General features: G+C 34.9%; 1 long non-coding RNA gene across 2 annotated transcripts; it reads right to left on the bottom strand.

The window, feature by feature from the left end:
- Positions 1 to 17,567: 17,567 nt before the first annotated feature.
- LOC139363629 (uncharacterized) lies at positions 17,568 to 84,675 on the bottom strand. Of its 2 annotated transcripts, none has more exons than XR_011624347.1 (3): positions 84,147 to 84,675; positions 80,676 to 80,773; positions 17,568 to 18,033 (listed from the first exon to the last, which is right to left on the bottom strand). It is a non-coding gene; the product is annotated as an uncharacterized lncRNA (long non-coding RNA). The 2 variants fall into 2 exon arrangements; XR_011624346.1 differs by lacking the exon at positions 17,568 to 18,033 and adding an exon at positions 52,378 to 53,478.
- Between the last annotated feature and the right edge of the window lie 59,504 nt (positions 84,676 to 144,179).

Genomic DNA, 144,179 nt, shown 5'->3' on the forward strand with positions numbered 1-144,179 from the left:
GGAGATCTATTGTGCAACATGATGATTATTGTTAATAACAATATATTGTAGAGCTAAAAATTGTCAAAAGAGTAAATTTTAAGTGTTCTTACCATACACACACAAAAAAAAACTATGTGAGGTAACAGATATGTTAATTAGCTTAATTTAGTCATCCCACAACATATATATACATCATAACATCATGTTGTACACCAGAAACATATAAAATTTTTAGTAGTTAATTAAAATAAATAAATAATTTTGATTATGAAAGAGAAAACTCTTTTTCTTTCAACAAATTTTTCTTTTAAATGAAATCCAGACTGGATAAGTTGGCATTGATTTTGACTAAATGAACTTTAAGTGAAACATAAGTAGGTATCAGTAGGAGATCATCAGAGTGGTGAGAGAAACTATAGGGAAAGGAGCAGGCCTTCTGAAAGGCTGGAAGGCTCTGCATAGCTTTGGGCGAGAATAAGCTGAAGGCAGCCGTTCTCTTACCCTGACGCAAAAGGCAAGGAATAGGTACAAGGGAGTGTAGGGGAATTTATCTTAAATAGGTTTGTTTACTTATGTTGTCCAGAAACTGACTTTTGATCATCCACACACATGACTGCTCCCTGTAAGGGGGAACAATAATGTTAATTACCCACAGATTGTGTTGGCTCCAGGCTTTTGACATTATGTCTGTACTGAATAAAAGCAGGCAGCTCCAGTTGTTCGAGACTGCTCACCCTTTGACAACTAGTGCCGGGCAGTCCCCTAGCTGCTCTTTCACAGCATACCTGTGTTTGAGTACTCCTTTCACCCATAGCTCAGCCAGGGTCTTTGGGACAGACCAGATAGCCGGTGCCCCATGTGAGGAATGCTGCAACAGATCATGATGGAACCCTTAAAAACAAAGGGGAAGAGACTGCGGAGTCAGTAAGTAACTGTTGCCCGCTCAGGATTTCCAAGTTTGAGGGAATTTTCAAGCTAGGGTTTCATCATGGACAACAGTTATTAGCTCAACAGCAACAGTATATGAAAGTATTAAAACAGCTGCTTAAAGCTAGTGGATCCTCAGTTTCACAGATTCAATTAAGGCACCTAATGCAAACTGTCATTTCCCATAACCCATGGTTCCTGGAAGAAGGCACACTAGACCTGGAGGTCTGGAAACAAGTGAAGAGAAATTTTAAATGACATCATGCACAAGGGCAATGGGTCCCAGTAACATCATTAGTATTATGGGCCTTAGTCAAGGCTGCTTTGACCTCACTCTACACTGAAGAACCTAAAAAGGGAATGGAGGGAGAACCATCACCTACCTTACCACCTCCTCCTCCTCCCTTAGCTCTGCCATTACAAGGTAAAGATACATAAGAGGAAACAGGTTTTTCTACAGCCCCCTCCCCCAATAAATTGGAAAAAAGACAAGGGATACACTACAGTTATGGAACCCTGTCTTAGGCAAGCGGCATTATAAGGGGGACCTCTTGACCTGCCTGGTGATACAAGATCAACAAGGCAATCAGGTACATGAACCCATTACTTTCACCACTTATAAGGAAATAAGAAAAAGCATTAGAGAAAACAGAGCCACTAGTCCACTTATGAAAGGATTAATTGAGGTCATAGCAGACAACTTCCATATAACCCCATGGGCCTGTGCAGTATTGGCTAAAACAACTTTAAAGGCCAGTCAATACCTCCTCTGGAGGGCAGAATTTCATAAATTGTGTGAACAACAGACCAACCAGAATCAACTGGTCAGGCAAAACGTAATGGCTGCAATGCTCCAGGGGAGGGGTCCCTATGTTAATATACAACCTCTAATCATGCCCATCCCTGTTAATCTTTGGGTAAGGGACCTATTAGCCCAATGGGGGGGCGTCACCCTGCAGACCCCTTTCTAATAATGGCCACTGTTGTGATTCCTCCCCTACCCCTAACATGGCTCTATCAAAATCCTATTTGGGTAGAACAGTGGCCTTTAAGGGGAGAGCAATTACAACGGGCCCATGAATTGGTGGAGGAACAATTAAAAGCTGGCCATATAGAACTATCAAATATCACTTGGAATTCATTGATTTTCGTCATTCCCAAAAGGTCTGGTAAATAAAGACTTTTGCATGACTTAAGTGCTATCAATACTCATTTGCAACCTATGGGGCCCCTTCAATAGGGGTTCCTTTCCTCTGCGGTGATTCCTCAAGATTGGCCTATAGTCACTATTGACTTAAAAGACTGCTTTTATACTATTCCCCTTGCAAAATAGGACAGATAAAAATTTGTGTTTACAATACCGCTATCAATAATAAAAGACCAGCTTGCCAATTTTATTGGAAAGTACTTCCTCAAGGAATGATAAACAGTCCCACCATGTGTCAGTATCATGTAAATCAGGCTTGCTTCCCAGTATAAAAGAATTTCCTAATTGCAAGAGTATCCATTATATGGATGACATCTTACTTGCAGCCCCAATGGAGCCAATACTTTTGAATTTATATGCCTCTGTCAAAAGGAATACACAGTTAAGAGGTTTAATCATAGCTCCTGAAAAAGTACAGATGTCCTCTCCTTGGAAATATCTTGGATACATGTTAACTTCCTCATCAGTAAGACCTCAGAAGGTTAAATTGAATACTAACAACTTACACACCTTAAATGATTATCAAAAATTACTGGGCAATACTACCTGGTTTTGCCCCACCTTGTGCATAATGACTGATAAATTACAGAGCCTGTTTTCTATCCTAAAGGGCAATGCAGCCCAAATTTACCTAAACAATGTTAGTTAACCCAAAGATTAGCCAAACAAATTATCCTGCAATGCCCAAATTGCCAGCTTACAAGCACGTCCCCTCCTTCAACGGGTGTTAACCCTAGAGGACTGAAACCTAATCAGTTACGGCAAACACATGTTATGCACGTCCCTGAATTTGGAAAACTTAGATATGTACATGTATCCATTGATACTAATTCCCACCTAATTAGCTCACATGCTCTTCCTGTAGAGTCCACCCGATATGTCATTAAACATCTTCTCTTAACTTTTACATTTATGGGGCAGCCCTCAAAAACTAAAACTGATAATGGTCCAGCTTATACCAGCTCACAATTTCACCAACTTTGTCACGCATGGAATGTCCAACATTCCACGGGTATCCTGTAAACCCCCAAGGACAGGCCATAGTAGAACATGCCCATTCCACCCTTAAAAATATGCTCAGAAAACAAAAAAGGGGGAATATGAGCAAGGAACCTGCAACACTATTGCCACAAGCCTTATTTACCCTTAATATTTTAAACTTAAGTGATAAATTACATTCAGTCATAGAAAAGCATTTGGCCAAAGCCCCTCAAGACATAAAACCAGCGATGCAGGTTCGTCACAAAACACCAGACCCGGACATTACCTGGGGGATGCTGAAGAAGACAAATCAGGAGGCTGAGTGAATCCTGCTCCAGACACAGACACCATTTACTCCAGATTAATTTGTTCCTTGCTATGCTTTCTGTTGTACATTGCAACTCTCATAGGGTATTAACCTGTTTTGTTTTCTCACTCTGCCTGCAACTTGCACCTGCTACTCTTTGCGGGGCCGTCTTCTGGAACCAACTTTCTTCCGCCCTGTTACCTAGGCAGACACCCTGTTCCTAGCCTCTAATAATGTAACTGCTTGGCTGGAAAGGGTTGACATAACCCCAGTGGGGTTCTTTAGTAACAACACACATTGGACTGAAGTACCAAGTAATACTACATATCATTCCTTGATTGGGAAAGAATAATACTGATTATACTCATGTTTGTCTTATGTTATTTACTAATTGTAGGATGCAAAGCCAGAACATGTTTTGTGGGAGAATAAGCTGAAGGCAGCTGTTCTTTTACCCTGATGCAGAGGGTGAGGAATAGGTACAAGGGGGTGTAGGGGAATTTATCTTAAACAGGATTGTTGTCTGGAACTTACGTTGTCTGGAAACTGACCTTTGATCATCTGCATGCATGACTGCTCCCTGTAAAGGGGAACAATAATGTTAATTACCCACAGATTGTGTTGGCTCCAGACTTTTTGGCATTATGTCTGTACTGAATAAAAGCAAGCAGCTCCAGCTGCTCAAGACTGCTCACTCTTCAGCCACTAGTGCCGGGCAGTCCCCTAGCTGCTCTTACACAGCATACCTGTGTCTGAGTATTCCTTTCATCCGTCGCTCGGCCAGGGTCTATGGGACAGACCTGGCAGGTACCCACTATCATGGAAAACTATACATCATTTTAAGAACAATCCAAGTCCAAATGCAAGGTCTTCACTTTTTTTATTTCTATGGTGGGAAACAAGTGACTCATGGACTTCTGAGGTCAAGCAGTTATTAAGTTAGTAGTTTTTGTTACCTTAGACTCTATAACCTGAAGGATCTCTCCCCTAAATGCTGGCTAGCTGCTACTGTAAACTTGTTTCAAGGTGATGAAAACATTAAACACTGTAAGATCACATGGCTGCGCCTGAGAATTTTACATAACAGAGAGTGACAGAAGGGCACATTAATATCTTTCCATTCTCATCGTAAGCATAGAATAAATCTCAGGGGCACTATCTGAATAGAATTCTACCTCACATTGCTATACTTGACTTCTAAATGTCCACCCAGTTCAGAAGCAATTATACGTATCACTGAATTAAAACACTATTTGAATTAACAATTAATATATAAAATTGTCAAATTTTTGAGGAAGTATGAAACCATGAAAACCGAAATAAAATACTTTAATGGTAACTACAGAACACTGAATAAAAAGCCTGTCTGTTCTATTTCCCACTGAATCTGTCTTTTAAAAAAGAAGCTAGTAATCATCCTCTCTCCCCAAATTGTGAACTCACAAAGCTGAGCATTTAAATTCAATATGGCTCTAAAGATAATATTCAGGATGAGTGTTAGACAAAAAATATAGCCAGTTTGAGAGTTTGTATTGAAAAGGAAAGAAAAAAAAAACTTCATAAGCAAACATTTTTAGAGGGTCTTACTAAAAGTTTTGGCAATTTAGAGACCAAAAGTAAATCAATACAGCAAATAAGAGAGTAAGATTTGATATGAAGTGAAAATCCAAAATTTCTTGAACACTTTACTCATTTGATGAAAAAAATATTTGAAAATGCAACCACATTTAAAAAGCAATATACCAAAAAGAAAAATTATGTATCATTGAAATTTAAAAAAAAGGACCTTAAATTAACTATAAAAAATTTGTATGAAGTACACTGAAAGAGATTTAGAAGACTATTGAAAATGAATCTTAAGACAAAGGAGTAATTATATTGTAACTTTAATTAAAATTTTAAAATATAGTAAGTGTAAATAAAATAATAAAACAAAAAATAATGCATAAAAACATTTGGATTAGAAATTTTAAAACATAATTTATTTGTAGGTTATGTGATTAGATAATTATAAAATACAAAATATTTTAAACACAAAATATTTGAAATAATGAGTTTAGAAAGTTGGCTAAATCTAAAATGATTATAAAAAAGAAGCTACACTTCTAGTATTCAACTCATAATAGTTATCAAATAGAAATGTAATTAAAGAGAAGACAAGAGAATACTTGACCAGACACGGTGTCTCATGCCGGTAATCCCAGCACTTTGGGAGACCGAGGTAGATGGATCAGTTGAAGTCAGGAGTTCAAGAACAGCCTGGCCAACATGATATTGGCCAGGTAGTAGATATGTCTACTAAAAATACAAATATCTACTAAAAATACAAAAATATCTACTAAAAATACAATATCTACTAAAAATACATATCTACTAAAAATACAAAAATTAACCAGTGAGGTGGCGGGTTCCCATAATCCCAGTTACTCAGGAGGCTGCAGCAGGAGAATCATTTGAACCCAGGAGACAGATGTTGCAGTGAGCGGAGATCATGCCACTGCATTGCAGCCTAGGTGACAGAGCAAGACGCCATCTCAAAAAAAAAAAAAAAAAAATAGAATACTAGCAAAAAAAAAAATCAAATACCTAGTAATACATCTAGTAAAGTATATAAAACATTATTATGGGTTAATACTGTACTTTATTAATATAATATACAAAAATAAGACTTAGTTGAGAAATATATCATGATTGTTAAGAGAAGGGCTTAATATAGTATTTAATATAGTAAAGATCTCCTTTCTCCGAACCTGCAATTTATGGCTAGTGTGCCGAACTTAAAGATAACTTTTGTCTTTTCATAACTCTGATTTGTTTTTAAGAAAATCAAAACCATTTAAATTATAAATTTTTAAATAAAAAAGCTTTTATACATTTTTAAATTAAAAGTGTGGGCAGAGTGTTGTAAAAGTTTATAATGACTTAACATTTATTATCTTGTGAAACTGGGGTACCCAATATTAATGACATATACATTTAATCATAGGATTTCCTCTCCTCTAATTATTTCTGTTTTAGCTATATGTAATGTCATTTTCTGATTCAAGTGTACCTGTTCCAGATTCTATACACTGCGTTTTAGCTTTCCATTCCCATTTGGAATTTAACAGATTTCAGTTGAGAAGGTGAATCCCGTATATAAATTGCCATTTTACCATGCCAACTTGACACAAACTAGAAACAGAACAGATCAGAAGGAGAACTGAAAAATTATCTCAAAACAATGAACCATTTTTAAACATTTTAAAAAGCAAAATAAAACCCAAAAAAGAATTTCAGCCATATAATCTATAGGTCTTTATAATTTCATCTCACATCAATGCAATTGTAATAATTAAGATAACTCCATAATATCTTTGGAGATTAGTTTTATGCCTACTTTATTTATATGCATTTCCATATTGTATGTAAGTTGAGATATTAAAGAAAATAATTGTCTATGCCTTTGCTATGGTTTGAGTATGTCCCTCAAAAGTTTGTGCGTTGAAAATTTAATTCCTCAATGTAACAGTGTTGGGAGGTACAAAGTCTCCCCAACACTGGGAGGTGTTTATGTCATGGGGCCTCTGCCCTCATGAAGAGCTTAATGCAGTTCTTGCCAGACTTGGTTACACCTCCAGAGAACGGGTTGTTATAAAATGGGTTGGCCTGCTTTCTTGCCTCACTTTCTTATACTTTCTCTCTCTTGCCATGTGATGTCCTCTGTCATGTTATGACACAGCAAGATTCCATCATTAGCAGTTGAGCAAATACTGAGATGCCAGCACCATGTACTTGGACTTCCCAGCTTCCAGAACCGTAAGAAATAAATTTATTTTCATTACAAATGACCCAGTCTTTGAAATTCTTTGAAAGCAACAGAAAACACACCAAGATAGCTTAGAGTTTATTTGATAGTTGATTATTTCTGTAGCCGGTCTGCACTTCAAAGCTACAGGTGATATTATTTGCTACTTAACCTACAATTTTTTCTTCATGTGTTTCTCTTCGTTTACTTCAATTTGTGTTTATTTTTCCACATTGAAACTTATTTTTCTTACTATGTTATGTGTGTTTTGTAAGCTACCATAAATCTTAAATTTTTATATACTCCAATGTAAAATATAAATTTATTTTATACCACCCCCCCCACACATGGAAAAGTGATTTATTTTATAAATCTATTCAATATTCTAATTTACCTCACAAAAGCTTTTTATCTTATACAACGTGCATCATACAAACATATTTATGACTTTATTTTAGCAAAATTAGCATAAAGTAAATCAATCTTTTTACCTATTTTCCACTTTGCAGTTGCAATCTTAAACAGGGTTAGAAGTATAGAATGGGTACAAATGCAGGCTCCTTTCCTCAATAGAAGATATCTTTGATTGAGATATTTAACCTCTGTGCCTCAAATATCTGATTTTTGAAACAGAAAAATGCTGACACCTATCTAATAAAATATGATAAAATCTATTGAAATAATGGATATAATATTCTCAAACAGTGCATAAAAATTAATTAAGACAACGGACAGAATTCTCCCCTATTGTCTATGCTACACTTCTTAATGATAGAAAGCTACTTGGAATGTCCAAATTTATTCCTAAGTATATCAGGAAATGCAGTCATTGATGAGCTTTTTGCAATTATTTAATATCCAATCTTTTTCAAAGTCCAATAGCTAAGAGAGAATTCTTACTTAAAATAAGAACAATAAATGGCTAAAACAGAATAATTTTTTAAATCCTTGACTTTCTACTAAAATAGACTCCTCAGTCCTCCTGAAGGGGTCATTGTCTTCAACATGTTTGCTCTAAACACTGAATACTGTGAGCTTTACCCTGACACCACCAGTCCTCGGCCACTCCTTTCTCTCCCCATCACCACTGAGTTTAGGCATTCCATTTAATTATAACCCCACCCATCAGGATTACTGTCAGAAAAATAATATTTGGTAGAAAGTTTTTAAAGTTTTCAGACACTTCTATATCAAATCTTCTGTTTCGTTTTGTCTCCTATTTTTTTAGTTGCATATTAATTATTTTAGTTTTAAAATAGATCATTCACTCTTTTAGAAAAAAAGTAGAAATTTTCAAGGAGAAGCAAACAACACTTTTAGACATGATATACTCATTAATTAAAGATGACTTTTTTGGTACACATTTTTCATCTATTTTACAGGTGAAGGCAGAGACAAAAAAAATGGAATAGGAGAAGGGTAAAATGAAAGGCGAAAACAAATGGAGCCTAGAAAGACATAAATCTTTGGAGTTTATTATATAAAATTTAAATGCCAGAGGTCATAGAAAGTGAATTGAGAATCACTAAAAAGATCACTGTTTTACTGAGATATGTAATTGTTAATTCATGTTAAAAGTAATATTCTGATGCCAACTTCAATAATCTTGTTGCCAACCACTGAATTATCAGGTATATTAGTAAAGTGTTATTGCACTTATTTGAAATGCCTTTTGCTAGTGTCACCAAGGACTTTCCATATCCAAAACAATGATCAGTTTAGAATTTTTATTTAAAATATATTTGATATTATGCCTAAATAATTGGCCAACATCTCCATTTTTGTAATAACTTCTGCCTTTACTCCCAGTCTATTACTCTGCTAATCTGCTGAAACCTTTTGTTGACATCATGTTGGTATTTTCTTGACAGGTGACTCGTTTTTAATTAGTATGTAAATTGGGAGTAGTCAGAGGTTCTATTTATCATCTCTTCTCATTGTGTAAAGCCTTTTCTACTCTCGTGGCTTAAGTTATAGGTAATGAGCTTAACAGTAATTTCTGTCACGTAGTTTCATATGCATTCTCCTATTTGTTTCATTTTTTTTTCCATTTGGGAATATTTTAAGTTATTTTAAAGACCTCTAAAATTTATTTTGTGATTCTATGGGCTGTGACCTGGGTAACCTTTTTTTTAAATCATCTCTTATTCTGATTTTGACAAGCATGTTTCTATTGTTAGAATGAGAATGTGACTTCCTTTATGGTAGACAGATTTTCTTCTTTATCATTGTGTATGTAACTAATACAGAGCTGTTTACATCTCCGAGCATTCTAGTTGTACAGAAGCAAAACACTTGCTATTTAATTTTGAGAAACCAAGAACGCTAGCAAGCTATTGACGTCATTTTCAAATATCTCAATGTTTCCAATATAGTCAACTAACTACTTCTGGACTGGGCTGTCTTACAATAACATCAATTCTCATATCAATATCATATTAAGTTCAAAATTTTCTCGAGAGTCTTGCTTAGCTTCTATTTTTGTACCAAATTTTTCTGATTTCCTTAAGTAGATCTCTGTTCCTAATTTTATTATTACCTACCACATTCCCACCTAGGCCTTTAACTCATTGCATGTGGCTACTCAGAAGTGTATTTGAGAAAGGGCCAGGGGAAGTGGCTCCTGCCTGTAATATCAGCACTTTGGGAGGCCAAGGTGGGTGCATTGCTTGAGTCCAGGGGTTCGAAACAAGCCTGGGCAACATTGTGAAATCCTGTCTCCACTAAAAATGCAAAAATTAGCCAGGTGTGGTGGCACATGCCTGTAGACCCAGCTGCTTGGGAAGCTAGGGTGGGAGGAACATCTGAGCCTGGGAAGTCGAGGCTGCAGTTAGCTGTGGTCATGCCACTGCACTTCAGTCTGAGCAACCAGAGTAAGATCTTGTCCAGAAAAAAAGTGTGTTGGAGAAAGGAATATAATCCTTAGCAGAAAGTTTAACAAACTATTAAATTAAAAGAATTTGAAGTAGTTGATATACTATTTATACTTGTATATTTGTAATTACTGAAGATCTCTACCCCTGCCTGTATTAGATACGCTACACTGCATTTTGATAGTCAACTTCTCACACCTCTCATGGCCTCTCACGGCTCTTTCTCAAATACACTTCTGAGTAGCCACATGCAATGGGTTAAAGGCCTAGGTGGGAATGTGGTAGGTAGTAATAAAATTAGGAACAGAGATCTTCTATTTAAGGAAATCAGAAAATTTTGGGACGAAGATGTAAGCTAAGCAAGACTCTCACACCTCTAGCTAAGCCAACTTCTCACACCTTTAGCATTATCTTTGCCATTATATCATTGGATTCTGTAGTGTTGCAGATGTCTACTAGATTGTAAGCAATCAGAACATATATTTTATTCCTCTGAGCTAAAAAAAAAAAATTATAAGGGAAATTTCTGCTAGATAGGGGGAATATTACAAAAACCTGTGGTATAAAAATATTTGGCAATTTAAAGGATAAAATATCTAGTAAAACTAATGCAAATTAAGCAAAGAGATATATTTGCAAAGTTAAAGAAGTCTTTTTAGAGTATTGCTATGATTTGAATCTTTGTGTCCCCTTAAAATTCATGCGTTAAAATTCTAATACCTAAGGTTACGGTATCAGGAGATGGAAATTTTGGAAGATGATTAGGTCATGAGAAGGGAATCCTTACGATTAGTGGGCTTATGAAAGACACCCTACAATAATCCATCACTCCTTTCCCTATGTAAAGACACATAAGAAGGCATTATCTATGCACTAGAAAGTAGGCCCGCACCCGACAGAGAATCTGCTGGTGCCTTAATCTTGGACTTCCCAGTCTCCAAAACTGTGAGAAATGCATTTCTGTTGCTTCCATACCACTCAGTCTATAATGTTTTATCACAGTAACCAAAACAGACTGAAACAGGCATGCTGAGCATAACGGGTTTTATTCAATTTCCAGTGAGATACCATTGGGTAATCAGAAGTGTGTCATTTTAAGTTTTGCATTTTTATTTTATCCTTTAGAGACAGTGTTTTACTTTGTAGCACAGGTTGGAGTGCAGTGGCAAGATCCTATGTCACTGTAGCCTCAAACTCCTGGGTTTAAGTGATCCTCCCTCCTCAGCCTCTCTAATAGATAGGACTACAGGCGTGAGCCACCATACCCAGCTATTTTGTTTTTAATTTTGTAGAGACTGGATCCTGTCCAGTCTTGTATTAATTTCCTGGCCTTAAGCAATGTCCCTGCTTTGGCCTCCCGAGTGTAAGAATTATAGGCGTGAGACAACGCTCATGCCTATAATTTTTAAGAACACATTTTCAGAATTGTATAGAAAATGAAAATGAGTATGTACAAAAATGGAAATTTAACGCCTCTTAGGATGTTGATATAGTCTCTAATGGAAAGATGCTTTTGGCATGAATTAGCATGATGGCAGAATAAACAAACAGAAATGGACAAATTAATGCTAAATTATGTCACAATGGACATAATTAATACATTGAATATAGTTTTAAATAGAAAAGAGAAATCAAGTTAACCGTTGTAATGACTTAAGTATTTAAGCAAATGATAATATTCCTGAAGCAGAGACTAGGAAGGTGCAGGTTTGGAAAATTTTTTTAAAAGTTTATATTTTGTTTAAAATGTAAATTCAAGAAAAAGGAGTGCCATCGGAAGAGGGTCATCTGTTTATTTGGCAGGACTGGAATAAAACCCTTAAGTATATTATATTCAAATGTTTGTTTCTTACATTAATAAAACCAAAGATATGATTATTTTAATTCTCAAGATTGAATAAAGTTAATAATAGTATCTTCTATAAACCCAATTTAAGATAGAACAACTTCTGTGCCAGAAAGTTAATTGGGGGAGCATTGATATTAAATACAACTGCCAACAGCACTAAATAAAGACTTCTTCTGGTCAGGATATTTTCTCCCTAGAGAGAAAACTAAATGAAAAGCCAAATTATAATTCACAGATTTTGTGGCAAACAGGGAATCAAGGGATAATTAAAATGTAATCAAACCAAAATAGGGATATGAGTGCCTCTTGCGCTTGATAGATTTCGTTCTGGAGTAAATCAAAAGAATGAAGATGGGTAAGAAGAAAAACCATAAAGTAAGAATGGCTGTTATTAGATATTTTTAAAATTAAGGCTATTATATATTGTTCTAGTTATTTTGTCCCTGATAAACCAAAAGAAATGTTATGTTTTCTATCAGCCATTCGTCATGTTATGGAACAAAAATTAAAAACAAATTATTACCTATGTCTTTTATTCATTATGGTAAGCATCAGAGCCTGTTTTACATATCCTGCAATCTAGAAGATGTGTGACTTTCTTTCCAGAGTCACCTTACAATTATACTTGATCTGATTGTATGTGAATAATAGAGGTTTCTCTCTTTGAGTAGAAACTGATTAATTTGTTGAAAATACAAGGACAACTCTGAACAGTGTTTTTGAAAACCTAATCATTGCATAAAATTTCTTTTTAGTAATGAAACCTATTTTTTTCTCAGAGAGAATAAAATGTTATATAAACAGAAGTCTAAAAATCCATATGAACATTCAGAACAAGACAGTACAGAGAATAAAAATAGTAATTACTGTCATACTAGTTCTAACAGAAGGGGCTCAGAAACTTAAAAACAAAGTGAAGAAGCTATGATAAGAACTTATTTATGCCAAAAATTATAATAGTTACATATATCTCCTCTCCTTTGGTCATTTGCTGTTTTTCGGTTTTGTTTTTGTTTTTGTTTTTTTGTTTTTCTTCAAAGAGTGTTTATATTATTAGTTTTACAAAAAGTAGTGCTCTTGAATAAAGTTGGTTCCACATTTATCACATGAATTCATACTGCTTTTCATTACTTGCTAATTATCTCATGTGCATTAGTCAGTCTTCTCTAATTAAACAGTAATATTATTGAGAATAGAAAATAAAGCTATCACTTCAGTAGCCAGCATCCTAGAATTTCAGTGCAGAAATCCTAGTAACAACTTGTTAATCTATCAGTCAATGTATATTTATGAATAAATATTCCAAAGATATTACTTAATAGGAATATCTGGTATTCCGGTTTTATGCTCGTTTGACTCTAATCCCTTCTATAAAGTTACTTTTTAAAAAAAAGATTGGTTCATACTTTATTATAAAATATTTCCTAGTTATATTTTAATTTTGGCAATCCTAATTGAAACATAAAGTTTTACTTACCATAATTACCATGTATATGGTAGGTGATATATTTTAAGGGATATAAGATTCTTGTTTTGTCTTTTAAAAACCCAAAATATGTGTATGTCTTTCTATGGCTGTTCTTGTTTATATCTATCTGCATGAATACATAAGATCCACATTAGCAATTTAAAATCTAATTAAGCATAATATTTTAAAATATCAGAAGAAAATAAACAACTCTCCCCATCTCACATTAAGATGATTATCTTGTGTTTCACTCATTATGCATGTCATTTTATGTTTTACCTTATTTAGTTTCAGTGTATGACCAGTGGACTGAATACAAATCTTAACAGTCTATTCTTTAAACAACCAAGGTAGATAAGTAACTTTAATTTGCAAATGAAGACTGAAATTAGTTTAATAATTTTTCAAAGGAAAAACTTGAGTGGGGAGAGGTGCAACATATTAGCTTGGTAAAAGCAAAGAATTTGCTTTTATAGGACGCAGAATATTCGTCTTCAGCCTCATCCAAAAATGACTCACGATTACTACTTCATAAAAGAAAAGGAAATTTGGCTTTACATGCAGCTGCTCCTCCTGCTGCTGAAGGCTTGGACTGCCAGCCCTAGTGAAATCCAGGTATGTATTTTTCACTTTGTCACTTCTCTATACAACTTTCAAAGGCATTACAGCAAGCTTTGTCTCTCCATACCCACTATATTGCTCTTCTATAACTGCTGCAATGAATTTACCACAAATGTAGCAACTTAAAACAACACTTGTTTATTGTCCTACAATTTTGTGTGTCAGAGTTTGGTGTCAGTCATTTGAAGCTCTTATCTGGGGACTCTAGGGAGAATCTACTTCCAGTCTCATTCAGGGGGTTGGCCAAATTCATTTTCATGCAGTTTTAGCACTGGGGTCTATATTTCCTTGCTGACACTGAAGAGGATTATTCTTTTAAAGACTGTTTGTATCCTCTGGGTAGCCCATATTTAAGACTATTGATTACTCCTTAATTCTTTCATATGCTTTTTATATTTCTGGTTGACTCTTCTGTTTTCCTTTTCTGCTTTTACCAGTGTGTGATTTCTTTGAGTTCACCTGAATAAGCCAGCATAGTCTGCCTATTTTAATGTTATCTAATTTTAAATGTTAATTTATCTTTTCATCTTCAGTGTCCCTTTACAGTAGTGTCTAGAGTAGTGTTTCAAAGAATACGCCCTAGTCAAGAATCTTGTGACATCTTTTGAATTAAGCCTACTACATACACACAAAATTGATATTTAAAGCTAAATGTCCTGACACACCTTCTATTATTTCTTTTTTTAAGTATGAGAAATATGCCTTAAAATTTACCTACTTCATACTCTCACCCAATTAATAAATATCTATTTTGAATTAAGTAAAGTACTAACCTATTGGAGAATCAAGTCATACCAGTCCATTGGTGGAAATCAGGAAGACTGAACTTAGGTGCTACAGCCAGCTACTATCAATTGGATTGAACCCACCATGTTCTTTTCTTCTGAACTCTGTGTCCCATGACATCACACCAATAGCTGAAAATCAGCCTTGGTAGAAGTATTTATACCATGTGGATTAGCAAAAACTATTGCAAGTTGCAAAAGATTATGTTGTGATGGAGGTTTGCGAAGGTAAAGGGATAAGCTAACTCAGGTGGGGGAAAAGGTAGAGGCCAGAGAATATTTCTTTGTGAAAGCAACACAAGAGACATGTTGAAGTCTCAAATGTTTTTTAGTACTTTGGAGCATTAAATATTCCCATTTGGTGATTATATCAGACAGACCGGAAATGCATGTTTTAACTTGTACATGATGGCTTCAGTGAGCTTGAGCAATTGAGTTAACTTATTTAGGCTTCAGCGTCCAAAACTGTTGGGTTTGTTTGTTTGTTTATTTAAACATTCAATAAATACATACTAAGCACTCCCATGTATCATGTGATATGCTAGCTCTGAGAATAATGTGGTGATAAATAAATATTTTTATTAAACCAAAATGTGCTTAATATACATTCTACAGATTTGAAACTTAATAAACAAATGTAAGTTGGTGGTAACGATTTTGTGTTTTAGGAACTCTTTAACAATTTAAAGGAGCTTAAGAAAACTTTCTTGAGAACACTTATATGAAGATATGTAACAAATTTTATACAGTTTTAAGAAATTAATCAGGCATTTTATGCCCATTCACTGACTGACTTTGTATCCATGAAACTCTGTTAAAATTTTAGAAATTTAGGAGAAAGTGGAAATATGGTAGCTCTTTATTTTCAAAGACATAGTTAAAAAAATACTAAAGCATATAGTCACAACACAATGTGTTTCGGTGCGACTGAGCAGTAGGCTATAAATATAGAGCAAATACAATATAAACAACAATACGTGAATCAAATTAAGACCATGGATGGCATTGTGTATTTATGTAGAGAATTTAGTGTTTTAAGTTCACTTTTGGGTTTAGATTTTATAAATTGTTTTTTATCTTCTGTGTGGCATTATAAGAGAGATTTGCCTTTCGTTTTGGAGGAAATCTGTTTTAAGAAGGCTTGGGAAATGGTGTAAGAGTCTCTAAGCCTTAGGGAGAAAGGTACCTTTTTTTCCATTACAGCTATTTCCTTTGCACTGATATTTTCCTACTTCTTCCTTCTAAACAACCAATAAGTTCTAAACAGAGCTTCATGTAACATTAGAACTATCTTAACTGAGAGTCTTCAAAACATTTAAGCAAAGCATTTTAACTGGCTTGCAGCTTCCTAACTCTTAAATAACTTTTTCATAAAACAGTCAGAGGTTTCACTGCTTTTAATGAGCATGAGGCAGAAAAACTTAGACTTCATTTTGGAATTGTTTTTGAAACCCTAAAGAGGAATGCAGAATAGATTAACTTTTTTAATAATAAAAGCAAAACCAAGAATTTATCCTTAGGCAAATTAATAGCCAAATAAATGTATTGTTTTCAGTTTCTTTAGGAAAATTATTTTTAAAACCTAATATTGTTCCATTTTGGGCAAAGTTAATATTCTCCATGTGAATCTAATATTGAAAAAAAAGTCCATTTCAAAAGTACATTTTGATTTGCATTTTGATTTTGTTTTAAAATAAAAACCAAAATGACTCTAATATAGTAACATATTTTTCATTCATTTATATGTTTGTTCTCCAAATTTAATTTGATAAATATGCTAGTCTTATGAGCACATAGCTGTTATTTTTTCATTTGTTCATTAGTTTACAGTTTTAATCATTATCTCATGGCAATAAACATTTAAAACAAATTACTATTATGAATGTGAAAATTTAAAATAAATAAACTGAGAAAATCTTAAAATTTGACTTTCTGTGAATAACAATAAACATTGTGAGGCTCTTCATTGTAGTCTCATGGCATATTTAAAAGAAAATGTTTTTAGGGCATTTATTTAAGCTATTTTCATTCTGAATTCCTATTCACATTATTATAAAAATTCCATTTATATATGTGAATGATGTAATAGAGAAGATAAAGCATAATCTTTGTTTAAAAATAATGACTAAAACTTGAGCAAGTATTTGGTATGGTTTAGATATTTAACCCTTCGAAATCTCATGTTGAGTTTTGATCCTCAATGTTGGGATTGGGGCCGAATGGTTGGATCATGGGAGGGGATCCCTTATGAACGCTTGGTGCTGATCTCAAGGTAGTGAGTGAGTTCTTGCTCTATTAGTTCCCATGAGAGCTGATAGTTAAAACGAGCCTGGCGCGTTCTTTCTCCCTGTTTTGCTATCTTCTCCCTTTCTTGCTGTCTTCCTCTCACCATGGGATCTCTGCACACACCTACTCCCCTTCACCTTCTCCCATGAACAGAAGCAGCCTGAGGACCTCACCAGAAGCAGATGCTGATGCCATGCTTTTCATAGAGCCTGCAGAACTGCAAGCCAAATAAATATCTTTTCTTTATAAATTAACCAGTCTCAGGTATTCCTTTATAGCAAAACAAGTGGACCAAGTCAGTATCATATATATGTATGATGTATATATGTATATACACATATATGTGTGTATATATGTATACATATGTATATATGTGTATATATGTATATATGTATACATATATATGTGTATATATACATGGACTAAGTCAGTATCATATATATGTATGATGTACACACACACATATTTTGCTATCGTATATAATATATAATATTTCTATGTTTATATATAATGACAAAAGCATAAAGAATATATCACTTTAAAAATCGAAGTATGATTAACAAGTTCTTTCAATATTCATTTTTCAAATTAGGGGTGGAGAGCCACTATATTATTGACTGCTAAAGAGTTTGGGATAAACAAGCTAAAACCAAGCCATCCCAATGGCCATATAAACTTCACATACCTTTTCGAAGAGTCACAACCTTAGATTCAATATTGTTATGGGAAGTTAAAGTCTAATTTTAAAGTCTAATCCCGTCTATATAATTCAAAGAGACTGAAAAATCCATGCAACTTTGAGATGATGCTGTAATAGGATGGGACTCTTGAATGCCTTGGGAGGTGGGTGTATTTTGTCAATGGGAAAGGCATGAAGCATAGGGCATCAGGCTTCCTGAGGATGCTCTGCTGATATTTCTTGAGCACAGGTCCTTGAGTACATTCTGTCCATCTTTAGATCTGTGAAATTATAAAGTCAAATTTACTGCCCCTATCCTACATACAACCTAGAAGGAAATGCATACCTAACTGTTACAGAAATTTTTGTTCAAAAATGGGGAAATGGAAATGAGAAAGGGGTTACTGGAAATTCTGAAATTTAACTCAGAAAATATTGGGCATTTCTTGATTAAATTTCATCCCGGGAATGTCTTTTCTTCCTTGCAGTTTCCCAAATGGACCTGAAGACTTAGTGCAATTCTAGTCATAATCTCAGCAAACTGTTTCTTCCATGAATTGACAAGTTGATTCTACAATGTATTAAATATATAGAAATAGACTCATAATTACAAAATGATCTTTTAAAAGTAGTACAAATATGAAGGGCTTACAATATATGTTTTAAGACATTATAAAAACAGAGTTAAATTTGAGTAAGGATAGATAGATTAGTGGAACAAAGCAGAGAATCCTAGAATAGAACTATAATTACATGGTTAAGTGATTCTCTCTCTCTTTCTCTCTCTCTCTCACACACACACCCCAAAGAAGAGTCCTTCTTTGTTGAAGATGCACCTTCAACAAAGCTCTTGAATCAACTAGAATTCCAATGGATAGCTTTAGACTGACAGACCTAAAAAATTATTATTGTATGTACCCCGATTAACTTACTGCGAAAACATATCTCAGCAAAATAGGGGAATAAGCGCAAGACAAAACATAGGATTTCCTAAGTATGAATCCAATGGAAGAGAGGCAATGGAGAATCCAGGAGTACCAAATGTACCAAAAGTTGCTGAAAATAGAGTCCTGATTCAATTAAGGAAAGGTAAGGCTCCCTGAAAGCTGCCTCATGAAAAAAGATAAAAATTATATTTAGCCATTTAGAATACAAGATTAATTGGAGATGTACAAATGTACCGGAGGGGCAGAAAGATTATCTATAGGTCTGAATACACCAAAGAAGATAAAAATATGAGACAAATATCAACTCTAAAGAAATGGAAATAATTATTTAAAGGAAATATAATTATATCACTTAACTCAAAAAATAATTGCTATTATATGTTTATGCTGATTAAAATGTAGTTTTTTCAGATATGTATTATCATAAAATATCAAACTTGTATCAGAAAATAAGCTCTGAGTTCTAGATACCTATCATGCTGGGGAAAAAACTCATCTGTGTCATTAAATCCATAACTTTCTATATTCTTTATGTTGTTTTAGTTCCTTCATTGTGTCTCTGACTCTATGGCATCATTTTATCTATTACATTTGCTTGCAATGATTGATGACACTCTCAAACAGATCTACAAAACTATCAGCAATACCACAGAGTGTCTTTGACCTCCCCTTTCCCACTGCCTGCAAAATCATACTAATTTTTCTGTATTTTCCTCAAATACTATCAGAATTCCTCTTTTCACCACCATCATCAAACACATACTCACTCTCAACAGGTATTTTAGAGAAAGCCAGTAATTTAATATTTTAATGGTTTCACATTCAAAATACTAAATTTAAAACCAACGGATTTTGAAAACTATCCTCACTTTTGTTATTACAAAGCACCTGTTTCTCATGTACCTTAAGAAGTTCACTTTTCGTACATACTGATATACTTAAACTTTCTTCAGGTACCACCATATTTAACTAAAAACTCTTTTAAAATATACGCTTCTTCAGAGGAAACTTCCTGGAATCTGGCAACATGATAGCCCTGTTATAAATTCTTTCAGCACTGTATCTAGCTCTCAGTACAAGTACAATTCAAAATTGGGAAAATTCTAGGTTGATGGCAGCCTTCCACGTGAAACTCTATGCTGCTTATATCTACATTTGCTCATCACTGTATCATCACTGTATATGCCACACCAAAATAGCTGCCCGACACACAGTGTAATATGAATATATGACTAAAGAAAACTACAGTAGCTATGTAATTTAAAAATTCAATAAACAAACCAACAGATTTGTCAACCTATAACCCCCATTTTTTCCATGTTGATTTTGACCTGGTAATTGTGCTGAAGTGACACTTTATGAAAATCATGATTTCTAAGAGTGTTACATGTATACAACCATTCATAACTTTACCGGGGCTCTCAACAGCCTTTAACATGAGAAGTCATACTTCCTTTTGTAAACTATCTCTTTCCTTGAATTCTGTGATTTACAGATAATTATTTTGGAAGAGTAGATGAAATATAAATTTGAGGCTATCAATTTATTAAGTGGATTTTGAGGAGAGTCACTATATTCTCAAGAAAATTCTATTAATTTTGCAAATACTTTGAGGGGTATAAAAAGTAGATATATAATAAATCATACACTAAACACAATAAATGATGATTAAATACTTTATTACTGATGCTACATATTTGCCAAATCCAGTAGAATGTAATCAATTTTTTAACAGAATTTCAGTCTTTCTATTAAGTCTTTCAGATCAAAATTAAAGAAAATTATATTGTATACTTGTTGATGTGCTTTATAGAGTCTTCCTACTCAGACATAGGCTCAATTTCATGTGTCTAATAAGAATTATAAATAATAGGACAAAGTTATTTCAGTTAATATATTCTGTTAATCTATTTCAGTTCAGAAAAAAATACACTAACCTATTTCGTTTTTAGGATCTAATATGTGTGAACAAACTTGGGAGAATTTCTTTAACAATCTATATGCATTCTTTGTTTTACATTTTTTCAAGCAAACCTATGACCTGGATAAATATGTGCAAACACAAAATCACTGCAGTATGTTAGAGCAGAAATGCAATGGCAGGCATTATTTTTCAGTAAGTTATTGTGTAAAATATTTGAGTCATGCTGAGTATAAAATCTTTTGTTAAGGCTGATTGGGTTGCAGATTATAAAATGCCCTAATAGTACCAATAAATTAGACTCACCTTTCTCAAAAGAAAGTGACTAATAATATTTTGTTGCTGAGTTAAACAAAATAAATGTCTAAAAACTTAGCCAAGAGGCTGAGATTTTAATTAGTTATTAAGGTGTTCAGGTTAATGTAAATCAGATTTGCCTTTCTAGCTAAAGAATCCAGATTGACAGTGGCATTAACATTGTCATTAAATCTTGAATAAACACTAATTTCCCAGTGCTTGCAAGAATCTGACTTGGACAAAGATGAAAAAAGAAATACTATAGAGTATTTTGTTAATTATCAAGCTTTTTCTTTGTGTTATGTTTATCAGATATACAACCTTTCAAATTGAAGCTGATAATCAAATAAAATATTTTCTAAAAACTGCTTGTTGGAGTTAAATGATTACTCTTGGCTTTTCTTTCTTTCTTTTTTTCCATTTCCATTTTTAATAGCCAAAAAAACTTTCTTGTCACTGTTTCTAAGTAACACCATGACCTCCTGCTCACAAATAAAAATACATTGCAATTCTCTAAATAACAACAATTTACCCTTTCTAAAATCTCAAATCAAAGGTGCTTAATTTTTAGCATGCCCACTTACCCTGCCTGTATAAATTAAATTTAAGAAACATCTTATGTTTAGCAGGCTTGAAAATGAGACTATTTTTTCCTCTCAATTTTTGTCCTTAAAACTTATTAATTCTCTTTTACATTCTACATCTATAAATACTAAAATATTCTATGTATTAACTACTCAAATCTTCATGTAATAGTGTAAGTTCTACCCATGTGACAGATGAGGGAACCAAGGAGCACAGTTATTTACTACTTGCCCAATGCAAGTTTCAAAATTATCTTTGAAAATGATAGCTTTTAAGTTTTAGTCTATAGTGGTTTAAGATGACAGGTTACAGAATTAGAACAACTGGGTCTAATTACTAGTTCTAATAATTCTTGTGGGGATTCACTGAGATTTTATACACACACGTGTATATGTTTGTGTGTATAAGCATACATGTAACAATGCCTTCCACATACGTATTAACTATTTAATAAGTGTGAACTATTATAGTCATTACTTGGCATTAATGTTTAGGTTGTTTCAATTATACTCTCAAAATGTAATGACTTTTTGAGAGCTTATATCAAATTATTGGAAATATACATGTATTTTAAAAGGGATTAGAGATTCTTAGTATTTGAATACGAATTGTGAAGATTAGTATTGAAAAAAACACTTGGTAACTTAGCAGGAGTAGCTGCAAACGTGGTCCTTCTTTTCCTAAATGAATTATAAAGTATAAGAGCATTAAAGTCTATCGGATTTTTATTGTTAAAGTTAAATATATATGTATATATATGAAAATGTAGAATTTGAAGCTTTGGTTCATCTAACTACGACTCCTCTATTAGAATCATTCCTGAGGAAATCTTTTGTTGTTGTTGTTGGTAGAGAGACTGAAAAGACTAGGTACACAGTGACCGGCTGAAGGAAGAATGAGGGAGTTGCAATACTGTGAGAATGGGATTCTAGGTGGATTTCCTGAAAATGGTAAGATTCATCAGACGTCTTTCCTTATTTCAGAATATTATTTATTATAATATTTAGTTTGTTTCTTATTATGCTGAAAAGTCTCTAGTAATCTGTGGTTTGTAGTAACCAGAAATAGGTATTTGAAGGAAATACATACAAAATGAAATACAAACCTTTACTTTTAAAGATTGTGCTATTTGGTGCACAAAGGATAGTATATGTGTTTTCTGAGTGAGATGAGAAACCAGAGAGCAAAAGAGTCATACATTCTCACTTCCTTTTAGGATAGAGGCTCTTTGCAAATAATTTTATATGTTTGTTTTTATAAAATATGGAACCCTTGAATAAAAGCAAATCTGAAGGGGGTGACCGAACTATGAAAAGGTTAGATTGAGCTCAGATTGGAGCATATTAATTTGAGATTGTCTACCGTACTATATGTTCAAGGAAAAATGTTGAATTGTTAATTAAACATGACTCTGGATTTTAAAATAGCGGCCATGACTGGAGATGCATTTTTTTTTTTTTTAGTTATCAGTACATATATGATATTTAAAGCCATGAGACAGGATTTAGGAACCAGGAGAGTGAATCTTAACAATAAACAAAGAGACCTCAAACTAAAATGCGGAGCATTTCAAAGTTTTGTGGTTGGAGACTGCGTGACTAGTTTCCGAATAAAGTAAGAAGGACCTGCAAGTGAAACAGGAGAGAGAAGAGAAAGTATGTTGTCCCTGAAATAAAGGAACCGTTTCTAGGTAAATGGTAGTAGGAAGATTCAGTGCTATAGGAAGATCAGGCAGAAAGTAAATTAAAATTTTACATTAGATTTTCAAAGGGGATTTTATTTGTAACACTGGCAATAATATAATAGTTTTTTTTTTTTTTTTTTTTGAAGTGTTGGAATGGAATTGGCTCAAGTGAGAATGGAAGGTAATTAATCAGAGCCTGATGTCCTCTTCTGTAAAACTGAACAATACTAATAACTATTTCAAAGGGTTGTAATAATTAAGTTAGATAATTTCCATAAATTATAAGGCACAGTACCAGGTACATAATAAATACTTTAAAATTGTGTTTTAATGTTTATTACAATTAACTTTTTTAATGACTTTTACTGAAAAAACAATTTTGAAAGAACAGTAAAAAAGGATGGCTATACTATAACATCTGAGTTTTTTAAAAGTCTAGAAACGTTTTATTATTGAAATTGACAAATAATTCGATAGCTTATTGGAATGTTAAATGGTGTGCTTAAATAATGTAGAGAAAAGAACAGATATTGAAATTAATTCATTGCCTTTCTCATAATTTCACATACTTTCAGGTTAGGTATATTAGATATAGAAAGGAGACTTTAGATAGATGTACTTTTACATTTAGAGTGAGACAGAATTGGAAGCATTTTGTAATATAGGTGTAGTCGGTGTAAGCTTGCTTAGTTGAATCAGAGTTGTCTCTGAGAGTTGTCAGAGTCACAGGATTGGGAGAGGCTGTATGGCAAATGGGTATTTTATTTGTATTTATATCAATCATGTATTAGTCTGTTTACACACTGCTATAAAGAACTGCCAGAGAATGGGAAATTTATAATGAAAAGAGGTTTAATTGACTCACAGTTCCTTGAGCATAGATGGGGAGGCCTCAGGACACTTACAATCATGGTGGAAGGGAATCAGGTATATCTTAATGGCAGCAGGCAAGAGAGCAAGAATGAGAGACAGAAAGAGAGAGAGAGCATAGGAGGAACTGTGAAACACTTATAAAACCATCAGATCTAGTGAGAACTCACTCACTATCATGAGTGAGCGTGGGGAAAACTGTCTCCATGATCCAGTCACCTCGCACCAGGTACTGTCCTCAACAGATGGTGATTATGGAGATTACGATTCAAGATGAGATTTGGGTGGGGACACAGAGTCAAACCATATCAAATCCCCAAAACTAAAGCTATGTGTGAGGGTGATGTGCTCTCTTTGACTTAAGCACTATGTTAATGTTTTCCTACATATCTGAGTCTTCTTCCTAAATCTCTGATGAAAGTTATTCTTTACCTCTTTTCTAACTTTCATCTCAACAAGTCCATGAATGTAATAAAAAATAAGAAAAACACTTGAATTAATGTTTTGTCCCTCTCAGCATCTTGGAAAATGAAAACAGTTCTTGATATAAAGAACTTTAATTGTCAGAAATGGCTGCACCTTGGCAATGATAAGACTTTTTGTATCCACGAGAGAAACATGTTTCTCAATTTGAATTCCATCATGAAATATATGTAATTATAAAGTAATTAAAAATACATAGCTTCAAGGCCTCCTGTTGTTGGATAATAGATATCAGATAAGCATTTTGGACTAGACCCTTTATAATTTCTATGACACTAATAGAAAAGTAAGAATTATTCTGAAGCAAAAAATGTAGATAAGCTGGAAGAGTCACAGTCATAATTTTCAATATGATTTCTTCTAATTTCCATCATCCATTCATTTGCATTTTTATGAAGTAGATCTCATATCAATGCATTTGTTCAACAAATTATTGTTGTCATTCACTCTGTAAAATGATAAAGTCATACTGATGAAAAAAGTCATGGCCTCTTTCTGGAATAACCTCACAAGCATCATGAAAGAGATGTTTATATCAAACTTTACAATGAAATAATGAAATATACATAGTACATAGTAAATTCATAAATTAACAGTCTCAGTAAAACAAGGAGGAGTCTTTACATCTATTAATAGTAATAAAAAGTATCCAATACCTGCACGTGTGCACACATACACACATGCATACACACACACACACACACACACACAATGGACATTTTTATAATCAGTATTTAACTACTGGCTGATTACTCATGGTGAACCAAATAGAAAAGTTTGTACCAACTCCTACTATTCTAAATTGGACACCTTACGGCTCTAACAGAATACGCAAGAATACAGTTGACACTTGAAGAACTCTAGAGTTAAGAGCACCATCCCAGGGGCAGTTGAAAATCCCCATAAAGCTTTCGATTCCCCGAAAATTTAACTTCTAATAGCCTTCTGTTGACCAGAAGTCTTAACAATGACATATGCAGTCAATTAGCACATATTTTATATGATATATATATAACTGTGTTTTTAATAGTAAAGTAAGTTAAAGAAAAGAAAATGTTAAAATCATAAGAAAGAGAAAATATATATGTGTTTTTCATAAAGTAGGAATGGATTATCATAAAAGTCTCAATCCACATTGTCTTCACACTGAGTAGGCTGAGGAAGGAGAATAGTTGGCCTTGCTGTCTTAGGGATGACAGAGGATGAGGAAAATCTCATATCAGTGGAATGGTGTAGTTGAACCCCATGTTATTTAAAGATCAACTGTAATTCAACTGTAATGTATTCAGATGAATAGCTACTTATTTCTCTTCCCCCTCTAACTTTAAGTATTAATTAGATGACTTTACAGGTAAAACTTGAAGTGATGGAGTTTAAGCAGCACATCGTTAAGTGTACTTTATTAGACTAAGATTTTTTTTTTAAAGATACTGCTTTTTAAATTATTTCCATCTTTGGTCCAAACAAAACATTAGAGTACAGTGGAATATTATAGGCATTTACTTTGTCTCTTAATAAGTAGATAATATTTAAGTTATAATATTTTTGTTCAAAATATTTTTAATCCTGCTCGTTGGAATAAGTTGCCCTTAATATAACGTTATTTACTTTTTGAGTAGTTAAACCATTAAACACAACCTAAATATATATGGTTATTCGGTGAAAATCATCCTTAGTCCACTCAGTACAACTATTACTCAAAATATAATCATGTTATTGGGAAGCAAATGTTTTTACAAATATTTTGCTTATGTTACCAAACTAATATTATACTATATATACTCAACACCATTCTTTATTCACATTAAATGTCTATTGATGCTTCTATAGAAAGGACTTGCTCATTTTTCTGCTAAATATATCCCATTGTACAGGTGTGCTCTAATTTATTTGGACAATCCTGAACTGACAGTTAAGTTTATACAACACTTCACTATGAACAGCTCTGTGCCAATGCATAATAACTTTAATATACAGTTGGCCCTTGAACAACACAAGTTGGAACTGAACAGGCCCACTTAAATGTGAATTTTTAAAATTAAAGTTACAAGTGTGACTGCCTTCCCTGCCTTCCCTTCCACTTCCTCTACCTCTTCCACCTCTGCCACTCTTGAGACAGCAAGATCAACCCCTCCTCTTACTCCTCCTCAGACCTACTCAGCATGAAGACGAGGAAGATGAAGATCATTATCATGACCCACATCCACCTGATGAGTAGTAAATATATTTTCTCTTCCTTACGATTTTCTTATTAACATTATTTTCTTTAACTTATTTTTTTGTTAAGAATAGAGTGTATAATACAAATAACATACAACATGTATTTTAATCCACTGTTTATGTTGTTGGTAAGGTTTCTGGTCCGTAGTAGGCTATTAGTGATTAAGTCTTTGGGAAGTCAAAAATTACACTCAAATTTTCAAGTGCACCAGGTTAGTGCCCCAACCATCTCAATGTTCAAGGGTCAACTGTACTTCAAATTTTCACATATGCCTGAATTTCTAGAAATTAAATTATTAGACCTCAGAATTTTTACATTGTAATGTTGTTTGCTGATATCAAAATGTTCTTTATAAAGTGTGTAAAACTTTACATTTATTTTAGTAGGTGTTCCCGAGTCCTCAAGAAACCATGTTATAAAAGTCCTGCATCATAGTCAATCTATAGGTAAAACATTTTACTCTTCAGTTGATATCTACATTGCTTTCATTCTGAAGGAGGCTAAGCATCTTTCATATGTTTAAATGCTATTAGTATTTCCCTTTCTGGGAAATGTCTACTTAAATATCTACCATTTCATGTTCATTTAAGTCATTTTTGTATGGATTTTTATGAGCATTTTATAAAATGGAGATATTAGCCCACTTACTGTGCTGTGATATGCAAATAGTTTCCCAGTTGGTAGTTTATTGATTTCTGATTGACAGTTTATTATTTTTGTTTGTTTTGCTTTTGGTTTTTAGTAATACTTTCATGTCTCTAAATCCTTCTATTATGGTATCTGGATTTTGTAATATAGTTACACATCCCTAATTTACGTTGCATTTATAAAATTAAAAATATACATGTTTTGAAGTATTTTTATAATGTTGTTTTAACAGTGTTTAACCCATTTAAAATTTATACCTGTGTAAACTGGAGTCAACTCTCCCCCATAACTTCAGTCATTTCAATGCCATTTATTGAGTAGTTCAACTGTTTCTTTCATTCAAAATACTACTAGGTTATATAATTTCCTATATGCATTTATATATGTCTATTTCTGAACTTGATCTATCACAACTTACATTTTCTCTAGTTGATTTAATTGTAATGATTAATTAGGTCACCAGTTTACATAACACCGAACCATTTTCTATTGCTAAAATAAAAGTCACTGGATTATAGGAATTATTCTGCATAATACACAATATAGATTTATTCAATAATACAGTATTGGGTTTTGTTTATTAATACTTTATATAGACCACTTTTGTTAGTATTATAGCTATGATTCCTTTTATATTCAGTCCTATTTGGATTGTTATATCATCAATATTGGGCTTATTTCATAAATTAAAATGTTGAAATTTTTCTTCTTTTCCATCCAAGTTATTTAAATATTGTGTTTTTAACTTGGTAGAAATTCCATGAAATCTTCTGCTAGATACTTAAAATTATATATTTCTTTAGAAATCGATCTGGGTGTATATGTGTGTGTGTTTATATGTGTGTGTACATATATATTTGTATAAGTATTTAAAAGTATATGTATGTATGTGTATGTATACACATAAGTGTATAAATGTGTATGTGCTTATAATACATATACATATATACATACACTTTTATATACATATGTACACTTTTACAGACACATACACTTCTTATAATTATACAGCATGTAGAAACTTCTTATAGGTATATAAGTATATGTACATACATATAAAAGATTTTTTTCCTTTTATCTTTGTTGTATCTTACATCTATGGTGGATCTTCAGTGTTGGAATTTGTCTTCTGGTAGGTTTTCTTCAAAATATATTTTTAATGCTCTTTTCACTCAGCTTTCAGTTTTTCTCTCTCTTCTCTATAGAAGGCTATGTTTTCTTCTATAGATATCCATTTTTCCTAATCCAATAAAGATGGTGTTTTAATTTATGAAAAATATTTTTTTTGTGTGTTTCCTTGATATTTGGCTTTAATTTTTCAATTGTTTTCTTGAAGTATTCTTTTATAGGTGCTACAAATGTCCTCTTTCCATCATTCACTGTTGATAGAAATTTGACTTGCTGTGACACGGCCATGTGCAACATGTTCCCTTTTGGTAGCAGCAGGGGAGAAAGTTGCTCTCCTGACCAGCTTGCTGTCATGATACAAAAAATCCTCTTTTTCTCCATTGCCCTAATAGCATATTGATCCCCCCTCATATTTCATGTTTGTTGAAATATTCATTTATTCTCACTTTCTTTAAATTTCTCACCCAAGAGGAGAACTTCCACTGCTGGCCCAGGGCCTATGTCAGGGAATGCCTTCTAGAAGTTTTTTGTTAGGTTTGTCTCCTTGGTTTTTTTTTTTGTTGTCGTTGTTTGTTTGTTTGTCTGCAACAAATTCTACAGACTTTCTGTAGATTAATCTGTTCCCTGTTCTTTCTAATTCCTTCCCGTGGCTTCTATGCAAGCTTTGCTGCTGCTTTTCAGAGCATTTACATGTGCTTTGAAGTCTAAAGATATGAGCTCCCTGGTATTATTTTTAAAATAAACTTTCTGTATTTAGTTTCTATCCAAAAATTCCTTCTGTAAGACTGAAAATACGTAACTGGGAAAATTCTGAACTTTTCTTCAATGTCACACCAGAAGCCTTAACAATATATTTTAAAGAAACTAATTTGAGGATACTGTAATTTTATATATATTTGGAGGAGGAGGAAGTTTTGCACTCTGTTTAGTTTGGAGTTCAATGGAAGCAATATTTTCCACTGGCAATTTGCAAATGTGCAAGGACAAATTAGATGGAAAGATTACATGTTATATATAGTGCTGAGATCAGTAAGATCATTTTGCAGATTAAGCAAATGTTTCCATTTCTATTAAAAATGTGCCCATGAATTAAGTGTCTTAGCAGAGTTTCTTATAATAAAACTACTTAGATATTCTAGTGGATAGACTATTCGATTCAAAAGTATTGTATTTTCCTAATAACTATCATTATATACAGAGATAAATGATCTTGAAATTATGACAAAGACTTTACAATTTTTTTGTAATTATGACAAAGACTTTGTTTGATGATGATCATTGGAAGACAAATGTGTACATTCTTCCTTTGTTTTTTTATTAATTAACCAAAATAAAATATTAAAAGACTATATGGGATAAATCCTGATTTAGATATAGGCATAAAACTTATGTATGGACATTTAGCACATACATTTGACACCATGAACCTGTTTGACATTTTTTGTTACACTGAAGCCTTATTCTAATGCATCATTTTTTTTTAATGATGATATCAACTCTAAGAAAATAAGAGTTACCTACATTACATGTATTATTGCTTAAGATATTAATTGATCAAATTTAAACATAACAATTTATTTGATAATGATACAGAGAGGATACAAGGAAACACCAGGTAGAAGAGGGCAGCTCCCAGCAAAGGCCCCACCCTCAAGCCTGAAAACCCGAGGTTTTAAACGGGAACAGGTATTCCTGTTTTCATACCCTAAAGTTGCCTTTTGGCCTGCCACGCCTCCCTGTCTTGTACCCATATAAACCCCAGACTCCAGGCTTCAGAAGCAGAGGAGTAGATGAACAGAAGAGCAGAAGAATGGCAGAATGGCGTGGCAGAGAGAAGGAATGTCTGAACATTGAGAGGAATTTGGCTGGGGATAGTCAGAGTGGAGATCAGCTGCTACATGGCCAAACTCCAGGGTAAAATGATCTTCTCCTCCATCCCACTGCCAGCTCCCCATCCATTCTGCTGAGAGTCACCTCCACCAGTGAATAAAACTCCCACATTCATCCTTCAAGTCCATGTGTGACCTGACTTTTCCTGGATGCCAGACAAGAGCTCCAGATACAGAAAGCTGTTGCACTGGCCCTTTGCCCTTGTGAAAAGGTAGAGGGTCCACTGAACTGTCTAACACTTAAGCCGCCTGTGGATGGCAAGGCTAAAAGAGTACACTGTAACACGTGCCCACTTGCACTTTGGAAGTCTCAGACACCACCCTGGACGCTGCTGTGCGGCCAGAGCCCAGGGGCCCTTGCCCTAGCTCCTGCACCTGCCCATCTGTGGGCTCCCCATCCCATGAGGCATTTGAGCGTGTCCGGTGGCTGAACAAGATGAACCACACCCTGCCGCATGTCCTGCAAGTGGGGCCAGGGAACTCTCACACTTCAGTAATACTTGAAATGCATTTACAAAGTAAGACAATTTATATGCGTATTAATATCTGCATAATAAAGATCTCAAAATTAACAGATTTATGTGTCTTGGATAGGTAACTAATAGTAAGATTTTGATAAATAAAGCACGAAGCAGTGGAGCAGTGATTCAAGGCCTTGTGCTTCAATGTTTCATTTGAGTTTGAACCCCAGTTTTACTTAGCATAATTAATAAGCTTTTTATAAAGAAATGTTCTCATTAAAGGTATTTATCAATGTTTTCAAATAAGCACATATAATGCTATCTTTTGAGTTTAGCTTTTTAATCTCATGTGCCAAGTGTTTTTAGGAACTGCTTTGGCATCTATTGTGCCCATGCTACATGCTAATGATTTACCTGGAGATGTTCTTTAAGCAAGACAATGGTGAATACTCCTTAGTGATTATCTCATCATCTTCAAGGCTCTTTGAAGTTAGGCTTTCTCTATATTACAAACCTCTGCTCATCTATGAGAACTAAGCCTTGTAAGGGTTTCTCTCTCTTTGACATGACCTAAATGCCTGCCTTCCTATTATCTCTTACTAAGCTACAGGTAGAAACTCTTTCAACTCTTGTTCTGAGTGTGTTCTTTTTGTTGTTGTTTCTCCTTGTGCCCATGACCGGTTCATGGATCTAATATGACCCATTGATCTCGTCTAAAGAGGCTTTGGAAATCTGGTCCTTTACCGTGATATACCTCATTTCCCAAGATTTGAAGTCCCCAATATGCACAACAGATCCCTGTAAACCTAAGCATGATCAGTCATTGTTATTAGCAAAGCAGTTGTGGACCATAAATCATTTCATATTTCGGGTAATTTATCTTGTAATTTAGCTCCAAACATACTGTTACTTAAATCTTAAAAATATGCTTATTTCTATAGCTCTGTGCCTTTATAGTGTGTAGGTTCTCTTCCTCCTACCTAGAATGCCCACCTTATTTTTTGTGTGCTTAACAAAAACTAGTTATTTCTCAGGTTCCACCAAAGGTATATAAGACATCTAACCTAACTTTTTCAGAAATGAATTCCTCAATCTGCTTTATTTTACTTTTGTTTGCATTGCTCTTATCCTGAGAAGTATTTTAGTTCCCTGAAAGTGAGTGTCAAATCTTATCTTATTTCTTTTTCTTTTTGCTTTTTCTTCATTTTCCAAAGGCATATGGTAGTTAATAAAAAATTCAAAGTAATGAAAATGATAGAATGATTAAATATATACTTTAAATTATAAAAGATCAGAATTGCCAGCATGACTATTTGAAGACTTCAAATTAGATGTTTCAAAAAAAAGCATGATATTTTCAATTTCCATACGTGCTTTTGTATAGAGTTGCATTCCAATAATAATGGAAACTGCGACTTGGTAAATATGTAAATATGTAAACTGATTTACATATTTACTGCTAAGTATTGGCAGTAGTTTTTAGTTAACTTTCTTTGCTGTGAACTTGCTGATCTTGCTGATTATATGTGGTGCTTATCTGTTCAGAGAAGGTAGACATAAAATGTTGAGAACAGAAAGCATTCTCAGGATGGCTTTTACTTTACGTAACAGGGAATCTAGGCATGAGTCTCAGATACAGGGTCACAATGCATCTTACTTTTCCCTTGCTAACACAATTGAGAGAGAGCTGAAAGCCTTTAATGGCCTTTAGAAGAGCAGAGATGCTTCATTTATACAGCATTGAAGGTAAAATGTTTAAGGATACACAGTTTCTCAACTGTCATATCCAAATACTTTTCTTTGTTCATCAGAAAAGCAGATTCAAGTTGCCAAGTTGACATTAGGGAAAGGTGTTTCTCTGGGGATGCCATGATTTCGTATTTCCTGGGTTACATATTAGGAGATAGAAATGTTTTCTTTTTGAAATGTCTTTGTGGTTTAAACTCAAGTGACATCAACTGCAAATAGCCTGAAGCAAAGTTAGCTTTGATTGTTCCTTTGCTTTGAATCATCTAGTCACTTTAGAAAAGATAAATCACATCAAGGGGAAAATGCTTACAAATGAAATATGGAAGGAAAGTATTTTTAAAAACACAAGATTTATTTGCTGAAATAATGATGAACCTATCAACTTTCCTGAAACAGACATTTCACTTTGACTTCCAAATTATTATTATGTTTAAACACATTATTACTAGTATTATATTATTATTATTAACTCTAACATTGCAGAATATACACTCATCTTGTTTTGTCTCTTCATTTCTGAAGGGTCTGGGCCATCTGTATTCCTGCCTGGATTAGGCTGTTGTGGTTTCCCATTGACCTTAATCACAGGGCATGGTACTACTAAGAGACACCCTAATCAATCTCCTGTATTCCATGCAGACTCTTTTTTATCTCCGTTGTGGAGTAGTGGACTGATTTCATCTTGATAGTCTGGGTCAATCACCCCAGCTAACACTGTAACTCCCTTCTTAGCCTGTTGACTAAAAGGTAAGAGAAGCCCAAAGTGTCCAGGTGGCAATCTTAACTTCCAGTTTCATGGAATTGTTGTTGTCTCTCCTGCTGGCCACATTCCTCCCTGTGGAACTAAGATGTCTAGGCAAGCAAAACATAATGTCGCGAAAACAGGAAGCAAAAATTTGGCTAGTGGATCACTAGGGGTGACGATGAGTGGTTCCTCTTCCAATTCTACCCCTTGATTCCTGGACCCATGAATCCTGGCTATGAGAGAAATAGTACCATATATTGGACACTAATTCAGAGCATACGCAGCCTTCTGGAGAACTTTGCCCCAGCCCTGCAAAGTATGGTCACTTAGTTGGCATTGTAATTGTGACTTCAAAAGGTCATTCCATTGTTTTATCAATCCAGCTGCTTCAGGATGATGGGGAACATGATAAAACTAGTGAATTTCATGAGCATGAGCCCACTGCCACTCTTCTTTAGCCATGAAGTGAGTCCCTGGGTCGGAGGCAATGCTATGTGGAATACCATCATGGTGGATAAAGCATTCTGTAAATCCATGGATGGTAGTCTTGGCAGAAGCATTGTGTGCAGGATAGGAAAACCCACACCCAGAGAGAGTGTCTATTCCAGTAAAGACAAACCTCTGCTCTTTTCATGATGGAGGAAGTCCAATGACGTCAACCTGTCACCAGGTAGCTGGTTGATCACCACGAGGAATGCTGCCACATCGAGGGATCGGTGTTGGTCTCTGCTGCTGGCAAATTGGACATTCAGCAGTGGCCATAACCAGGACAGCCTTGGTGAGTGGAAGTCCATGTTGCTGAGCCTATGTGTAACCTCCATTCCTGCCGCCATAGCCACTTTGGTCATGGGCCCGTCAGGCAATGACAGTGTGGCTGGGGAAAGAGGCTGAGTGGTATCCACAGAACAGGTCATCCTATTAACTTGAATATTAAAATCCTCCTCTGATGAGGTCACCCATTGGTGAACACTCTCATGGAATACAAGTATCTTCAGTTTTTAACCCCTCAGAGGGGTACATCTACATGTACATCCCCAAATTTCTTTGTCACCAATTTTCCAATAATGCTTCTTCCAAGTCCCTGACCATCCATCCAAACCATTGGCTATAGCCAATGAATTTGTATATAATCACACATCTGGCCATTTCTCCTTCCATGCAAAGTGCACAACTAGGTGCACTGATCAAAGTTCTGCCCACTGGGAAGATTTCCCTTCACTGCATCCTTCAGGGATGCCCTAGAAAGGGGCTGTAGTGCTGCAGCTGTCCACTTTTGGGTGGTGCCTGCATATCGTGCAGAACCATCTGTGAACCAGGCCCTAGTCTTCTCTTCCTCTGTCAACTGATCAAAGAGAACTCCCTGTGAGCCATTGGTGCAGGATGGGGGAGAGAAGGCAGGGCAGCAGGAGTGGAGACCATGAGCATTTGAGTCACTTCCTCAAGTCACTGATTTGTGCCTTCAGAACCAGCTTGAGTCCATTCATGCATATACCCCTTCCATTTGATGATGGAATGATGCTGTGCATGACCCACTTTATGGCTGGATAGGTCAGAAAACACCCAGTTCAGGTTGCATGGTGACTTGATGACTCTAGTCAAATGTTCAGTTTCTACCAAAGCCCAGTAACAGACCAAGAGTTGTCTCTCAAAAGGAGAACTGCAGAAGATGACAGGGCTTTGCTCAAAATTCCCAGAGGTCTCCGCTGTAATTCATCTATGAGTGCCAGCTGAAGGCTCCAAATAGCATCCCTATCTGCTACTGACACCTCAAGCACCATTAAATTTACTATGTCATATGGCCCAAGTGGGAGAACAGCTTGCACAGCAGCCTGGACCTATTGCAGAGACCTGTTCTGGACCCTACTCAAAACTGGCAACCTTTCAGGTCACTTGATAATGGGCCAGAATAACACACACAAATTAGGAATGTGTTGCCTCCAACATCCAAGTAGGCCCACGAGGCATTGTGCTTCTTTCTTGGCTATAGTATGGGCCGAATGCAGCAACTTATCCTTCACCTTAGAAGGAATATCAGGCCCCACACCCTAGAGATTTTACTGAGGTAGAAGGTGCCTGAATTTTAGTCAGATTTATTTCCCATCCTCTGGCATGCGAATGTCTCACCACTAAGTCCAGTGTGTTTGCTACTTGTTGCTCACTGGATCCAATCAGCATAATGTCATCAATGTAATGGACAAGTGTGATATCTTGTGGGAGCAAAAAGTGATCAAGCTGTCTCCGAATAAGATTATGACACAAAGCTGGAAAGTTGATATATCCCTGAGGTAGGACAATAAAGGTATATTGCTGGCCTTGCCAGTTGAAGACAAATTGCTTCTGGTGGGCCTTATGGATAGGAATGGAAAATAAGGCATTTGCCAAGTCAGTGGCTGCATACCAGATACCAGGAGATGTGTTTATTTGCTCAAGCAATGAAACCACATCTACAGCAACTGCAATTGGAGTCACCACTTGGTTAAGCTTACGATAATCCACTGCCATTTTCCACGATCCATCTGTCTTCTGCACAGGCCAAATGAGAGAGTTGGATGGCGATGTGGTGGGAATTACCACTCCTGCATCTTTCAAGTTCTTGTGGTGGCACTAACCTCCACAGTCCCTCCAGGGATGTAACATTGTTTTTGATTTACTATTTCGCTAGATAGAGGCAGCCCTAATGGCTTCTATTTGGACTTTTCCACCATAATAGCCCTCATCCTTCCAGTCAGGGAGCCAGTGTTGGTTTTCTGCCAGCTGCCAAGTGTGTCTATGCCAATTATGCATTCTGGCACTGGAGAAATGACCACGGGATGAATCTGGGGACCCACTGGACCCACTGTAAGTTGGATCTGAGCTAAAACGCCATTAATTACCTGACTCTTATAAATCTCTGCTTTAACTGGAGGACCACAACGACGTTTTGGGTTCCCTGGAAACAACTTCAGCTCAGAGCCAGTGTCCAGTAGTCCTCAAATGTCTAATCATTTCCCTTTCCCTAATCCACAGCTACCCTGGTAAAAGGCCAGAAGTCTCCTTGGAGAAGGATGAGAAAAGGACTAAAAACATAAATTGTTGGTAGTGTAGTGGGATCCTTCCTCAAGGGGACCTGGCCTCCCCTTCATTCAAGAAGTTCTGGGTTTATAAACTGGCTCAAGTCTGGAAATTGATTGAGGGGTTGTGATTCTCTGTTTTATAGTTCAAATTACTCTTTTGTCCATTTGACCTAGAAGTTTTCTGCTTACATAAATTAAGTAGGAATGCAGTAGGCTTTCTATCATTTTCAGTTCTAGGAACATTTTAATTAATTAGCCAATGCCAAAGTTCTACATGAGTCAGACTATTCTGATAGCTGCTTTACCTCTGCTGTCTATTGTGATAGCTACACCCACCTGGCCTTTGATGGTTAAGTGCTGCCATTTGGCCCCTGCCACCTTGGGATCCAATTATTCCCGCTGTATTTAAGTTTTGTAGTTGAGTGACTGCAGTTCCCACTGTTAGATCTGACATACAGAGAAGAGCAATTACAGAGCTCTTCAAAGATGCAAGTGATGCCCTCACAAATAATCACTAGTCAAGGGTATATCTTTTGGACCCTGCCAGCTGGGATGAGTAAGTCTAAAATGACTAATCCAGTCCACCATCCCAATCTCTCTAAGCCATTAGAACCCTTCCTCTACATTAAACCAAGGGAGATCAGGCATTTCCAGCTTGCTCACAGCAGGCCATCTGTTAATTCATATTTCAGCTAATCAAGCAAATAAACTACTAGAACCTTTGTTTAACTCCCCAAGCTTCAACATTAAATGCAGAGTCCCTACTTAGTGGGCCCAAATCAATCAATTCAGCCTGATCCAATTCTGTTCCTTCCACCATTATCCTGCACCCTTAATATTCATTCCCATGCCTGTTCTCCAGATTTATGTTTACCGAAATTAGAAAACTCAAGCAGTTCTTTTTGACTATAGTGCACCTCCTCATCGGTCACACTCAACCTCACCTCCAGGGGCCCATCAGGACTTTAGTCTAATTATAGGTCTAGAAGCAAACAGTGGTGTGGGGATGCCTCCTGAGGAGAATCAACATTATCTTGCCTGGCAACTGCCTCAGGGGAGGCTGTCACTGTGGCCTCAGGCAGCACAGGGTCTATCTCCTGAGACAAAGGTGGAAAGGCTGATGGCAGAATGGGTTTGCGAGGGAATGTTGACACTACGGGGGATGGAGAAGCTGTTTCTTCTGGCAAAAAAAAAAAAAAAAAAAAAAAAAAAAAAAAAAAAAAAAAGGCTCAACAGAGTTTACAAGCACAGTGTCCCCAGTTTCATCAGGGTCCTCTCACATGTCCTCATTCCAAGTTGCAGGGTCCCATTCTTTTCCAATTAATGCCCTCACTTTAACAGTAACCACCTGTCGAGGCTGTGCATGTACCTCTTGTTGCAGGTCAGCCACTCACATGATAGAAGCTTGTGTCTGCTTTTACACAATTTCAGCTTTTTCTCTACAGGATATGAGACTCTCACTCAGGGCTATCATAGCAGATTTCAGGCTCAGTATCTGCTTCTGAAGCCGGGAGTTGGAATTTCTGAGTTCATCATTTTCTTTCATTACTTTGTCTGGCAAACTGAGGAGCAACCAACCAACTTCATTATGTTCCTTAATTCTCCTCATATAGTAAAAGGTATTATGTATAGTCATTAAACTCCTTGCCTCTTATGAGCAGTGAATCAGGAGTGCCAAATGCATTTATTTTGCATAATTCTCTAAACAGTTCATGCCAAGTACTATCAGTATTCTCCACACTATTAGAAGTAGAGTCCTTAGCATTTTGGGGTCTAATTATATTAAGCAGCCAACTCCAGAAACCCCAAAACCAATGAAAGAACACCATTCTTAATATTAGGCTCCTCTAGAACCACTTCTGGTACCAAAATTTCTATTAGTCAGGGTTCCCTAGAGAGACGGAACTACTAGTGTGGGACTAAGTGGATAAGTTGGCTGGACTTCCTGGATCAATAGGGACTTCCCTAAGGGGACTTTCCCCTAAGCCAAAATGAGTCACAGCTGCAAGCTAAGGGATTGAAACTTCAACCAATCATATACGGAGTTTAAGCTCTAGCTGCAGTCTGATGTTTTTAACCAATCAGGCTCATCAACCCACAAGTTGATAGAAAATAAGCTAATTCTATAGGACAGAAAAAGGAAAAGGGGAGGGGTCATAAGGGGATATAAGATACCCAAACTAGAAAGGGCAACCCTTCTGGGTCCCCTTCCACTGGGTGGAAGTTTTACTTCCGCTTTCACTTTACTTTGGCTTTTGCTTTGTTTTTGCTCTCACTTTAATAAATCTTGCCACTGCACACTCTTTGGGTCCATGCATTTCTCTACTCGAGCTGTAACACTCGCTGCTGTGGTCCACGGCTCCGTTCCTTGAAGCCTGTGAGACCTCGAACCCTTCGATCAAGAAAAAACCTTCGATCAAGAGAAGACTTCTTATCTCATTTCTGGGGGCCCATCTGGGATTTCTCCAAAGCTGTGAGTAACATTGGACCCCTTTCACTTGCTATTCTGTTCTATCTTCTCACTAGAAGTTGGAGGAAAATACCAGGCACCTGTCAGGCGTTTAAAAGTGGCAAGCGTGGCCACGGACTTAAGACACGGGTGTGAGGCTTCCTGGGAAGGGGCTCTCTAACAACCCCCAACCCTCTGGGCTAAGAGTGTTGGTTTGCCTGGAGCCAGTTCCAACTGTTTCTACCTTTCCTGGGAAAAACCAAGGGCTGGTAACAGGTGGAAAACTGTCTTCCCGAAATCTCGGCACTGACCCAGTGGAGATCATGGCACAGTGAGAAGCCTGTACTCTGCAGCCACCCATGTATGTGTTCCTTGCCTTTTCTGACCCATGCCTCCTGGGTCCTAACATCCTCAGAGAAGGCTTTCTTAAGGCCCTATCTTCTAGGATCTTTCCTACTCCTGAATCTAAGAATCTTTTGGCTAAGAGCTAAGTTGAGTGGGGAGGCGATCCAAAGACCCTTGCCCATGGTGCCCCCAGGCTTATTCTTATGCAAATCGGTATCAATATACTTATACAGGACATGTCCCTCATAACCTGTACCCTGGGCACTATCTGGGACATCAAAAGGCATGTCAAAGGCTGATAGAAGGCATAGGATATTTTTCCTTTTTTTGCTCTAAACTTATTCCAGATTGTAGAGGCTACTTTACCACCTTTCCTGTCTGGGATCAGTGATTAGAACTGTAGGAGGAGCAGGCTGAAGGAGGCAGATGAGACAAGAAAAAGGCGGCTGTGTTAGTCATGGCCCTCAGGCAGATGAACATCGGTGGCTTAGAAAGAAAGAAGGGCTAGGCAGGAAACCCGCCTAACAGGGCTTGTTATCAGTGCAACTTACAGGGGCCCTTCAAAAAGGACTGTCCCAAAAAAGTAAGCTGCCCCCTCGTCCATGTCCCTTGTGCCAGGAGGATCACTGGAAGGCATACTCTCCCCGAGGGTGAAAGTCTTCTGGGCCAGAGGCCACTAACCAGATGATCCAACCACAGGACTGAGGGTGCCCCCGGTAGGCACCAGCCCATGCCATCACCCTTACAGAGCCCCAGTAAGTGTCACCATTGAGGGCCAGGAAACTAACTTCCTCCTGGACACTGCTGCAGCCTTCTCAGTTTTACTCTTCTGTCCCCGACAAATATCCTCCAGGTCTGTCACCATAAAAGGGGTCCTAGGATAGCCAGTCACTAGGTATTTCTCCCACCCCCTAAGTTGTGACTGGGGAACCTTATTTTTCTCACATGCTTTTCTTATTATGCCTGAGAGCCATACTTCTTTACTAGGGAGGGACATATTAGCTAAAGCAGGGGTCATTCAAATCCCTAGCACACCCAGTCCCTACAAATGATTAGCACTCTCAAGACCACATAAAACTCTTCACACTCACTGCCACTTGCTAAATTTATTTAATGTCATGCTTACCAAAATTCACAAGGCCTTCAGCCCAAATCCAACTGACTGCTGAGTGTGCCTCCCCTTACGCTTTAAACCGTATGTCCCATTTCCTGTTCCCAAGCATTGGAACACCACTGAACTGACAAGAAACACCACAGGCTTGGTGGGCCATTTAGTCTCAAATCTAGAAATAACACATACATCAAATCTCACCTGTGTAAAGTTTAGCACAACCATTGATGCAGCCACCTTCCAGTGCAAAACATAGATTACCCTACCTCCACTACTCTCTTGCTTACCATTAGGAGTCTTTTTTGTTTGTGGTTCCTCAGCTTATTGCTGCTTAAATGGTTCCTCCAAAAGTCTATCCTTTTTCTCCTTTTTGGTGCCCTGCATAACTATCTATACTGATCAGGAGTTATAGGATTTTCTTCTACCCAAACCCCATTACAAACGGGCACTAGTCCTGCCATTCATTATCGGGGCTGGGATACTAGAAGGACTAGGAACTGGCATTGGAGGCTTTACCACCTCCACCCAGTTCTATTACAAATTATCACAAGAGTTAAATGATGACATTGAATGAGTCACTGACTCACCCAGAGCAATTTTCAATCTGGCAAACTCCATTCTTGGTAAGTGCCCTATACAGGTGTATCATTTTTTATCTTTTAAATATGTACCTTATCTATGTTTAGATATATTTTGATATACAAATATTTACCATCGTGTTACAGTTGCATTTGGTATTTAGCACAGTAACGTGCTGTACAGATTTGTAGCTCAGGAGCTGTAGGCTATACCATATAGCCTAAGTGTGTAGTACGTTATACCATCTAGGTTTGTGTAAGTACACTTTATGACATTTGCACAACAGCAAAATCACCTAAGGAGACACTTCTCAGAACATATACCAAACGTTAAGCAACACATGGCTGTATAATCAAAATCACAGGTTATTGTCTCTGTTAATTTAAAATTATAATACTTAACTTTGTCCTTGACTGTATAAATGTCTCAACTCTTTAGTTCCTTTGGAGTTTGCATTTACTGAGAGTAGGCAAAAGAAATATATTCAAGTATAACAAATTTGGACTCTTTTGTGATAGAAATCTTTATATAGAGCTTAATCCATCAAAATAAAATCTTTAAAACATGAGCCTTCATATATGAAGTGGACAGTTTCAACTGTGACAACCTATATGCTACTGAGGAATGTGTTTCTACTGTATTCTTTAAGGAAACATATGAAGTACAGGAGTCCTATGTGCCAGCATCGCTTAATGATAGTTTTTTGGAGATTGTCTGCATTACCAGAGCAGACTCGGCAACCTGAAGTTTATGACAATTTCAGAGCTTTGGCCTGAGTTGAAACAATTCTGACCTGGGAATAGGGAGCTGGATCTTATTGCTTACCAAGAAATATACCACAGTTAGTGTTCCTTTGCCAATTCAGAGTTGGGCAGCCTAAGATCCAGGTATCATTTTTAGGTATATCTTATATTGAGCTCTATTATACCCAAATTAAGCAAGTGTAAAGATTTTCAAAGATTTTCCCCTAAATCACATGGCTCCTATAACCCTTTTGTAGAAGAAATGAGACATCTGAGGGCATCAAGTTTAGACCCATTGAGAGGAAGCCCAGGATGATTGCCCTGGAGTCTTTGTGAAGGGAATCTGGATGACAGCAGAGTTCTAGTCTAAGAAAACCATTCTCATAATGCGCGTCTGAGACAGCTGCGTGGCTTCTGTTGACTTTCTGATGGCTTTTATTTGTCTGCTCAAAACAAAATTTTGCTGCAGTAAAAATGAATCCATTAAAGGTTCCCATTTTTGACATTTTAAGGTCAGGTGTTCCAACAATAATCCAAGAATCACCACATCAGGTAAACCAAACTTGTTTCTTCAAGCCTCAGTAAAACACATACCAGTTATCTACAGGTATTCTGATAGAATGGTAGGACTTGAAATCCCTGAATTTAGTAGGCTACTCTCTGCTTTGGAAAAATCTTTCCATTATCAAGTTGATAATTTTTTCAGCTCCTCCAAAGTGTCCTCTAAATTCACCATTTACTCAAGGCCTACCTGATCATCATTTTAAATTGGAAACTTCCTCACTCTTTCAAAATTCTTGATTCTCATTACCCTGCTTTAGTTTTTCCATTGTTCCTTATCATCTACCATAAGCATAATATCCTAATTTAACATGTTCGCTGTCTGTCTCTACAATGAAACTGAAAATGCTAAGGGATATTAGTCAGCATTTTTGTTTCTGTGTTTGACTTTTATACTGAAAACTTAGAATAGCATTTGCCACATAATAAACAGTACATAAATTTTTGTTAAATAAATTAATGATAATACTCTTCTAATAAATTGAATTGCAAAAAGAAATGCTTATTGAAATTACAAATGTTGAAATAAGAAATTTACATACAATTATTCTAGATATTTCCTTCATCTGCATTTTTTATATATATATATATATATATATTTTTTTTTTTTTTTTTTTTTTTTTGAGGTGGAGTCTCCCTCTGTGTCCCAAGCTGGAGTGCAGTGGCGCAATCTCCACTCACTGCAAGCTCCACTTCCCGGGTTCACGCTATTCTCCTGCCTCAGCCTCCCATGCAGCTGGGACTACAGGCGCCCGCCACTGAGCCCGGCTAATTTTTGTATTTTTAGTGGAGACAGGGTTTCACCGTGTTAGCCAGGATGGTCTTGATCTCCTGACCTCGTGATCCGCCCGTCTCGGTCTCCCAAAGTGCTGGGATTACAGGCACGAGCCACCGCGCCCAGCCCTGCATTATATTTTAACAGTTCTTTGGCCAGGATGTCATCAATATACTATAGTAAATATTTGCAAGGCAATTTGATATGTCTTATCTATCTTTAAGCTCTTCGAGATGCGGGCATTCTTACCAATATTTCTAGATCCTGGCATAGTATGTACATAGTGTTGAGTACACAGTAGGGCTTAATGACAATTTTTTTGACCTTCTTGCATTGACTAACTTGTATGTATTTTCCTTTCCATGAATATCAATACCTGCATCTACATAGTCAGGAGATTTTAGTCCGTTAATTCCTAGAGCACCAATCTTCCCAATATTCTTTTATATATATATCCAGTGGCTTCTCCATGATACCTAAAAATCCTCTATTATTGCCTCAGTGGGACTCACCTTGGGTCATCTAGTATGTATATTTATTTTTGCAAGAGTAAATAAGACAGTGTTTTAGTGGTTTCAATTGGGGTTATTGATAACTTATAACTGTATATGAATATGTATTCATGTTTACTTACTGGACAGTTACTTGATTATAATTAAGAATTTATATATATTATATATATTATATATGGATTTATATATATTATATATATTATATATGAATATATATATTATATATATATGTGTGTGTGTGTGTGTGTGTGTGTGCATTCTTTAAGGTTGCATAGGCCAGGCGCTGCAGTTCATATCTATAATCTGAGGGCTTTGGAGGGACAAAGCAGGAGGATTTATGAAGGCTAGAAGTTTGAGACCAGCCTGGGCAACATACTGCGATTCTATCTCTACAAAAAAAAATTAAAAAATTAAAAATTAGCCAGGCATGGTGGCATGTGCCTGCAGTTCTAGCTACTCAGGAGGCTGAGGCAGGAAAATTGCTTGCGCCCAGGAATTTGAGGCTATAGTGAGCTCTGATTGTGCCACTGCACTCCAGCCTGAACAACAGATTGAGACCCTGACACTAAAAAATATAAACAAATAAAAAGAAAAGGAAAGTTGCACAATGCCTATTCTATGGGATAGAAAACTTTTTTCTACTTCATGATGCTAAAAGTAAAATTTATATTTTGCCTCTTCTTACTGAGAATAAGGATTTTAGGGCTTCCCACTAATGGTGATGTTTTATAGCATCTGCCTACACATTTTGCAGTTGTGTGTAAAACACAAATGGGATCAATTCATTTCTATACCCTTTCTTAAGTATTAGCCTGGGGAAAGCACTTGACTGGCTTGTCTGGTGATTGTTCGGTGACAAACAGCCGAATCACTTCACCCCATCTTAAAGGAGCCATATTCATTCTCATAATTTGCCTCATTTGGTCCTGTCAAGTCATCTACGCTACTTCTTAGGACTTCTTACCCCTAATAAATACCAATTTTCTATTATTTAACCTCCTACTTCTCATAATACAAAAATCATGCTACACCTTCAATTTGACTTTAATTACAGCCACATAATTTTAATGCTTAATATTTCTCAATATAAATCAAAATAGATATTACCCAATATTTTATTCAAAAATTTACTTTTATATTAATTTAACCAGAAAATGACAAACATTCATGTACCATTATCTCAAATTTAAAGGATAAGGTGTCAAATGCTAAAGCTAAAAAGGAGTTCTGAGAGATTCATGGTTTGATTACATCAGTCAAATCTTACCGTCTGATAGAGGAGACAAATCGAAAATTGCAACCTACTGTGATGTGCACTAAAAAAGTCTAAAGCATGAAATATTCAAAAAATACAAAGAAGAGACACATTATCTGGATAGATGAAAACACAGAATGTCTCCTGAAGTATTGGGGAAGAGGAGAGCAAGTGAGGAGACATACTTTAACTGAATCCTGAAAGGTCAACAGAGATTAGCTTGGTGAGAACACTTTACTCACAGGTAGAGTCTATTCAAAGTTCAGAGGTTAGAAAGAGCCCACCAAAGTTGCATAGAGAACTGCAAAGAGTTCAGTACGATTGCAGAAAAGTATGTGGCTGGAGATGAATGGGAGGTGCCTGTAGGAAATGTAGTCAGCGATTTCAAGAAAAGTCTAATTATCAGTTACCCATATTGTCATGCCAAAGAGTTTGGATTTATTATGAAAGTCTTGGAAATACACGAAACAATTAAAACAGAGTGCCCCTTTCAGTAAGCACATGAGCATAAAGATCCGAAGTGCCAGAAGGAAATCTGGGGATATGATAGATTTTCAGGAGTCATCAGCATACGGATGGCAAGTGAGTTCATGGTATGTAGAAAAACAAGGAAAAGGACCGAGAGAACACTGTCAGCCCTTAAGAAATTTTAGACCAAAGAGTCAAAGGAATTAAGAATAGCATGAATGGCTGGGTGTGGTGGCTCACGACTGTAATCCCAGCACTTTGAGAGGCCGAGGAAGGCAGATCACAAGCTCAAGAGACTGAGACCATCCTGGCCAACACGGTGAAACCCAGTCTCTACTAAAAATACAAAAAGTAGCTGGGTGTGGTGGCATGAGCCTGTAGTCCCAGCTACTCAGGAGGCTGAGGCAGGAGAATCGCTTGAACCTGGGAGGCAGAGGTTGCAGTGAGCTGAGACTGTGCCACTGCACACTCCAGCCTGATGACAAAGCAAGACTCTGTCTCAAAAAAAAAAAAAAAAAAAAAAAAGAAATAGCACGAATGAGGATTGTCAGAGAATGCAAGACACGTTTCTCAACAGTGCTGTGGCAGACAGTTCTAACTACATCCTTTTCCTTTCTTTTCAACCAAATCTGCTATTTTGTTTAGGTATCAACATGGCAGCAAATTCGGAAAGTTTCCTCTCCTGACTCCAGGAAATGTTCTGGATTCACTGGGTATCAGCCAGTATTTGTCATGCTGATCGAAGTTGGGAGAAGTTGTCTGGAAGTAAGCAACCAAAGCTAAGATGAGCTCTGCTGAGACCTACTTGCTACAAAACATTTGCCCTTATAAAAAAAATGGAGGGCTGCACAAAAGAAGAGCCTTTTTGTGTGTGTTACTGCTTCTGCCTTTCTGTTTTAGAGGCTCCTGTTTTAGGATGCCAGCACTGGTAGTCTTTGCAATCAAAGGATGCACAAAGAAATGTCCTTAAGTGTCTAGACCTTGTTGACAGCTGAATTCAGTTCTACAGGCTTCCTCGATTTATTTTTACATATCACAAGTAAATGCCTTTGCTGTGCAAGCTGTCAGTGTGCATATGTGTTCATTTCTGTATGTGTGTGTTTGTGTGTGTGTGAGAAGCAGAAAGACAGAGACAAAGAGCTAGTTTCTAGCTTGCATCCTAATAAATTATCTTGTAGATGTAGTTGTTCAATGTCCTAATCTTATAAAGAAATAAAGCGGCCAGGCATGATGGCTCACGCCTCTAATCCCACCACTTGGAGAGGCTGAAGCAGGTGGGTCACCTGAGGTAAGGAATTTGAGACCAGACTGGCCAACATGGTGAAACCCCGTCTCTACCAAAAATACAAAAATTAGCCAGGCATGGTGGCTCACTCCTGTAATCCCAGTTACTTAGGAGGCTGAGGCAGGAGAATCGCTTGAACCTGGGAAGTGGAGGTTGCAGTTAGTGGGGACTGCATCATTGCACTGCAGCCTGGGCAACAGAGTGTGAGACTCTGTCTCATAAAAAGAAAAAAATAAAAGAAATAAAGTTACAGCTGAAATAAAACACAAAATCCAGCTATATAATGAGTGTTGGAGAAACACAATTAAAAACAAAATAATCTCCCCAATGATAGCAGAGAAAGACAACTGCTTTATTACTGAATAGGCATTAAACCGGAATATGATACATATCACAAGAAATCTGCTAAGAGATTATGAAGATGGAAAGAAATCTATCCTTTTATCAGTCAAGCAGATACAACCTATGATGGGTATGATTTCAAGGTAAAAGCTCATCCACAAGTAAGAGAATTTAAAGTACATCCTAAATTTGCTTGGTAATTAGGGTGATCATCTGTATTAACTAGTTGGTTTTATTCAGAGAAGAAACAAACTTCTCATATCTTTATGACAAGATACACTTTTGCAACATAAAGCAACACTCCAGTGGAAACTGTGAGATTTGGATGATCATTCCCTTGTTTACATTTCAGAGTTGTGGCTTCCAGGTCTCTGGGATAGATTCCAGGGTCATAAAGATGACAGAGGCCAATCCAGCTTTCAACAGGATTTATATACATTTCAAAAAGAGGAGAAAGTTCTCACAAGTACAAGTTTTCTAAAGTAAATGCTCTAAGAAAAAGAAAGGAAGGGAAATATCTTCCTTTCTTTTCCTTTCCTTTCCCTTTCTTTCTTTCTTTCTTTCTTTTTCTTTCTTTCTTTCCTTTCTTTCTTTTCTCTTTCTTTCTCCTTCTTTCCTTCCTTTTTTCTTTCTTTCCTTCTTTTCTTTCTCTCTCTCTCTTTTGTTCTTTATTTCCTTCCTTCCTTCCTTCCTTCATTCTTTCCCTTCTTCCTTCCTTCCTTCTCTTTTTCTTTCTTTCTCTCTCTCTCTCTCTTTCTTTCTTTTCCTTTTTTTGACTGAGTCTTGCTCTGTCACCCAGGCTGGAGTGCAGTGGCATGATCTCAGCTCACTGCAACCTCTGCTTCCAGGTTCAAGCAATTCTTGTGCCTCAGCTTGCCAAGTAGCTGGGATTACAGGCAGGTACCACCACGCCTGGCTAATTTTAATTTTTGTACTTTTAGTAGAGGTGGTGTTTCACCATGTTGGCCAGGCTGGTTTCAAACTCCTGTACTCAAGTGATCTGCCCACCTCAGCCTCCCAAAGTGCTGAAATTACAGCCATGAACCTTTGTGCCAGGCCTTGCCTTCCCTTATCTTCAAAAGGGAGAATTAAGCATCTTCTTTTTTTATTTGTATTTGTTGTTCTATGAAGCAGCTTCAAAAAGACCAAAAATGAGGCCTGGATCTTAAACTTATGCTGAGTGTCAGGTCCTGATTCTGCAAATATTTTTAAAATTTCTGTTCAGAGTGTAAGATACTTACAAATGACTTTTTGCTGTAAGAATTAGTCATTCAAACCAATGTGTTTCCATAGCATTTGCTTCATAAATGATTATACTCAGTAAATTGTATTGCAAATAGAATGGTCAACCTATTTTTCTGGGGATTGTAGCTTATCTATCTTATCTGTCTTTGCAGCCCTAATGCCTTTCACAGTTCCTGATACAAGGAAAGTGATGAATAAACACTTATTCAACACAAATTTTTAGTGATTATTAAAACAACAATTAACATGCCTTTCTTAGGAAAAAAGAAAAAACAAACAGAAAAGAATTCTACTGAAAGCACTATTATTTATGTAAAATTTCAGAAAGCTTAGATTAAACCTATCTAATATCAGTAAAAAGGGTAGTTTTATTACAAGTTAATGAGGACTGTTGACATAAAATATTCAAATTTATGTCTTAAAAACCTACCATAACTCTTTAGAAAGCAACAAGTAGCTTATTAAAACACTTCAACATACTTCTACCTAGAATGTAGTGCAAATTTTTTTTGAAATTGTGTCTTTATTTAATGTCTAAATGCTAATCATTTCACCTGATGCATTTATTGTCCAATAAGATCAGAGTCACGTTAATTATTGCCCCTCACAGGAATGCACTTAAATAATTACACCAGCCTTGTCATGGCTGCTGCTTTGAAGAACAAAGGTGGTAGAAATATCTTACATTCTGGAATATTTACATACTCTTATTTGTCCTACATATTTATGAGCCTGAATACCTAAAGGATGATTATACTAGGAGACTGAAGGGTATTTCAAATTACAACCACTATATATCTTTTCTTCCTGTGAGGATAATGTTTTTATTATCTTCACTATGTCCTTATTACCTGAACTGAAACTGACTTTTAAGTTTGATCCTAAATTAGTTGCCACAAACTGAGATATTTTATTTCAGATAAATAATGTTATATAGCTTTGAGATCTTTGAAAACGAAAGATTTATTTTCAGGCTTAGGACTATTCCAAAGATTGCTGAATGTAAATTAGTGTTATAACCCAACTTACTGGCTAAAATTGTTCAGTAAAAGTCATGGTCTTACTAGTAAATTCCAGTTAACTCTAAATGTAACTGAAGACAATTCATTTAATAACTTTCTTCTCCAGCTATTATACTCAATTTTACTTTGTTCAAGGTGGGTCTTTATGCATGGTCTGCTTTGGAGAATAGGTGATGTTTATATCTCCCATCTCTGTGACCAGTTAACCTCTTGTTCAGTTTGTTTTTAATATGACGACTCACACATACTAGTAAGGCAACTTTCCATAAGGAATGGCATTGCCTTTTTCTGAGTAATGTGGACTGGCAGATGTTGTGTATAAGTGTTTGCTGAATCATCTGATTGAGGCATTTCTTCTTAATCATAGGTGAGGGGAGCTAGTGGCAAACTGTAAGATGTGCCACTGAGACCCCCCTTCAAGTTCAGCTCTTCAGAACCTGCTTCAGCTGCATGAAGTGTGTTTACTGTAAGTCTCCCTATCTTCTTCAAACCAGCCGGTATACAGCAACTGAACAGGGTAGGAGTATAAGGGGCAGTTCATTTGAGCCTGACATGGGGCACTGAGATAGGCAACACCAGCTTCAGAGCCATTCTGAGTAGCATGATGAAACCTCATACCATCCCATTCTGTCCTCCCTGAGACATGAATCATCCCTTTGCCCAGCACATATAACCATGTGGTCCACCCTACTGGCCTATAGGAACTTAGTAGCCAGCTTGATAATCAGAATGACTATGGTGGTATCATTGTGCTTGTGCTTAGGTAAACCTTATTTTACTTAACAATAATTCCAAAGCTCAAGATAAATAATATTGGCATACTGTCATAATTGTTTTATTGTATTAATAGTTATTGTTATCTCTGCTGTTCCTAATTTATAAATTAAGCTTTATGATAGATATGTATATATAGGAAGAAATATAGTGTATATAGGATATGGTACTACCTGCAATTCCATGTATCCAGTGGGGGGTCTTGGAATAGATCCACCGAGGATAAGAGGGAACTACTGTATTAATTAATGGGGCCACTCCTCTTTGCATACCTTACATTCCAAATGCATATATTCTTTCTACTAGAGCCACAGAGCCATCAAAGTTCTTCTGTTAGCTACATGCTGCATCCGAGATGAGACACAATTCTCAGAAAGTATTGACTCCAAACTGGCATTTTACCTGTTCAGGTCTTTTCAACACACTCTTTCATGCTGACAGCTTTTGGGCGGGTCAGTATGTCATCTCATGGTCATGGGCCTGCTTGCTCTTCTCCTTTGCTATAAACTAGGTCTTGTTCTAATGGAATAATAACGTGTTTTGATGCCAGTGGGACCAAAACTCTGCAAGTCCACAAATAGCAATGTTTGCTATTGCCCTAAAGGTAAGAATGGTACCCCCATACTAAGAATGTGTGTATGGGAGGTAAACATGGAGCACTCATGGATATAAACATAGGAATAATAGACACTGCAGACTACTAGGGAAAGGGTGGAAGGAGAGGGACATGGGTGAAAAAATTACCTATTGGGTGCTGTGCTCACTACGTGGGTCTAATATACTATGTAACAATTCTACATATGTGCCCTCATATCTAAAATAAAAGCTCATTTTTTAGAAGAAAAATTGCTGTAAATAATGAAGAGAAAATGGCAGGGCTAATATTTTGGGAATCTTAGAAAAGAATTATATTCAAATTATATAAGAAGAAAGATAGGAGTTATTATCTTAGTCTGTTTTGTGCTTCTACAAAAAATACCTGAAATTGGGTAATTGATAAAGAACAGAATTTTTTTAAAATTTAATTTAATTTAATTTTCTCACAGTTCTGGGGGCTGGGAAGTTTAAGTTCAAGGCACCAGCAAGTTTGATGTCTAGTAAGGACCCCATCTCTGCTTCTAAGATATAACCTCCAGAAGGAAGAAACACTGTTCTCCACATGGCAGAAGAGAGGAACTGAAACTCATTTCTTAATGCCCCTTTTAAAAGTAATTGATCTACCCCTGTGGGCAGACCCCTCCTGGCCTAATCACCTCCTAAAGGCCCCACTTCCCAATATCATTACACTGATGATTAAATTTCAATGTTAGGTTTTGAGATTAATATTCAAACCATGGCTGTTGTCTATTTGAATTTTGCCTTCAAAAACTCCATTCACTTATATTATCATGTGGAACACCATACTTCTTTGAGTTTGCTTCTTTCTTTTTCTCTCTCTCCCTCTCTGGAGATGCCTTCTCAGTTTCTCTTCATTCAATTTATTCTGTTCTTTACATGTGTCTATTATTGAGAGATCAATGACAGTTCAAGTGGCTTCTTATTTTTAATGCTTTTGTATCTCATTTTCATGCCTTTAATTATTATTGATGGAGACTGATAATTTCCAGGTCTCTTCTGCCAGCTCAGATATCACTAATCACAGCTGGATTTACATATACACTGCTTATGAGACATCATTCAAATCACGCTGCTCAAAAGATGAGCCAAGATCTTTTTATTCTTAATTGGTGTGTGCGCGTGTGTGTGTGCATCTTTCTATACACAGCACTACTATAGTTCACCCACAGCCCAAGTCAGAGACTTGTCACAGGCCACAGCCAATCATGTCACAGCAACTTAGTGAAATTGTATGCTTTTGAGGCTGCTAGCCCAGAATCTGAAGCCAGAATCATGCTTTTTTAAGTAACTGCAATATCTTGGGCAATTTGTGCAATTATTCTATGCCTTAATTCCCACATCTACCAAATTGAAATTAAAGTAGAACTCAACACAAAGGTTTTTGTGTGGGTGAAATACATTGAGATATACACAGCACCTTACTGTATAAACACTGTATGTGTCAGCTACTGTTGTGTTAAGAGTATTATGATTGATAACATCGACTAAATCTCTCTCTCTTGCCTTACTGCTATTTCTCTAATTCAGAATTCTATTATTTTGCAAATATCACTGAAAAAGCTAACTTCTCTCTTCAGTGTTGCTGTTTCATAATCCTTTCTGTATATTACAGTGATTTTACTAAAATGGAAATAGGATTAAGTTGCTTCTTTAAATGAAATTCTTTAATAAGATTATACAATATTTTATTATATGATAATTCTTGTTCCTCCTGACTAACCACCTTATTAGGAATTTTCTGGTTATCTTTCTACATAAAATTTGGATTTGACTTGACAGTGATTGCAGAAAGCATATTTCTATTTTGCCATTATTTTATTACATTTATAGATTAATATTGACAGAATTGTCATCATTATGTTGTGTTTTTATTCCAAGACATTACATGCTTATATATTTGATAACAACTTACTTTAAATCCTCCAATAGTATACAATTTTTCCCTTTAAAAATCATGCACATTGATTGTGAGGTCTGTTTCAAGTTTTTTGCTTTGCAAAATAGGGTGTTTTCTAATTATATAATGTATACATTATGAACAATTTATTTTTATTTTGTATTCACGTACGTTAATCATTTACCATCATGTTTAGAGTCACTTTTTTCAGTCTTGGCTCCTGTATACTGAAAGTGTTGAATAGTATCATCTGTAAATGATGACAATTTTGCCTCTTTATTTCTTATGCCTTGTCAAATCTTAATAGCTAGATACAAGGATATTTGCTGCTAGTTATAGCAGATGAACTAGAATATGGCCATCCGTCTTGCTAGACTAATTAGTAAGGCTGGATAAAATATGAAAGATAATGTGTTAAAGGGCACCTGAGAGCTCTACCAAGCAGCAGAGACTTGAGGATGCAAGACTCCAGAAAGAAGGGAAGCACATGAACATAAATTAGGTGTCTGTTCGGATTTTTGCTATGACACATTTGCCAATTGAAAGAGGCAGAAGGAGGCATCTAAAAATCTTGAAAGTCAAACTATCTATGCAACAGCATTTTGGACCTGGTGTTCTGAAAAATGAATTCATGTCAGATTGAAGAAAAGCATAGGGAGATGTGAATGATATGATCCGCTGAACAAGGTGTGTCTTCAACATAATCTCCTATTAGGGCAACATTCACATAAAAGAAATATATTGAGATTATGTAGAATTTTGATGCTGACTGGCCATCAATTCCAGAGGACACAATAAAGAGATTTTCTGAGTCAGAGGAATTGGAAGATAAGGCTATCTGGATAACCATATCAGGACAGACATGACTGAGAACAAATAATTGTCTATAATAGAACATGGAAATTCTTCCTTAGAATGTAGTAAAGGGACTCCTTTATTCCTATGTGCTTCTGCCACAACTCTGCATAGATTCTTTTGACTTGACATAAATGCCACAGATTTGTTTTTATTTCAATGAAGTCCAATGACAGGAGATCCACCAATAAACTGGAGGTAGCAGGTAGCTATTGAAAGGAAGTTTATGAAATTATTAGAAAATGCCTTATTGAAACTCTCTATTACCCATCTCCTAGCATTCAATATCCGCCCTCATCAAACTCTATTAGTAAATTTAATAATCACCTTTTGCACAATCAAATTTTTATTATGTTGGTTGTTAAGTGGGACATACACTATGGTTCCAAATTTTCTATATTTTAAAATGAATTTTCTTCATTTATACTTCATACCATTCTACCAATTTTCCTAACTGGTTGAATTCATTGATTTCTGATTAATTTCTCATATTATATAAGCCTTGAGAGAAAATATGTCCTTCACACTCAAATTGTTTGTTTCCAGTGCCATACAGTTAAACCTTTCTTTTATTCGGCATGTATTTCAACCTTCCTTGTCTCTCCACAAATCACTGTCCTTTCTTCCCTTCACGATTGGTAAATATTTTATTTTGCAAAGAGGATGGGCTAATTAATTGCTAAATGTAACAGTTTTATATAGGAAAATACACTGAAATTAGGAATATGTATTCAAAATGACATATAACAAAACCCATTTTTTCCTTATCAATGTTATAACCAAACAATGTTGAACAAAATGATGTTACTCAAAAAGACTTTCCATTATGTCATGTTGCTTAAAGTCACAGATTCCAAGAACTTACCAACAACGTTAAGCAAGGATTTACTGTACTTAATATACAAATACCTTTTTTTTAAAAAAATACCAAAATGTCTCCTTCCTTTGCTAAATGCTGATTGCATACATTAAATCTCCAGTTGCTCAATGAATGCATATTCTTTTAAAAAAACAAGCTGTCATAAACTGTTATAAGAGTAGAGCAAATTAGCAATATACTTTTACCTCCTTTGTGATAGACAAGTGAAGCAAGTTTTGAAACCAAGTTAATTCTGAATTTAAATCCACAATTTATTTAAAAATAGAGAAATTTTATGTAGTATTTTTCAAAGGTCTTTAGTGTAACAAATTAGTGAGATGAAATGGTAAAATGTGCCAATTGGCTTCCTACCATAGTTCGCTTATATATCACTTGCATTTTAATAAAAATCCTTATAGATTTCTGAGAAGACCATTATCCTTAACAAACTAATACAAGAACAGAAAACCAAATACCACATGTTCTCATTTATAAGTGGGTGCTAAATGATGAGAACACATAGACACATAGAAGGGAACAACACATGCAGAGGCCTTTCAGAGGATGGAAGGTGGGAGGAAAGAGAGGATCAGGAAAAAATAATTAATGGTACTAGGCTTAATACCTGGGTGATAAAATAATCTGTACAACAACCTCCATGACACAAGTTTACCTATGTAACAAACCTACACTTGTACCCCTGAACTTAAAATAAAAGTTTAAAAAAAAGAAAATAAATTTAAAAAGAATATTATATGGTTCTGAACACTTATTTCTGTTGATCAAATTTTCTTTGTTAGCATGTAATTATTCAGTACCACCCACTTGTACAATATTTATTGCATACATCAGTGTTTATAATCATTTTTAACAATTAAACATTTTTTTATTAATCACTGAGTAGGATTTTATATGTATGATTATAATGTAATGTATTACATCACATATACATACATAAAATGCAATATATCAAGTTGATATAAGCAGAGATTATCTGCTTGAATTAATTGTGGAGATCATGGTATGCTAGATCCTCAATTTCCAATTATATCTGTTTACCCTTCATTAGCCACCACTGTAAAAGAAACAAGATTTATTAACCACTTGATGACTGTCTATTCTAGAACGTAGTGACTGCATTATCAAAATGCTTATACCATTTCATCTCGAAGAATAACCTGGTATAGAAGACAATGTCCAATACTCAGATCAAAAGAAATGAATTTGCTTCCTGATTGTATCAAAACTCAGTGGTAATCTGTTAGCAATTCACTTAAACTCTTTTAAGGCTTAATGTAGTCATACAACTATGAATGCATTATCAAGCAGAGTTCACATCATTTTCAGAATTGTTATATTATTTTATGGACCTCTGTGTTTTGAATATATAGTTGGTAGCTAGCTGCTGCACTAAACCATGAGAAAGGAAAGGACACCTAACATTCTGAACTAGTCTAAAGCTCACAGGTAGGGTTATGTGTTATTACAAGCTGGCTTGATGCTCACAGCTAGAGACCACTGTTCTCCTGGTGAACATAAACAATCTCACAGAGCATAACAACGTCAAGTCACTTTGAAGGGATGATAAAGTGAGACAAAACAAGGTCACCATGTACCCCATAAAGTACCCAAACATCCTCCTCTTTCTGCTAAAATGAATTATGGCTGCTTCTTTACCTAGTCTGTCCTTCCTGTAGATAGGATTTGTGGAGGTTCCCAATTATAAACTTGTCTGTCTTCCTGACAGCATCCAATCATGATCAAAGCCTGAATCCTTGGACCCTCCCCTGAATTACCTGACCAAAGCTCAAATCCTGTAACAGGTCTTTCTCTTACTGAGAGAGGCACTATGGCTTTCTTTGCTGTGTGTTTTCCTTTCATGCAAAGAGTCATAAATTCAACTTGTTCAACTATAGCTGTGTTCTTGGTGACCTTTGTCTAGAGATCTTTGACAACTGAAATTTGTTCCATTTAAATAACGCTGATGCTTTGCAATGAATGCTATTTGAAATCTTTATTAGCAGTTATATAACTTCTGCTCTAGCACTCTATGTGTTTACTTCCAAAATTAATAACATTCTGAAATGTTTATAATATTCTATACTTACATGTGTTTCTCCTTCAAGATTTTAATTTGTTATGTTTCATAGTAATATTTGTTTTAACAGTGTACTTATGTGATAGTTATTATATGATTTAAATCATATCTCAGTTGAAGTTTTCATCCATAGGCCACATTAATCATTTTAATAAGTCATGCAGATTATATCATTTCATTTTAATAAACAGTGTGATTTAATAGTTTGTTTACCTTATAAGTATAAACCTAACTCTATTGATCTTGAAATGCTTAAAACATGATTTTTTTGTCTTTTCTTAAAGTTACTACCAATAATAAATCATATTGTTTTAATTCTGAAATAAGTATTTGGAAACTATTTCAATTTTGAGACAGTGAAATATGTTATTTTTGTGGTTGCATAATTTTATTATACGGAATTAACTGACCATATCGGATAGTTTCCATCTAATATACTCCAGTATGTCTTTTATGCTAAATATTTAAAGTGATAGAAAATATATTTTGCTAACATTGACAGAATTAGATTTGACCAATTTTATCTTTATCTTTGTTTAACTGAAGATAATTGGTGCGTCTACAATAGAGGTCATTGCTGTATCTTTAAAATTTAATCTATAATCCTTATGGAAAAGATTGCAATATTTTTGCTTCCCTTAGTTGAGTATTCAGTTTTGCAATTTTTTAATCACAGCAATAATAAGCATTTTTTAGGAAGGATGGAGTAAAGATTACAGAGTTACTAGTTTTATAAGCAAAGCATATGTGAGGTAAGTACTATATTAGGTCATATTTATTTCCTTTTGACCTGAAAACTTATTGAGTCTCCCAGAAGTTCTTATTTTAGGTAAAAATGGGACAAAACAAACCAACGACAAGCAAATTCTATTCTAAAGAGCTTTAAAAATCATATCAAAATTACTCAGCTAGTAACTTCCATGTTTGAGAATACAACATTATACACCCACATTCATAGCAGCATTTTTCATAATGCAAGATGGTGGAAGGAGCCATGTGTCCATCCATGGACAAATGGAAAACAAAATGTGTTATAAACATACAATAGAATCTTTTTTTTCCCAAAAAGCGAGGAAATTCTGATACATGCTACAACATAGATGAACTTTATGTGCATTATGCCAAGTAAACTAAGATAGTCACAAAAAGACACATATTGTATAATTCCACTTACGGGGGCACCTAGAGTTGTTCAATTCATAGACACACAAAGTAAAATGGTGACCAGGTGCTGAGGGAAGGGAGGATTTGAGAGTTATTACTTAATGAGTACAGAGCTTCAATCTTTCAAGATGAAAAGAGTTAGGAAGATGAAGTTGATGGTTGTACAACAGTGTGAATGTATTTAATACTACTTGACTGTATACCTAAAAATTGTTCAAATGGTAAATTTTATGTTATATGTATTTTACCAAAATTTAAAACAAACAAAAAGCTTCTCACATATGTTTATAAAAATAAAGGGATAACTCAGCCAAGCTATTTAATAACTTTGATACATCTATACAATTCTACACAGAACTACTATCTTTAGAGATTAGAAGAAATGAAAAAATATCTCTCACAGTTTGCAATCCACCTTTCATCATAACCAAAAGCAAACTTCTTAAAGGGAAAAAAGTCTTTATGAAATAACTAAAGGTTCATTTCCATCGAGAAGAAGACAGATTCATGCTTGTAACCTTGTGTGCTTTTCCCATTATTTCAGAACCTCTTGTTAAATGTAAAATGCTGTAAGATAATATTTTAACTAAAAAAAAGGAAGTTTTTTACAACATTGCACACCTTAGAAAGTTCATAAATATTGTAATTTTCTTTATTTCATATAATAGTGCCTACTCATATGGTTATGAATTTTCACTAGAAAATTTAGCATAGGACATTGTTGCAAACATTTTCAAAATATATCTTAGAAACTTGAGGGATGATAAAAATTTAAGATATTAAAGTGAAAGGGAATTTAGGTATTATCTTATTCAAACATGCTATACTTGTAGGAGTGTTTGTTGACTATAGATGAAATATCGTAAGCTGGTGGAAAGTTTTAACCTTCATTGGTAGTTGTCCATTCTATCTTTGGTCAAATTCATTTCCTAGAACATTATTTTATTGTCCTAAAATTTACCAACTAGTCATCAACTACATATCTAAATTAACTAAAAAGGATATCAAAAAGGAGTGAGAATACATTTTGTGTCCCTTGTTTGCACATATGTGTTTTATAATTTCCCTCTTACCACTTTTGGTTAGTCAATTCCATCTATGTGTTTCAGACATTCCAAGATAATTATTGTGACTCATTTTGGCTATGCTTTTTCACTTTTCAGTGATTTTACATATGTCATATCCTTGATCTAAAAGATTCACCCTCTCTTACTATTCCAGCTAACACTCTCCAAACTCTCTTCCACAACCTATTATTTATTTTTATCTTTACCTTTTCATAAATTAACGTGTTACACCATAATCATTCTTTATGGATGCTTATCCTGACCATTTATTTGAAGATACCTTAGTTCAGGGACTTGTTATATTCATCTTTGCAGCCTCACTTCTAAGCAGAGTCAGCTACCTATTAGGTAATCAAAGACCACACCGAATAAATAAATCAGGCTAGTTCTGCCCTCTGGAACTTCCAACTACTACATTTACTGACTCTGAAATATCACAGTTATTATTTTCTCCTTCTTTCTTTATCTATTTAGCATTTAATAAATACCTATTGGGTATCTGCTACATATTGAACAGATATACAGCAAAGACCCAGAAAAAATACGATGCCTGTCACATGGAAATTTTTTGCACTCAGATAAGCATATCATGTTCTCTTGATTCTAAAGCACTGTTATGAAATTTGATGCACTTAATAAACTTAATAATTACTTATATATACAGGCGTATCTCATTTCATTGTGCTTTGCTTTATTGCACTTTGCAGATAGTACATTTCTTACAAATTGAAGATTTGTAGCAATCCTGGTTCCACCAAGGTATCAGCACCATTTTTCAACAGCATGAACTCACTGTATCTATTTGTGGCATATTTTTCTAATTCTCACAACACTTCTAACATTTAAATTATTATTATATATGTTATGATTATTTGGATTAGTGATCTTTGGTGTTACTATTGCAATTGTTTTTGTTTTTAGGGTGCCACAAACCACAGCCATATAAAATGACGAACTTAATAAATATTGTGTGTGTTCTGACTGCTCTACCCATTGGCCATTCTTCTGGCTCGCTCTCTCTCTCCTTAGGCCTCCTTATTCCCTGAGATACAACAATAACAATTAATAATTCTCTAAATGTTCAAGTGAAAAGAAGAGTCACATACCTCACAAATCAAATAAAAAACTAGATATGATTGAAGACCAAGGTATATTGAAAGCCAGGAGAGTATGAAAGCTAGGCTTTTCACATAAGTGAGCCAAGTTGTAAATACAAAGGAAAAGTTCTTGGAGGAAATTAAAATTGTTACTCCAATGGAAATACAAATGGTAATAAATTAAATCAGTCTTATTGCTGATACAGATTTTTGTGTGTGTGTGTTCTGAGCAGAATATCAAACGAGCTACAACATTTCCTGAAGCCAAAACCTAATATAGAACAAAGCCCTAAATTTTCTCAATTCTTTGAAGGCTGATGGAGGTGAGGAAGCTGCAGAAAAAAAATTTGAAACCAGCACAGGTTGGTTCACAAGGTTTAAGGAAAGAAGCCATCTTAATGACATAAAAATGTAACCTGAAGCAGCAAGGGTTGATGTAGCAGCTGTAGGAAGCTATATAGGAAATCCAGCTAATGTATGAAGGCAGCTACAATAAACACTGGATTTTCAGTGTAGATGAAACAGATTTATACCGGAAGAAGATGCCATTTGGATATTCATACTGTATTAGTCCATTCTCACGCTGCTGTGAAGAAATACCCAAGGCTGGGTAATTCGTGAAGGAAAGAGTTTTAATTGATTCACAGTTGTGCATAGCTCGGGAAGCCTCAGGAAACTTACAATCATGGCAGAAGAGAAAGGGGAAGCAAGGCACTTTTTAACAAGGCGGCAGGAAGAAGAGCAGAGTGAAGGGGGAAAAAGCCCCTTATAAGACCATGAACTCTTGTGAGAACTCACTTACTATCATAAGAACAGCATGGGGAATCACGCCCATGATCTAATCACCTCCCACGAGGTCCTTCGCTCAACACGTGGGGATTACAATTCAGATTAAAATTTAAGATGAGATGTGGGTGGGGACACAGAGCCAGACCATATCACATACTTAGAGAGGAAAAGTCATGCCTGGCTTCAAAGCTTCAAAGACAGTCTGACCCTATTGTTAAAGACTAATGCAGCTGGTTGGTGATTTTAAGTTGAAGCCAATGCTCATTTCCCATTCCAAGAATCCTAGGGCCCTTAAGAATTATGCTAAATCTACTTTGCCTATGCTCTATAAATAAAACAACAAATCCTGGACTATATCTGTTTACAGCATGAGTTACTGAGTATTTTATGCCCACTATTGAGACACTGCTCAGAACAAAATATTCTTTGCAAAATATTACTGCTCATTAAAACAATGCACCTGTCACCCAAGAGCTCTGATGGAAATGTACATGATTAATGTTTTAATGCCTGCTAAAACAATATTCATTCTGCAGTCCCTAGATCAATGATTAATTTTGACTTCCAAGTCTTATGATTTTCCAAAATACATTTTTTAAGACTATAGTTTCCACAGACAATGATTCTTCTGGTGTATCTGGGTAAATGGAAAACATCTCTGTAATAGAGTCATCATTCTAGATCCCATTCAGAATATTCATGATTTATGGGAGAGGGCTAAAATGTCAACATTAATAGGAGTTTATAAGAAGTTGATTTCAAACCCCATGGATAATTTTGAGGAATTCAAAACTTCAGTAGAGGAACTAACTGCAGATATTATGGAAATAGCAAGAGAAGTAGAAGTGGAGCCTGAAGATGAAACTAAATTGTTGCAGTCTCATGATAAAACTTATTAGAGTGAGAAGTTGCCTTACACATGAGCAAAAAAAAAAAAAAAAAAAAAAAAAAAAAAAAAAAGCAATGTATGAAGCAATGTATTGAGTTGGAACTTACTCCTGGTGAAGATACTGTGAACGTTCTTGTAATGACAACAAAGGATTTAGAATAATATATATTAGTTGATTAAGCAGCAGCATGGTTTGAGAGGATTGACTACAATTTCAAAAGAAAGTGCTATCAAACAGCATTGAATGCAATAGAGAAATTTTTCTCGAAAGGAAGAGTCAAAGAGGCAAACTTCATCATCTTGTTTTAAGAAATTGCCACTGCCATCTCAACCTTCAATAACCACTACCCTCATCAGTCAGCAGATATCAGTATGAAGTCAAGAGCTTCCTCCAGCAAAAAATGTGTGACTTGCTGAAGGCTCAGGTGAGAGTTATTTTAAATTAAGATATGTACATTGCCTTTTTAGACATAATGTTATTGCACACTGTTGATGGTAAGGATAACTAACTTAAAAGAAAATTTAAGGTTAATTTTATTCTGAGTGAAGTTTGGGGACTAATAGTCTTGAGAACATAGACCCAGTGCAAACCAAGAGGGTGCCCACAGTGGGCTACACAAGACAGAGTATTTATAGGTCATATTACATAGAAGATGGGAGAAGCAGGTAGTGAAACAAAGGTGATATTCTTACAGTTTTGATTGGTGCTCAGTGAGGCAAGTACATAAGATAAGCAAATACGTGGTGAATGTATACAGGGTAAACAAGCATGCAGGTGTCTTAGGGTCTGGAGAAGGATGATTGATTCTATCCTGACTGTGCTTTGTCTGATAGGCAAGGTTGTAATCAGTACATGCCAGTGAAATATTTGACAGATTCCAGTCATACAGGTGAGAGTTCAGCTTTAGTTCACAGGCCTCGTTTCTATTACCCATATGTCCAAACTGCAACCATCTCAGGTCATTTTAAACATTTTTCTTTCAGATTTTCTGTTTCCTGACAACACTATATAGATAATAGGAGAGCGTAAACACAGCTTTTATATAAACTTGGAAATGAAAAGAATTCATGTTACTTGCTTTATTGCAATATTTGCTTACTGTGGTTTTCTGGAACCAAACTTGCAATATCTTTGAGGTTTGTCTGTAAAATGTTCGAAAAATACATCTTTTTTTCCAAACACTAAAGTGAAAAAATATAACTTTCTTTTATATTTGAGGAGGTGCATATTTATATATATTATAGTAAAAATAATCTCAACATGATTGATTTAAGAAAAGTATGTGAACAAGTTCATAAAATTATTTTTACATGTAAATTCAAAAAGAAATGGTTAATAAAGATAAATCACATGTCATTTAACTTCTGTGTATCAAATTACCCAACTAAAAATTCATATTTACCTTAAATATATCACTAAGTATGAATAAAAATGAAAGTATACTAGAAAGTGTCCTTGCTACTTTCTCATCTGTTGGTATAGATCAGCTAACATCAGAATGATAAACATATATGACAATTTGGAGTCTGAGCATGGAGATGTAAAACAGAAGAGGTTATTATTATGCTAGGCTATAATTAGTGTAGTAATTGTTTTTGCTAGAAGCCTTTTTTCTCATCATGATGGTGTTTTTGACAAAGCACTAGTAACAATGGTTCAATTAGCTATACAAAGTGTGAAAATGCATTTGGGTGGGGAAATGTGATATAGAAATTGCATAGATTGCTCAGGAAGATATGAACTGAATTTTGAGATGTAATCATCTGGTGCTCAAAGTGTTCAGTGAAGTTGTCTTACATGCTCTGAAGCAGAGTCATCATAGAACACTCCAACTATTACTTTCAATTTAGACCATCAGCTTCGGTCCATTTACTGAGTGGTTAAATCAGAGCAATTGATTCTTCTGAATTTCTGCCAGTTATATCTCATATAGTTCATCCAGGCCATGTGCATTCAGCTGAGTGTTATTTTTGGACTTCCATAAGAATTGTTCTATCATCAACTGAACAGACGTAGCTTCAGAAAGAGGTTCATCATGTGAAGAGCTGAGATTGCACACTCAGGTCACAAGTGACCTTTCATTAAATTACAGACAAAATCCTATTCTAAAAAAGGCCATTGAGGTATGTGACACCTCATTAACAAAGTCATTTTCCATTCTTGTATAACATCCCACAGAAACATTATTTGTGGATGTGAATAATGTACTTTCAGTAATAAACATTTCATAAGTCCCTATCCATTTATAACTCACCTATTTAAAAATTACCTCATTTTCTCTATATTGCACAAGGGTGCCACAAAGTTAATTATAATCTTTGTATCTTGCTTAATTATGATGATAACTCATGGTACATCTTATGAAAGGATTAAAACAGGTGTTACATATGTAAAATATGATCTCTAAGAAAATTTAGATTGTATGTATCGTAGTAATTATTTTTCTGTTTAGAACTAGATAGTATTGGCTACAAAAAAAGTAATTATTCAAAAAGTTCAAATAAGTTATTTCTAAAAATTTCATTTTAATGGCAGTTTAGTCAGTTGCACACACACACATATATAACATATAAGCATTTACTGTATTTATCTATATGTAAATACATTTATTAAAGAGGAGATAAAAATAGTAAACACTAAAGAAACATTTATTGTTTACCAATTATTAGTCATTGGACTTGATATTTTATTTATTTTTTGAATATTTTAATGCTTAAATAGTAAAATTTTCCATATATTCAAGAGTGTGGAAACCATATATATATATAGATATAGATATACATCTTAATTAATAATTTAGTGAATGACTCTATAAAAACTCTCAACTACTTAGATTTTGAATCCTCTCTCTCATACTGTGATACTACTGTCAGGAGACAATGCTTCATAAATATGTTAATGTTTCTGAAATGTTAGGACTTTGTGAAGAAAGATTATACAAAGTCATATTAACCTGGTCTAGCAAAAATGCAATATCTGCATCATAACTACAGTGGGACCACTTATTAGTAATTTTTAATAGTCTACTGTTAATCCTGCTGTTTTTTAGAAATTTGACTAGTAAATTAAGTGGGGTCATGAACTGCTATTGGATCTTTTAAATCTTTAATACTGATGTGATTTCCTACCATAATGCTGGGATTAGAGAACTAAAGATGCTGCTACCCTTCTCACCAGCTCATCACACAACTTTTGGTAAACAGAATGTTCCCTGGGCCCTACCATGAAATAAAGTTCATCGGCAGGATTTCTGGCCTGACTTAGTAGCTCTATGCCATCATTCCCCTTTTTAGTTTTTAGAATTTTGCTGAACAGTTGACAAAGAAGAAATAATTTTATGAATTAAAAGGGGGCTTTATTATAGATCCTGCAACCAATAATAGAATTAATTAAATAGTAACAATATATATGTACAACTTTATGTCAATTATTTTTAAAACCTACATGAATGGAACACTTGTTGAAACACAATTTATCAATCCTGACATAAGACTATCTGAATAGTTTTTGTCTGCTAATAACATTTTTTTTTTTAAATTCAGATCATCCCACAAAGAAAATTCCAGGAAGAAATCGGCTAACTGGCAATTTTTCAAAATATTTAGGACTGAAGTTATGAATCTTACAGATCCTTTCAGAATGTAGAGAAAGAGGGAACACTTTTTTATTCATTGTATGAGGTAAAGATAAGCTTGATACCAACATCTACAAAGGATAGTATAAGAAAGACAGGTATGGGCCAATCACTATCATGAAAATAGACATAAACATTCTACACAAAATAGCAAATAAGATCTGGTTACATATCAATCAAATAATTAATGTGATTTATTTTATAAGGCAAAATTTTCTATTGAATATCACTATAACTAGTCACATTAACAAGAAAATGGAAAAAAATGACCATTATCATCTTGTGGGATAAAGTTTCTAATTTTGATAAAGTAATTGAATATGTTATCAAATACAAGAACTAGCTATGGATAATGAATGTCAGTAAAATGTAAGTAAAAGCTATTGTGTTTATAAGAGTATCTACCAAAATTAAACAACTACTATTCAATAGTGAATACTAGATGCTTTTTCTGTGATATCATCATTAAGATAAGCACAACCACTCAACTTGCATAAATATTATACAAGTTCCTAGCTGGTATGATAGAAAAAAATAGGTTAAATTTTTTTAAGAAAAAAATTAAACTGTCTTCTAGTCTCAGATGAAATTAATGTGTGAATAAAATTTGAAACAAACTGGTCATTTAATAAATGCATGTAGTGAGTTCTCTGTATAAAGTTTAATAAAGTTCAGCTATAGTGGTGGAAACCAAGGACCTGGCTGGGGTAATTTAAATATCCTTTATTTTTAGGACTTAGATTACATGAGGATATGCATTTGCCAAAACCCATCAAACTAGACACTTAAATGTATATATTATTATTTTCACATTACTTGCAAATAAAAACAATAAACAACTAAATGTAGCATGTTAATTTTAAATCTACTTCTAAAAACTACAAAGTGATAGCATTACTTTAATGTAAGTGTATAGCTCTCACTATACTATTTAAACAACATTTCTTTATGTTTGTCTTTTACTATTAACTATTTAAATTTTTCACTTTAAAATAAAGTTATGTTATTTTCATATTGTAGCATAAAGCACCTATGGAAGAAAAGAGACCCCTTTTCTGCATAGATGACCAGAAAGAAAAAGATAAAAATGTCCCCAGTCCCAACAGCAATCTTCTCATAAAGTCACTCCCGGCCACAAAACAGAAGATTCTAATGGCTCCTAGAACATTTCTCTCCATCATTATGTGTGAATTCCACAGGGCACCAGAATTTCCATTTCTCCTCCATTACCATCTTTGCACTGCTTTTCCCTATTTACCATCTTAATGAAGCAGGAGGTGTATAATCAAGTCTTAAGCCATACCCTGGCAGTATAGATGGAAACCCAGCTACAGCAACTCCAGTCTGTGTCCAGGGTTCAGATTTGAGCCAATTCCTATTCCTCTTCCTTTCTCAATTCCTATTTTTCAAAGGAAAGCCAGGTATTCCCTGCTCAAGGAGGGTTTGAGATGGGGTTTAAAATCTCCCAATGCATTGTTTACTGTTATATTTCAAAAAGTATAATTATCTTTGTCTCCAATATTCTTACGTGAAAATGAAGATTATTAATTTGATTGAGCACTTTATTATTATGCTTTCTTTTAAGTAATTACTGAAGACAAAAATAAAAATAATAATTATACCTACAGGAACTATGTTGGTTAGTATTTCTGGAATATTACCTATGCGCCATGCAATGGGACAAACTGCATTAACTCAACTCATGGATGAAGTAATCGAGGTGCAGAAGTTTATTTTATTTCCCAAAGTCACAGAGAGAGTAAATTTTGGACCTGGAGCCGATTCAGAGCCTTTTGACACTGAAACCAGATCTTCTAAGTGTAATATTCTAAGTTATTTCTAATTTAATATATGTTATCATATTAAGAAAGCATTCATTAATTTTTATCTTATTAGGTAATGGGTATTAAATTTTGTTAAAGGAAGGTCTTTTAGCAGCTATAGGGGTGATCATATTATTTATCTCTTTTTATATCAATTAATATGGTGAATTACATTAATGGATTTTTAAATGAGAGAGAGTATTAATGTAAGGATCATTTAACTGAACTTCTCAATAAATGTGAAAAAAATTATAAAACAGAAAGTAACCATTTTAAATTCTCAGTGAAATAATCAATTTTGACAAGGATCCTCAGTCCATGCAAAAATAATTGTGGGGAAGGAAAGTTGGTGGGGAAAGGAGGTCTAGAGGTCCAGAGATTTATACCAACAATTACCTGTCCCCCCCAACGCAGCTATATTTTCATTTTAGACCAGCACTTTTTAATCCTCCCTGAACAGCTGAAGAGCATTTATTTTATTTATTTGTTTTTTCCACCTTTATTTTAGTTTCAGGGTATACACGTGCAGGTTTGTTAGCTGGATAAATTACATGTTGTTGAGGCTTGCGTCACCCAAGTAGTAACTAAGGCTTCTTTTTAATCAAGGGAAAGGTGAACCTTGGTAAAGGAGTGTTTTCACAGAAACCACCTGAATCAAGTAATTCATTTCGGGAAAATGACAATATTTACCTATTTAGGCATGGAATGGATATTAAAAACACAAATTCTACAGCATTCTTGCAAAAACAAAATGAAACATTGAGTTGAATCAAAACAATTATTAGACGATACTAATAGTGGAAAATACTAGTAAACAATTCACCCAGATTACTCAAATATGTCAATAATCTAAAACACAAACACAGACAGGAAAATGCTCTGATTGAGGAGACTAAAGAAGCATAAAACCTTGGTACCATATGATTTTTAATTGGTCTCTAGATTTGAAAAAAAGCTATGAAGGACATTTTGGGTACAATTGGGAAAACTTGATTATCTACTTATACATTAGGTAATATTATAATACCATATCAGTAATAAATATTTGGGATATAGTAACGGTATATTACCACTGTTCTTAGGAGATGTATGCTGAAGTATTTGGGGACAAGGAGTCTTGATGACTGTAACTTTAATTTTTAAACATGCAAAGAAAAAGAAAAAGAGAGAGAGAGAGAGAATGTACCAGAATATATTGTATATTTCTATCAAATTTTCTGTATCTTTAAACTTTGTTACAAATTGAAATTAAAAATCTATATAAGGCACTTCATTACATCTCACTATTTAATAGTAAATATGCTTCAGACACTTTGTTCGGGTTAACTTGAAAAGCACAAGCAGTGTCAGGATGCAGTCAGTACAGAACAATAACAACAAGAAAACCACAATCATTGAATGTTTTCCTTTTAAGTTGTCGTGATATTTTATAAAACTGTGTGTATGGATCCATTTTTAAAATTATCCTAACATTTTGCTTACCCTTGTTTTTTCCTCCTTCATTATTTGCCTTAAGCATTTTTCTCACCTTGGTGAAATATTTTTCCCCCCATCAATTCCGTCATATTCATGTAAATTAAAATTCAGGGTTTTTTTCTTTTTTTCAGAAAAACTAGAGCAACTTGATTTATAGGTACATGTAAATGTGTTTTAAAATTCACACTTGGCAGAAAACATTTTCAGTCTTTCATTGGCGTCAATAAGGCTATAAAATGGTATACTTTTAGTTATCTTTACTTCAGTTGAACATTAGCTTTTCATCTTACTTTAATAGTTTTCATGGTGGGGGGTGTTTAGTTAGAAATCAAGCCAGAGAATAAAGCCTCAAAACACTGTGCTTATGTAAACTTATTTTATACATTACTATATTCAGAGAATGCATACTAATGTGTAGGTATGTACAAATAAAAGCATGCCACAGAGCATACCTTTCAGGGGAATAAAATACAGATTGTTTTTCTAGGTCTATATTTGTCATCTTGCACTTTTATATGGAAAGCGAATGCTCTAATGTTGCAGGTAGGAAGCTGGCTGACTGTTTGGGCTTCCATACCTTAAGCAATAGTGCCATATAGAGCACTTCTAAAATCAGTAAGTTATGCAAAAATTGACTAAAAATGGAATAAAGACTTAAATGTAAGATATGAAACTGTGAAACTACTAGGAGAAAACATACGGGAAAGTCTTCTTGACATTGGCCAATAGGTTTATGAATACATGCTGAACATCACTAATCATCAGGGAAATGCAAATCAAAACCACAATAAGATGTCATTTTATTCCAGTCAGAATGGCTATTAAAATCACAAAAGATAACAAGCGTTGCAATCGTGTGGAGAGCCCTTACACATTGTTAGCAGAATGTCAAGTAGTACAGCTACTATGTGGAGTTTCCTCAAAAAGTTAAAAATAGAACCACTATATAATCCGGCAATCCTACTACTGGGTATATTCAAAGAAAATGAAATCAGTGTGCTGAAGAGAGATCTACACTCCCATGTTTATTACAGCATGATTCCCTCAAACCAAGATATGACATCAACCTAAGTATCCAGCAACAAGTACATAAAGAAAATGTGGTATATATATACAACTGAATGCTATTTCTCCATTAAAAAGAATGAAATCCTGTCATTTGTGACACAATGGATAAATCTAGAGGACATGATGTTAAGTGAAATAAGCCGGACACAGACAAATACCTCATGATCTCCCTCAAATGTAAAATCTTAAAAACTGATTTATAGAATTATAGAGTAGAATGGTGCTTAGCAGAGGCTGGAAGGAGAAGGAAAAAGGAGGACAGGAAGAGGTTGGTCAATGGTTACAGAGTTACAGTTAGATAGGAAGAACAAGCTCTAGTGTTCCCTTGAACATTAGGGTGACTTCTTAGTTAATAAGAGTGTATTGCATATTTCAGAATAGCCAGAAAAAAGGACTTTGAATGTTCTCACCACAAAGAAATGTTAAATGGTTGAGCTGATGGATTTGCTAACCACCATGATTTGATGATTATACAATGTATACATGTATCAAAACGGCACATTGTACCCCATAGCTGTGTACAGATATTATGTACCAATTAAAAATAAGATAAACTTAAAAAAAAAAACGAGTTACTTGACATTTTGTGCTCAGAGGTGTTACTTGCAATCTCGATAAATAGGAACTGATTAGTTATAGAAAATTATTTTACATTATTGTATACAAATCTATCTAGATTTATGTCAGAAGAATTGAATATTTACAAAAAATGACATACAGGAAATACTGAACTATCATAGAATGAGAGATATCTAGACTCGTGCATCATTTTCTTTTTTAAACTTTCATTTTACATTCAGGGGTATATGTGCAGGTTTTTTAATATATGTAATTTGAGTGTCGTGGGGGTTTGGTGTACATATCATTTTGTCACCCAGGTAATAAGCACTACACCTGATAGGTAGTTAATCTATCTTCACCCTTCTCCCAGCCTCCACCCTTAAGTAGACTCCAGGGACTATTGTTCCCTTCTCTTTGTGTCCACATGTATTCAGAGTTTAACTCCCACTCATGAGTGAGAATATGCAGTATTCGGTTTTCTGTTCCTGTTTTAGTTTGCTTAAGATAATGGCTTCCAGCTCTATCCACGTTGCCATGAAGAACATGATCTAATTCTTTTTTATAGCTGCATAGTATTCTATTATGTATATGTACCACATTTTTTTATTCAGTCTACTGTTGATGGGCATCAAGATTGATTCCACGTCTTCGCTATTGTGATGAGTGCTGTGATGAATGTACACATGCATGTGTCTTTATGGTAGAACAGTTTATTTTCCTTTGGGTATATACTTAATAATGGGATTGTTGAGATGAATGGTAATTCTATTTTAAGTTCTTTGAAAAATCACCAAACTGCTTTCCACAGTGGCTGAACTGATTTACATTCCCATCCGCAGTGTATAAGCATTCTTTCTTCTCCACAATACAGAATCCGTTTTTTTTTTTTTTTTGACATTTTAATAGTGACCATTCTGAATGGTGTGAGATGGTATCTCATTACAGTATGGATTGCATTTCTCTAATGATTAGCATATTGAGCATTTTTTCATATGCTTGTTAGCTGCATGTATGTTTTCTTTCGAAAATGTCTCTTCATGTCCTTTGCCCAGTTTTTAATGGGGTTGTTTGGTATTTTCTTGTAAATTTGTTTAAGGTCTTTACAGATGCTAGATATTATACCTTTGTCAGATGCACAGTTTGCAAATATTTTTCCCACTCCGTAGGTTTTCTGTTTACTCAGTCAATGGTTTCTTTTGGTGTATGGATTCTCTTACGTTTAATTGGGTCCCATTTTTCAATTCCTGTTTTTGTTGTAGTGGCTTTTGGCATCTTCATCATGAAATCTTTGCCAGGTCCTATGGCCAGAATAGTATTTCCCAGGTAATCTTCCAGAGTTTTACTGTAGTCTTGTAGTATAGTTTGAAGTCATGTAATGTGAAAATGCCTTCAGCTTTGTGTTTTGTGCTTAGTGCATCAGTTTTCTTTGGCTACTCAACAAATTGCTAAAGACTTAAAAGTTTGAAATAATACAAGTTTATTAGCATAGTTTCCAATATATAAGGAGGCCCAGATGTGGGTTAGCTTAGTTTTTCCCTCGAGGCCTCACCAGATTGAAATTGATGTGTCAGGCTGGGTGTAATTTCATTTTGGGCCCAGTGTTCTTTCCCAAGCTCCTGTGGCTCTTCACAGATTTACTTCCTTGCGTGTAGCTGTGGAATCCCTGGAGGGTGTGTCTTCATAATCAGCCGCAAACTGACTTCAGGGAGGTGCTCATACCCTTTAAAGACTTACCTGATTATGTCAGACTCACCTGGGTAATGTCCATTTTGATAAAATTAAAGTCAATTGTTTAGTGACTTGAGTAGAGGAGTGGTATTCCCTTATATTCACAGGTTTTTTCTGTACTCAAAGGGAGGATACTATACAGAGAATACACACCAGGAATAAAAATTTCACAGGACCAGTTTGAAATTTAGCCTATCCCAACAGCCATTGTAAAAATGTAGCTGAAATAGATACCCTGATACTAGTATTTGGCCTTGGAAAAGTCACCAAAGTAGTTCCTTAGATTGTGCATTTAAATACACTTAGTTCTAACATGGAAACATGAAGATCAGGCTCCAAATATTTGTTTCCCATGAAAACCATATGATACATTTAAATGTTCCAGGACTTACTGTTTATTCTTAGAATGGACCATATCTAAATGAAATAGAGACTTGGTCCCCCACATTTATGGAGGTAACAATCTGGAAAAACAGTTTTTTAGTTATAAAGATACTTTGAAAATACAACTTTCCAATGTCATTCTTAATAATATTAACAGTTCCATGCTTATAAATATTTTTCTATATTATCAACTGACATAGTTTGCACGTGTGTCTCTGTTCAAATGTAATCCCCAGTGTTGGAGGTGGGGTCTGGTGGCAAGTGATTGGATCATGGGGGTGATTTCTCATTAACGGTTTAGCAGCATCCCCTTGGTGATGCCCTTGTGATAGTAAGTCCTCGAGAGATCTGGTTGTTTAAAAGTATGTGGCACCTCCCCGCTTGCTCTCTTGCTATTGTTTTCACCATGTGATATGAAAGCTCCCTTTTGGCCTCCCACCATGATTGTAAGCTTCCAGAGCCTCTCAGAAGCAGATGTCACTATGCCTCCTGTACAGCTGGCAGAACCATGGCTGAAGGAAATAATGTATACGGTGGTGTATTTCCAAGACAAAGTGCCTTAAATCGGCTTAGGTCAGCAAACTGCAAAGAAATAGAATGTACCAGATCCTTGCGTGGATAGCCAATGCCTGCTTGTTGGCCTCACTAACCCCCACCCCACCTTTAGTTGGCCTCACCTGAACCAAAAATGTTGTCTAAGGTAAAAGTTTACTAGCCTGCAAAATAGCTTGTTTTGTCCATTCTTATAAGCCTGCCCAGGTACTTAGGTCATAAGTCAAGTATATAAAAAAAATCCCTGAGCTAATTAGGATTGTGATGCATTGTGGGCTGCAACAAAATGCAGCAAGATAACCCTAAAAAGAACACCTAAAGCCCCTACCCAACAACCAATAGATGACGTCCAGGAAGATTGTGACCCCCTAGTATTCAGGCTTTGAGGAGCCTGGAGAGGGACTTGCACACTAGCAGATAAAATGCTTGTTAAAAACTGTACTGTGTTCTTTGTAGATTCTGTATATTAGTCCTTTGTCAGATGATAGATTGTAAAAGTTTTCTGCCATTCTGTAGGTTGCCTGTTCACTCTGATGATCGCTTCTTTTGCTGTGCAGTAGCTCTTTAGTTTAGTCAGATCCCATTTGTCTATTTTGCTTTTGTTGTCATTGCTTCTGGTGTCTTAGTCATGAAGTCATTGCCCATGCCTATGTCCTGAATGGTATTGCCTAGGTTTTCTTCTAGGGTTTTTGTGATTTTAGGTCTTATGTTTAAGTCTTTAATCCATCTTGAGGTAATGTTGGTATAAGGTGTAAGGAAGGGATCCAGTTTCAGCTTTCTGCATATGGCTACCCAATTTTCCCAACACCATTTATTAAATAGGGAATCCTTTCCCCATTGCTTATTTTTCTCAGGTTTGTCAGAGATCAGATGGTTGTAGATATGTGTCATTATTTCTGAGGCTTCTGTTCTGTTCCATTGGTCTATACATCTGTTTATGTACCAGTACCATGCTGTTTTTGTTATTGTAGCCTTGTAATATATTTGAAGTCAGGTAGCATGATATCTCTGGCTTTGATCTTTTTGCTTAGGATTGTCTTGGCTATGCGGGCTCTCTTTTGGTTCCATATGAAATTTAAAGTAGTTTTTTTTTCCCAATTATTTGAAGAAAGTCAGTGGTAGTTTAATCAGGATAGCATTAAATCTATAAATTACTTTGGGCAGTATGGCCATTTTGATGATATTGATTCTTCCTATCCATGAGCATGAATGTTTTTCCATTTGTTTGTGTCCTCTCTTATTTCCTTGAGCAGTGGTTTGTAGTTCTCCTTGAAGAGGTCCTTTACATTTCTTGTAAGTTGTATTCCTAGGTATTTTATTCTTTTTGTAGCAATTGTGAATGAAAAACAAACAACCCCATCAAAAAGTGGGTGAAGGATATGAACAGACACTTCTCAAAAGACCTTGATGCAGCCAACAAACATGTAAAAAAAAAGCTCATCATCACTGGTCATTAGAGAAATGCAAATCAAAACCACAATGAGATACCATCTCACACCAATTAGAATGGTGATCATTAAAAAGTCAGGAAAAAACAGATGCTGGAGAGGATGTGAAGACATAGGAACGCTGTTGGTGGGAGTGTAAATTAGTTCAACCATTGTGGAAGACAGTGTGGTGATTCCTCAAGTATCTAGAACTAAAAATACCATTGGATCAAGCAATCCCATTACTGGGTATGTACCCAAAGGATTATAAATCATTCTACTATAAAGACACATGCACACGTATGTTTATTGTGGCATTATTCACAATAGCAAAGACTTGGAACCAACCCAAATGCCCATCAGTGATAGACTGGATAAAGAAAATATGGTCAATATACACCATGGACTACTATGCAGCCATAAAAAAGGATGAGTTCATGTCCTTTGCAGGGACATGGATGATGCCAGAAACCATCATTCTCAGCAAACTAACACAAGAACAGAAAACCAACCACCACATGTTCTCACTCATAAGTGGGAGTGGAGCCATGAGGACACATGGACTCAGGGAAGGGAACATCACACACCAGGGCTTGTTGGGGTGTGAGGGGCTATAGGAGAGATAGCATTAGGATAAATACCTAATGTAGATGGCAGGTTGATGGGTACAGCAAACCACCATGGCACATGTATACCTATGTAACAACCCTGCACATTCTGCACATGTACCCCAGAACTTAAAGTATAATACAAACAAAATTTAAAAAAAAAAAAACTGTACTGGGTGTCCCTGCTTATCAGACCCCCAACCTTGTAAGACTGTCCTTAAAAGTTTCACTTTTGCTATTTTCTGGGTCTCTGAGTTCATTCTTTGGGTCTGGACAAGTGTGTTTGTTTCTCACGTGGGCCAATTGAAACTCTTCTTTATCAATTGTCCACTCTCAGGTATTTTTTGATAGCAACGTAAGAATGACCTAAGACACAAACCATTGGAATACTACATGATCTCTTGTGGTTACTTTACATCGTGCCTTCCCACACCATTGTGGAGAGATCTTCTTTCCAACTCTCCTCCTGTTACCCATTTTAAGTGTGCTATTTGTTTTATAGAGGAATTCTAACTGAAACAGAACATTGAACTCCTAGAAAGTCTCACAAAAATAAGAAAGGGTTCTATTTTCTAGAAAGAGAGAGAATCTAGTGATAAACTTATAATACAATCTTATCTGTTAACCAAATCTTTTTAAAAGATCCAATAGTACATGAGCCAAAAGTAAATCTGAAGAATTATGCAGATTGAATACTCAAAAATCCCAGGTAGAATGGAACATAAGAATGAGACGCATGTCTGAGGCAAAGTTTGCATAGGAATTAGTTTAATCTCTAAACTCAATCTTTGTATTTATGTGTCAGTATACTGAAAATTGAGTTTGCCAGCTCTCTCTGCTTCTAAATACCCACCCACCTTTATGAAGCAGGTGACTATAAAAGTTTTTGTATTGGATCTGAGATGTCCCAGAAAAATGCATTCCAACTACCGGATTTCTTGAAAAAAAAAAAAAAAAGTCCTGGCATTTCATCCACCTGGTCACCATTCACTGAAGTCCAGCATTCAGAAAACCACACACACACACACACACACACACGCACTCACACACACTGACACAAACACACATACAGTGTTGTCAGTTGACTTTTTATTGCTTGAATTTAGGAGTTAAAGTCAGAGATGTCAGATATTTGAAGAAAGGCTTTAATATTAGAGAGACCAAAACAAATAAATGAAAAGGCCTAAGAGAGTCTGGCGGATTGGAGGTAACAGACAATTTAGGAATTAAAGAAAATTTTAAAAGAGAAAGCAAGCAATGTTCTTAGCAAGTTAAGAGAAATATAACTAAACAACTAGAAAAAATATATAAAGGAAAATAAGAAAGATATTTTTAAAATATGTATTTAAATGTTCTTATAATACGAAAGATGAAACTGAGAAAATGTTTCAGGTAAAAATAAAAATAGAAAATATTCGAAAAATATTTTAATGAGGTATATTCCAGAATGTTCAATATCCAAATAATGGAAATTGCACGTTTGGAAAGCAGAGAAGACAATGGAGAGAATATTTTCAAAGAAAAAATATAAGAACAAATTCAACATTGAAAAGCAAGATTTTAGATTTAAAGTTCACACTATTTACCATATGCAAGAAATGAAAGGATAGTTAGTTCCAAGCATCATTAATATTTCTAAACAATGAAAATACAGGTCCTATGATCTTCTTACGTGGGGGAAAAATGAAGGATCATTTATAATAAATCAAGAATCAGAATGGCATCAGACTATAAATAGCAAAGTAGAAAGTCAGAAAAAAATAAGAAATCCCTTCAAACATCTGAGAAAAAGAGATTTATGATCTAGAATTCTATAAACTATCCATCCAATATGAGTTTAGAAAAAGTTACTTTGTGAAATACCAACTTTCAAAAATCTTGCTTCCTCATCCTATAAAAAAAATCTCTTGGAAGGAACAACAACAACAAAAGACAAGGGGCTCAGGAAAAAAAAAAAAAAAACACTTTGAAAATAGAAACAATGAGAGTCCTCATTGGCCATTTTACAACAAGCTTGTGGAGGCACTAGTCCAGGAATTAAATCTTTATGAAAATAAATGGAGTTAATGTATATCCAGGTCTTTTACATTCTTAGAAAACATCTAAGTAAGTCTTTTATATATCTGTTGCAGTAGTTAAAGGAACTTAAAAACAGGAACATAATAAGATAACTACAAAAGGAGGATATTATAAACTCCAGGAGAAAAATTTAGAGTTAAATAAGAAAAGAAACTTCCTGGACCAGCTGTTCAAAATATATACATATTCATAATATGCAATATTGATTGCTGGTTTAATACAAAATACTAATAGAATAATATCAGTAGAATAAGAGAAAGCGGAGGGAAAATATTAAACAAGTAACTCTTCATTTACTATTAATATTATAGTAAGTAATAAATAATGCAAATTGTTATTATGATGAAATAATAATTGCCGGGGACAACGGCTCATGCCTGTAATCCCAGCACTTTGGAAGGCTGATGCAGGTGGATCATTTGCGGTCAGGAGTTCGAAACCAGCCTGGCCAACATGGTGAAACTCCTCTCTACTAAAAATACAAAAAATTGGCCAGGAGTAGTGGCATGCACTTGTAATCCCAGCTACTTGGGAGGCTGAGGCAGGAGAATCACTTGAACCCGGGAGGTGGAGGTTGCAGTGAGCCGAGATTGCAGTACTGCAGTCCAGCCTGGGTGACAGAACAAGACTGTCAACAAAAAAAAGAAAGAAGGAAAGAAAGAAAGCAAAAAAAAGAAGGAGGGAGGGGAGGGAGGGAGGGAGGGAGGAAGGGAGGAAGGAAGGAAGGAAGGAAGGAAGGAAGGAAGGAAGGAAGGAAGGAAGGAAGGAAGGAAGGAAGGAAGGAAGGAAGGAAGGAGAAAGAGAGAGAGAGAAAGAAAGAGAGAGAGAGAGAGAAGACAAGAGAAGAGAAGAGAAGAGAAGAGAAGAGAAGAGAAAAGAAAAGAAATAATAATAAAGCAAGCATTTAGAAAAATGAAGTCAACACCAAAAGAAAATAAAAGAAGGTAAGAGTGATTCCCAAAGAACCAGAGCTGGGAAGTGGAATGTGGTCAGTTTTGACATGGCTACTTTTATATGTAGCCTTTGAATGCCATTTATTGTTTGATATTATGTACATTTATCTGTTTGATTAAAAATTAAGAAATGCTGCTCTGTTCAGAATAAATATTAGAAATACAAAGTATTTTAGAGAGGCCACTAGTTAATATTTTAAATAATGTCAATTTTTTTATTCAATAACAAGCACAAAACTCCTGTTATATACTTGCTATCATGCTAAGCTATGTAGACAGGAAAGCGAATAAGTCAAATAATAAATTAGATTCCTGTTAACCTAAAAAATAATCCTTTTCTTAATTGTAGTTTGCTTATTTTATATTCATCTGTTGTTTCTCTTACTTCAGGATATGTGACTCTTCACTAAGATAAAATATTTATCACCAAACAATGTAAACTTCACACATGACAACAAGCAACTACCATCTTGTCTTCAGCATAGTTTTGTAGATTTGAAAGGCAGTAGAGGCCAGGGACAGTGGCTCACGCCTGTAATCCCAGCACTTTGGGAGACCCTGGCGGTGGATTACTTGAGGCCAGGAGTTGAAGACCAGCCTGGCCAACATGGCAAAACCCCAACTCTGCTAAAAAATACAAAAATTAGCCCAGGGTGGTGGTGTATGCTTGTAGTCCCAGATACTGGAGAGGCTGAGACTGGAAAATTGTTTGAACCTGGGATGCGGAGACTACAGTGAGCCAGTTCCAAAAAAAAAAAAAGAAGGAAAAAAAAAAAAAGATCATAGATATTAATTAGTTCAGTAGGATGATGTTAAAAAGTAAAACTATGGCTAAGACAACTAAAATGACAAGATCAGATATACATAGCCAGTTTATCACTGAGAACACTTTTGAGTTTATAGTGGAAAATATATATTTATTTAGTATGTGTATACAATCCTTATTACCATGCCCATAAGAACATGAGTAAATATGCTTGTAAATAAGGCATCAAATTAGTGCCTACATTTAAAATACAAAATTGTTTTTGACATTCTCCTTAATAAGGAGAGAAAGCAGACATTCCAAATTTGTCTTAGAAATAGTATTATTTTTAAAACATTCATTGTTATCACATGCCATTGCTTTAAGAGGTTTATAAGATCCATTTCATTTGTGACATTAAAATAGAACAGATAATTACAAAAAAATCCGAGTTGACATTTCTTGCAAATGTTTTAAGCCTAGGATTCCATCAAGTTATTAATAACCAGTTTATTTGAATATAACCTTTTCATTTTCCATACATAAAATGCTTCAAATTTCCCTTCAAATATTAAAAGTGTAAGAGTAATATCTATTTTTTAAAATTACTGTTTAATTAAAAATTTTACTTTATATTGTTGGAATATAGGGAACCACATTTTAAAATATTATACACATAAGACACATTTAGCTCAAAGACTGTAAAAAGTTTGAACACCTCTTGGTTTGTATGCAATAGAAGACATTTTAACGAATCTATGGCAACATACAAGCCAAGAGGTGATATTAATAGTAATGCAAAATAAGATATACTTGATTTTATCATGACCCTTAAACTAACCAAATATTTTTATTTAAAAGAAAAGCATTGAGTTTAAACAATATTCACTGCAAACCAAGATTACTACAAGCTCATGTCTCAAGATTTCTAATCTACTTACAGCAATTTTAATAAGTGAAATAATAACCAACGATATGGTTACCAAACCAAACTCACTTTCATAGCTAATAAAAAAGCTATGTGCTATTGTATAACTTAACTGATATTTTAAAATTAGATAATTTATGAGAGTTACTTCCTTAAAATCCTCTCTCTCTCTCACTTTCTGTTCTCTCTCTCCCTGTTTTGTCTTTCTTGATGCTATTTATAACTTTTAAGTGCCTAACCTAACTTCCCGTACTTGTACAGGTTTTAGGATGTGTATAAATAAATTTTATACAGAGATGTCACTGTATCATTTTAAATTATGGAGAGCTATTCAGTTAGTTATATTTGTAAAAGGAGATGAGAAAGAAGACACTTTCTGAATCTACAAAGTATTCTTATTTCTGATATTACTGTCTTTATTCCACTCTGTTAATCATAGTATAGTCTCTCTTTGAAGTATAAAATAGTTGAGGATCAGTTTTATGCCGGAATTTATATGCTATCATGCTGAAATCCTCCAAATTAGTAAGCACATCATAAACAGACAATGTATAATGGTGGTTTCAATGGTCTCTGAAGTTGGTTTGAATGTTAACATAGCTCCATCATCTACTGTGTTACCTGAGGTAGTTCTTAATAGCTCTGAGTCCCGGTATAGCCATTTGTAAATTATAAAAAGAAAGTCAATAGCACTACTATAATTAAGACTATTGTGAGAATTAAAATTTAATATATAGGTAAGACAGTTTTTTAGTAGGTGCTGTCCAAATATGTAGGTGCCATCTTATTCTTGCTAGATTAAAATTAGCAACAGAAACTGAAAATCAAATAGAAGATATTATTTTATAACACTATTTTCAGTTACCTTACATGCACTGAACATGTAACACCAGCTCTAATTCTGTAAAACCTTAAAGATTTAATTTGAGCTACAGTATTAAAAAATCACTTAAATAATGATCCTCATCCCCAGCAGAATCTATTTCATGTTTAACGAGGTATGTGTTTTGGATTTCATCTTACATCTGAGAAAGCAGAGACATGGGCATCAGAGTGTTTTGTACCTTTTTGTGTGTTTTATTTACTTATAGGTTTTTTCTCACTGAAATATCCCAACTCAAACTTGTTGGCCTTCATTAATACTTACGTTTATAGCAATGTATTGCAATCTCTACCCCCAACACACACAGACCTTTAAAATGTGAGGCGAGTATTAAAATGGGATATTTGTACTGAAACACATTATATACTTCCCAAACTGTGTGACTTTACAACACAGATGTCAATTAGAATAAATAAGAATATTAAAATGTTACCAAAATGAAGATAGCAAATTCATTCTCTTCATTTACTCTTCCCTATTCATGTGTCAGAGCAAATTCTCCAACATTGGGTCATATTTTGCAGAAAGAAGGACATTTTCCTACAGTACTAACGAAGGACTAGAAGGTTCTTTCAGTTGGCTCTGACTTTTACCTCACAATATTGCCACTTCGCCTCGATGCTGCCACAAGGCCCTTATCTTTTCTTCCCCATTGAGTCCCCTTAGTCATCGCTGGGCTGGCTTGAGTTACCTGCAGAAAACAAGCATTCTAATGGTCACTTGGGACATTGGCAATCTGTTTGTGAAGCTATTTAAACACCATCACTTTCTTCCAGGTTCCTTTCCTTTCATCTCTACTTGTACATACTAGTGTGTTACAATTCTTTTTTTTTTTTTTTTTGAGACAGAGTTTCACTCTTGTTGCCCAGGCTGGAGTGCAGTGGAGCAATCTCAGCTTATTGCAACCTCCACCTCCGGTTTCAAGTGATTCTCCTGCCTCAGCCTCCTGAGTAGCTGGGATTACAGGCGCCCGCCACCATGCCCTACTAATTTTTGTATTTTTATTAGAGACGGGGTTTCACCGTGTTGGCCAGGTTGGTCTTGAACTCCTAACCTTGTGATCCGCCCACCTCGGCCTCCCAAAGTGCTGGGATTACAGGCATGAGCCACTGCGCCTGGCCATGTATTACAATTCTCCTGCCAAATGGACCCTTCTGTGAGGAAGACAAGAGCAAATAATTAGATGACCGAGTTTGGGAAGTCTGCAGTCTGATAATCTATAACCTGCAACATTGCTCCCAGCAGTGTTTCATGCGCACTCAAAATAGGCTGCATTACCATGGACTATCACGGTCTCTTTATTTTTTTCTCTCTCTTAGCCTAGACTTGATTCTTACGTCAGCTGAGCCAAGTTGTAATTCACGTGCATCACTGACAAGAAAAGGGAAGCTGGTCAGAGGTAATTAGTCATACCTGTTGCTATAGTTTGAGGTGGTGCCTCCATAATTCAGGTGCTATCAATATGATGGTATTAAGAGGTGGGGCCTTTCAGAGTCCATGAGGGCTGCTGTGCTACCTCATGAAGGTGATTGAGTCCCTCATCAAAGGGCTTGGCAGAGGGAATTCCTCACTTTTTCCTTTCCAACTTCAGTCCTAGGAGGACACAGTGCTCCTCCTCTCTACAGGATTTAGTGTTCAAGGCACCATTTTGTAAGCAGACAACAAATCTGCTGGCACATTGATCCTGCACTGCTTGGTCTCCAGAACTGTGAGAAACAAATCCTCGTTCTTTATAAATTACCCAGTCTGTGGTATGTTGTTATAGCAACACAAATGGACTAAGACATTTATAGAGGCTGAATTTCCTTGTGTCTATCTTCTATATAGACCATGTTTTATCTTTGTCTTCTTAAAGCATGCAAGAGAGTAATGGAAAAATGCAATTGGGCTCTTCTAATTACTGGGAGATAAATTATAACACTTCACATCTCTACTTCCCAAAATATTTCTCATCTCTTACAGGATAATGTTATATTATGCTAAAATCATAATCCTTTCTTAGAATCACCTGTGAAAAATGCTACATTCTTTCTTTCTTCTCATTCACACAATAGTGTTATACTAATTATGATACCGTTTACATAGTATCTTAATAATTGGCGAAATAAATTTGCTAATTATTGTAATAAAACTAATGCATTTGGCAGAAAGGAATATGTTTACATACAATGACGTTAAAATATTTATTTCCCTGACTGACGCTTCTTTTTAAATACATTTATTCCATTCCAATTTATTCTACAGTCGAAAGACTAAGATTAATCAAAGACAAATTTTGTCATTTCAGAGATTTATTCAAACATTTCCAAAACCTCCTTTTTCCTTAATGACCCAAATTCCAGGCCCAATTTGGCATCTGCAGTGCCTAAAAATAGCGTGTGATTATTCCATAGAGCTCTTGCTCATAGCAATCCAGAAATCTTTAATGATGACAGATGATGAAGGCACAAGAACCACAGGGAAACAGAGTGGACTTTGAATTCCCTCTTTTAAGTCCGTTTGCCTCTAAAATTATAGCGATGGTGCCATTCAAAAATTAGCTTGAACACAACCTTTAACATGGGTGATGTGTGATCCCCATCCACAACCTACCTCCTGACATTGCCTGATAATTGCTCAAACTCCACCTCATAGGTTACAGGAGCTACATAAATTTAAGATGCCATTTCTTGATTATAAAGCAGGTTTTAGGTCAAATGTAGTTAATAGCTTCACCTTTCAAGATGACTTTTTTCTCTCACAGACTGAGTAACACAGCTGACCTTATTCTTATAATAAAATGCCATCCTGTCACATAAGCTTGCAAACATTCCAAAACAAGCTCATTAGCAAATAATGATGCCAAAAGAGTAACTTTTTAAATGTCAATAGATACATTTTACATCCTTCAGATAATCTGTGAAACGTAAGCAGATAATTACCAGAGCTATGCCTTTCTCTGTAGACAAAGTTTTAAAAAATTCTGTAAAATTTAAAAGTTATATTTAAAACGTAAAGCAGATCAATGATTCTTTTTCTCCCAGTGTGAAAGATTTTTAATGAGATTCTAAACCTAAGTGACCTATTTACACAAAACTCAACTGCTAGATAATGAGAATGAGAAGGTGGTAAAAACTTCAGTAATATAACCTCTAATCCAAATCTTAAGTATGTCTTCAAAATACCTCAGAAATACTTCCTACTCAGGTCTACACACACACACGCACACCCACACATGCACACACATCATTCAAGACAGGAAAGTTGAAAACAAAAAAATCACCATTGTTAAAATGTCATCTATTCTGTGTACCATTGACTTTGAAATGTGTGGGCGGCAAGTCACCCAGGTGCCAAGGCAAGAGACCGAAGGCACAAGTTGTTCCAGTATAATAAAGAAAATATATAAAATAAGAACAGTTATACTAGAAATAGATTACAGAGATGATGATATATGAATATTATTAATCATCAGGTTGTAGCATTTCTCTTTATTCCAATATTATAATAATCCTTGCTCTACAGTTATAACCTAGGAAAAATCAGGCCATACACAGATAGGAGCTGAAGGGGCACAGTGAGAAGTGGCCAGAAGACGAGTGTAAGCCCTCTGTCACGCCAGGACAGGGCCACTAGAGGGCTCCTTGGCCTAGCGGTAACGACAGTGCCTGGGAAGGCACCCGTTACTGAGCAGACCGGGAAAGCGAGTCTCCCGCTCCCGGGGGGAAGTTAGAGAAGACTCTGCTCCACCCCCTCTTGTGGAAGGTCTCACATGAGTCAGGTCCACCCACAGCCATCCCGAGGCCTAACCGTCTCCCTGTGATGCTGTGCTTCAGCGGTCACGCTCCTGTTTCACTTTCAGGTTCCACCCTGTACACCTGGTTCTGCCTTCTAGATAGCAGTAACAGAATTAGGGAAAGTACTAAAAGTCTTTGAAATGCATAGAAGAAATAACGGCACAAGCTGTCCTCTCTCTGTGCCTCCGCTACCAAACAGGGAAGGGCCCCCTGTCCGGTGGACACGCTACTCACGTGACCTTATCAATCATTGGCGATGACTCACACTCCTTACCCTGCCTCTTTTACCTTGTATCCGATAAATAACAGCGCAGCCAGGCATTTGGGGCCACAACTGGTCTCCGCGTCTTGGTGGTAGTGATCCACCGGGCCCAGTTTTCTTTTCTTCTGTCTCTTTGTCTAGCGTCTTTATTTCTACGATCTCTGGTCTCTTCATACAAAGAGAAAAACCTACAGACCCTGCCCCTACAAAATGCTGCATTTTGGCTACATGATATGGTGTGGCCCTGTCTCCACGCAAATCTCATCATGAATTGTAGCTCCCATAATTCCCCTGTATTGTGGGAGGAACCTGGTGAGAGATAATTGAATCATGGGGGCAATTTCCCCCATACTGTTCTCGTGGGAGTGAGTAAGTCTCACGAGACCTGATGGTTTTATAAGGAGAAAACCCTTTCTCTTGGTTGTCATTCTCTCGTCTGCCACCGCGAAATACATGTATTTCACCTTCCACCATGATTGTGAGGCCTCCCCAGCCACGTGGAACTGTGAGTTCATTAAACCTCTTTTTCTTTATTAATTACCCAGTCTGGAGTATGTCTTTATCAGCAGCATGAGAACAGACTAATACACTACGTTAATGAGGAAGTGCTATACTTTAGTAGGGTTCAGTTTAGTTCAACAAGTTTCCTAAATATCCAAAAGGGGTTAATCATGGTTCTAGGCTGTGGGTAAATACAAAATTGGTATTTTTAAAAATTGCAGACTGGTCGCGGTGGCTCATGCCTGTAATTCCAGCACTTTGGGAGGCTGAGGTGGGTGGATCTTGAAGTCAGGAGGTTGAGATCATCCTGACCAACACAGTGAAACCCTGTCTCTACTAAAAATACAAAAATTAGCCGGGTGTGGTGGCATGTGCCTGTAATCCCAGCTACTAGGGAGGCTGAGGCAAGAGAATCGCTTGAACCTAGGAGGCAGAGGTTGCAGTGAGCTGAGATAGTACCATTGCACTCTAGCCTGGCTACAGAGCGAGACTCCGTCTCAAAAAAAAAAAAAAAAAAGGAAGGAGGCATAGAATAATATACCTTTGAAGAAGAACAAGTAGTCCCTCTTGAGGCTGTATATTTCAAGGATTTAATCATTTTAGACAAAGATAATGCCAAATGACCATTATTTTCAGATTTTTAATGGTCATAAATGTTTGTCTAGGATTTTGTAGAGTGAGAAAAATAAGTTCTTGTAGTGTGGAGCATGATACTTATGAAGAGTATTGGGTATAATTGCCAAATAATACACTACTATATATTTCATCCATTTTTAACATAGTTTTATAAATCATTTAAAAATACATCAAATGTTTGGATGTCTTCTAGGAGACAGCCTTAAAATTATTTCAGTTTTACAAATGAGTCCCCTAAGATTAATAATAATAAGTGACTTGTTTAAAGTATCTAAATTGTAATGTTATAGGAGCAGGACAAAGCCCTAATGTAATAGTGATCCTAGTGGGCTGTAGCAGCTGAAATGAAATGACTTTAAGCAGATTTGGATGGTTATTACCCACATGAAATCCCTTAAGTGACTTTTCCCTCAATTACCCTTTCTTTTAGCAACTTCCTCACACCCTGTGGCCTAGGACTCTAGACATGTTAAGATATTCTAAGGGAATCAAAGAGTAGAACATATTCGTAAATGGCAAATCATTTGACTTTTTACTACATGAAATGAAAAACTGAAGCACAGTCTGTGAAATCTAGCAAGTTATGCATTATGTAAAGATAGACATTATAAAAAACTTCGTTTTCCTCTTTGGAACATTTATAAAAGAAATGATATAAACATAAATGATGTCCATGCAATCAGTTTAAGAAAAAAATTATAAAAATTTTCTTATTGTCTCACAACTTTGTTAGACTTTACAACTAACTCCATACTAATGAATGCCAATAGTCAGGTTATATTTCTGTTTTCATTCATTTTCTAGTATACTTCAGCCCGTAAGGTATAGTATAAGGTAAGTATTAGGGTCTTCTCTGTTGCAAGTATCTTGTTGTAAAACTAAAATCAGATCCTTATCTAATTTATTTGGTTGTGTGTTAATTCTTCCATAAATTACGTGGTATAGGATAAATGTGTCAATCCACTGCTTTCGTTAAATAATTTAAAAATTCATTTATCAAAGCAAAAAATAAAGATCTTTTTTAAAGAAAAAAAAAGTTATGTAAAGAACAAAATCCATTTTCCAATAAAGATGTTAGTACCACAGTGAGGAAATAAAGAATGTTAAAATTATTTGTCAATGAAAATCTGGTATTCACTATAGTTTTCTGTTAATATGGATGTCTCTACGTCAGTTTTGTTGGCTCACAATATATTCATGCAATTTCACAGCATGTGGTATACAAGTTAACTTTTATTTTTTACCAGTGAAGAAAAGACAGAAATCTAATAATAAATTTGTACTAATAAAACTCTGATAATTCATTTTTAAAATATGTATTCATTTCTTTTTGGCAAGCACATTTTCCCTTTTTCTATAGTAATATTTCTTATTCATTTCTTAAAATTACTTTTGGTAAAAAATTTAAACCAAGTATTATTGTCCATTACACTTACATTGTTATTGGAATCTCAATGAATAGTTTCCTCTGCTTTTCTTTCTATTGAATAAGTTTATGTGTAATTCATACTGATTGTGAACACATTTATTTTAATTATATACCCAAATAATGTTTTCTTAAATATTACTGAGCTGAAATATTTAAATATTAGCTAAAATGTACTATTAGGGAATGATATCCTCAATTAATGACAAGATGTGATCTGTGTAGCCAATTTTATTTCAGGTAGAAATTATGGAAAATCTACTCCTACTATATATTCTATTATGCCATGAAAATCTGTATCTCTGATATTCAAAATGCATCAGTAAAAAATCTAATAATGATGCAAAAGTAGAATAGAATCAGTTAGGTTCTTAGAATGTGATCAAATTAAACTAGAGCCTGAAAGTTCAATATTGTCTCATATTCAAGAATAATCACCTTCAGATAAAAACCAGGACCTCCACAGTTGAATAAAAGGACACAGATCAATGAGTTACATGATGACATTAAAAGACAATGATAAATCTATGTTCATTGCAACAACTGGGCCTATATGAAACCTAAAAGTGAATGTAAAATAATGCATTTTGTTGAAAACATTATAATCAGATGTATTTGTTGTATTACTAACCGATCCAAGAGATTAGCAGACCTATTATGAAAACCAAGTAATGTTGGTGTTTCACCTCCATTGAATCTTTGAGTGCTTCTTGAGAACCTGGGTAGTGTGATTACATCTAATGTGACTACATGTGAGGCACTGTACTCTTAGCTCTTGGGTCTGGCTGCCATAACTAAATACCATATACTGGGGGGCTTAAACAACAGAAATTCATTTTCTCACATTTCTGTAGCTAGAAATCTAAGATCACCATACCAGCATAGTCGGTTTCTTGTGAGATATTTTTTCCTGGCTTGAGGATGACAGCCTTTTCTGTGTCCTTACATAGTTGAGGAAGAGAGAGAGAAAAAGCTCTCTTACGTCGGTTCTTATAACCCTATACTGAGGACTCCACCCTCATAATCTTATCTAAACCTAGTTTTCTCTTAAATTTCCCGTCTCCAAATACCATGGCATTGTGCAGTTAGGGCTTAACCATATAAATTTGGGAGATGGGGACACAATTCAATCCATATAACTGATTATATTAAAATGATCAACAGAAAAATCATTAGCACTATTTGATATAACATCACGATCTGTTGCCCCTATACTATTGTCTTTTCAAATAAATGTCTACATTGACCAGTATGCAATCAAACATGACTAGGCAGGTCTGAAAATGTACAATATGCCCAAAAATGAAGAAAAGGGGCATAAAAATCTAGATTATGAAAAGATCTATAGATGCTCCAGTTATTGGAGTTAGCTTAAAGAAACTTTGTGGTATACAGAATTTTAAGATGATCAAGTTTCCTGTCCCTGATTTATCAATATGGACTTATGCTTTCAAAAATTAATCCAGGTATAGCTATGAAGGACTTTTTGAAGATACAATCAAGGTTCTAAATCAGTTGATCATAAGATACACAGATAATCCTCGATGGGACTGATCTAATCAGGAAAACTCTTGAAAGGGTCAAGTCTTCTCTTGGCTGAAGGGCTTTGAAGTGTCAGAAAGATTCAAATTTAAAAGAAAATCATGGGAGAAGTGAAATTCCTTTTGCATCATCACTTTCATCTAGGATATACTCAAATGCATATGAAATTATTTGAGCCATATCTATTTTAGTAATTTGTTGCAAAATATATCAAATGTAAAAAAGAAAAATATATATAGTTATTTTAGTTATACCCATGTCATCACCAAAAAGAATTTCATAATTTACTGTTTTAGAGTTTTATTTTTTGGTTGTTACTTAGATCTTTCTCTTTTTATGTACTTTTTGCATTTGGGTGCTTACTTCTGTGAATTGCTTGTTCATAGAAGTTGCATTTTTACCTGTGTATATTTCTTTTTCTTTATTGGTTTTACAATATGTTTACATTATAGCCATTGATTCTATTTTATATATTCTGAAAACATATTTTCCAGATAATAATATAAGCTTGTAGGAGGTTTTTTTTTGTTTGTTTATTTTCTTTCTTTCTTGTATATTTTTATACTGGAATGTTGAATTTTGATATAATTAGTAATCAATTTTTTCCTTTACTTTTGTCTTTTTTTTTGTCTCACTCAGAAAGTGTTCCCTACTCTAAAAATAAAATGGTTTGCTTAATGTTTAAATTAATTTTCATAAATTATAAAATGCAGTTAAAATGAGTGAATTAGAATAAAGATAAATATTTTCACAAACTGTACACCTCAATATAACCAGAATCTGAATAAATATAAGTAAGAATAACCAACAGTCAAGAGGCCCTCCCATTCTCCCATCATCAGAATAATCACTATCATTTATCTAACACCGTAAGTTTATTTTACTAGTTGTTGAATTTTATACAAATAGAATCCTATAGTATATATTACTTTGTGTCAAATCATAAATACATGCTTTTCTGCTCAATCATTTGCACACTCAACACTACATATTTTGATTTTTTTCTTATGGTTTTCAAAGACTTGCAATGAGGCTATATCATTTTGATTATAAAATCACTAAATACTCTTTCAAATAAAATTGCTACCTCATTGGCATATTGTCATGTTCCCAGTGCCTATCTAATGAATCCAAGTGTGTTCTAATTGTGACTTTCAAATTTTTCTGCTCAGCCACAGCTTTCTCACAGGTGCTTCATGGTAGGCCAAGTGAATGAATTGTGGAAGACAAATGCATAGATACAGTATGATCCCAACATGCTGCACAAATGAGTATCCACTGATTTCTTGGCTTATTTTTAAAAATAGATTCCATTTTGAGAATACTGAGATGATTCAATATATTCACAAATATAACTTGGGCAAGCCTTGTTGCCAGACCTTGATCCTGGAGGTTTGCTTAAGAATTTTGAAATAAAATCTGAATGAGATGAGAGGAAGGTTTATAAAAAAAAAAAAAAAAAAAAAGAACCTGTGGTTATAAAGAAAAATTTAAATTAACTGCATATAATTAGCAGTTTATACTTAACATAGCATTCCTATACCTTATGCTATTTGTCTCAGGAATTACTATCATCAAGTGATGAATATAGAAAACAAAGGTCGGCTGTTGCCTAAGTTTCTATGATTAGATATTGATCATACAAAGATTCAAACTAAGGTTTTCTCACTCTCATTTCACTATTTTGACTTCCTAATAACAGCAAAATATGTCAGTTAAACTGTATCTCTAGGGTTGAAAACATGATTGTTGTGATTTTATGCTATCACAATATAGAATAATGTACTAGAATAAAGAAATTTCTCAGTGAGGCAATTCAAACTTAAGGGCAGCAACAAACTAAAATTTGTATTTAATTCAATTATATATGAAAAAGTAAAAAGATAATGGGAAATGGTAAAGGTAGTAGCATGCTTTAGAAAGGCAATTGCATTTATAATCCGTGGGGAGCATATAGAGGCCATCTTAGGATTTTAGTATTTCATACAAGAGGCTATCAAAGGCAATCCAGGTATCGAGGGGTTTTCTATATTCTTCTAATTTGTGTTAAACAAAATAATCTAAAGATCAAAAACACTAAAATGGAATGTACATTACTAAACCATTTTGAAAATATATTGTGATTTTTTTCTGAATCATCATTTAGTCATTATTTTTATGTACTAAAATCAACTGTAAAAACAGAAATGACACTTATTTGGAAAATGTATTTAGAGTAAAATAATCATGGAAGAGTTTGATTGGTTATAATATACTTTACATAAGATTTATAAAAGCTGATACTTTTTACCAACTACTTACCCTGGGTCATGTCTTACTCTGAATAATAATAGTGAACAAATATAAATAAGTATTAATATAGAGCTCATATCTTCAGAGACTTTAGTATATGTAGAAAGATATGAGAAAAATATATGAAGAATCAAGAATGGGATATTACACCATGTAAATATTTTTGATTTTATAGGTGAATAGTTTAGAAGACTGAATGATTAATTTGTCATAATTTGAAAATAAATGAACATACTTAAAATTACATTTAAATTTTTCATAGAAAATATGGGTCAGAAATAAGAAAGAATACATGGTTTATGTGCATTTCACATGCACTATCATTAGCATGATTTTTACAACGTTATATATATTACAGAAATATATATAAAATCAAAGTGTTTATGTTCCATGTCATTTAATTTTTATTTTGCCCTATCAAGGTTTAAATCTTATGAGAAATATTTTGTTTGGAAGCAATAACAAGTTTATTGGAAGCCAAACCAAAGATTTATATCTTCTCATATTGAAGAAAAAGAGCAATTTTTATCCAGCTCATCATCCTTTTTGAATTTAGACGCCTCTTCTTTCAATCCTTAAAAATATTATAAAATATATTTAAAAAATATATATTGGTCACAAGTAGTAGATTCTTGACGATAACAATGAGATCCTGGTATGCTCTAATATTTCTTTCCACACTCAGTTGAAATACTTGATTTGTTAAGATGCTCTCTGGAAAAAAAAATAATATTACAGAATGCCTTTAGAATATAAATGATCAAAAGTTTTTGAAAGGATACATGTTTATATCTATTGTTTGAGCTTTCAACTTTTTTATTAAAAAATTTACAGCTCACATTTTGATGGTGGATCACTAGAAAAATAGATAAATAAAGATTTTAAATTAAAAAAAACTTTAGAGCTCACAAACAAAAGGAAATATAAAATGACAGTCAAGACTAATACAACGAAGAAAATGTAACTGTTGGCAAACTAATATAAGCGGATGAGAAGACCTTACTTGTTATAATGGTACATGTGTCCATGTATTTAAAACCAGTAGCATTATGATATGCAAGCTATATAACAGTTTACCAGAACCATTACTGATTTATGGTGTCATAGCTTTTTTTTCTTTTTCTTTTTTTTTTTTTTTTTTTTTTTTTTGAGATGGAGTCTCACGCTCTTGCCCAGGCTGGAGTGCAGTGGCGCGATCCTGGCTCACTGCAAGCTCAGCCACCCGGGTTCAGGCTATTCTCCTGCCTCAGCCTCCCGAGTAGCTGGTACTACAGGCACCTGCCACCACACCTGGCAAAAATAGCTTTTTATTAAATGTATCTCTATTGAAAATGTTCAGACAGCTTAATACAATTGTACTTCAAATCTGAATATAAAATATGGAAGCCTGATCTATTCAAACAATATTTTTATAATGCATTTCACATGGCTTTTTATTTTATCCTATTAATACAATTGTACTCCAAATCTGAATATGAAATATGGAAGACTGATCTATTCAAACAATATTTTTAAAATGCATTTCAGATGGCTTCCAAATTTTGTAGCTATGTCATTCAGGAGAATGGAAGCGTGCTCAAGGCAGTAGTTATTTACTAAGAACTCTGAGACTGTGGGGGATTTTGCCTAATTTTAGACCAAGCTTTTACTCTAGTTCCTCAGGCTCCTGTGCAGTACTAGAATAAAACAAATATCCTATATATAAAGCTAGCCATGCATTGAGTTCCTTTTATGTTTAAGATTTGCCATGTCAAATTTTGAGAACATTGACAACTTTGTCTAGTCGTGATGTTACCAGAAAGACGTCCCAATCCAGACCCCAAGCAAGGGTTCTTGTATCTTATGCAAGAAAGAATTCAGGACAAGTCTGTAAAGTGAAAGCAATTTTATTAGGAAATTAAAGGAATAAAGAACAGCTACTTGAAATATGGAAGACTGATCTATTCCAACCATATTTTTATGATGTATTTACTGTATGTGCAAAACATTTGTTTACTAAATCTACTTGCATTGTCTAAGTTCAACAGGTACAGAAAAAATTAGGGGAAAAAATATAGGACTTGCTTTTAATAGTTATTTTCACAGGAACTATTAATTATATTTGAATAAAAGCAAAAAGTAGATCTTTTTTAGCCACATATCTGAACCTGACACTCATAACTGCATTTCAGCTTTCACTGAATAATAATAATAACAATAAATGTCCTAACTGAGAGAACCAAGATATAAGACTACCTTGGATTTGATTCTCTGCTTCATCTAAAATTTGAGGACTTCATGAATATATTTGGAATATCCCTTTCAAGTTTGCGACATTGAACAACCATAGAATTCTATTCTTTCAAACAATTTTCTATTCCTACTGGTGAAGAGAGCTCCCAAGAGAAATTAGAGGAAAAAAATGCTCTTACAAACAAAAATAACTGAGGAGAGAAAGATCTCAGCAAGTGTGAAAATTTTATTATCTCTAAAAAAGAAAAGTAATAAACTGAAAGAAATTCATTCCTAGAGAAAATGAATAAAAAATTCACATCAGAGAAACATCAAGTGGATATGCTCTAGGGAAATCGCTTGGAAAAAAAATAAAAAGAAATGAATTCAGTTGGAGAAAACATTTTGGAAAACAATAGATATGAGACTAAATAACTTTATTTCACTTCTTGTTTCACTACAAAGAGTAACCTTTGATCTGCAAGTCCCAGGAATTAAATGTTTTTATATATTCTGAATTGAAAGCTATTATTTCCCAGCAGGGCTTCTCTCTGTTCTCAAATATTTCTTTTATAATAAAAAAGAAGAGATCTGTAAAATAAGGCCTTTGCTACCTGTGATTTGCCTACAGTTTGGCTAAAGATTGAGGATGTTTGTTTCTTTGTTTTATGCTGGAACTTTCTCTCATCTTTATCATTAATTTAAGGTTTTCCCCTAAGGGCAGAAATTTTTTTTCATATAACATAAAATGATAATTTTGTTTTTCTAAAATGTAAGTTTTTAAATGTGTGTTATAGTTATAACTCTCTAGAATATTGGAAAATTGTCAGAACATTTAACTACTTAATGTTTATAACTCTCTAGGATATTGGAAAATTTTCAAGACAGTTAGCTACTTAATGTATAATGTAAATTTGAAATTTTAAATGTACTATAAATCAACAGTTGGTATTTCTTATTGAAAAATTTCCACCTGAAAGATATGTGTCTAATTATCTTATGTAAATTATCTCACTTTCTAATTACAGCAATATGACCATTATTCACATTTTATAGAAATGGAAGCTGAGTTTACAAATATATCTGTAACAAGGTTAATACAGATATTATAACAAATAAAGTCATATATAAATGTATGTGTGTATAAAAATTTAATGTTTTTAGTCACAAGTGGAAGCACAGTCTAGGAAAAACTAAAATTCCAAAAAAGGTTAAATAATTTCAAAATAAAATTTATTCCACTGCTCTGTGTTCTGCTGCTGCTTCTAGGCATGACTGATAACCTGTCATTGTCAGAGGTGTGTGAGCCAAAGCGACTCCGTCTTGAATAGGGGATGGGGAAAAATGAGGCTGAGATCTACTGGACTGCATTTCTGGATGGTTAAAGCGTTATAAGTTACAGGATGAAATAGGAGATTGGCACAAGATCCAGGTCATAAAGACATTGCTGATAAAACAGATTGCAGTAAATAAGTTGGCTAAAACCCACCAAAACCAAGATGGTGACAAGACTGACCTTGGGTCGTCCTCATTGCTATACTCCCACCAGCACCATGACAGTTTAAAAATGCCATGGCAACATCTGGAAGTTACCCTCTAAGATCTAAAAAGGGGAGACATGAATAATCCACCCCTTGATTAGCATATAATCAAGATATAACCATAACAATGGGCAACCAGCAGCCCTTAGGGCTACTTTGTTTATGGAGTAGCTGTTCTTTATTCCTTTACTTTCCTGATAAACTTGCTTTTACTTTACAGACTTGTCCTGAATTCTTTCTTGCACAAGACACAAGAACCCTTGCTTGGGGTCTGGATTGAGATGTCCTTCCAGTAACATCATGACTAGACAAAGTTGTCAATCTTCTTAAAATATGATATGGCAAATCTTAAACATAAAAGGAACTCAATGCATGGCTGGCTTTATGTACAGGATATTTGTTTTATTCTAGTACTGCACAGGAGCCTGAGGAACTAGAGTAAAAGCTTGGTCTAAAATTAGGCAAAATCCCCCACAGTCTCAGAGTTCTTAGTAAATAACTACTGCCTTGAACATGCTTCCATACTCCTAAATGACATAGCTACAAAATTTGGAAGCCATCTGAAACACTGGGCTAAAAAGTTTGGCTGGAACTTCTAATGTGCCCAACTAAATTGACAGTGTTTAAAGGACTAAAATGATACAGAGGCAACAAGCTCTTCACTAGAACATAAGAAATACACTTTAGAATAGATTCAGGACAACTATTAAGGATCAATATCTGTTTGGAAAGAAATAATCTGTCCTTTCTATTTACTTGGCAAAACAATGGGAAATACTTCTGGTAGAACATAACATCATGAGGAGGCATTTGTCATTCCTTTATACATAGTATCTAGCATACATTAAAAAATTATATGTACAAAGAGGAAAAATATATGACCAACATGAAGAGAAATGCTAGATAATATTTCATAGAAAATACAGACATTAGAATTATTACCCAAGGAATTAAATAAAAAATTGTTCATTGTGCTCCAGAAAATATTAAAAATGGACTTTACAGAAAAAATGACTAAGAGTTTCAACAGAGAAATGCAATATTGAAAAATGAATACAGGACTGAAACATAAAATATCTGAAATTATGAACAAGATGAGTTCAACATTTCAGATACCCCAGAACACAAAACATTGGAACTTAAAGATAGGGTAATAGAAAATACCCATAGGAAAGCACAAAGGAAAAGAAAAGAGAAGAACAGAGTGGGAAGCATGCAAGATGTGTTGAGAAGTTCTAGCATACATATACATGGAATTCCAGAAATGAGAGATTGTGTGGGGCAAAAATAAAATTTAAAAGAATAATCATAGAGAATTCTACATAAATAAGGAAAGACAACAATCCACAAATATAAGAAATTCAACATATGAATACAGCAGAGAAACACCAACCAAGATAAACAAATAGAGACATACCTATGGGCAGGAAACCAAACCAAGCAAAAGTGCTGACTGCCAAAGGAAAAAAGGAGAAAGAAAAGCTTAAAAGTAGAATGAGAACTTTTGTTTCAACTTAGGATGTAGAAAGAAAGAAAAAACCTTGGCTCTGAATAATGAGAATAACCTATAAAACTTACCATTTTAAACCCCATAATGGGCCTGAGGTTGCAGAGAATACTAAATAATGTAAATTTTAAGAGTAAGGAGAGAAAGCAAAAGAAAAGGCACACGTTTGCTTTCATCCTTGGCTGAGCAGCTCAGGGAGGAGGCAGAAGTTAAAGGAGATAAGAAGGAACCAGCCGAACTCCCTATGCATTCTTAATGACCAACTGTGTTCTGACATGAAGCTGTGGAATCCTAAGGATCCACAGACGTAAATAAAATGTGCACAACTTGCCAATTCTTGGCCTTCAACTGCCTAGTCTAATGGAAGTTTGAGGCCGAACTGAGACCAGTTTTAACAAACAGATAAAAGGCTGCTGAGGCTTGGGCCTGCATATCCTGCTGAGGACTAATTCGGGACCGCAAAACCAGGAGAAACCTGGAGAGAGTACCTAAGGCTGGAGCAGAAGTAGATCTGAAGGAAAGCCACACTATGGCACAGGTGCACAGGCATGAAAAGGGCTGAGGGCAGTGAGCGAATGCTAAGAAAAGCCTTCAGAGCAAATCTGGACACAGCTCTCCAAGGCTGAGGAAAGGGAAACAATAAAATGTGCTACTAAAATAATAAAAGAGACATATTTCTCAAAAAATTATGATGTATCCAACTGATAGAAAAATAATCTAGTATCTATCTAGTATTTATTAATTAAATTCAGTATTAAAAACTTCTAGCAAAAAAAATAAAAAATCAAGGCACAGATGACATCTTTAGTAAATAAAAAAAAAAAGCTATTGCCTTCTTTTTGAGGCCACAATAGCCTTAATTTAAAAACCTTATAAGCACATTCAACAGAGCAAAATTTTAGATCAATCTTTCTCAAAAAGCAATATTAAAAAGTATGCAAAATATAAATAGGACATTGATACATATGCAAAGGCCAATATATCATAGCCAAGTGATATTTATTTTATTTTTTAATTAAAGTTTTGTTCCATTAGTGTTTAAAAAAATCAAAATAATTACTACCTTTAGTAATAGTGAGGCCACCATAAATGTAAGCAGGTCGTATGACTGGAGTAGATATTCAAAATAAAAATATTACACAGAGGACTTTTATCCTGAATGCATCTTAATCTAAATATGTACAGAAAAAAAATTTATATGATCACTTTAATATGTATTGGAAAAGAGCATTGAATTTTTTATTCATATAATTAAAAATTATATTTAGCAAAATATATCTCCTATAAACATTAAATGAATGAATAAATGAATAAAGAAGCAAATAAATACGTAAATGCAACTATCATAAACATCATTCTCTAAGCTGAACTATTGGCAGTTTCAGCCTATAATTAGACCCAAGGCAAGTGTGAAAATACAAAGGTATAAGGATCATTTGCAAATAAAATAATAATGTACCTACTATTCTATCTGGATTAATCTGTTTTAACAAAATCTCTGTATTCAAGGTAAATGGACAAAATCAGTTTTATTATTATCTGCCAGCAGAAAACAAATAGAAATGAAATGTAAAAAATATATATATATATTTACAATAGCATTAAGAAGACACTGCAAACAAGAATAATTAGAACTCTACCTTTAAAATGCAATTATGTTATTGAAGAAGATAAAGACTAAAATCAGTGGAGGGATATGCCTTAATCACGAATTGACTATTGTAAACATTTCCGTTTTAAATAAATTCATCTACGAAATTGATATATCAAGCAAAATTTCATTGAGAGTTAACCATTTTATTCTGTAATTATTATGAGTGTAAGGACTCAAATATATTCAAGATGATTAAAGCACAAATCTGGAGGATTTATAATACTAATTGACCTATTGTAAAGATAGTTTACTATTACAGTATGATTGTGCAGTTATATATTGAACAATGGCACAGAATAGAGTACACGAAGAAAACAATGCTGTAAAGTCATATACTAAAACACAATAAAGATAGTATACTAGTCCTAGTAAATGGTACCAAGTTAGTTTGATATCCAGTGCTTCTTTTCCTCAGTGATGGACTACACGAGGAAGGAACTGGAAGGGAACAATGGTACTGCAGTCCTGGAAGACACAAACAAAAACAAAACAAAGCAAACAAAAACTGAAACTTATCTAAAGCCTCCTTACATATCTATACAATATATTGGTTTCAAGATTTGTTCCTCTATGATAGATATAATCCATGCTTTATGTATGATGACTCCTTTTGGGAATATAATTTTTGTACAATTATTTATATCTTTCCCGTAGACTTGTGAGCTTAGACAAAAGTATCTACTGTTTCAAATTTCAGATCTCAATCTCAAAGCAGAAAGAGAAAGAAGATTTCCTAAGCAGATATCTTCTTTGCGTAACAAAGTAAAATTTAATATGATAAAGTAACTATTGGAAAATATTACACATATCTTAGGTTCTTATATTCAAATACCTTTTTAGATGTTTTGCTTTCATAATGTGTGAAAGAATTGTTATATGTGAATTTTACTATTGTATTAAATTTTACTCTCTAACTTCTGCAGTGGCTGAGGTAGATATCTACCCTGAAGCTACACTGCTTTTTATTTTTAATTGGAATGGGCTACTGAGTTGACAAAATACTGTTAACTGGAATCAAAGAGAAATTCATGGAGAAAGTTAGCATAGCATTCATTGCTTTTAGACGAAGTTTCTCAAACTCATTTGTTCGTTTGCCTTCTGGTCGTTTTCTAATGTCACCTAATCCTCGACTCTTCCAACTTTACTTGTGAACAGATGCAACATCACGGTAGAGACATCCCATCAGAGAGCTGAGGAAATGCATTAGTAAGCAGTGTGCTATCTAGAATCAGCATCGAATTTCTACAGCTTTAAATGATTAGAAAGTTCTAAAAACATTTTTTAGTTTTACATATCATGACTTTATAGTTTATAATTAAATTACCTTAATAGTTTGCTCTTAAATCACTCATTTATGTATAACTTAATTATATGTTTACAACTATTGAAAGAGTATGCTACACTAAAAGAGGTACTGATCAAATTATGTTAGAAACAACTAAGGAGTTTGCCATCTTTGATAAATTATCAATTAAATCACTTAGAGAACAATTTTCTAACTTTTTATAACACATTTTTGGATATGACATTTTAAATTGGAAACTTTAGTCATTTTTATCATAAATCCCTAAAAGTAATCTATTTAGTGAATATAAATTAATTTTAAAAGATGTTTCTAGGGCTATATAGATGAGAAGGGAAAGGAGTCTACAAGCAATAAAGATAACATAATTTAAATACTTACAAATCAACATTTCAAAATACATATTGATAAAATTGCCCAAAACCTATATGAAAATAATTAGGTACAATACTCTAAGATACCTCTCCACCCATAGATTCTCTGTTTCTTTTTTCTCTCTTGCCCTTTCTTTGTCTCTGACATACACACCCACCCACACACACACTAAACAGTCTGTTGACAACTGTAACATGTTAGAAAAAAAATCCCCAATGAACCATTTTCTGGGGCCTTGCAACCCACATGTGAGAACCAAGCAGAGAAATACAAAAACACAATGAAAGTTTAACATGTGCTATCATTGATACAATAAAATGTAAAATAATATGACAGAAAGCTTTCCAAAATTGATAGTAGAAACTAGTTGCTTTTGAAAAACTTGAAAAGAAATAAATTCCCTTAAGGTAGGCTTTGATTTTGTAAGCACCTGAAAATTCCCTGACACCTAGAAGACACTTGATAAATATTTATAGAAAAATACTAATGAGTAAATGAATAAATGAGCAAATTAAATATTGAATAAAAGCATATAAAGAGAAATGAAGTTTGAAATGTTAGCCAACTATATTTCACATGTAACAATTCTTGTACACATTATGAAAGCAAAACATCTAAACAGGTATTTAAATATAAGAACCTAAGATATGTGTAACACTTTTCAAATAATTACTTTATTGTATTAAAATTTACTACGGAGAAACACTTTTACTCTTCTAGATCAATGTATTGCATATTTTAGAAGTCTTTCATTAATGTTTATCTTTCAACAGCTACTATTGTTCGGAATAATTGGATTTATCTTGCTTTAAAAATAACTTCTTAATTATGTCATTTACTTGCTGCTTTTATTATGATAACCTGTAACCACCCAGTGACAAAATATCTGATTCACATACATATCTAAAGAGGTATTTAAAGAAGAAAAGTAAATTGGTAACATGAGTAGTCTGGGATGTAGACAGCAATAAAGCTATATAGAAATTATGAAATTGAACATTGCTTATCCTTAGAGTATAATTGCATAGTTATATAAAGTGACATCTTTGAAATACAAACTAGGATAGCAATTTTTGTTTGTGCTAAAAAATATAATAAAAAGCTGAGTAGACCTCAGTGCTATATGTCTTTCATTTTCCCCTCAGATCAAATTTATACCTTTGCCCTGAGTACTATGAATGGACTACATTAAATAGTTATCTTCTTTTAAGTTTCGTGTTGGATTTGGTTAAGGGGCAGTGGATTAGCCTACTACCACACTACTGTAAAGAAATGATCCAAGACTGGTTAATTTATAAAGGAAAGAGATTGAATTGGCTCACAGTCCAGCATGGCTAGGGAGGCCTCAGGAAACATATAATCATGGCAAAAGTCAAAGGGGAAGCAAAGGCTCCTTCTTCACAAAGCAGCAGGAAGGAGAAGTGCTGAGCAAATGGGGAAGAGGCCCTGATAAAACCATCAGATCTTGTGAGATGTCACTCACTATCATGAGAACAGCATGAGAGAACTGTCCCCTGATTCAATTTCCTCCACTTGGTGTCTCACTTGACACGTGGAGATTGCAAGGATTACAATTCAAGATGGGATTTTGGGTGGGAACACAAATCACATCAGGCAGCACTAGCAAAAGATGAGAGAAAGGAGTAATAATTCAAGGGAATTAAATAACCTGTATCACTTCCTGCCAGGTCACTTACACAGTTTTTTTAATGCAACTTCCTCACCTTATTTAGAAGTAGCTAAGGCTTCCCATTCTTACGAAAGTAAGGGGACTGTGTCATCACTTCTCAATTTTCTACCCATGCACCTGTCCACAGCCAATATGTTAACTCACCACAAATTACCCATCTTGAGTGTTCATACTTCTGCTGGAACTCTGATAAGATCTCCTTCACTTTCTTTCATGTTCTTGTACGTGGAACTCAACAGATGACTTTCATGGCCTTATACAATTAAGTAACTTAAATTATACTAGTAGGATTTTTACGACATGTTCAGTGTGTGCTCTTCTATGACTTTCCAAATATTTCAAGATGGTCATGAGTATACGTATTATGTAATTCCACTTTAAAGGTTAAATGGAGATAATCAATTGTAGTTGTAATTAATACATTTGTTATTCATAAAAATGGAGTTGGCTTTCTATGTATATTAAGTTTTCATCTTTAAAGCACAACTTAAACATTCCAATTGGGTTTCTTCATAAGTGACCATTTCTATTTAAGAGACAAACTGGATTAGTCATCTAATACTGCATAAAAACTTATCTTTAATTCCTCAAAACAACAACAAAAATTCAGTATTTGCTTATCAGTTTGCAAGTTAAGCTGTTTAGTGTGGTTGTTCTAAAGCTGGACTGGCCTGAGCTTATTCATGGCCCTGTATTTATTTGACTGAGACTCTTCTGGGCCTAGCAGTCTAAAATATTAATCCCATGTCAAGAATGTTGGTTCTGACTGCCAGTTGACCCTCCCTTTCTCTTTCTCTCTACACAAGGTCTCTAATCATTTTCCCTTTGTGAGAAACTATTCTGAAATATATGATCATCAGTTACTAATATTTTCCCTTTCTGAAAGATTTTAATTACTAGTTACAGATATTTGAAAATTACTACTACAGAAATGCACTTATTGGGAAGTTATTGGCATGTACTATTTGTGTTTGACGTGAATTAGATCTTTTCTATTCTTCTACATATTCAAGGTCATGTAGTTTGATATAAAGTGATAAAAATGACCAGAAGAAATGGAAATATTTTGTAATCATTCAAAAAATGGAAACCTAAAAGTAAAACATTATTGAACCTACAAAGTGTGGAGAAAAGTTTTCTTTTCATTTTATGTTACTGTAAATTCATATTATAGCAACAATAATAATTTTGTTAAGAATTTCCAGTATCAATCTAAACAACAATGAGATGAGTACTAATATATTAACCTTCTAAAAATTTGAAAACATTTGGGTCCACTGTATTCCATCATTGGCTGAATACTCAACTACAAAGATATAAGAGTAAGCCCAACAGTCATGTATAAGAAAAAAGGCAAATATAGTCAAATAATTCAGCCAGCACGCAGCACTGACCGCATACTACATGAGAAATAGGTTTCATAGATTTAGCCAAGGCAAGTTATTAAACAAAGAGAATACAACAATTTTCAGGGAGAAAAAAATGATCAGAATCCAGAATTTCTTCAACAAAATATTAGAAATATCCAGTGTTCAGCTAAAAGTTTTGAAATATACAAAGAAAAAATAAAGTGCTACTCATATTCAGGAAAATATCACATTAAATAGGATTGTCTCTGAGTTTCCACAAGTGTTGGATTTAGCAGATGAAGACTGTGAAGACACTATTGTGAATATATTAAAAAGCTAGAGAAGCCATGCTTAAATAATTAAAGTTTGACAACGATATATTTACACAGAGGAATTCTTAATAGGGAGAGAAAAACTATGAAAAGAATTAAATAGAAATTCCAGAGTTAAAAAAAATTAAAATTAAAAGTTTACTATACGTGCACAACAGTAGATTTAAGGTACCAGACTGAAAAATTCTTCAATTTAAAGACCGATCAAAATAAGTTATCCAATCTGAAGAATAAAGACAAAAAACTTGGTGAAAAATTAACTGAGTCTCACAGATCTATGAGACCATTTCGACCATACCTACATATGTTTAATGATGATCCTAGGAGAAAGGAGAGATGGAGAGGGAAGAAAAGTTACTGGAAGAAGTAACCATCAAAACTTTGCTAAATTTGATGAAAACTACTCATCTACACATTCAAAAAAAAATTGAAACCTCAAGTAGGGAAAACAAAGAGATTCATAACTAAACCCATTATAGTCAAGTTATTGAGAGTCAAAGTCAAAGAGAAAACACTGAAAGCAGAAAGAGAATAACTGCTGATTACATGCTGGGGGAGGAGGCTGGAGGAAGGGAGCATCATGTTTAACAGCTGACTTTTTATGTGAAGCAGCATGACCAGAGACAGTGTAGTGGAGTAAATGACATATTCAAAACAATCTGTTAACCAATAATCAATATCGAGATAAATTTTTCTTCAAAAAGGAAGGTGAAATAAAGTTGTTTTTCATATTCACAAGCAGCATTTGAGTATTTCAATTTCTTTATATTTTCACCAAATATCACTGGTGGGTATGAAAAATGACACAACCAATCTGGAAAATTAGTATATCCTTGAAACTTAAATACAAACCTACCCTATACCAACAATTCTACTTCTAGAATTCTACCCATGAGAAATAAAAACATACATTCACCAAAAGGTATGTATGCAAATGTTTATAACGCTATTCTTCCTAATATCCCCAAACTGAAGATAATCCATGCGTCCATCAGCTTGTAAGTCCATAAACAAGATATTGTAATATCCCTACAGTACAATACTGTATTAGTCAACATTAAAAATGAACAAAGTACATGCGATAATGTAGAAGAACCTCAAAAATGTTATGCACAGTGAACAAAAACAGACACAGAAGACTACATGTTATATAATTTTCCTTATGTGAAATGTTCAGAAAAAGCAAATTTTTAGAGAAAGAAAGTAGATTAATACTTGCCTAGAGCACGGAGTAACTGCAAACCGGGATGACAGAACTTTTTGTGGTTGTGGAAATGTTCTGAAACTGGTTTGTGGGAATGATTGGAGAATTCTATAAATTTACAAAATAATATATATATTTTATGAATTTATAAAAATAAATTGTACACTTAGAGTGGGTGAATTTATAGTGAATAAATTTCAATGAAATTATAATTACTAATACAGAAAGTTATATTAACCTTTTAAAAGTGAACAATAATATTGCTATGATACAAAACTATAATATTGGTGACTATATACATTCACTTAAAATGGACTGTCATGACTGGTTTTTGGCAATGACCCCCTCAACAAATTTCAGGTGACCAAATGTTTCTCCTTATCACTATAGCAGATAGCTTAGAAACAGAAAAGTTTCAAAATCCCTAACGAAATCTGAAAGAAAGATACGTTCTCTAATTCAACCTACTAGGATAATTGTAGATAAGCTATTATTAAATATTCTTGTATTCTGAATAAACCTAAATAGTCATTACTAGAAACTTATCTAAAACTATATATGTAGATGTTATTTGCAACTTAAGAATTTACAGAAAAATAAAATAACTTTATTTGGACATTTATAATAATAAAAAGTAATAGATTATTCAGTGAGTCAAAAATTGAAACTAATTAAAGGGAGTGTGTGATTTCATATCCATTCACACAATTTATAAATGGGGACAAAGCAGGACTGTTTTTCTAACATAGCAGTCTTGAAACATAATAATGAGAGCCGAAGTACATTTTTTTTTTAATTTACTTTAAATGATATACTTTTAGAGTATATTTGTCTATATTTGCAATTGCCAAATTAGTCAGTGGCTCCATATCATTGGCACAGAACAAAGGTAAAATAGTAACTTACGGTATACGCTCATTCAAAACTGAGTGCCATTCAATCAGGGCTACATCTGTATGCAAACAGACAAATTTCAAATAAAAGAATTTAAAATGTGGCTTCCTTTCTAGAATGGCTTCTGGCTTGATTTGAATTGCTGAATGAAGAATTATAGCTTCCAACTTTCCCAGCATATGTAGAATTGACTTTTTGGTGCACATTTAGATTTGCAAACTTTCAAATCGGGGCTCATAAATAAGAAAACTACAGTTAAAATAGGAAACATGATGTAGTCCTATTTTCCTCATTCTTTCTTTTGTTCTAAACTCAAGAAATTTTAAGCAAAAGATTCTCAGGGTTACAGTTTTCTCTAAAGAAATGATGGTAGAGCTGATAAAACTAGGCTGTTCTTCAAATCACCTTAGATACATGGCATCTCAGGAGACTTTGCTTGCTTCTCAAAGGGAGTAGGAATAAAACAAACACACAAACAATCAGTAAATAGAGTCAAACATCTGTGAGAATTCTCAGAGTGACCGAAATAATTCCTAATCAATAATAGCTGTGGTTTAGCACACATACATCTTGTGGTGTTGTGTCCAGAATTGGTGGGTTCTTGGTCTCACTGACGTCAAGCTGTAAGCTGTGGACCCTCGTGATCAGTGTTACAGTTCTTAAAGATGGTGTGTCCAGAGTTTGTTCCTTCTGATGTTTGGATGTGTTTGGATTTTATTCCTTCTGGTGGGTTCGTGGTCTCGCTGGCTTCAGAAGTGAAGCTGCAGACCTTCATGGTGAATGTTACAGCTCTTAAGGTGGCCTGTCTGGAGTTGTTCATTCCTCCCGGTAGGTTGGTGGTCTTGCTGGCCTCAGGAGCAAAGCTGCAGACCTTCGTGGTGAGTGTTACAGCTCATAAAGGCATCAGTTGGACCCAAAGAGGGAACAGCAACAAAATTTATTGCAAAGAGCGAAAGAACAAAGCATCCACAGCGGAGAACTGGGTGGAAGAGGACCCCAGCGGTTGCCCCTGCTGGCTTGGGAAACCTGCTTTTATTCCCTTATTTGGCCCCCACCCACATCGTGCTGATTGGTCCATTTTGACAGGGTGCTGATTGGTGCCTTTACAATTCTTTAGCTAAATATAAAGGTTCTCCAAGTCCCCACTAGATTAGCTAGACACAGAGCACTGATTGGTGCATTTACAAACCTTGAGCTAGACACAGGGTGCTGATTGGTGTGTTTACAAACTTTGAGCTAGACACAGGGTGCTGATTGGTGTATTGACAATCCTTTAGCTAGACATAAAGGTTCTCCCAGTCCCCACCAGATTAGCTAGACACAGAGCACTGATTGGTGCATTTACAAACCTTGAGCTAGACACAGAGTGCTGATTGGTGCATCCACAAATTCCGAGCTAGACACAGAGTGCCTACTGGTGCATATACAATCCTCTGGCTAGACATAAAAGTTCTCCAAGTCCCCCTCGGACTCAGGAGCCCAGCTGGCTTCCCCTAATGGATCCTGCACCAGGGCAGCCAGGCCGCGGATTGAGCTGCCCGCCAGTCCCGTGAGGCGCGTCTGCACTCCTTAGCCCTGGGACAGTCAATGGAACCCGGCTCTGTGCAGCAGGGGGCTGTGCCCATCACGGAGGCTCAGGTCTTGCAGGCGCCCACCACGGCGGGGACATGGTGGGCTGCAGGTCCCCAGCCCTGCCCCGTGAGCGGCTAAGGCCTGGGGAGAATTCCAACATGGTGCAGGTGGGCTGGCAGTGCTGGAGGACCAGGCACACCCTCCACAGCTGTTGGCCCAGGCGCTAAGCCCCTCACTGCCCGGGGTGTTGGCGCTGGCTGGCTGCTCTGAGTGCAAGGCCCACCAAGCCTGTGCCTGCCGGGAACTCGCACTGACCCGTGAGTGCCACGCGCAGCCCTGGTTCCCACCTGCACCTCTCCCTCCACACCTGCCGGCAAGCAGAGGGAGCAGGCTCTGGCCTCCGCTAGCCCAGAGAGGGGCTCCCACAGTGCAGTGGCGGGCTGAAGGGCCCCTCCACCACCAATGGTGTGGATGCTGAGGCCGAGGAGGTGCTGAGGGCAAGGGCTGCTAACACATTGTCACCTCTCAGTGTGATACATCTAGTAGGAACAAAAAGGATTTATAGATTCATTATTTTTTCCCCTCAATTTTTTCAAAATACAATACAGACTAAGGAAAATGATTTTTAAATCATCTTCTCTTTTAATATTGGGGTGGTTTTTTTTTTGTCTTTTTTTAAATAAAGCCTTGTATTCAGTGCTTACCTAGGCCAAAAATTCTGTTTTATATTTCTTCAACCCAAGGTGTTTTTTTTTTTTTTTTTTGAGATGGAGTCTCGCTCTGTCACCCAGGTTGGAGTGCAGTGGTGCAATCTTGGCTCACTGCAAGCTCCACCTCCCGAGTTCATGCCATTCTCCTGCCTCAGCCTCCTGAGTAGCTGGGATTACAGGTGCCCGCCACCATGCCCGGCTAATTTTTTTTTTTTTTTTTTTGTATTTTTAGTAGACATGAGGTTTCACTGTATTAGCCAGGATAGTCTCAATCTCCTGACCTTGTGATCTGCCTGCCTTGGCCTCCCAAAGTGCTAGGATTACAGGCGTGAGCCACTATGCCCAGTCAACCCAAGATATTAATATAAAATATCTTATGGCCTTACTTGGCCAACATTTCAGTAAGACTCTCTAATTAAATAAAATGTATTCATATAGCACATAAATGGCATAAGGCATATCTGAGAAAGTAAATATTTTAAAGTTATATTATTACATAATAGTCTCCTGTAGCTGGAGAACAAATAACTGTAATAAAGGAGAACAGGGTAACAGAGCATTTAAAAGCTGATGATTCGTGCCTTGGTCAATTAATTGTGGAGGTAAAAAACAAATAAAACATCTCACATGTTAATACAGTGTTATGGACTGAATATCCGTGTCCTCCCAAAATTCGTATATTAAAATACTAACTCCCAATGTGATGGTTTGGGGAGGTGATTAGGTCACGAAGATGGATGGAATTTGTGCCCTAATTAGAAGAAATATGAGAGAGATGTTTTTGTTAGGCCATATGAGGATATAATGAGAAGGCCATTTTCAAACCAGAAAGAAGACCCTCACCTGGTAAAAAATCTACTGGTACCTTCATCTTGAACTTCTCAGCCTCCAAAACAGTGAGAAATATTTGTTTGTTATTTAAGCCACCCAGTTTATGGTATTTTGTTATAGCAGCTCAACCTAAGACAAATAGTAGAATCCTTAGTCTGTATAGAATAAAAATCTAGTTTGATGGAAATTTATAGGAAACCAAATATGGGGATACATATTTACTTGTTCAACAATTACTTTTTCTACTAAGTGCCTGCAACTGTTCAAAAGCTAAGGAATAAAATTCTGGTGAAAGAGAGAAAAAAATATCAGCCATTAAGGGAGTGAAGTCAAAAAGGAAATAAAAATAAAGTCTAATCCATATCAGAAAGCAGAATGCAAGGTACTATGAAAACCAAAGAGCAGTTTGTAATATGGTAGATGAGCTGATGAAAGACTTTCCAGAGGAAGTTACATTTAAGTTAAGACCTGAGGACATGTAGAAATTTGCAAGTAAATTGATGACAGAGACGGAATGAACAGGATGAATATTTGCTAGATAGGATAAAAATCATCTGGGAAGGTCCAGAAAAAATGTTTTTTGATACATGAAATTAATTTAAGTCTGTTACTGGCATCCTAAAGACATGAAAAGGGGCAAACACAGAGGAGGTAATAAATGTCCCTGAAATATTTGTTGGATGAAAGGTTAGTGATGAAGTTTAAGCAAAAGAATGACAAGAACATATTTTGATTTTCTTTCAGAAAGACAATTCTGAACACACTGAATAAAGAATTCTGACCATCATTTCAATATTGCCTACTTAGCCTTGACTTAACCATGACAATGGCTTCCTAACTTGTCTTCCCATATACATTCTTGACTATATAACATATTTTTCATAAAGAATCTGATCATGAGATACCAAATGTGTATGTCCCATGTCATTTCTCTGCCAAAAACTCTCCAAGGTCTTTGCATCTCAATATCATTAAAATCCAAGCTTTTTTCAAATTCCTATTAGTTCATAAATAACCTCCTTCTCAATTAACTGTTTGATGTTATGTCATTCCTCCCTTTCTCTGGCTCATTTCCCTTTTAACTATACTATTCCTCCTCCCCTTTTTTTTGATGTACCACAAGTCTATCATTTAGACCTTTGCACTTACTCTCCATACCTTCTTCCCCCACCTTCCCTTGCACGTATAATTATTCCTATATGTAAATCACTTTTCTGCTCAAATGTCATCTTTTGCAGGACTTTCCTGAACATTCTCTATAAAATATTATCCCAAAACATTATTTCCTGTCCTACATTTTTAGAGCATTTATTGTCACCTAAAATTATAGACCTATCAGTTCATCAGAATGTGAGTTCCAGAAGAAGAAAAGTATATTTTCACTGTTATATCAATGTCACTTAGTTGTGTTTCTGGCACATTTTACATGCTTATTATTTATGAATCAAATTAATGTTGAATGGACTTGTCTGCTAAATTATTTGCACCTTTCTTTTTTCACTTTACTTATTAAAATAATCCAATCCCGAATGCAACTAACTCATCACACCCTCCACAGCTACCACAAAAGAGCTAGATTCTTTGTAGATCAAGAATTGTAAGATAAAGTTTCCCAACAGTATAATTTAATTATTCTGTACATTCATGGCATCTAACCAGAAATGTGCCTTTCTGATATATCCACTCTTTGTTATCGGGGGAACCAGCCCCCAATATTTCAACATAGGTTCTTTTCTATTTTCCCTAAGTGTTTGCCAGTCTGAGAAATAAAGAGAAAGAGTACAAAAGAGAGAAATTTTACAGCTGGGCCTCCAGGGGTCACATCACCTATTGGTAGGTTCCGTGATGCCCCTTGAGCCTCAAAACCAGCAAGTTTTTATTAGGTATTTCAAAAGGGGAAGGGGGGTATGAACAGGGAGTAAGTCACAAAGATCACATGCTTCAAAGGGCAATAAAAGATCACAGGGGCAGAGAGGCAGAGCAAGATCACAAGGCCAGGGCGAAACTACAGTTATTGATGAGGTTCCATGTCCTGCTGGGCGTGCGTTGTCATTGATAAACATCTTAACAGGAAACAGGGTTCTAGAGCAGACAACTGGTCTGACTAGAATTCGCCAGGCTGGAATTTCCTAATCCTAGCAAGCCTGAGGAGACTGCAGAAGACCAGGGTGTATTTCATCCCTTATCTTCAACCGCATAAGGCAGACAGTCCCAGAGCAGCCATCCATAGACCCACCCCTGGGCATGCATTCCCAGGGTTATTCCATGGTGGGAAAAGAACTCAGCAATATTTCTTCTGTTCACTTTCTGCAAGAAGAGAAATATGACTGTTCTGTCCAGCCCCACAGGCAGTCAGACCTTATGGTTATTTCCCTTGTTCCCTGAAAATCGCTGTTATCCTATTCTTTTTTAGGATGCCCAGATTTCATAACTTTCAAACACACATGTTTTACATACAATTTGTGCAGATAACACAATCATCACAGGGCCCTGAGGTGACATACATCCTCAACTTACAAAGATGATGGGATTAAGAGATTAAAGACAGGCATAGGAAATTATAAAAATATTGATTGGGGAAGTGATAAATGTCCATGAAATCTTCACAATTTATGTTCAGAGATTGCAGAAAGACAGGCGTAAGAAATTACAAAAGTATTAATTTGAAGGAACTAACAAATGTCCATGAAATCTTCACAATTTGTGTTCTTTTGCCACAGCTTCAGTCAGTCCCTCCGTTCGGGGTCCCTGACTTCTTGCAACACTTTATTTCAGCATAATTATATACATAATTATGCACAATGTCTCCAAACCCCAAATTCTTTAATCTTAGCTTCTAGCCAGTCCTATTACTTTCATTTAGAAAACATAAACTTCACTTTAAAATGCTTCATCTTCTGATCACTCATCCACATCTTAAATCAACCTACAATCTTGGCTTCCCATTACAATATAGAAGCTCCTTTCACTCTTAAATAATTCGATTTTTTCCACCAATGTTTTAAGTTTCTTTTCTTTCTGCCTTATTAAGAACCAACTACAATTTATGCCATTTCCTTTCTTCACTTGGATATTCAACCACTCCTTCTCAGGTAAATATTTCTTGATAACTTAAAATTTGTTTCCATTAAAACAAAGGCCAGAATCTTTGTTTCACTCAACTCTTCAAATACCTCTATATAAAGTCTCAAACTCGCTGTTTGTCACCACACTGTACTTCAAACATTTTTTCCCCATTTGTCTCAACCCATTAATCCTGGCACCCAGTCTTATCATTTAATATTTTTTGAAGGAAATAATAAATTATTTTTCTAAATCTATTTTTTAACTTATCATATTTGATGTTTTAGCAACAGTTTAAACTATTAATTCTCCAATTAAGAAACTGTCAATTCAGTTAGCTTCTCTAACACATCCTGTTTCTATATATTTTCTCTCACAGTCTGCTTGCACTTCTTAGTCTACTTTTTAGGCACATTATTCTTTTTATCACCCTAATGAGTACTTTTGAGCATCATGTTTGATCTTCTCCTCACTATTAGTTGCAAGAACTAATAGTTAAACTAACCGTAAACCAGCAAACTTTTTAGGAAAACTGAGACCAATAATGAAAGATAACAAATAACAAAGCAAGTAGAAAATTACTAACACTATATTAACAATGATGTTTAAAACTAATAGATATTAATAAAAGATATCTGTAATACCTAACAATTTAAGACTGAAATATAAAAATTAAAACACAATAATTGGGATTGATGAAAACAAACAACAAACTATAAAAGCAAATTAGAGTATGTGGATGAATAAATATTTCCAAAATACAGATCTAAATTTTAAGGAGTTTTAAAGATGAGAAAATGTTGAGACATGAAGTTGATCTTGTAGTTCTAATATGTATACAACAGAAATTAAGAGAGAAAATGATTGAAATGGGGAAAATGTAAGAAAGAAATAGAGATTAGATGGATAGATAGAATAAAATTGTTCAGAAATGTAGGGTAGTATGACTCTTCCTATTAACAAGTCCACTTTAGTATTAACTTACATTAGTTCATGCTATGGTGAAATTTCATGACACAAAAAACAATAAGGGAGTCCTAAAATCTTTCAAAAACCAAACAAGCAAACAAATAATTTCTAGCTAACTAAGATAGTGTTGAAAAGGCCATGGTGATAGGAAAAACACAGAATGACTTCAAGCTAAATAGCTAGGAGTTGATTTACCATTGGTCAAATGGCATTCCTGCATTTTTTTAAGAAAAGAGAACTCTATAGTGCCCAAGGGACTTCAGTTCTTTCCACAATTATTAGCACTTTCTGTTACATATTAAGTAACAACCCAGGTCACATTTCATAGCCGTATTTCTGGATTAAAATAAAAAAATTAAATTCACTATGATTTTTTTTTTCTTGTGGAAAAGGTTCACCAGTTCTTAACAGTTTTTCTTCATCCAAAAAAATGTGATTTTGACTTTTAAAAGGGAATGTGACAGCTATTTACAAAGTTTAATGCAACTGTTTAAAAGTAAACATGATTACTTTTTGAGAGGACTCAAAGATTTTATAGGAAAATTGAATTCAAAGATAAAAAATTCAAATAAAAACTTTCTCAATATAAGTTCTGTCAAGTTCAAGGCACTTTTGTAAGCAAGGATACCAGCCATTCAGTCCATCTTTAAAGAACTGAGACTCCTGGGAATTTAACCATGTTAATGTAGTCTTTTTCATGTCATTAACTGAACAAAAATGAGTGCCCTTACAGGTTTTTTACTATTACAAAGCAAGAAGAAGCCATAAGAAGCCAAATCAAGACTGTAAGGTGAATGCCTAATCATTTCCCACTGAAACTTTCTCAAAATTATTTTTGTTTGATGAGAAGAATGAGCAGGAGCATTGTCATGATGGAGAAGGACTCTCTAGTGAAGCTTTTTCAGGTGTTTTTCTGCTGAACATTTAGCATTCCCCAAATACTCGCGTTGTTAGCAGATGTTACCATTCTTTGGTCCTTTAGAAAGTCAACAAGCAAAATTCCTTGAGGATCCCCAAAACTGTTGCCATGGACTTTGCTCATCACCAGCGTACCTTTGCTTATGACTGGACACTTTCATCTCTTACTAGCCATTGCTTTGGTAGTGCTTTGTCTTTAGGATCATCCTGGTAAAGCCATGTTTCATCTGCTAAAATTCTTCAAAGAAATGCTTCAGGATCTTGATCTTACATGTTTAAAATTTCCATTGAAAACTCTGCTCTTATTTATAGCTGACCTGGGTGCAACAATTTTGGCACCTATTGAGTGAACAGTTTGCTCAACTTCAGTTTTTTATTCAGAAAGACATAAGCTGAACCAATTGAGATGTCTATGATGTTGGATATTCGTTCTGCTCTTAATCATTATAATGTACTTTTGAAGTAGGGCCAAACATGATTATTTTTTTCCTTGAAAATTGATGTACCTGGTCTGCCACTGCAAGCTTCATCTTCAATGTTGTCTCATTCCTTAAAATGAGTTATTCATTTGTAAACTGCTATTTTTTTGTGGGTGGCGAGGGATGGAGTCTGGGCTGGAGTGCAGTGGCGCGATATCAGCTCACTGAAAACTCCACTTCCCAGGTTCAAGCGATTCTCCTGCCTCAGGTTCTCGAGTAGCTGGGATTACAGGCATCCACCACCATGCCCAGCTAATTGTTTGTATTTTTAGTAGAGACGGGGTTTCACTATGTTGGCCACGCAGGTCTCGATCTCTTGACCTTGTGATCCGCCCGCTTCAGCCTGCCAAAGTGCTGGGATTATAGGCGTGAGCCACAGCGCCTGGCCATAAACTGCTCAGTTCTCTGTGATGTTATCCCCATAACTTCTTGTAGAGCATCAGCAATTATACCATTCTTCTACCCAAGCTTCACCATAAATTTGATGTTTGTTCTCACTTCAATTTTAGCATAATTCAAGTTGCTCTGATAGAGGCTCTTTTCAAACTGATGTCTTGTTCTTCTCAGTGCCTTCGACTGGATCCTTTTCAGACACATTATAACAAGCTAATATACATTTATTTTTGTGCAAAATGTTGAGATTTATGCACAGTTTTTTTCATAATACATATTTCCATAAACTTTTTGAAAACTCCTCATTTCTGTGAAGGACAGATTACCAATCAATATGAATGATTAAAAATATAAAGTAGGTGCAATATAATGAATGTTTCACGGCATCCAAAACCAAGGCTGCTCTTCATAGAAATACGCAAAAATTAAACCATGAAGAAATAGTAATTATTCAAGGAAAAATTTACAGTAAGACTTTGGAAATACAAGGCCTGATTTACTATGAGGAATATATATATTTCTTCTTGAATGTATCAGAAAAGAGCCAAATGTGAAAATTAATTAACTGAGGAATTAAATAATGTAAAAAATACACTTTCTGAAAAAATAAACAAATAGAATTTCTAATGCATAAAATATGTGTTAAAAATATGTGTTACTTAAAAAGAAAAATAAGCAGGCACAAAATTAAGGAATCCTAATTCTTGTACTTTTAATTTTTTTATAATTTTAATTTTTATTTTAGATATAGGGGTTATACATTCAGGTTTGTTTCACGTGTATATTGGGTGATGCTGAGATTTGGGATACAAATAATCTTGTCACCCAAATAGTGAGCACAGTACCCAATAGGTCATTTTTTCAACCCTTGTGCTCCCACCCACTCTAGTAGTTTCCAGTGTCCATTACTCCCATATTTATGTTCATAAATAATAAATATTTAGTTCCTACTTATAAGTGAGGCTATGTGACATTTGGGTTTCTGTTCCTTCATCGGGTTGCTTAGGATGATGACCTTCAGCTCCATCCATGTTGCTGTAAAGGACATGAATTCATTCGTTTTTACAACTGTGTAGTATTCTGCGGTCTGTATGTGCCACATTTTCTTTATCCAATCCACTATTCATTGTCACCTAGGTTGATTCCATGTCTCTGCTACAGTGAATAGTGCTGCGATGAACATATAAGTGCATGTGTCTTTTTTGTACAACAGTTTAGTTTTCTTTGGATATGCATACTCTGTAATGAGATTGCTGGGTCAAATAGTAGTTCTGTTTTTAATTTTTTGAGAAATTTCCTAACTGCTTTCCACAGTGGCTGAACTAGTTTACATTCCCACCAACAGTGCATAAGTGTTCTCTTTTCCCACCAGCGTCTGTTATTTTTGTCTTTTTAATAATAACCATTCTGATTGGTGTGAGATGGTATCTCATTGTGGTTTTGATTTGCATTTCTCTGATGATTAGTGATGTTAAGGATTTGTTCGTGATTTTTGGCCAGCTGTATGTGTTCTTTTGTGGAGTGTCTGTTCATGTGCTTTGCTCAGTTTTTAATAGGGTTATCTGAGTTTTGCTCATTGAATTAAGTTTCTTATAGATTCTAGATATTAGCCCTTTTTCAGATGCATAGTTTGCAAATACTTTCTCCCATTTTTGTGGATTGCCCATTTACCCTGTGGTAGTTTCTTTTGTTGCTCAAAAGTCCTTTAGTTTAATTAGTTTTCACTTGCCAATTTTTGTTTTTGTTGCAATTGCTTTTCAAGACTTAGTCATAAATGTTTTGCCAAGGTCAATGTCCAGAAACCTCATTAATTGTAAAAGCCCAATATTAAACGTAAACTCATAAAGGTGAGTAACATAGAAATAATAAAACTCAAATAAATAACTTCAACTAGAAAAGGGTAGAGAAACACAAAGAGCTGAAAAGTAAAAATATTATGTAAAAGGATTCTATATCAATATTTCTCAAACAAATGTGACAATAGTGATGAAACATTTTAATGAAAATGCTACATTACAACCCATTTCAAGTAAGTTAGAAAATATTTTTTAAATGCCTCTTATATTCTTTGGAGCTTAATTACACTATGAAACTCTGCTTGATATTGTCCTGTCAGTCACTGGGACTAAGTTTATTTTTTTCCACATTTTTATTTTCCCTCAGTGTGCTTTAGATTTTCTTTTTATTATGTCACCAGATTTACAGACCATTTGTCAGTAATGTACTACTTACTGTTAAGCTCATGTAATTATTATTTTTAAATTTCAAATATTACATTAGTATTTTGTATTTTCAGATACTGTAGAAGTTTTTATTTTTAATAATTGTCTTTTCTCTTCCCATTATATGCAATATCTGCTTTACATGCCTAATTATATATATAACGGTGGTTTTCAAATCCTTGTCCATAATTATATACACATTTTTTGGCCTGTTTCTGTGGTCTGCTTGACTTTATTTTCTGGTAAGAGGTAACATATTTTTGTTTTTCCACTTGTCTAGCAATTTTATATCAAATGTCATATTACAAATATTAGATTATTCAATATCTAAATTGTGTTATATTCCTGCAGAACATGGGAGATTTTGTTTTGGCAGGTTCTAAGCTATTTATGCATCAACCTTATCTTCCTGAAACCTGCTGATAACCCTTCCAAGGACTAGTCTAGACTAGCCTTTACTCTACACTTATGTTGGCTCTACTCTCAAGAAGTAATTTTCCTCGGGTCACTATTATGTTTGACGTGAGCTCTTTACTCTCATCAAAATCTGAAAGGCTCCTAGACCCCTCTGGCAATTTTTCAGCTTACAGATCCCAGTGGTCCTTTTATGGTGTTTTGCCCTTAGGTATATAGCTCAATTACTCAGTTAAAGACTTGAGGAGATCTTTATGCAAACTTCTGGAGCTTTTTCTCTAGATAACTTCTTCCTTTCTGGGTCTCTGTCCTGCAAAATCCAGCCAACTTGGCTTCTGCAAAATACATTATCTTTTTTCTTGGCTCTGTCAGGATTCCATCCTATGCTTTGAGCAACCCTACATTGTGGTCTGAAAAATGTCTTCAGGTCAAAAACTAGAATAACTATAAAGCTCATTCAGCTGTGTACTGGAGACTACTCATAACTTTCTCAAGATCTGATTGTATGCACCACATGCTTTTCGGAAACATGAATTGGAAACATATTCAATCATGTTGTGACTATTTGTAACACAAAAATTGCAAACGCTAAAGACCAGGGCACATTTGATGTTTGTTTGGTTTTTGTTTTAGAGTGTGTGTGTGTTTGTAACCAGTTGTTTTACCAGCAAACCACTGCACTAATTTTATTTCTTTCTATTATCTCAGGAATCAGTATTCAGTTCCACCTGATTTCTAGTAAGTTTTTCTTCATATATCTTGTCCTGTTTGCTAATTGTTTATGGCACTAAGGAAAATTTCACACCACTTTCTTTGTAATAGCTAGACAAAATTAAAAAGATACATCTATTCTTATTAATCTTAAATTAGTCAAGTTCACCAGTCATAAAACAAATACTAAATATATTCTAGATATATATATTCACCCGAAAAGAAAGGGTGTCTGTGTATTCTACCTTCTTAATTTAAACATAATATTCACTTTTTAAATGAACTCTTTTTAACAATGTTATTTATATAATATCCATATACATATGTACACGTGTGCATATATGTATACTTATATGTATATATACATTTTTTTCATGATTAAGCTTTTATTTTAATTTTCAACACTTGAAAAATATGTGCAATCACTTGAACACTAGATCTTTGCAAACCTCTATTGAGGTCATAGATTCCATTTGTAGGTACGAAGTTAGCTAACCCAATTTTTGGCAATTTTTTTATTAGTAATTCATTTTTATCATATTGCCATTGTCTCAACTATTGAAGTATTTTCAATTTGTTTATATGTAAACAATTATATATATCGGACATATAGAAACTGATGTATAAACAGAATACAAGATGTATTGATTTCATTAAATGTAAAATAAGTCATTTTGGTACAGATGATATTTATGTGTAAAGTTCATTCACGTTACAATTTTAAAAATTTGTATTTCTCTATCTGGAATTAACTATCAATTTCTATTGCTAATTATCTATTGAGCCATTTGGACTTTTTTGTAAATTTTTATTTTTGAAAAGAAAGTTTTTCCTCGTTGATAGACATCTTTGATATTTGGCACAATCATTTATTATGATTGGTTGATTGTGATTATCTTAGAAAGCAAAAACATGTAGAAAGCCAAGGGAAAAGTAGAAATATAGAGGATAAAAAATATTCACCTGTAATATCTCCAGGGAAATACAGCAATTATTGGCATTACGATGTACATTTTGCAGTATTTTCTAGAATTCTTTAATATGTACTCTTTTGATCTGAGAAAAGGTTATAAAATATTTATTCCGCAGATGGGCACAAGCTTAAAAGTTATTTTAAAATTACTCTTTTTAATGAGAAATATGTTATTTTATTTTTGCTTTAAAAATACTTAGTTTTCCATAGACAAACATCAAATAAGTTAGTTGAAAACAAAAGCAAATTGAAAAACATGAAAACAAAAGCAAGTTGAAAAATTGTGTGGCAGAACTACATTGTTCCATTGAAATGAGAGTTAGAGTAAAAATAGACATATTGGAACCATCTGGAACAAATTAAATTGTAAAGGAAATAAGGAATAAATTTATTACTGTTCAAACTGAAAAATAAATCTTAATTGTATTCTTTCTTATTTTATGCTAACCATATGGTTTGTAATTATTTTTCTCATCTAGGAAAGAGCATGATTGTATGCATAATATAAACTTCTGAATATATCTTTCATAGAAATGAAAATCTCGGCCTGGTGCGGTGGCTCACGCCTGTAATCCCATCACTTTGGGAGGCCGAGACAGGCGGATCACAAGGTCAGGAGATAGAGACCACGGTGAAACCCCGTCTCTACTAAAAATACAAAAAATTAGCCCTGCGCGGTGGCGGGCGCCTGTAGTCCCAGCTACTCAGGAGGCTGAGGCAGGAAAATGCCCTGAACCCAGGAGGCGGAGCTTGCAGGGAGCCGAGATCGCGCCACTGCACTCCAGCCTGGGCGACAGAGAGAGACTCTGTCTAAAAAAGAAAAAAAAAAAAAAAAAGAAATAAAAATCTCTGTTTTTACTTTCTTCTATTAATGTATAATCATAACCTAATCACTGTGAATTGACTTCAAAAAATCTAAACTAAATTATTCAGCACATTGTGTTACTTTGTACAAAGAATTATTTATGAATATTCCAAGTATTATCATAAAATATTATTTTGCAAAAACTATTTAAGTAAAACCTTAAATTTCATTTTTAAAGTCACATGAATTCCCCAGTAGAGAAAAGATGGAGAGACAGAAAAGAGATATAGAGATAGATAACGGCAATGATAACAGGAGGAATCGTGATTTAAAAAACAAATGGAAGGAAAAAGGAAGATGAAATTAAGGTTAAAAAAAAAATTTCAGAAGAGAAGGGGATATCGGAATGCAGGTGTTATATTAATGTCTGTTTTCTCTCTTTCCATACCTTTATTATCAATGAGTGGCTATTGTTCATTCTTGTTAGTGTATTAAGAACAATCTTACAACTGCTCCCTGGTAGACTAAAGTGTACCTTATAGCAAAGAGTATCCTTGATACTTGGAACAACATTATAGTTCTTACAGATATTACTCAACATTTGTTTTCAGGGACAGTGAATACTATAAAAGTAATTCAATGGAATATGGTCATTGCTGCCAATTTCTCTCAGCATATGTGAAACGTGGAATATTCAACTCAATATTTTAAAACATAATCAAATCATATATAAGTATCAAGTGAGCAATTTCAGATAGAGTATTTTTTTTTAATTTCATGCTTCAAAATCTACCAATGTAAAATCCTGAATGAAGAAGTTTGTCATATGCCGAACCTTAGTTTGTGGTAATCATTTGAGGTTTTATCATATACCACACACTAATCTTTTACCACAACTAGTGAAGAATATTCGGCTGTAGGTTAATTTTCTTGACTTTTTTTTTTTTTTTTTGAGATGGAGTCTTGCTCTGTCACTCAGGTTGGAGTTCAGTGACTTGATCTCAACTCACTGCAACCTCTGCCTCCTGAGGTTCAAGCGATTCTCCTGCCTCAGCCTCCTGAGTAGCTAGGACTACATGTGTGTGCCACAACACCCAGGTAATTTTTTTTATTTTTAGTAGAGACGGGGTTTTACCATGTTGGCCAGGCTGGTTTCGAACTCCTGACCTCAAGTAATCTGCCCGTCTCAGCCTCCCAAAGTGCTGGGATTACAGGCATGAGCCACTGTGATTGGCTAGTTTTCTTGATTATTTTATTTTATATTTTTAACTTTTGAAATTTATAGCACATAGCTTTATTTTCTTTTTAAAATTTGCATTGTAAATATTTATTCTGATGTATTTGTAGATTCACAGGTAGTTACTGTATACAAAATAACACAGAGATTCCGCCTATGCTTTACCCAGTTTCCCTGCATGATAACATCCTGAAACCCATAGGGCTATCACATCCAGTACAAGAACATTGATACACTTTTTTCCTGTTTTACATGTTTTTATATTTGTGTATATATTGAACTCAGTGAAATTTTGTCACATGTAATTTATTGCATCCATCACCTCAGTCAATGTATACAGGACAGTTCCATCTCTGCAATTATCTTTGTATTGCTCTTTTAAATCGTATTCAACTCCCTGTCAATCTCAAACCCAACTATGTCCCTCCTACCTGGCAATCACATATCTGTACTTAATTTCTACAATTTTATCATTACGAGAATATTACATAAGTGGTATCACAAAGTACGAAGCCTTTTGGGATTGCCTTTTTTGACTCCATGTAATTCTCTGGAGATTCATCGAAACTATGCATCTATAGTTCACTCCCTTTGGCTGTGTAAGAATCCGTGGCATGGATGCACCGTATTTTGATATAGGCTTTTTTTCCAGTTTTGAGCTATTCCAAATAAAGCTGTTATGAACATTCACCTGTAGGCTTTTGTTGAACATAAGTTTTATTTCTCTAGGAATAATCCCCAGGAGTCAATTCACTAGATTGTATGTTTATTTGTAATGCAGAACTGTTAAACATTTTTTCCAGAGTGGGTGTACCAGTTCACATTCTCAATGGAGATGATGTAGGAAGCAGGACTCACCTCCGGAGGTGGGGCTCAGAGACAGAACCAGATTGAGGACAAGTTAAAACAGGGCCTGGTCAGAAGCAGCTTTCTAATCAGACATTCCCACCAATGTGCCATGTCAATTTATCATTCCAATGGCAACACCTAGCTTTTACCGACTCTTTACATGGCCATGACCCAATGACCTAAGAATTACTACCCCTTTTTTAGAAAATTCTGCATAAACCACGCCTTAATCTGCATGCAATTAAAAGTGGGTATAAATATGACTGCAAAGCTGCCCTGAGTTGCGGCTGTCTGCCTAGTGGGTAGCCATGCTCTGCAGGAGCACTCGTGGAGCTGTAACTCCTCCAGACTGTAACACTGCCTCTTCAATAAGACTGTTTTCTTCTACATCTGGCTTGCCCTTGAGTTCTTTCCTGGGCAAGGCCAAGAACCCTCACAGGCTAACCTCCGCTTTGGGGCTAGTTTGCCCTGTATGAGAAATGTCTGAGTCCAGTTCCTCTACATCCTAACTCACATTTGACATTGGCATTGATTTTTTATGTATTTGCCGATTTTGTTTTGTGTTGTTTGGCCATTTGGATAGTTGTGTATCCATGGTTCATTTTGATTAGTGTATGTATGGTTCATTTGATGGGTGTATACATGTGGTTCATTTTGGGTTTCCCCAGTGTCTGATGATGTTGAACATTTTTGCATGTGCTAACTGGCCACTGGGACATCTTCTTCAATGAAATGTATCTTGCTCTTTTTTGCTCATCTCATAATTGGGTTGTTTTCTTTTGAGAATTCTTTACATATTGTAGATACTGTTCATTTGCCAAATACATGGCTAGCAAACATTTTCTTTCCATATGTAGCTTTCTTTCACTCTTTATAGAGTGAAATACTCAGATTTCAATGAAGTTCAATTTATCCTTTTTCCCTTGTGGTTGATGCTTTTGATGTAAACAATAAGGATTCTGTCAGTCCTAGATTCCAAGTACTTGTTCTATATTTTTAGCTACAAGTTTCAGACTTTTACATTTTACATTTAATCTGTGGCTTATTATGAGTTAAATTTTGTATAAAATGTGAGACAGGTTTAAAGACTGAGTTCTTGTTTATTTTTTACTTGCCTTTTTTTTTGTCTATAAGTGTTCAATTGCTTGAGAACCGTTATTTGAAAGCGTTATCTTTTCTGCATTGAATTGCCTTTGGAACTTTGTCAAAAATAAGTTAGAGATATGTTTGTGGATTCAGATATATTTGGGTTTTTTATTCTCTTCAATTAAGCTATTTATCTATACCTCCACCAAGACTAGACTATATTATTACTAATAGCTATATAGTACTTTACATTGAGTGGGGTAATTTTTTCTACTTTGTTTTCCATTTTCAGGATTGGTTTGGCTATTCTAGTGACTGTGACTTTCTGTATAAATTTCAAAATATTTTTGTCTTTTGTCTACAGAAAAAAAACCCTTGCTGGGATTTTGGTAGCACCTGCCTAAACCTATAGATCACTTTGGTAGAATTAACGTTCTTTACTCTGCTGAGTCTCTCAATCTATTCACCCAATATATCTCTTCATCCATTTAGCATTTTGAAAATTTATTTCATCATTATTTTGCATTTGTCAACTGACATTTCCTGTATATGTTTTATTAAGTTTATATTTAAGTATATGTCTTTTGGAGGAAGTATACATTTATTTTTAAAATTTTTATTTCAATATGTTTATTGTTAGTATATAGACATGTGATGATTTTTTTTGTTGGTTGTATAATTTGTCGTGTGTCCTTGGGACTTATGGCCTTGTTGTAATCACGTATTAGTTACAGTTGATTTTTTTGTAACTTACTTAAGATTTTCTACATAAACAATTATGTCATCTACAAAGAGAGACAACATCTTTTCAATCTACTTGCTCTTTGTTTCCTTCTCTTGCCTTACAACAGTAGAAAGAACTACCAGTACTTCATTAAATAAAGTTCATACACGTGGACATATTTGTCTTGTTTCTAAACTTGAGGTATAGGGAAGATTCAGGGTTTTGCCATTACAAATAATTTTAGATGCAGATTTTTTGGTTTCTGTTTTGCTCTGTTTTGTTTTGGGTAGGCACTCTATATTACATTTAGGTAATTCTCTATTTCTAAATGTTGACGTGTATTGGAGTTTGACAAAAGGGTTTTTTTTAGTCAATTTATATAATCATAGGAATTTCCTTTAGTCTGTTGATGTGGTAGATTACACTGAGTAATTTTCAAATATTGAACTGCACTTGCATTACAAAAATGAATCTAAGTTGATCATAGTTTATAATGATGTTTATACATTATTAAATTCAGTTTGCAGATATTCTTTGATGGCTTTTGTGTCTGAGTTCGTAAGATGCTTGTCTAGATTTTTCTTATTTTGGCTAATTTTGATTTGGGACAGGGAAATACTGGGTTCATAAAATTATGAACCTTGAGAAATCCTTCAATTCTAGTTTCTGAAAGAGATTGTATGAACTTGGTGTTAATTCTTCCTTAAATATTTGAAATAATTCTCTACTGAAACTATCTAAGCCAGAAGAAATCTTGTTTCAGGAGCTTCTTAAATACAAATTCAGTATCTTTATTGGTGACAGGACTATTCAGAGTACCTATTTCATCCTGAGTCTGGCTTCAATGGTTTGTGGTTTTCAGAAATTAATTATTTTTTTCTAATTGATCAAATTAATGAGTGTAAAGTTAGTCACTGTATCACCTTATTATCCATTTGATGACAACAGAATCTATAGTAATACTTCCAGTATTCCTGACATTAATGATTATTATCTTCTCTATTTTTCGCAGTCTTGCTAGCAGTTCAACACTTTTATTGAATCTTTCAAAGTACTAACTCTTCATTTCATTGATTTTTCTCTATTGTTTTATATTTTCAATTTCAACTATTACCGCTATCTTTATTATTTTCCTTCTGCTGCCTTTCAGTTAATTTTTTCTCTACTGCTTTGTATTTCTTGAGAAATAAAGTTCTATTATCTATTTGATAACTTTCTTTTCTACTGTAAAATTTAGTGCTATAAATTTTCCTCCCAGAACTGTCTTGGCCACATCACACATACTTTGATGAATGTTTGTCCCCATGTTTATTAAGTTTTATGCATTTAAAAATTTATTTTGAGGCTTCCCATGTGTTAGACACATGAACTATTTATAAGTGTGCTGTTCAATTTCCAAGTGTTTAGATAGTTTTTGTTATCTCTCTGTTATTGATTTCTAGTTTGAGTTTGTTATGGTTAGATATAAATCTCTGTAGGATTTTAATTCTTCAAAATGTTGAGTTTTGTTTCATCACTTGAGTTATGGTCTATCTTGTTCAATGTTCTATAGACTCATGAAAAATGTGTATTCCTCTGTTTGTTGTTGAAATATTCTATGCATGTCAATTATATCCTGTTAGCTGATAATATTGATTAGATCAATAGTCTACTGATTTATGGTCAATAGTTCATACAGTTATGTGTCTGACAAGGATGTGTTAAGGACCCCATTTCTAATTGTGAATGTGTCTATTTCTTAACTGTTTTAAATTATTTACTCAATTTTCTGAGTTAAACTTTCTCACTCTATTTCTATTAGTTATTTTTCAACATTAATCATGTTTTAACTTTCTAACTAAACAATTTATTTTTAAAAAAATTTTATTGAGCCTCATCTGCCAGTTAACACTTTCAAATAGGTCTCTATTCCACTCTTCATGCTTTTTAAAAAGTATGTCACAGTCATGATGGAAATGATAGTTAAATTCTATTCAATTACTACTATACAGTTACTTTTAGTTTAGGGTAAAATCTATATAAATGTTCAATATGTTGTAGTATGTGCATATCCCCATACATATCCACACAACAAGCATGCATTGATGCATTGCCATGGTCCAAAATGTCTAATTATATCAGCAAAAGCTTTTTTAAATAAAATACATAATTTTTGATCTTTTAAAAAGTGATTTGCCTAACCCTTAATAATTATGGTACTAGACATTTTAAAATTAAACCTTTCATAGTATTTGAAATATTTCAGAATTTATACTTTCTAGTTCTATTTATATTTGCAATTATGATAGTGTAACAGACAAGCTCATAACTCTTGCATATACATGAAATTAAAAGTATATATAATTGCATTTAATTGAATTCCATATTCTTAATCTTAACTGAAAAACAGATGCAAAATTTAAATTAGCTACATAAATCACTTTATGTTATTTTTCCTCTATGTCATTTAGCATGTGTGTTTCTCAAAGTAAATGGCTTAGTAGCAACTAATAAAACACTGCAATTATGCCAGTTTGACTCCATAACTATTATATAAAGTTTATATCTTCAGATTCCCCTTTCATATTACAGTTTTCTTGGTTTTATTTTTCTTTCTGTTAATCATGTTGGTGATGGTGGTGATGATGATAATGCCCACGGTGATTCTGCACACATTCCGGAGTACCAGCAGCACAATAAAATATCTGCATGAGCTTTTGTCTTCCCAAAACAGCCATGCTAGAGATTGTTTAGCACCATGAAGAGAAAATAATGGAAGACACACTGGAGAAGAGGTGGAGCAAGATGGTGGAATGGAAAACCCCAACAATTCTGCCCTCCACCGGGACACCAAGTTCAACAAGTATCTACACACACAAACACACACACACATGCACGTGTGCATGCACACCCACCCACACACACATCTTCATAAGAATAATAAAGTGAAGACTCACAGTACCTGGTTTTGACTTCATATTTTTAAAAGAGGCACTGGAGAGGGAAGGAAAGACAGTCTTCAACTGGCAATGCTGTCCTTTCCCCCATCATCCCACAGTGTCCTCATGCTGCAGAGAAATCTGTGCACTTGGGAGAGGGAGAGTGCAGCAATTGTCAGACTTTGCATTGAACTCAGTGGTGCCCTGTCACAATGGAAAGGAAAACTGGGCTTAACTCAGCTGATACCTGCCCACAGAGAGAGAATTCAGACCAGCCCTAGACAGAGGGGAATTGCCCATCCCAGCGGTCAGAACTTGAGTTCCAGCAGGACTTGCAAATGTGAACTGAAGTGCTCTGGGAACGTAAATAAACTGGAAAGGCAGTCTAGCCCACAAGGACTGCAAATAAACTGAAAGGCAGTCTAGTCAACAACTCCTAGAGCTGAACTGTGCTCAGAGCCAGTGGACTTGGAGGGCATGTCAACTACTGAGACAGCAGTCAGGGCAGCTAAGGGAGTGTTTGTACCACCTCTCCCCCAACACCAGGCAGCTCATGGCTCCAAAAGAGGCCCCTTTCTTCCTCTTGAGGAGATGACAGGAAATAATAAAGAAGACTTTGTTCTTGTGTCTTGGATACCAGTTCAGCCACAGTAGGATAGGGCATCAGTCAAACTTGTGAAGCCCCAATTCCAGGTGCTAGATCCTGGATGACAATTCTAGACACACTGTAGGCCAGAAGGAAACCCACTACCTTAGAGGGAAGGACCCAGTCCTGGCAAAAACCATCACTTGCTGACTAAAAAGCCCTTGGGACCTGAATAACCAGCAGTGATACTGAGATAGTACAACATGGGCTTTGGGTGAGAATCTGAGATGGCTTCAGGTGAGACCCAGCACATTCCCAGTTGTGATGGCTGTGGTAAGAGACTCCTTCTTAAGAAAAGCAAAGCGAAAAGTAAAGTGGACTTCATCTTGCACCTTAGATACCAGCTTGGCCACAGTAGAGGAGGGTACCAAGCAGACTCTTGAATTCCCTTATTCCAGGGTCTTGGCTATGAGACGGCATTTATTGACCTTCCCTGGGCCAGAAGAGAGAACTTACTACCTTGAAGGGTGAGTCCCAGGCCTGGAAGCAATCACCAAAAGTTGACTGAAGAGGCTTTGAGCCTTAAGTGAACATCAGTGGTAGTCTGGCAGTACTCCCTGTTGGCCTCTGGTGGTGCTGGTCATGTGGTGAGGCTCTTTTGCCTGTGGAAAGGGGAGGGAAGAGTGGGAAGGACTGTGTCTCATGGTTTGAGGGCCAGTTTAGTCACAGTGGAATGAAACACCAGGTAGATTTCTAAAGTTGTTGGCTCCAGTTCCTAGCTCCTAGAAGTCATCTCTGGACCTGCGTGAAATCAGAGGGAGCTCAGTGCTCTGGGAAAAAAGCACTTAAGGCTGACTGGCTTTGCTTCCTGCTGATAGTAGAGCCCTAAAGCCTTCAGAAAACATAGACAGTAGCCAGGTAATGGCTATAGCAGACCTTGGGGGAGATCCAGTGTTGTGCTGGCTTCAAGTCTGATCCAGTGCAGTTTTAAGTGTGGTGGCCACAGGAGTACTTATGTCACCCAATCCCTAGCAGCAGGTGGCTCATCGCACAGAGAGAGTCTGTTTGTTTGGGAGAAAGCAAGTGAAGACAATGAGATTATGTTTCTGGTAATCTGGCAACTTTTTCCGGATCTTATCTAAGAATATCAAGGTGGTACCTCTAAGGGTCTTCAAGAACCACAGCATTAATGCCTTTGGGGTGCCCTGTTACTGTAGACATGTCTAGATTGCAACACCCAAGTCCTTTCTAATACCTGGAAAGCATTCCCAAGAAGCATGAGTACAAACAAGCCCAGACAGAGAAGACTACAATAAGTGCCTGAACACCAACAAACATCAACAGGCATCAAGACAATTAAGGAAAACATGTTCTAACCAGACAAACTAAATAAGGCACCAAGGACCAATCTTGGAGAAACAAAGATATGTGACATTTAGATAGAGAATTCAATATAGCTGTATTGAAGAAACTCAAACAGAGTCAAGATAACAAAGAGAAGGAGTTCAGAATTCTATTTGACAAATTTAACAAAAAGATGGAAATAACATTTAAAACTCAAACAGAAATTCTGGAGTTGAAAAATGCCATCGACATATTGAATAATGCATACTAGTCCCTTAATAGCAGAATTGATCAAGTGAAAGAAAAAACAACATAAGCTTGATGACAGGGTATTTGAAAATACACGAGGAGACAAAATTAAAAAAGAATTTAAAAAATGACATATGCCTACAAAATTTAGGAAATAGTCTTAAAATAGCAAATCTGAGAGGGCCTTAAAGAGGAAGTAGAGAAAGAGTTAGGGGTAAACAGTTTATTCAAAGAAACAAAAACAGAGATCTTCCCAAACCTAGAGAAAGATATCAATATCCACGTACAAGAAGGTTACAGAATGCCAAAGAGATTTACCTCAAAGAAGACTACCTAACAGCATTTAATATTCAAATTCCCAAAGGTCAAGGACTTTAAAAAGATCCTAAAATCAGCAAGAGAAAAGAAACCAATAACATACGATGGAACTCCAGTACATCTGGCAGCAGACATCTCAGTGGAATCCTTACACATCAGAAGAGAGTGGCATAATATATTTAAAATGTTGAAAGAAAAATAAAATTACACTAGAGTATTACGTCTGGAAAAAATATCTGTCAATCAGGAAGGAGAAATAAAGACTTTTCCAGACAAACAAAAGCTGAGGTTTTTTTTGTTTTTGTTTTTGTTTTTCTTTTAATCAACTCTAGACCTGTCCTATTGCTAAAGAAAGTACTTTAATCAGAAAGTAAAGGACATTAATGAGCACTAAGACATCATCTGAAGGTACAAAACTCATTGGTAATAGTAAGTACACAGAAACACACTGTACATTATAACATTAAACTGTGGTGTGTAAACTACTATTATCTTAAGAAAGACTACAAAATGAAGCAACCAAAAATAATAACTAGAACAACTTCTCAAGGCATAGATAGTACAAAATAGAAAGAAAAAAAAGTTAAGAAATGGAAGGGGATGATATTAAAATGTAGAGCTTTTACTATTTTTTTTTCCTTTCCTGGTTGTTTATTTATGCAAGCAGTGTTGTTATCAGCTTAAAATAACGGGTTTTAAGATATTAGCTGCAAGCCTCATGGTATTCTCAAATCAAAAAACATACAAGAGACACACATACATAGACACACACACACACACAAAGCAAGAAATTAAATCACACTGCCAGAGAAAACCACCTTCACTAAATGGAAGACAGGAAGGAAGAAAAGAAGGAAGAGAAGACCACACACACACATACACACACACACACACACCATAAAACAAATAAAATGACAGGATTAAGTTCTTACTTATTAATGAAATACTGAATTTCATTGTAAATGAACTAAATGGACTAAAGTATCCAACAAAAAGATATAGACTGGCTGAATGGATAAAAAATATAAGACCCATTGATCCGTTGCCTGTAAGAACATACTTCTCCTATAAAGAGAAAATAAACGGCTGAAAAAAGATATTCCATGCCAATGGAAACCAAAAAAGAATAGGACTAGCTTTACTTATATCAAACACAATAGATTTCAAGACAAAAACTGTAAGAAGGGAACAAGAAGTCATTGTATAATGATAAAGGGGTCAAATTAGCAATGGGATACAACAATTGTAAATACATGTGCACACAAAACTGGAGCACCTGGATATATATAGCAAATATTATTAGAGCTAAAAAGAGAGATAGACCTCAATATAATAATAACCGGAGACCTCAACATCCCACTCTCAGCATCGGACAGATTTTTCCAGACAGAAAATCAACAAAGAAACATTAGATTTAATCTGCACTATAGAAAAAATTGATCCTAATAGATGTTTTCAGAACATTCCATCCAATGGCTGCAGAATACACATTCTTTTTCTCAGCATATAAATCATTCTCAAGGATAGACCATACATTAGGTCACAAAACAAGTCTTAAAACATTAAAAAAAATGAAATAATATTAAGCATCTTCTCAGGATACAATGGGATAAAACTAGAAATTAATAAGGAATAATTTTCTAAGCTATACAAACACACGGAAATTAAACAATATATGCTCCTGAATGACATTGTATCACGATCAAATTGAAAATGTTCTTGAAAAAAAGAAAAGATACTGGAAACACAACATACCAAAACCTAAGGACACAGCAAAAGCAGTACTAAGAAGGCAGTTTATAGATATAAGTGCCTATATCAAAAAAGAAGAAAAACTTCAAATAAACAATCTTACAATACATCTTAAAGAAATAAAAAGGAAGAGCAAACCACACCCAGAATTAGGAGAAGAAAAGAAATAATGAAGATCAGAGCTCAGATAAATAAAATTGAAACAAAACAATACAAAAGATTAATAAAACAAAAATTGTTTTTTTGAAAAGATAAACAAAATTGATATGCCTTTAGCTAGACTGAGAGAAAAAGAGAAAAGACCCACATAAATAAAATTAAAGATGAAAAGGGAGATATTACCACTGATACAGCAGAAGTTCAAAGTATATTTAGTAGCTAGTATGAGCAACTATATGCCAATAAATTAGAAAATCTAGAAGAAATGGACAAATTCCTAGACACATACAACCTACCAAGATTGAATCATAAAAAATACAAAACCTGAACAGACCAATAACAAGTAATGAGATCAAAGCCACAGTAAGAAATTTCCCAGCAAAGAAAATGTTAGAACCAGATGCTTTACTGCTGAATTCTGCCAAACACTTAAAGAAAAACTAATACCAGTCTTACTCACACTTTTCCAAAAAGTAAAGAAGAGAATAATTACCAATGTATTCTACAAGGCCAGTATTACCCTGACAGCAAAACCAGACGAAGACACATCAAAAAAACAAAGCAAAACAAACAAACAAAAACTACAGGCTAATGTCACTGATCAATATTGATGCAAACATTCTCAAAAAATACTAGCAAACCAAATTCAACACATTAAAAAGATTATTCATCATGACTGTATTACTTCATTTTCATACAGCTATAAAGAACTTCTTATGACTGGGTAACTTATAAGGGAAAGAAGTTTAATTGACTCACAATCTAGTATAGCTGGGGAGGCTTCAGGAAATTTACAATCATGGTGGAAGACAAAGGGGAAGAAAGTCACCTTCTTCACAAGGTGGCAGGAAGGAGAAGTGCTGTGTGAAGGGGGAAGGGTTCCTTATACAACAATCAGATATTATGAGAACTCACTCACTATCATGAGAAGAGCATGGGACATCCCCATGATTCAATTACCTTCACCCGGCCTCTCCCTTGACATATAGAGATTATGAGAATTACAATTCGATATGAGATTTGGGTGGAGACAAAAAGCCTAACCAAATCAATGACCAAGGGGGATTTATATTAGAAATGCAAGGATGGTTCAACAGATGCATATCAATCAATGTGACACATCATTTCAACAGAATGAAGGACAAAATCCATATGATTATTTTAATAATGCTGAAAAAAACATGTAATAAAATTCAACATCTCTTTCTGGTGAAAACCATGAGAAAACTGGGTATAGAAGGAACATATCTCAACATAATAAAAGCCTTATATTACAGGTCCATAGCTAATATCATAATGAATGGGGGAAAACTGAAAGCCTTTCCTCTAAGATCTGGAACACAACAAGGATGCCCCATTCTCACCACCGTTATTCAATACAGTACTGGAAGTCTTAGCTAGAGCATTCAGACAAGAAAAAGAAATAAAGGGCATCCAAATTGGAAAGAAAAAAGTTAAATTATCCTTATTTGCAGATGATATGATTATATATTTCAAAAAAACCAAAAGACTCCACCAAAAAAAGTACCTATTATAACCAATAAGCAAATTTGGTAAAGTTGCTAGATACAATATCAACATACAAAAAATCAGTAGCATTTTTGTATACCAACAATGAATAATCTGAAAAAGAAATCAAGAAAGTAATCCCACTGATAACAGCTACAGATAAAGTAAAATACCCAGGAATCAACTTACTAAAAAAGTGAAAGTTCTCCACAATGGAAACTATAAAACATTGATGAAAAAAATTGAAGACACATAATAACGAAAAAATATTTTATTATCATGGATTGGAAGAATCAGTATTATTAAAATGTCCACATTACCCAAAGCAATCTATGGAACCAATGTGATCCCCATCAAAATGTCAATGATATTCTTCACAGAAATAGAAAAAACAATCCCAAAATTTATATGGAACCACAAAAGACCTAGAATAGCCATAGTTATCCCAAGCAAAAAGAACTAAATTGGAGGAATCAAATTAACTGATTCAAATTATAATACAGAGCTATAATGACCAAAACAATATGATACTGAGATGCAAACAGACATATAGACCAGTGGAACAGAACAGAGAACCCCAAAATAAATCCATACATCTACAATGAACTCATTTTTGACAAAGTTGCCAAGAATGTACGTTGGGGAAAGGACAGTCCCTTTAATAAATGGTGCTAGAAAAACTGGATATCCATATACAGAAGAATGAAACTACTAGAACTCTACCTCTCTCCGTATACAAAAATCAAATAAAAATGGATTAAAGACTTAAATCTAAGACCTCAAAGTATGAAATTACTGAAATAATACATAGGGGAACTCTCCTGGACATTGAAGTGGGCAAAGATTTCTTGAGTAATATCCCACAAGCACAGGCAACAAAAGCAAAAATGGACAAATAGGATCATTTCAAGTTACAAACCGTCTGTACAACAAAAGAAACAATCAACAAAGTGAAGAGAAAACCCACAGAATGGACAAAAAAATTTGCAAACTGTCTGTCTGACAAGGGATTAATACTCAGAATATATAAGGTTCTTAACTCTGTGGGAAAAAATCTAATAATCTGATTAAAAATGGGCAAAAATATCTGAATAGACATGTCTCAAAAGAATACATGCAAATGGCAAATAGTTATATAAAAAGGTGCTCAACATCATTAATCATCAGAGGAACTGCAAATCTAAACTACAATGAGTTATAATTTCACCCCAGTTAAAATTGCTTTTACCCAAATACAGGCAATAACAAATGCTGATGAGGATGTGGAGAAAAGGGAATCCTCATACACTGTGGGTGTCAATGTAAATTAGTACAACAACTATGGAGAACAGTTTGAAGGTCCTTCAAAACACTAAGAGTAGAGCTACCATACAATCTTGCAATCCTGCTTTTAGGTATATAGCAAAAAATAAAAATAAAAAAAAAAGAAAACAGTATATGGAAGAGATACCTGCACTGCATGTTTATTTCACCACTATTCACAATAGCCAAGCTTTGGAAGCAACCTAAGTGTCCATAAAGAGATGAATGGATAAAGAAAAGTGGTACATATATGCCATGGAGAACCATTCAGCCATAAAAAAGAATGAGATCTTGTCATTTGCAACAACATGAATGGAACAGAAGGTCATTATGTTAAGTAAATTAAGCCAGGCACAAAAAGGCAAACTTCATATGTTCTCACTTATTTGTAGAAGCTAAAAATTAAAACAATGGAACTCATGGAGACAGAGAGTAGAAAGATGGTTGCCAGAGGCTGGGAAGGGTAGAAGTAGGTTGCGGGGAAGTGGAGATGGCTAATAGGTATAAAAAATATTAGAAAGAATGAATAAGACCTAGTATTTGCTAGCACAACAGGGTGATTATAGTAAAAAATGAAAATTGTACATTTTAAAACAACTAAAAGAGTGTAATTATATTATAACACAAAGGATAAATATTGAGGTGATAGATACCAGTTTACCATGATATGATTATCACACAAGGCATGCCTGTATCAAAACACCTCATGCAACCCACAAATGTATACACCTACTATGTTCCCCCAAAAATGAAAACTTAGAAAATAATAATGAAAAAAATAATAATGAGAGAAAGGATGCTTGGAAAGGCACAACTTTTTGTGGAGATATAAAGACACAAATATACATGTACTGAAACTCTAAAATGATTACCCTATTTCTTCTTAATAAATTTTGCTGGTGTGAATCAATTAAAAACTCGCTATTTCGTTTCAAAATCTATTTAAGTTTCCCTTATTAATTTGATTCCATATAATTGTGGACATGATGCTTTCTGGTGTGCGTATGTGTGTATGAGTATGCATGCGTATTTTGTCAAAAGAGTTACTAACATTTAAAAAATATTTCAAAATCAGAGGAAAACAAATCTGAAGGTTGTTAATGCATCCTATATTATGTTCTTTAAATGTGATGTTTATTGCTTCAAGTATTTTCAAAGGACTCAAAATGATTTTTTTTTTTCATTTGAGACGTAGTCTCGCTCTGTTACACAGGCTGCAGTGCAGTGGGGTGATCTTGGCTCCCTGCAACCTCCGCCTCCCAGGTTCAAGCAATTATCCTTTCTCAGCCTCCTGATTAGTAGGGACTACAGGTGCAAGCCACCACACCTGGCTAATTTTTGTATTTTTAGTAGAGATGGTCTTTCACTATGTTGGTCCTGACCTCAGGTGATCCACCCATGTCGGCCTCCCAAAGGGCTGAGATTACAGATGTGAGCCACCTCGCCTGGCCTCATAATGATTTCTTATTATATTGATATATTTCTGTCTGACTCTCAGGAGACCCAATGAGATGTTACAAAGATCAAACCATCTTTGGAAATAATGTGTCTACAACAATGAAAGGGGGGACATCAATAATAAAAATCAGTTGAGATATTCAGTGTTTTACTTCATTTAGTTTCATGTCCTTTCTTCACTTGCCTTCCTCTTCATCCTTTTCATTGGGAGCAAATTAAACCATTGTTTTGTGACAAGCATTCCTCCAAGGCACTGATAGAAGCTTTTGAAAACAATTTCAAACTGTAAACACCTCTTACCAACCTCAAAGCACGTGGCCCTTGACAATTTTCTTCTGCTATTAAATATTTCAGTGCCCAGAAATGAACAAAGCAATGTGTATACTGAATGTGTTATAAACAAACAGGACTTTAAGTTTATAAAACATAACTTCAAATTAAGTGGAATGACCAAGTGAGCATAAATCAGGGCTTTGACCTCATCAATTGTGCCACTTTAACTTCATGGTCCTTGCACTGTAAGACCCTCTTTTCTGAGGATAACAGTCCCTCGGCCTGCCCTTCACTATCAATCTTAGGCATTACCCACAATATTAGGAAAAGAAAAAATAAACATTAGTATACTCTGTTTAGAAAACCTGTCCTTTTCATACGAATACTGAAATTTGTATGCCAAGAATTATTTATAAACAATGTATATTGACATTAAAATTGTCCTTAAGAAACACAAATTCAGTGGAAGCTTGAACAGAACTTTGCTGCCCTTGGCTTCTGTGTGTATACCAAAGATTTGTGTATTAATTGGCTAACTTTCAGCCCATAGATGAAAACTTATGTAAATGAAACTAGCCTTTGATATTATAGAAGGTTATTAAAAATGTGGGGGACATTCAGAGCATCGCTACACAAAGTGTCTTCCACAGACAAGTAGCATTTATAGGACCTGGCAGCTTGTTTGAAATGCAAACTGTCAGGCAACTGTCCAGGACAGTTATGAGGATATACAATTGAACAAGATCCCCAGGTATTTTCTATGAACATAAAAGTTTGAAAGCTCAGATTAAGAGGATGAACCAGATGTGTTGCCCCAGAGAGAATAAGTAGTTGTGTGCAGGAAATGCAAGACTTTTAATATAAAGCTTAGAGAGCATATGTGGACCAGGAGGTTAATTTATTTCAGGGGACAGAAGCATACACATGACAATAATAAGAGGCACATGAGATTTAGAGAACTCTTAATTACTTGGGGACTAAATATTTTGAAACAAAGGTTTACAAATTATAAAAATTGAGTATAACTAATGTGATATTTTATTTTTAGATTTAACACATTTTGAAAAATAAATATTGCATTTGAAGTCAATTATTCAAGTAAAATAACAGACCAGTCAACTAGATATGTAATGTAGCAAGCTAAAGAAAAGAGAAAAAAGCCAGAAACAAACAAACAAATAAGCATATAAAATGGTACTTTTTTTCCAATTATAGGCTATCTTCAAATGTATTTCCTGAATCTAACCAATGCCCCTTTTACTGCTGCTATCTGTTGAACTGCCGTCATTGTCCACATGGATTATTCCATTAGCCTGTTGGGTGTTCTACCAACTTCCTCTCTTACCTTCACTGTGCCATTTCTCTCCATGCAGGCCAGAGTGATTTATTTTAAATTTTGAATCAGGTTATGACATTTTCCCATTTAACACTCTCTGATAGTTCTCACATCACAATCATTAATAGTAATAATAGCTAATAATCCTCATTACATTTAATATTACTACCAATGACAGCTAAGGTGTCTGTAATGTTTACCATGTGTCATGCAGAGTTTTAAGTAGGTATAAATACTTACAAATACTCTTTCTCCAAATATGATGGTTACTCTCAGGAACACACAAGAAAAAAATAGTGCTGTTGGTTAAGCAGCCTGACACTGGTAATACAGGATAGAGCTAGAATTGAGCCAAAGAAATTTGACTTCCATCTTAACTTTTAATTACCCTTTGTTAACACAAAGGATAATTAAACTTGTGTTACTATAAAGGAATATCTGAGGCTGGATAATTTGTAAAGAAAAGCGGTTTATTTTGACTCATGATTCTGCAGATGGAAAAGAAGCATAGTGCCAGCATCTGCATTTGGTGAGAGCCTCAGGAAACCTACAGTTATGGAAGGAGGCAAAGCGGGATAAGGTGTGTTACATGTCTTCTAAACAACCAGCTCTCATGTGAACTAATAGAGAACCCACTCACTACCACAAATACAGCACCAAGCCATTTATGAAGGGTCTGCACCCAGGACCCAAAAGCTTCCCATTAGGCCCCACCTCAAAATGGCGGGGAGGGGGCACATTTCAACATGAGATTTAGAGGAAACAGATATTCAAAATATATCACCCTTCTATATACATTTTCATTTATGCCCATAGGGACTTTTATGACCTCTCACCTGACAACTTCTCTCACCCTATCTCTTATCATTCCCTGCTTAATTAACTTTGGTTGATACAACTGAGCCTATTTCTCTCTATCAAACATGACAAACAGGTACTTACCTCCCAATTCCAGGTAAGTTCTTACCCAGGTATTTTCAGAGCTTGTTTACTTGCTGGTCACCTCTTCAGAGAAACTATTTGTCCACCTAGTCTACTAAAAATACAAAATTAGCTGGACGTGGTGGTGCATGCCTGTAATCCCAGCTACTTGGGAGACCGAGGCAGGAGGATCTCTTGAACCTGGGAGGTGGAGGTTGCTGTAAGCTGACATTGTGCCACTGCACTCCAGCCTGGGCAACAAAAGCGAAACTCCGTCAAAAAAAAAAAAAAAAAAAAAAAAAAAAAAAACCGGCATCCCTTATCAATCACTATTTTTTTCATCATGCTTTATTTTTTATCAGAGTACTGATCAGCATGTATGCAGCATTAAAATGTGAAGTCCGAGGCGGGCGGATCACAAGGTCAGGAGATCGAGACCATCCTAGCTAACACGGTGAAACCCCGTCTCTACTAAAAATAGAAAAACTAGCCGAGCGTGGTGGCGGGCGCCTGTAGTCCCAGCTACTCGGGAGGCTGAGGCAGGAGAATGGCGTGAACTCGGGAGGCGGAGCTTGCAGTGAGCCGAGATCGCGCCACTGCACTCCAGCCTGGGCAACAAAGCGAGACTCCGTCTCGGAAAAAAAAAAAAAGTGAAGTCTTCACTGGTATATGTTTCTATAATAAAATTAGTCTCTAAAGGATGGGAACAAAGGAAGATGTTGTGTGAGCCATAGAAGTAGCCCCACGAAACTCATGCACTTCAGGCTGAACATTCCCGGCCTGAGGAAATAAGAACTTTAATTCTCAGGTTGCACTGACAGTGAAGTAACTGATACTGAACCTGATATTTATACATAGTGGTTAGAAAATGACTGTCTGGATCAAATCTTTAATTTGCCTCAAATCTTGTCGTGGTCTAACTTAATATATGGTGCTCACGTCTCATCAGATAAATATAGATACTCAATTTTGACACTATGACATTCAACAAGCATTAATTTATTAAAGATTAATTGCATTGTGGAATCTGAAAACATGTAAACAAACTTTTTATACAATAATTTTAAAAATGTTATTCTGTCTTGCATTTTTAACGGATCTTTAATCTGTGCATAATTTTGTATCATCGGGTTCTTGGTTATTTGGAAAGTATTCATTCACTGAACTATACAAGTTTTTCAAATGTTGATGTATTTTATTAAATAATATTTTTAAACTCAAAATTATTCTCTACACTGACTTGATGAGCAAATCCTTCAAGTTGAAAGTTGTCAACCACATAGTGGCAAATAAGAGTTTTGTAAAATTCTAATTTTTTAACTTGAAAGCTCATATTTTATCATGGACTACGAACCCTTGTTTTCCTACGAGTGACAGGTTCACTTCATCTACTTTCAAGAAACTATCACCAAATGCAGAAATCCAATTAAACATAGTTTATCTGTCATTATTTCAAATAAAAATAGTGTTCCATTTTTTTAAAGTGGCTATTTTAGTTTGTAGTCCAAAAAAAATCTCAGAAGCATTTTCTCTTTGAGAGACAATTGTACTTTGGTATGTGGCAAAATGCTTTATGAATACATTTTATTTCATCACTCAATGTATTAAAAATGTATCTGTCCAAAATTTGAGGGTTTTGCTGGTTTTGTTGTTGTTGCTGCTGTTTCTGCTAAAAGAAATGCCTAATTGAAACCGGTGGCTTCTTCTTTCTCCTCCTACCCATCCTCCTCTCCTTTTTAAATATTTCCTGCAAATGCAAAGACAGTGTCAGCACTGGGAGCCATAGTAAGGCACTAGTAGTTTCACCTACAATTGCTTTTGTACCATCAGTCCAAATATCAATACCATAAAAAAGACCAAAAATAAGTCTTAGCGTTATTTTGAAAGTAATTTTAGCACACAAACTACCTGAATGAGTCTTAGAGTTTCACAAGCATCTATGAACAACACTTCGAGAACTATAGCTCTACAGAGCAGTCAAGTGAGAAGCAACTCCTTGCACACCAAGTCTATGACTACTCTCGAGGTACTCAACTGTAGTTCTCTGAGATTGCATTTTAGGAACTTTCAATAACAATATTTAAATAACTATGTAGAATGAAAGTATTTAAATAATACAATTTTTAAAGTCTTGGGAAAACAACAAAAATTCACAATTATCTAGAACCCACTGAACACAATATCTGAAGCAATGGTTAAATGCCAACATTATGCATGCAAGATATGCCCAAAATCTATCAAGTAGGCTGAAATATACACCATTGGCACTCTTTCCTGGGAGTATTACAGGGTGATAGTTACTGTGAATAATTTCACTTGAAGTCAAGAATAGGCTTCTTAAAGAAAGTTTTTCTAATACAGAAAACAAAATAAACTGAAATAATTATGTGACTTTTTCTTCCACAAACAGAAAACAAACTATTGGTTCATAACTGAATACTGACTTTCATAAAACCTGTAGGATGGTAGGATGTGTTTTTGTTTTGTTTTGTTTTATAATGTTTAAATTTAGTGAAATTATATAAATAGAAATTCTGTTAATCAAGGCTGACTACATTTGCTATAAAATATTTTTCACTAAATTATCATTATTTTCTGCAAACTTCAACTAATTGTTTTCCTTTTGATTGCAATTTTAAGTTGTGCATTAATTAGTTTTCTATTAAATCCAGAGTACCCATTACAGATATAGAGACTGTTGACACTTAGTTTTAGTCAGATTTATTTAAATAGATAAAGTGTGTATGTGCTGGCTTGCATTCAAAATAGTAACATCACCTTTTGCTCAAATTCAATAAAATATGATCTCTGAATAATTAGTTTTCCCTCTTCATTAAATTCAATTTTAATTGTGCAGGCAGTAAATGTATTATTCTTTTTAATAAGGTTTTTCCTTCAAGATAGCCCAAACTTCAACATTGACTGTGACCTCACAATCTCACTAGAGGAAACAATTATTATTTTAAAGTGTATCTTTCAGACAATTTTTGTGCATCGACAAACATAAGTGTATCCATAAAAACATAGAATATTACTTAGATTTAATTTCATTTTGTAAACATTGATACTACACATATTATTATTAGAACTTTGTCAACACAGTATAACTTGCTTTGGAAATACATTCACATTGTTATACACACACACACATACATACATATAGAAAATTAATAATTTTGGTCTATTTTTTGCAATTACATTGTATTCCATAGTATGACAGATGATTTAGTCACTGCTTTATTTAGTTTGCCACAAATGTATCATGATTATTATTATCACTGTTATTATATGCTTTATTTTTTGTTGTTTCTCTTGAAGATTCCATAAAGCAAAATTACTGGATCATACATATGTAGGGAAAATACTCTTAAAGTTCTTATTTTTTTTGGTGGGGTGGGGAAAGCGCCTCACTCTGTGGCTCAGGCTGGAGTACAGGGGTGTAATCTCAGCTCACTGCAACCTCCACTTCCAGGGTTCAAGAGATTTTTGTGCCTCAGTCTCCCAAGTAGCTGGGACCAAAGGCATGCACTGCCATGCTCAGCTAATTTTTGTATTTACTGGGGTCCAGATTTCGCCATGTTGGTCAGGCTGGTCTTGAACTCCTGACCTCAAGTGATCCACCCACGTTGGCCTCCTGAAGTGCTGCTATTACAGGTGTGAGCCACTGCACACACTCAGCCTACCCTTAAAGTTTTGATAGAATATGTTAATTAGCCTACAAAGATGTAATTTTTCTATATGTTTAATAACATGTGATGTGATTCTACATTGAAACCTATTATTTAATTTAAAGCAGATGCTACATAGTATTAAGACCATTTTAACATTTCAGTGTTACTTGCCCAATGTCAAACAACTGTAAAAACTACAAGCCGTAATAAAAACCATGTTGGTGATATAACATCTTCCTGTTAATATTTTCACTTTGTGTATACATGCATGTTTACATTGCATTGACACAATAAACACAATATTTTCAATTGCAAAACTGACTTCAATTTCTTAATTAAAAATATTGTGTTTACTGTGCCATTAACTCTTCGTGTACATGGAGATCAGGGTTGCCATGTAGAGAAACCCACAACTTGGATAGCGAAGCGATGGGTCAAATTGTGCACAGGGGTATGTCACCAAGAGAGATGGGCTGAAGGAAATACACCAGCACTGCAGCACTAGGGTCAAAGGATATAACTGCTACTATGAAACATTTCAAACTATATTTTGCAAAATGCCTTCAGCATTCAAAATCCTGAGCAGGATAATCCCATTGACTGAAAATGTACCTTAGCTGTGGGTCGACAGAAAAATAAAGGATCTGGTTTTTGTGTCGTGAAACCTTCTCAGCATATATTTGTTACCACCAATAGGTTATTCTTGCAAGTTAGGGAGAGGGTTAGGTGTTGGCTATCTCTAAAAGATAACAGATTTCTAACTTGTTTTTACTCTTTACTGTCTGCATTAATGTATAATGTTGTAGTTTTCAAAACCCATATCATATAGCTTATAATTTTAATTTTAATAAAATAATACCAGTTTTTATTTAAACACCAAATTGTACTTAGACCAAAGTTATTGTTAAAACATTTATGTGGTCTTTATTATTCTGTTGATAATATTACACATTTAGAATGATGGTGGATGCTTTCACTACAAACTTGGTACCACAGCATTTTCCGTTTTCTCTTGGAAATCTCTGAAGTTTACAAGACTATGGAGAATGAAGTAGAAACTCCACTGTGAGAAATAAGAAAAATATACTATAAAATATTTATTCAGGTTGTCAAAAGCTTTTTGCATTTTATAATAGTCATGCAAAAGAGAAGGAGAGCAGCCTTGGAGAAATTTCAGTGTTGTGAGCCCAATGTCAGAAAGGAAGAACAAGAGTAATATTTCTGATTCTACCCCATTGATTAAGTGTACAAATAGAAGACAAGCCCGTGTTGAGATTCACAGATAAAAACTATGTGAAAATGTTCTTGTCTTTGAGGCAGTTGAAAGGAAGAAAATCTTTGCATTGTGATTTTTTATTAAAAAATAGATAAACTAAAACCAAACCACTCTGGAATTATGTCTTCCCTAGGAATTCCTTACAAGTAATTGAACTAGTAAAACCTAAATTATTCTGTGAGAGCAACAAACAGTTCTAGAAAACATATTTTGCCAAGGAGCAGATTAAAGTTTTGAACAAGTACTTCACATCGGAGGCTGAAACTAAATTAATCTTTTGGTGCAGACCAGCAAAAATGCAACAATATCTCCTACCGGATGTTTAATAGAGATCTCAAAAGTAATATTGCTAAAACAGAATACCTGATTCTGTTTGTTTTTGAAGAGGCATTCCCCCATTCTTCTCACATTCAATTGCCATTGATATATTTGATTACATAATAATTCCTAGTGTCATTCTTGAGCCCTTCTTATTCTTTAGCAAGACCCAAGAACTCTAGCTCTATAAATTATTTAAAATTCTAAAAATTGTGGAGATTCATAGTTGTCAGCAAAATGTTATGCATATTGAACATTATGTTTAAAAGATGTATTTTTAAATAGGATTTTCACTAGAGAGTCATTTTCAGCACAAAGAATTTAAGGGTGCTGTACTTGACATCAAAAATGTATTTTGTGGGCTGGGTGTGGTGGCTCAGGCCTGTAATCCCAGCACTTTGGGAGGCCGAGGTGGGTGGATCATCTGAGGTCAGGAGTTTGAGACCAGATTGGCCAACATGGTGATACTACATCGATACTTAAAAAAAAAAAAAAAAAAAAAAATTAGCCAGTTGTGGTGGCAGGTGCTTGTAATCCCAACTACTCAGGAGGCTGAGGCAAGAGAATCATTTGAACCTGGGAGGCAGAGGTTGCAGTAAGCCAACATCATGCCATTGCACTCCAGACTGGGTGACAGTGAGGCTCCATCTCAAAAAATAATCTGTCTGCCATCTGACTATCTATTATCTATCTATCTATCTATCTATCTATCTATCTATCTATCTATCCATCTATCTATCTTCTATCTCTATCCATCCATCCATCTGTCTATCTACCCGAAATGAGATGTCCTGGTACCACTGAGAAAATGGTATATAAATAAATATGGTACATATAATTAGACATTAGGCCCAGAGGACTTCTCCAGTGCTCTGTGCACTTTTGGACTTGGCAATAATTGGAAATACATCACTTCATTGTGGATGTGCACATAAACTTTCATTATGTAACACTATCAGAATCCATCAGGGAAGAATGCTGCATTCTGACCCTGGACAGCATCATAACTTATATTTTCCGGAATTTGAAGAAATATCTAAAGGTTATTTGTTCTCAATAGCATAAAAATAAAATTAGCTGCATTCATTTTAAGACATTGGTGAATTTACTGTTTTATAGCCAATATTAAGCCTAATCCAAGAATACTCAAAAAACCCAAATCAAAAAAAAAATTAGTTTATATATTCAGCACCACAACATGTATTACTTTTTGTGAGTACGAATACATATTGAATACAAGTAAATAGAAGTGTAAATCTTCTATTTATATAGTTGTGTAGCATTAAACCATTTTACCACTTAGATTGTTGTGCTAGGTTCATCAGAGACATGTACACATACACATGCACACACATATCTCATTTGAATAAATAAAATCATTGTCTTTCACATTAAATGACATGATATCGCTAATATGGCTATTAACTTGAAACAATTCAATTAAATAAGTTAAAAAACACAGAAAGTCTATAGAAAATTACCAAAAGTATATTAATTTTATTATTATTATTATCATTATTAGAGACAGACTGTCACTCTGTCACCCAGGCTGGAGTGCAGTGGTGTGATCTTGGCTCACTGCAACCTCCACTTCCTGGGTTCAAGTGATTCCTGTGCCTCAGCCTCCCACTAGCTGGGACTACAGGTGTGTGCCACCACACCTGGCTAATTTTTTTGTTTGTTTGTTTGTATTTGTAATAGAGATGAGTTTTCACCATGTTGCCCACGCTGTTCTCTAACTCCTGAGCTCAGGCAATCCACCTGCCTTGGCCTCCCTAAGTGCTGGGATTACAGGTGTGAGCCACTGCGCCCAGCAAATGTGTATTATTTTTAATAGTTGTCATATGTTTTGTTCTTCCATGGCTAATGAAAAATGCATGTTTCTATGATGTAAATAATTATTTTGCCATGAAATGTTATATTTCTCAAGAATATGTTGAACATACTGAAAAGAGAATAAAAAATTATGGAAAATTCATTTCTTGCAGAGGGTTGATCAACTGGATATTGCTTGAATCAGAATAAAACAGCAGCATTTTCCAGACTATACTGAATAATCCAAAAGCCTCCATAACTTCTTCAATTGAATTCAGTACAAACTGAAGAATGATGGATAATCAGCACTCCTAGAAACATTTACTATCAGAAAAATAGTTAATATAGTGCTACTAAAAATACTTAATGGAGTAAAAAGATATTCTCAAAAAAGTACTCATCTTCCTTCTCTGAATTTGCAAACTGATTATCTTCCATATT

This window comes from Macaca nemestrina, chromosome 6, assembly GCF_043159975.1.
Source record: "Macaca nemestrina isolate mMacNem1 chromosome 6, mMacNem.hap1, whole genome shotgun sequence".
NCBI classification, from domain to species: domain Eukaryota; kingdom Metazoa; phylum Chordata; class Mammalia; order Primates; family Cercopithecidae; genus Macaca; species Macaca nemestrina.